The sequence below is a fragment of the Ovis aries genome, chromosome 12, assembly GCF_016772045.2.
Source record: "Ovis aries strain OAR_USU_Benz2616 breed Rambouillet chromosome 12, ARS-UI_Ramb_v3.0, whole genome shotgun sequence".
NCBI lineage: Eukaryota > Metazoa > Chordata > Mammalia > Artiodactyla > Bovidae > Ovis > Ovis aries.
Window position 1 is genome coordinate 26,616,881 of NC_056065.1, and position 144,179 is coordinate 26,761,059.

At 40.4% G+C, this 144,179-nt stretch overlaps 2 protein-coding genes and 1 non-coding gene across 9 annotated transcripts in view; 1 reads left to right on the top strand and 2 right to left on the bottom strand.

Moving 5' to 3' along the window:
* Positions 1 to 28,937: 28,937 nt before the first annotated feature.
* NVL (nuclear VCP like) lies at positions 28,938 to 112,056 on the bottom strand. 5 transcript variants are annotated; one of them, XM_060396352.1, is made up of 24 exons: positions 111,967 to 112,056; positions 107,706 to 107,779; positions 105,741 to 105,788; positions 105,560 to 105,659; positions 102,047 to 102,101; positions 101,213 to 101,485; positions 98,196 to 98,328; positions 97,899 to 97,975; positions 97,250 to 97,384; positions 95,709 to 95,810; positions 93,818 to 93,935; positions 88,443 to 88,587; positions 84,003 to 84,267; positions 82,343 to 82,561; positions 80,116 to 80,220; positions 75,212 to 75,274; positions 72,437 to 72,556; positions 68,430 to 68,529; positions 54,899 to 55,005; positions 47,161 to 47,237; positions 45,332 to 45,526; positions 44,065 to 44,153; positions 37,808 to 37,878; positions 28,938 to 29,254 (listed from the first exon to the last, which is right to left on the bottom strand). In XM_060396352.1, the coding sequence occupies exons 5-24, from the start codon at positions 102,068 to 102,070 to the stop codon at positions 29,210 to 29,212; spliced, it is 2,463 nt and encodes an 820-aa protein (XP_060252335.1). In that variant the 5' UTR covers positions 102,071 to 102,101; positions 105,560 to 105,659; positions 105,741 to 105,788; positions 107,706 to 107,779; positions 111,967 to 112,056; the 3' UTR covers positions 28,938 to 29,209. The 5 variants fall into 5 exon arrangements, with proteins under 5 accessions (XP_060252335.1, XP_060252333.1, XP_027832096.2 ...); XM_060396350.1 differs by having other exon boundaries at positions 105,741 to 105,793; XM_027976295.2 differs by lacking the exon at positions 45,332 to 45,526 and having other exon boundaries at positions 105,741 to 105,793.
* Positions 31,820 to 31,926, bottom strand: LOC114117398 (U6 spliceosomal RNA). The gene has a single exon (XR_003591098.2). It is a non-coding gene; the product is annotated as a U6 spliceosomal RNA (small nuclear RNA).
* Positions 112,057 to 141,675: 29,619 nt separating the features above from the next.
* CNIH4 (cornichon family AMPA receptor auxiliary protein 4) overlaps positions 141,676 to 144,179 on the top strand; it is a 17,992-nt gene continuing 15,488 nt past the window's right edge. For all 3 annotated transcript variants that reach the window (XM_042257124.1, XM_042257126.2, XM_004013622.6), the window contains exon 1: positions 141,676 to 141,816. In XM_042257124.1, the coding sequence (XP_042113058.1) occupies positions 141,748 to 141,816 (69 nt within the window). In that variant the 5' untranslated portion in view covers positions 141,676 to 141,747. The remainder of the gene's footprint in view (positions 141,817 to 144,179) is intronic.

Genomic DNA, 144,179 nt, shown 5'->3' on the forward strand with positions numbered 1-144,179 from the left:
CTGGGCACAGCCAAATCCATAAATAAATAAAAATAAATATTAAAAAAAAAATAGGGCAGTCATGATGTGGCTGGTGCCCACAACAGTATCAGGTATCTAAACTCTGCCAGACCATACCTGCAGGCTATCGTTTTCACCCATATTGGCCTGGGGAGGCAAATACCATCCTGTGTAAATTCCCATGAAGACAGGGAGGTTCCAAGAGATTAGCCAGAGGTGAGCACTGTGAGCTGTCCAAGCCAGGGCTGTTGCTGCTGTTCTACTCACCAGCTGACTTGGAAGATCTGTTTGGATAAGGAAAAAAAAAAGTGTTTTCTTATGAAAACCTGCGAGAAGCCTTAGTTATTTGGAATGAAGCAAGGATAGTCTGATCCTTGGAAATGTCCTGAAAAAATTGTACCCGCAGAAACCCAAAAGCACAAAAACCCTGAGAACCTCTTTGTGTATCAATTCTGAAACAGGATAAGGACAGGGGTAGCACCTGCAAGGGGGGCTTGGAGCGGAGGAGAAGGGGCAGCTGAGGCATGAAGACATCAAAGTCAGAGATCCCCACTGGGCTGCGGGCCAGGTCTGCAGTGGGGATTAGCAGAAAGGGGTGTGGTGACAACCCAGAGAATGGGGAAAGGAGTAGGATTTGACAACAGAGGGACATGCAGGTACTTTTTGGTTGGAAAATGAATGACATGTTAGAGAAAGAAGAATGCAAGGCGTCATCTGAAAATGGAGTTTGGTTTTTGTTTAATCCAGATTGGCATATAGCTCCTGAGGCCAATAACTGGACCCAGCAAGAGGGACGCTTTCATATGTGGACAAAGAATGTATCCCTGCCGCTCAGAAGGTGGCCGCTGTAACAGGCGTGTGTGAATTGGCACACACAGATCAAAAAGAGTGGGTAAGGATGTGTTTGAGGGGGTTCTCTGCAATGGACCCCTTTTGTGATCCAGGGCACACACCTAGAATTTTCTTTGAAAAGCAGAACCCGAAGAAACCCAAGCAGCATTTGTAGAATTAAGAGTGGATTCCATGTTACTAGGCACGCATTCCTGTGTTTGCAATCCTCAGCAAAGGTGCAGAATAGTTGCATTGTGAAAAAGACCTGGAGGAATGGAGCTGCCCTCGATGTTAGGTTCTAAATCCTCGTAGGTCAGCAAGTTCCTAATCCAAGGAGGACCATTAATATCCCTTCCCTGTGAGGTTATGATCCAGGACTGCAGGAACAGACCCTCAGAACCAGAGTAACCCTTTATTAGTGAAAAAAAAAAAAAAACAACAAAAAAACCAAGGCCGGGGCGGGGGGTGGGGTGGGCATGCATTCATTCGCTTGGTTGTGGTTTCAGTTCAGTTCAGTCGCTCAGTCGTGTCCGACTCTTTGCGACCCCATGAATCGCAGCACGCCAGGCCTCCTTGTCCATCACCAACTCCCGGAGTTCACTCAGACTCACGTCCATCGAGTCAGTGATGCCATCCAGCCATCTCATCCTCGGTCGTCCCCTTCTCCTCCTGCCCACAATCCCTCCCAGCATCAGAGTCTTTTCCAATGAGTCAACTCTTCGCATGAGGTGGCCAAAACTGGAGCTTCAGCTTTAGCATCATTCCTTCCAAAGAAATCCCAGGGTTGATCTCCTTCAGAATGGACTGGTTGGATCTCCTTGCAGTCCAAGGGACTCTCAAGAGTCTTCTCCAACACCAAAGTTCAAAAACATCAATGCTTCGGCGCTCAGCCTTCTTCACGGTCCAACTCTCACATCCATACATGACCACAGGAAAAACCATAGCCTTGACTAGATGGACCTTAGTCGGCAAAGTAATGTCTCTGCTTTTGAATATGCTATCTAGGTTGGTCATAACTTTTCTTCCAAGGAGTAAGCGTCTTTTAATTTCGTGGCTGCAGTCACCATCTGCAGTGATTTTGGAGCCCCCCAAAATAAAGTCTGACACTGTTTCCACTGTTTGCCCATCTAGTTCCCATGAAGTGATGGGACCGGATGCCATGATCTTCGTTTTCTGAATGTTGAGCTTTAGGCCAACGTTTTCGCTCTCCTCTTTCACTTTCATCAAGAGGCTTTTTAGCTCCTCTTCACTGTCTGCCATAAGGGTGGTGTCATCTGCATATCTGAGGTTATTGATATTTCTCCCGGCAATATTAATTCCAGCTTGTGCTTCCTCCAGCCCAGCGTTTCTCATGATGTACTCTGCGTATAAGTTAAATAAGCAGGGTGACAATATGCAGCCTTGATGTACTCCTTTTCCTCTTTGGAACCAGTCTGTTGTTCCATGTCCAGTTCTAACTGTTGCTTCCTGACCTGCATACAGATTTCTCAAGAGGCAGGTCAGGTGGTCTGTATTCCCATCTCTTTCAGAATTGTCCACAGTTTATTGTGATCCACACAGTCAAAGGCTTTGGCATAGTCAAGAAAGCAGAAAGAGACGTTTTTCTGGAACTCTCTTGCTTTTTCCATGATCCAGCAGATGTTGGCAATTTGATCTCTGGTTCCTCTGCCTTTTCTAAAACCAGCTTGAACATTAGGAAGTTCACGGTTCACGTATTGCTGAAGCCTGGCTTGGAGAATTTTGAACATTACTTTGCTAGCATGTGAGATGGTGCAATTGTGCAGTAGTTTGAGCATTCTTTTGCATTGCCTTTCTTTGGGAATGGAATGAAAACTGACCTTTTCCAGTCCTGCGTCCACTGCTGAGTTTTCCAAATTTGCTGGCAAGTGCTGTGCAGCACTTTCACAGCATCATCTTTCAGGATTTGAAACAGCCCAACTGGAATTCCATCACCTCCACTAGCTTTGTTCGTAGAGATGCTTTCTAAGGCCCACTTGATTTCACATTCCAAGATGTCTGGCTCTAGATGAGTGATCATATCATCATGATTATCTGGGTCGTGAAGATCTTTTTTGTATAGTTCTTCTGTGTGTTCTTGCCACCTCTTCTTAATATCTTCTGCTTCTGTTAGGTCCATACCATTTCTGTCCTTTATTGAGCCCATCTTTGCATGAAATGTTTCCTTGGTATCTCTAATTTTCTTGAATATATCTCTAGTCATTCCCATTCTGTTGTTTTCCTCTATTTCTTTGCATTGATCGCTGAAGAAGGCTTTCTTATCTCTTCTTGCTATTCTTTGGAACTCTGCATTCAGATGCTTATATCTTTCCTTTTCCGGTTGTGGTTTAAGCTTCAAATATCCCTTCCAATTAGTAGCTGAGATTTTTTTTTTTTTGGCACTTTGTGGGGGTTTGGTTGGGGTTCCAACCCCCCCGAACAGCAGTCTGATCTAAGCCATAAGCCATAATAATCACACAGCTTTTTTTCTCATCACAATTTTGCAAGGAAATTTTATTTTTAAAAATTTTATTGGAGTATAGTTGACTTAATAAACACACATCATGACCGTTGGTTTCCCCTCCAGGCTGGGCCTTAAATGTGTGAGAAAGTAGTTCTTTTCTGTTGTTGCCTTGAGTGAAAGTACTTTCATGTCACCTTTCCACGTTTTTTTGGTTTAGCGTTGACCAAAAAAATGCTAGCCTAGCAAGCCGGGCTTCTAAACCCTGTGTGTCCCATTTGTTAGGCACACACCCCATCCTCTAAGTGCTCCCTGGCTGAAGTGGCTGCTTTCTCTTCACAGATGCATAAATAAGCCTGGTAGCTCACCCACGATGCCCCAACTTTGAGGACTTTTAGAGTTGAAAACAATTGCAGTTTCCAGTTCAAATTCTGCCATCCCTAAATTTCATGAAAGCAATCTTTTCATCTCCTGCTACCTTCTCAAAAACAGATAAGTGAAAGCAAGAGAATTCACCAAAAATCAAGTCTGAATGACAGCGTCATCAAATTTCTGAAGATTTCTTTCTTTCCTTTCTGAGTACCTGACTCTGGGGCCTGAGTCCCTGGGGCCATCAAACAAGTAGTTTGACCGGAGCTCTTCGTTTCCATCAGAAGGAGGGGCTTAACCAGAGGAGAAGACAGATTTTGAAAATCTCCATAGTCCTTTGGGAACTGAGCTGGCATTTAGCTGACTGATCTAGAGTCTCTTCCTCTGTAGAGTCAGGAGATTTCTCCAAGTACGTGTGGGATTCTGCCACCCCCGAGCTCACAGGCCAGGCTCCCTGGGAGGCAGTGGGGACACCACCCCAGGTGTGCTCTGATGGTCTCACTCATCTGTTTGATAGCTTTGTTATTTCCTTTCTTAAAGGATCAGAGACAAGAGTAATCATGTATTAGAATAGTTCAGTTCAGTTGCTCAGTCATGTCCGACTCTTTGTGACCCCATGAACTGCAACACACTAGGCTTCCCTGTCCATCACCAACTCCTGGAGCCTGCTCAAACTCATGTCCATTGAGTCAGTGATGCCATCCAACCATCTCATCCTCTGTGATCCCCTTCACCTCCTGCCTTTAATCTTTCCCTGCATCAGGGTCTTTTCCAGTGAGTCTGTTCTTCACATCAGGTGGCTAAAGTATTGGAGCTCCAGCTTCAGCATCAGTCCTTCCAATGAATATTCAGGACTGATTTCCTTTAGGATGGACTGGTTGGATCTCCTTGTAGTCCAAGAAACTCTCAAGAGTCTTCTTCAACACCACAGGTCAAAAGTATCCATTCTTCAATGCTCAGCTTTCTTTATGGTTCAACTCTCACATCCATATATGACCACTGGAAAAATCATAGCTTTGACTAGACAGACGTTTGTCGGATTAGGATAGTCACTGTCTCATTTCCATTTAGCATCATTATCTCTTTTTAAATCACTTGATTACAGTCTGTAATCCTACTTGCATTTACGGGAGGAGGAAACTGAGAATCAAAGAAGTTAAGTAACTTGCTTCAGGTTGGGTTGGCTAGCTTGATCTCCCACAACTCAGAAGTTAATGAGCTTACTCCCAGTCCAAGCCCTTGCCAGCACAGTAGGACACCTCCCTTCAGTTACTAACTTCTCTCTGAAGAATCTCTGTTTGTTCCCCTGTGAAGCAAAGGTGTTGGGGTATAGTGCCATCCAGTTTGGAATCCTGGAGTTTCTGAATGCTCCACCACAGAGGGCTAAAACCCACCCATGCCCCAATCCCCTCCCCACATTCCAGGGAGAAATAGCTAACAATATCACCAGCTGTCTCTGCTACCAACTCAGGTCCATGGTTGCCCTTCTAGGGGGAAAGTGATATTGCTCCATACGCATTTGGATCTGACCAGCCTCTAAGTTTGCTGAGAAAACTATGTAAACAAGTGTGTACAAAGAACCTTAATCCTCTTCACAGAATTATATGGTAAGAAGCCAAACTGTTTCTCAGGGTATGATGGCCATAAGCATACATGCTCCCAGAGAATCCTACTGGGGGGCTGACAATACTGATGGGGCTCCTGCCATGTGCCAGGCACTGGACCAGTCTCTTCACGCATTATTAATCTTTACGTTGGTTGTTGCTGCTGTTGTTCAGTTGCTCAGTTGTATCCAACTCTTTGTGACCCCATGGACTGCAGCACGCCAGGCTTCCTGTCCTTCACCATCTTCCAGAGCTTGCTCAAATTCATGTCCATTGAGTCAGTGATGCCATCCAACCATCTCATCCTCCTGCCCTCAATTTTTCCCAGCATCAGGGTCTTTTCCAATGAGTCAGTTCTTCACATCAGGTGGTCAAAGTCTGAAGCTTCAGCTTCAGCCTCAGTCCTTCCAATGAATACTCAGGACTGATTTCCTTTAGGATGGACTGGTTTGATTTCTTTGCTGTTTAAAGGACTCCCAAGAGTCTTGTCTGATACCACAGTTCAAAAGCATCAGTTCTTCGGTGCTCAGCCGTCTTTATGGTCCAGCTCTCACATCCATACATGACTAGTAGAAAATCCATCGCTTTGACTAGATGAACTTTTGTTGGCAAAGTAATGTCTCTGCTTTTTAATAGCCTGTCTAGGTTGGTCACAGCTTTACTTCCAAGGAGTAAGCGGCTTTTAATTTCATGGCTCCAGTCACTATCTGCAGTGATTTTGAAGCCCAAGAAAATAAAGTCTCTCACTGTTTCCATTGTTTCCCCATTTATTTGCCATGAACTGATGGGATTGGATGCCATGATCTTAGTTTTTGAATGCTGAGTTTTAAGCTAACTTTTTCACTCTCCCCTTTCACCTTTATCAAGAGGCTCTTTAATTCTACTTCATTTTGTGCCATAAGGGTGGTGCTATCTGCATATCTGAGGTTACTGATATTTCTCCTGGCATTCTTGATTCTAGCTTGTGCTTCATTCAGCCCAGCATTTCACATGATGTACTCTGCATAGAAGTTAAATAAGCAGGGTGACAACATACAGCCTTGACATACTCTTTTACCAATTTGGAACCAGTCTGTTGTTCCATGTCTGGTTCTAACTGTTGCTTCTTGACCTGCATACAGCTTTCTTAGGAGGCAGGTAAGGTGGTCTTGTATTCCCATCTCTTGAAGAATTTTCCACAGTTTGTTGTGATCCACACAGTCAAAGGCTTTGGCATAGTCAATAAAGCAGAAGTAGATGTTTTTCTGGAATTCTCTTGCTTTTTTTATGATCCAACAAACGTTGGAAATTTGATCTCTGGTTCCTCTGCCTTTTCTAAATCTAGTTTGTACATCTGGGAGTTCTTGGTTCACATACTGTTGAAGACCAGCTTGAAGGATTTTGAGCATTGCTTTTCTAGTGTGTGAGATGAGTGCAATTGTGCGGTAGTTTGAGCATTCTTTGGCATTGCCTTTCTTTGGGACTGGAATGAATATTGACCTTTTCCAATCTTGCGGCCACTGCTGAGTTTTCCAAATTTGCTGGCATATTGAGTGCAGTACTTTAACAGCATCATCTTTTAGGATTTGAAACAGCTCAGCTGGAATTGCATCATCTCCACTAGCTTTAGTGATGTTTCCTAAGGCCCACTTGACATCGCAGTCCAGGATGTCTGCCTCTAGGTGAGTGATCACACCATCATGGTTATCTGGGTCATTAAGATCTCTTTTGTATAGTTCTTCTGTGTATTCTTGTCACTGCTTCTTAATATTTTCTGCTTTACGCTGGCATCAGTCTCGTTTCTCAGTCAAGAAATGAATGAATAGGAAAGAATAAGTAACTTGTCTAAAGCCACAATCAGCCTGAATCCAGTGTCTAAACTGAAAGTCCATGACTTCTGGAACTTCTCTGGTGGTTCAGTGATTAAGGCCCAGAAAGTGAGAATTCGATCCCTGATCAGGGAAGTTCCCACATGCCAATCAGCATGGCCAAAAAATGAAAATTAAAAGTCAAAGTTCATGACTTTTGCATTTGGACTTTACAGTGAACATTACTGGTGAATTCAGAGCCCTGTCCTAATTAGTGTAACATGTGAAGGTTTTTTTTTCTTTTCTAAGATAGTATCAATTTCGACACTCCCAGGAATTTGGGCAACAGGCTCAGTGACAGGGTGGCATGAGGAAGGCTGGGAGGCGGGGAAGGCTTAGCCTGTAAAATCCTCAAGCTATTTCCACATGCCCTAGGTCACAGGGTACTTAAGCAAAAGTCAGAACAGGAGCCTGTTGTCTGGAGCTCACACTTAACCACACATGTTTAAGAGCTTTCTCAGCAGTTATGATTTTCTAAATAATCAGTCCTACAAAGCCCAGATTAGATGCTCCAGCAAAAGCAGGCAAAACCTGGGCCTGATTTGCCAACGAGAAAGGAACGTGGGCAGCTGGACGCTGTGAGCTCCTTAAAATGGTGACTCCTTTTCCTGACAGGAGGACAGCTGTCAGCTACTTAATAAGCCTCAGCTGTAAACCCTCGTTGCCAGGGCCCAGGACAGAGCACGGGCCTGTGAGGGGGAAACCTGGAAAGGGATCTTGACTGGGTCAGCAATGTTCTGTGGCTTTTGGAGGAAAGTCACAGCCGTGAGGAAGAAAAGAGGACCTTCAGTGCCTATGTGCCTGGAGCCAGTTCACTAACCTCTCAGAGCTAGTTTCTTTATCTTTCAGTCTCCCTCTTGGGCTGTTGGGCTGGATTGTGGACAGCAAATATGTAAGGCACTGTCACTAGGAATGATGACTGCTGCCCCTGGGAACACCAAGGTGCTGGAATGGGTCACCTGGAACAGTGCCAGAAACCAAAAGTGCTGTCAGAAAAGTTCCAACCCAGAGCAATTAACGACTGCTGCCTAAACTATGGTCTGATATCTGGGCTTTTTCAGGAATTTAAAAAAATTATTTTTATTTATTTGGCTGTGCTGGGTTTTAGTTGCTGCACATAGAATCTTTTAGTTGGGGCATGTAGGACCTAGTTCTCTGACCAGGGATGGAACCTGGACCCCCCTGCATGGGGAGCGTGGAGTCTTAGCCACTCAATCACTAGGGAAGTCCCGAGAATTATTGGAAAAATATTTTTGATTTGTTTATATTTTGGTTGCACCAGGTCCTTGTTGCAAGCCTGTGGGCAGGCTTCCTCTAGTTGCAGCGAGCAGGGGCTCCTCACAGTTGTAGTGTGCAGGTTTTCACTGTGGCGGCTTCTCTGGTTGCGGAGCACGGGCTCTAGGGTGCGCTGGCTTCGGTACTTGTGGCACATTGGCTCGGCAGTTGTGGCTTCCAAGCTCTAGAGCACAGGCTCAGTAGCAGTTGTGGCACACGGGCTAAGTTGCTCCGTGGCATCTCCGTGGGATCTTCCTGGACCAGGGATTGAATTTATGTACCCTGCACTGGCAGGTAGATTCCTATCCACTGTACCGCCAGGGAAGTCCTAGAATTTTTTTTTTTTAATTGTGGTAAAATACACATAACAAAATTTACCCATATTAATCACTCTTTTTTTTTTTTGATAGGCAAGAAGTGGATTTACTTAGAGTGACATGCACTCCACAGAGTGTGAGCCATCTCAGAAGGCAAGAGGCCCCCAAATTAACCATCCTTAAATATTATTAAGTACATTCACATCACTGTGAGCCGCTTAATGAGGGTGAAAGAGGAGAGTGAAAAGGGTGGCTTAAAACTCAGTATTATAAAACCTAAGATCATGACATCCAGCCCCATTACTTCATGGCAAATGGAAGGGGAAAAGGTGGAAGCTGTGACAGATTTCCTCTTCTTGGTCTCTAAAATCACCGCGATGGTGACTGCAGCCATGAAATTAGGAGACGATTGCTTCTTGGAACAAAAGGTATGACAAACCTACCCAGGACTGTGCAGACAAAGGTCCATATAGTCAAGGCTATGGTCTTTTCAGTAGTCATGTGCAGATGTGAAAGTTGGACCATAAAGAAGGCAGAGTGCTGAAAAACTGATGCTTTGGAACTGTGGTGTTGGAGACTCTTGAGAGTCCCTTGGACAGCAAGGAGATCAAATAAGTTAATCCTAAAGGAAATCAACCCTGAATACTCATTGGAAGGACTGATGCTGAAGCTGAAGCGCCAACATTTTGGCCACCTGATGCGAACAGCCAACTCATTGGGAAAGACTCTGATGCTGAGAAAGATTGGAGGCACCAGGAGAAGAGGGTGACAGAGGATGAGATGGTTGGACGGCATCATGGATTCAATGGACATGAACTTGGGCAAACTCTGAGAGATGGTGAGGGACAGGGAGACCTGGCAAGGTACAGTCTATGAGGTCAGAAAGAGTCAGACATGACTTGGAGACTGACGAAAAACAACATTCACATCGCTGTATAACCAGTCTCCAGAACTGTTTCGCCTGACACAACTGAAAGTCTGTACCCACAGAACAAGTCTCCCTCCCCCAGCAGCTAGCATCTGCCATTCTACTTTCTGTCCCTGAGTTTGACTTGAATGGTTTTTTTTTTTTTTTTCAGCAAAGCCTTTCACTGTGCATGTCAATCCACACGACAAGCACTCCATGGCAGGCCTGTTCCACAGCAGCTTAACAAAGACAGGTATTCATTAGCGGGGGAGCCACACCCGCCCTAGCCTCAGGTGGGGACAGCTCTCTGCACACTGACTCACTCCCCTTTGGCTGGAGAAACTTGCCCCCAGGAAGGGGCATCCCAGCTCCAGGGCTGCGGTTGGGCAAGCACAGTTGTGTCTCCATCATTAGCCAGAACAGCACAGTTGAGGCTGCGTCCTGGTGATTCAGGTTATCTCCACACTTTGCGTGGTTCATGGGGAGATGATTTGGTTTCGAATGACCTGATTTGAATAAATACTTGTGAATGGGCATATGAAATTGGGTTTTCAAAGCTCTGCTTGTGGTGAGTGTGTGCACTTGTGGACGTGCGGGTTGGATGGCAGGGGTAGGGAAGAAGGCAGGGACTCTCCCCACAGCGCCCTTGCCCCACCACCCACACAACTCAAATACGTGCATATGCACACAGACCACACACCGGATCTCCAGTCTTCTGCTGCCTCTCCTGTGCCTGTGTCGCAGCCGCAGAGCAGGCTTCTTTCTGTCGCCCGGGCACCTGGGCCCATTCTCCTGGGGCTTCCATGGGCACCACCACCACCCTCCCCCCACTATCTGAAACACCAGGCCACATTCCTGCATGGCCAACGTCCTTTCAACACCCAGGTCCCACCACAGATGCCATTTCTCTAAAGAAGCCTCTCCTTACCAACTGCCTGCTTCGGGTTTCACCAAAAACTAATCCAGAGACAAGAATCTGACGCAAGCCACTTCTTTGGAACGTGGTGCCTGGAGCACAGTGAGGCAATGAAGTGAGTCAGAAAAGTCTCGCCTTGGTGCTGTGGCCCCTGAGACGGGACAGGTTGCACCTGAGAACAGTCCCCCAGTGGTCATGGGGTGTCTGCCTTAGGGTGATCCACGAAGCCCTCGACTTCTGCATCTGCACTCACAATAAGAGACTTTTTAAAAAAGTCCCTCTGAGGGACGAGGAGGCTGAGGGGTATGTTCACCAACTCCTGACCCTCTTTGCTTGATGGTTTCTCCTGGGGCCACTTCTGGGCTGCTGAGGGTGGGGACAGAGGAAGCCCTTGAGAAACCCAGGGAGGGCTTTTGCAAAAGAGGAACTGGGACCTCCAAGGAAGGTGGAGAAGACAGGAGGGGCAGTGATGGGTCTGCCATGTCCCCTCCACCCCAGGGATGGTGCGCCCACCCCTGTCACACCATTCCTCACCTGCATCCCAGGGGGACAGCTGCTGCCACGCTGAAGAAGTTATGCCTCAGAGCCCCTCGCTGGCACAGGGCCCTAAAGCCCTGGGAAGAGCCCTAGACTTGTGTTGGGGTTGAATTTTGTCCCCTACCGAAGACATGCTGAAGGCTGCCTATTTCAGAACGGGATCTTATTGGATGTAGGGTCATTGGATGTGATTAGTTAAGATGAGTTGATGCTGGTGGGGGTGGGGTGGGTATGCACAATTAAAAAGGGAGTTTGGGCTTTCCTATACACCCTACTAGGTATAAAATAGATAGCCAACAAGGACCTACTGTGTAGTTCAGGGAAATGTGCTCAATATTCTGTAATACCCTAAATGGGAAAAGAATTTGCAAAAGAATAGATACATGTGTATGTATAACAGAATCACTTTGCTGTACAGTTGGAACTAACACAACATTGTAATTAATTATACTCCAATATAAAATTAAAACCAAAAAGGCAAAATCATGCTCCTAATCCAACAAGACTTACAGGAAGATGTCAGTGCAGGAACAACGCCATGGGAAGGTGGAGGATGGAGTGATGTGTCATCTACAAGGCAAGGATGAGCCAAGGAGGGCTGGGACAGACCTGCCCTCAGAGTCCTCAGAAGGAACCAACTGTACCTTGGATTTCTAGCCTCCAGAACTGAGAGAATTATTGTTGAAGCCTCCAGTTTGTGATACTTCATCATGACAGCCCTGGAAAATTAATAGCTCATGTATTCTTTTTCTAAAAGCTGGCCCTCAGATAAGCTTCAGCCTCCACAAAACTGGGGTCTGGAGCTTCCCTGGTGGCCCAGTAGTTAAGAATCCGCCTTGCAATGCAAGGGACACCAGTTCGATCCCTGGTTCAGGAAGACCCCACATGCCAGGGAGCAACCAAGCCCGGGAGCCACAACAACTGAACCCATGTGCCTCAGCTCCTCAAGGGCAGACATCCTAGAACCCATGCTCTGCAACGAGAGAAGCCGCTGCATTGAGAAGCCTGTGGACCACAGTGAAGAGTAGTCCCCCTCACCACAACCAGACAAAGCCCTCGTTCAGCAGTGGAAACCCACCACGGCCCATAAATAAATATATCTTTAAAAAAAATGCAAAACAATCCACAGTTGGGATCTGCCCCTGTCCATTCCCAACTTATTTCCTTCCAGGTACGTACTGCTACCACCGTTGTCCCATCCAGATATGTGCTTGCTTCAGTCATGAACCATCGCATGGGCTCTGGGAGAGAAAGGGCTGTATTTGTTTGCCACCACATCCCCAACTCTCTAACAGAGCCTGGCAGGGCTCACTAAACTTTCCTTGAACAGTAAGTATGTAAATTGACTGGTTAGACCTATTTTCTCTTATTTTTAACTGGCTTTCAAGGACATTCGGGATACATGGAGCATGGCACTGTCACCGAACCAAATTCAGGAACGCTCACCCAAAAAAGCCGATTTACAGACACCAGGCTGTGGTGAAGGGCAAGTGCAGCATTTATTGCAGGCGGCAAGCAAGGAGTCCAGGTGGCGAGTGCTCAAAGGGACTGAACTCCTCAAAGGCTTTCAGGGAAAGGTTTTTTTTTTTTTTTTTAGGGAAAGGTTTTTAAAGAGGGTGAGGGAGGGGAGTTGTGGGGTATGTGGTCAGTTTGTGGACATTCTTCTGATTCTGGATGACTTTTGATAACTCTGTAATTTTTTTTACAAATTCCTTTAGCAACAAAAAGATATATGAACAAAGCTATCCACAGGTGTATTAAATGGCTCTCCCATACCTAAGTTGGTCATTCTATCTAGGCTTCTCACAAATGACCCTTGTTTGTGCCAACCCACAGGCAGTATTTAAGAGTACTTAAGTCCTCTCTGCTTTCCTGAGTAATCATTTTTTGCCTTGTGACTACACTTGGGGCGTTATTTAAACCCTAGACCTTTGAACTTTCTATAATTGTGCTTTGTTTCCTTAAAGAAAGGGATTTTCTTTGTGGATAAGACTTGCCCAACTCTGCCTCTAGCCGTGGGTAATTTCCTTCATCTGCAAACTGAGGACAGTAGACACATCATCCTCCCACGGGTACAGGGAGAAGTGAATGAGCTAAAACCTGGGAAGGCAGCCAGCTCACTGCCCCTCGGCTTCAAGGTAATGACCCGTGAGGTCACAGGAGTCCAGGTATGACAGCTCTGCACACCTCCTTCCCTGCAGAGGTTAGGGGTCATTGATGGCACAGATGGAGCTTGAGACAGCAGCAATGCAATCATGCCCTACCCTGGAGAGTGAGGAGGATAGAGACAAGACCAGACAACCAACCTGGCCTGTCAGGAGGCTAGAAGGTATCTGAGGGGCCGCACATCCAGCAGGGAGAGGCTGCCCAGAGGTTACTATGTTGTGTGCAGGTCTAATGAAGACGCAGGGAGAAAGTGAAGGCACAGTGGCCCAGCGGGGAGAAATGCCTTTGACTGATGGAAGTTTAGGGGAAGAATAAGGAGCTACTGACGAACGGCAGTGGTCTAGTACCCTTAACCCCAAAGGCTGCCTGCCTCTCTCTCACTTCTTGTTCCCACTCATCCACGTAAAACAACCATTGACCCACAGACCCACAAACTGGGCTCTGCCCCTTCCCTCCTTTTTCTTAGCAGCACTTACCTCTCGTTCTATTTGATGTGCGTGTGCATAAGCATACATGTACTTGGTACTCTACAATGGACATCACCAGATGGTCAACACCAAAATCAGACTGATTATATTCCTTGCAGCCACAGATGGAGAAGCTCTATACAGTCAGGAAAATCAAGACCAGGAGCTGACTGCGGCTCAGATCATGAACTCCTATTGTAAAATTCAGGCTTAAATTGAAAAAGTAAGGAAAATCACTAGGCCATTCAAGTATGACCTAAATCAAATCCCTTATGATTATATAGTGAAAGTAACAAACAGACTCGAGGGATTAAATCTGATAGCTAGAGTACCTGAAGAAGTATGAACAGAAGTTCATAATACCATACAGGAGGTGGTGACCAAGACCAGCCCCAAGGAAAAGAAAGGCAAAAAGGCAAGGTGGCTGCCTGAGGAGGCCTTACAAATAGCTGAGAAAAGAAGAGAAGCGAAACGCAAAGGAGAAAAGGAAAGATATACCCATTTCAATGTAGAGTTCCAAAGAATAGCAAGGAGAGATAAGAAAGCCTTCCTCTGTTATCAATGCAAAGAAATAGAGGAAAACAACAGAATGGAAAAGACTAGAGATCTCTTCAAGAAAATTAGAAATACCAAGGGAACATTTCATGCAAAGATGAGCACAATAAAGGACAGAAACAGTATGGACCTAACAGAAGCACAAGATATTAAGAAGAGGTGGCAAGAATACACAAAAGAACTGCACAAAAATGATCTTTATGACCCAGATAACCACGATGGTGTGGTCACTCACCTAGAGCCAGATATCCTGGAATGTGAAGTCAAGTGGGCTTAGGAAGCATCACTATGAGCAAAGCTAGTGGAGATGATGGAATTCCAGTGGAGCTATTTCAAATCCTAAAAGATGATACTATGAAAGTGCTGCACTCAATATGCCAGCAAATTTGGAAAACTCAGCAGTGGCCACAGGATTGGAAAAGGTCAATTTTCATTCCAATCCCAAAGAAAGGCAATGCCAAAGAATGTTCAAACTACCGCACAACTGCACTCATTTCACATGCTAGCAAAGTAATGCTCAAAATCCTTCAAGCTAGTCTTCAGCAGTATGTGACCAAGAACTTCCAGATGTTCAAGCTGGATTAAGAAAAGGCAGAGGAACCAGAGATCAAATTGCCAACATCTGTTGGCTGGAACATAGAAAGAGCAAGAGAATTCCAAAAAAAATCTACTTCTCTTTGTTGACTATGCTATAGAGCCTTTGACTGTGTGGGTGGATCACAACAAACTGGAAAATTCTTAAAGAGATGGAAATACCAGATCACTTAGCCTGCCTCCTGAGAAACATATATCCAGGTCACGAAGCAACAGTTAGAATTGGACAGAGAACAATGGACTGGTTCCAAATTGGGAAAGTAGTACGTCAAGGCTGTATATTGTCACCCTGCTTGTTTAACTTGTATGCAGAGTACATCATGCAAAATGCCGGGTTGGATGAACCATAAGCCAGAATCAAGATTGCTGGGAGAAATACCAATAACCTCAGATACGCAGATGGCATCACCCTTATGGCACTAAGTGAAGAGGAGTTAAAGTGCTTCTTGATGAAGGAGAAAGAGGAGAGTGAAAAAGCTGGCTTAAAACTCCACATTCAAAAAACTAAGAGCATGGCATCCCGTCCCGTCACTTCATGGCAAACAGATGGGGAAACAACAGTGACAGATTTCATTTTCTTAGGGTCCAAAATCACTGTGGACAGTGATTGCAGCTATGAAATTAAAAGACGCTTGCTTCTTGGAAGATAAGCTATGACAGATAGCATATTAAAAAGCAGAGACATTACTTTACCAACAAGGGTCCATATAGTCAAAGCTATGGTTTTCCCAGTAGTCATCTATGGATGTGAGAGTTTTTTCCAATAGTCTATGGATGTGAGACTATAAAGAAGGCTGAGAACTGAAGAACTAATGCTTTTGAACTGTGGTGTTGGAGAAGACTCTAGAGAGTCCCTTGGACTGCAAGGAGATCAAACCAGTCAATCCTAAAGGAAATCAGTCCTGAATATTCATTGGAAGGACTAATGTTGAAGCTGAAACTCCAATACTTTGGCCACCAGATGTAAAGAGCTGGCTCATTGCAAAAGACCCTGCTGCTGGGAAAGATTGAAAGCAGGAGGAGAAGGGGTCGACAGAGGATGGGATGGTTGGACGACATCACTGACTCAGTGGACATGAGTCTGAGCAAGTTCCGGGAGATGGTGAAGGACAGGGAAGCCTGGGGTGCTGCAGTCTAAGGGATCGCAGAGTCGGACACGACTGAGTGACTGAACAACACTTGGACTTATCAACTCCACCTTTTTATCTCCCCACACCTCTCAGAGGAATGACTTGGGTTTTGCTCCAGGCTGAGCTGTACTGTCTACAACTAGCACCAAACCTGCTCTTAGTCGTCAGTCAAGAAATATTTGTTGAACAAATTAATGAAATCTCTCCTCCCACTTATGTGACTGCCTTTCAGTTTCTGATTTCAAGTTATGAGTGGACTATGGACTGCAAACTACTATAGCTACTGTGCCCTGATGCCAATGAAAATTGAATCATTAGACTCACCTTAAATGAACTTGAGTTTCATCTAGCAGCAGAAACTGTTATGGGTTCCCAAATGCAAACAAATTTAGGATTCTTCAAGACTTGAGACCTCATGTAAATCTGAAAGTCTTCCCCCTTTTCCAGCTTTGTCACATGCTGAGCAGCAGGAAAGAGGGCTCCTAGTATCTGTCCCTCAGCCCCTTTGCTGCCAATCATGTGTGTTCCCTGCCCAGCACACACTCTTGATCTGAAAAGCCTCTCCCGCTCTCTTGCACTGTATGAAAGGAATACGTGAACTTCCACTGGGACAAATTTTGTCGCGTGTCAGCTCACCCCACAGCTAGCTGCGTGGATTTGGCTAAAGGTGAAGGAAAGTACAGGAGGGGTAAACTGTGGCACCAAAGCCATCCCTGGGTTGGTAACTCTCCGGACTTCACCTTGAGAAGGAGGGTGGCAGGCACGTCTGGATGGCACATATTTGCTCACCAAGGCTGGCTTGTTTGCTTGGTCAAGGTCAGCAGAAAGCCAAGGTTGAACCCACTTTAGCTTTCTCTTTTGTTTTCAATATGACTGAGGCTTTACCTGGTCATGTGTTGTTATTGTTTAGTCGCTCAGTCATGTCTGACTTTTGCAACCTTATGGACTGTGGCCCGCCAGGCTCCTCTGTCCATAGGACTTTCCAAGCAATAATACTGGAGTGGGTTGCCATCTCCTTCTCGAGGGGATCTTCCTGACCCAGGGATTGAACCTGTGTCTCCTGCATTGGTAGGCGAGTTCTTTACCACTGAGCCACCAGGGACGCATACAATATAGAAGCAGCCAATAATATTATAACAATTTTGTATGGTGATAGATGCTGGCGAGACATTGTGGTGACTAATTCACAATGCATATAAATGTTAATGTACTATATTCTATACCTGAAACCAATATATTATTGTATGTCAACTATATTGCAAGTGAAAAGAAAATCACCTAGGGAGATTCAAGTTGCAGCCCCCCAAGCCCCACCCAGGGACTCTGATTCAATAGGACTGCAGTGAGGCCCAGGCTGCCTTTTTTAAAAAACATTTATTGAAGTAAAGTTGATTTACAAAGCTGTGTTCATTTCTGTTGTATTACAAACTGATTCAGTTACATATATTCTTTTTTGTACTCTTCTCCATTATGGTCTGTCACAGGGTACTGAATATGGTTGCCTGTGCAATACAGTAGGACTTTGCTGTATATCCATCCTACATATAATAGTTTGCATCTGCTGGCCCCAAACTTTCAGTCCTTCCCTCCCCTCCACCTTGGCAACCACAACTCTGTTCTCTATGTGTGTGAGCCTATTTCTGTTTCATAGATATGTCCATTTGTGTTGTATGTTAGACACCACATATGTGATAGCATATAGAATTTGTCTTTCTCTTAGTATAATTTCTAGGTCCATCTGTGTGGCTGCAAGTGGCATTTCATCCTTTCTTATCTCTGAGTTGGTGGCTTCCCTGGTGGCTCAGACATTAAACCGTCTGCCTCCAATGCAGGAGACCTGGGTTCAATCCCTGGGTTGGGAAGATCCCCTGGAGAAGGAAATGGCAACCCACTCCAGTATCCTTGCCTGGAGAATGCCATGGACGGAGAAGCCTAGTAGGTTACAGACCACGGGGTCGCACAGAGCCAGACACGACTGAGCGACTCCACCTATTGCTGAGAACTATTCCACTGTGTATACATACCACATCTTCTTCGTCCATTTATCCGTCAGTGGACATTTAGGTTGCTTCATGTCTGGGCCATTGTAAATAGGGTTGCTATGAACATTAGGGTGTATGTATCTTTTCAAATCACAGTTTTGTCTGGACATATGCCTAGGAGTGGGATTGCAACTCCACTGTTAGTTTCTTGAGGAACCTCCGTTCTGTTTGCCATAGTGGTTGCACCCATTTATACTGCCAGCAACATAAGAGGGGTCCCCTTTCTTCACATCCTCTCCAGCATTTACTATTTGTAGATTTTTTTCTCATGTAGACTGTTTTTAAAGAGAATTTTATTTTATTTGTTACCATATTGTTCCTGCTTTTTATTCTGTTTCTTTTTGGCCAAGATGCACGAGTGATCTTAACCCCCTGACCAGGGATCGAATCCTCCAACGGAAGGTGAAGTCTTAACCACTGGACTGCCAGGGAACTCCCTGTAGATTTTTCAGTGATGGCCACTGTGTCTGGTGTGAGGTGTTACCTCATTGTAGTTTTGATTTGCATCTAATAATCACCGATGAGCATCTTTTCATGTGCCTATTGGCCAGCTGTATGTCTTCTTTGGAGAAGTGTCTGTTTAGGTCTTCTGCCCATTTTTTGGTTGGACTGTTTGGGGGTTTTGTTGTTGTTTTGAATTGTATGAGCTGCTTGTATATTTTGGAAATTAAGTTCCTTATCCGTGGCATCATTTGCAAATATTTTCTCCCTATCTGTAGGCTTTTGTTCTATAGGTTTCCTTTGCTGTGCAACAGCTTATAAATTTGATAAGTCCCATTTGTTTATTTTTGCTTTTATTTGTATTGACTTGGGAGACAGGCAGATAACATATTTTTTAAAAGCCTCAGTTGATTTTTCTGTCATCCAGAATTGAGAAACACTGACAGAGGATTCAAAGGGCTCTTGTAGCATGACAATTCAATAGTCTTGAGAAGGAGGCTGTAAGTAAACTGGAGGTAATAATCTGCAAGATAAAACCCAAATGGTAATGCTGCTAGATGACCTGAGATCCCTGGAGATGTGGAGAAATAACCATTGTTCTCCAGAATTCAATGGAATTTGAAAAGCACAATGCAAACAATGGTTTCCGATTATGCCTAAGGAGGGACTTGACTTGAGCATTTTCTAATGTCCCCAGAGTTAAACATTTTCTTAAATCTTTTACTTACAAGGCTGGAGAGTAAGAGAGCTATTTCTCTGCCTACACCCTGTCGTTGTTCAGTCACCCAGTCCTGTCCAACTCTTTGCGACCCCATGGACTGCAGCACGCCAGGCCTCCCTGTCCCTCACCATCTCCCAAAGTTTGCCCACGTTCATGTAGATTGCATCAATGATGCCATCCAGCCATCTCATCCTCTGATGCCCTCTTCTCCTTCTGCCCTCAATCTTTCCCAGCGTCAGGGACTTTTCCAGTGAATTTTCTGCCTCCAACCTACCCATTTAAAAATCACTATTTAAAATATACACAGGCAGTATCTCCCTGGTGGCCCAGTGGTTAAGTCTACAAAGCTTCCACTGCAGGCAGTGTGGGATCAATTCCTGGTCCACAGGTTCCAGCTCTGATTGGGGAATTAAGATCCTACATGGCACATGGCAGAGCCAAAAATAAATGTATGTATGCATATATATATATAAAACTTACACGTGGCATTTCTGTATACATATGGATTAAATGATAGGTTGTCTCAGACTTCCTTCACAGTTATTCAGGGTGGGGAGTAGCAAGGGAAAGAACAGATGAAAAGACTGAGTGTGAGGTGATCGCTGGTGAAGCTGGATAATGGGGCACATGGGAATCATTCTATTTAGTTGAACCATGTGGCATTGGTAAATTTGATCCTTTTATAAAAATGACAATTTCATTTGGTATAACAATGATTTTTTATACATATATTTGAATATTTCCATGGTGAACAGTGAAATCACACACTCAGCTATATCCTCACTCCTCTCATTTTTACCTTTGTGCTTACATTTTGCAGTTTAGAGCTTGACCAACAGTTAACTCCTGAAAAGGACCCTATACAGTCACTATACTGACAGAGTGCCTGAAGAACTATGGACGGAGGTTCGCAACATTGTACAGGAGGTGGTGACTAAAACCATCCCCAAGAAAAAGAATGCAAGAAGGCAAAGTGGTTTCCTCAGGAGGCCCTAAAAATAGCTGAGAAAAGAAGAGAAGGGCAAAGGAGGAAGGGAAAGATATACCCATCTGAATGCAGAGTTCCAGAGAATAGCAAGAAGAGATTCTCTTAACTGAACAATGCAAAGAAACAGAGGAAAACAACAAAATGGGAAAGACTAGAGATCTCTTCAAGAAAATTAGAGATACCAAGGGGATATTTCATGCAGAGATCGGCACAATAAAGGACAGAAACAGCAAGGACCTAACAGAAGCAGAAGAGATTAAGGAAGGTGGCAAGAATACACAGAAGAACTGTACAAAAAAGTCTTTTAATGACTCAGATAACCACGATGGTGTGGTTACTCACCTACAGCCAAATGTTCTGGAGTGTGAAGTCAAGTGAGCCTTAGGAAGCATCACTACAAACAAAGCTAGTGGAGGTGATGGAATTCCAGTTGAGCTAATTCAAATCTAAAAGATGATGCTGTGAATGTGCTGCACTCAATATGCCAGCAAATTTGGAAAACTCAGCAGTGGCCACAGGACTGGAAAAGGTGTTTTCATTCCAGTCCCAAAGAAAGGCAATGCCAAAGAATGCTCAAATTACTGTACAATTGCACTCATTTCACATGCTAGCAAGATTATGCTCAAAATCCTTCAAGCTAGGTTTCAGCAGTATGTGAACTAAGAAGTTCCAGATGTTTAAGCTGGATTTAGAAAAGGCAGAGGAACCAGAGATCAAATTGCCAACATCTGTTGGATCATAGAAAAAGCAAGGGAATTCCAAAAAACATCTACTTCTGTTTCACTGACTATGCTAAAGCCTTTAACTGTGTGGATCACAACAAACTGTGGAAAATTCTTAAAAATATGGGAATACCAGGCTACCTTACCTGTCCCCTGAGAAACCTGTACGTAGGACAAAAAGCAACAATTAAAACAAGACATAGAACCTACTGGTTCAAAATTGGGAAAGCAGCACATCTAGGCTATATATTGTCACCCTGCTTATTTGACTTCTATCCAGAGTCCATCATGCAAAATGCCAATGCTGGGCTGGATGAATCACAAGCTAGAATCAAGATTACCGTGAGAAATATCAACAACCTCAAATATGCAGATGATGCCACTTTAATAGCAGAAAGTGAAGAGGAACTAAAGAGCCTCTTGATGAAGGTGAAAGAGAAAAGTGAAAAAGCTGGCATAAAACTCAACATTCAGAAAACTAAGATCATGGCATCCAGTCCCATCACTTCATGGCAAATAGATGGGGAAAAAGCGGAACAGTGACAGACTTCATTTTCTTGGGTTTCAAAGTCACTGCAATTGGGACTAGAGCCATGAAATTAAAAGACATTTGCTTCTTGGAAGAAAAGCTATGACCAACCTAGACAGCGTATTAAAAAGCAGAGCCATTACTTTACCAACAAAGGGCCATATAGTCATAGCCATAGTTTTTCCAGTAGTCATGTATGGATTTGAGAATTGGGATCATAAGGATGGTTGAGCACCAAAGAACTGATGCCTTTGAACTGTGGTGGTGGAGAAGACTCTTGAGAGTCACTTGAACTGCAAAGAGATCAACCCAGTCAATCCTAAAGGAATTCTACCCTGAGTATTCATTGGAAGGACTGAGGCTGAAGCTGCAGCTCCAAAGCTTTGGCCACCTCATGTGCAGAGCCGACTCACTAGAAAAGACCCTGATGGTGGGAAAGACTGAGGGAAGAGGAGAAGGGGGCGACAGAGGATGAGATGGTTGGATGGCATACTGATGCAGTGGACATGAATATGAGCACACTCAGGGAGACCATGGAGGACAAGGAAGAATGGCGTGCTGCAGTTCACGGAGTCACAAAGAGTCAGACATGACTTAGCAGCTGAAGAACAAATAGTCACTTCAAAGCTTGTCTGCTAAAATCTTATGAGTTTTCTGAGCGGCAAGAGTGTACAGAGGTTTCTTATATTAGCTGCTTGAGTTCACAGGAAAAAAAATGTTATTCACTATTTAATAAAGAATATTATTATTACAACTCACACTAGTTAATGACACAGAAGTCCATTTTCTGCCCCCCAAAGCCAGTAAGATGTAGGAGAAGGGCAAAGTCTTTAAAGGCAATACACTCTTGAGTTTGATTTTTCCAGATAATAAGTTATTAGCTGAGAACCAAGATAAGTTGTTCAACCTCTGTGAGCCTCGTGCTAATCTGCTGCAGTTGTGTTTGATTCTTTGTGACCCTATGGACCGTAGCCCAGCAGGCTCCTCTGTCCATGGGATTCTCCAGGCAATAACACTGGAGTGAGCTGCTGTGCCCTTCTCCAGGGATCTTCCCAACCCAGGGATCAAATCCACATTCTCTTATGTCTCCTGCATTGGCAGGAGGGTTCTCACTAGTGTCACCTGGGAAGCCCCTCTGAGCCTCAGTTTTCTCAAATATAAGATACTATGTGTCTCAGTTTTAATGTGTCGGTAAAGAAACAGTTTGTAAGTCCCCCTTCCTCTTCCTCATCCCATAACAACAAAGCCTGAGATATTTTATCAAAGCACAAATGCTCCAAACCTCTGCCATGCAAGGTACAAAATTAAAGTGGTACAAATAATTTCATTTTAAATAAATGAATCTAAGTTGGACTACAAATTGAGTTTGACAATAAAGTGTCAAGAGAATCTGTTGCTCCAACATCCAAGTTCTAAGTGAGCTGAGAATAATGAAGGAGGCAAATGAATAAAAAAGCAAAAGCAGATATGAAATAGATGCTCCAAAAGTGTTGAATTAATTAATTTGCTTGTTGTTTAGTTGCTAAGTCTGACTCTTTTGTGACCCCATGGACTGTAATCCACCAGGCTCACCCATCCATAGGATTTCCCAGGCAAAATTACTGGAGTAGGTTGCATTTCCTTCTCCTGGGGATCTTCCCAAGCCAGGGATCAAACCCAAATCTCCTGCTTGGCAGGTGGATTCTTACCACTAAGCCACCAAGGAAGCCCAGACTTTCTTATACATATACTGCAAAACAGCGATTCTCCAGTTCCCTGAATAAAGCTACTTCTGCCACCTGGTATTTCCACTTTCAACGGCCTCAGTTCCTGTGAAACTCATTTAGCTTTCTGTAATATTAGTTTTGAGAAAGTTCAAGCTAGAAAAACTTCCTGGAGTCTGTAAAGACGACCCATTGTCCATTTATCAGGCTCACTCAGTCACAGAGTAGGAGAGCAGGTTTTCCTGTCTGTGTAAAGAAGGTTGTAATAAATATATATAATCTCTTCTTTAAAGCTTTCTGCTTTAGAGAGAGAATATTTATGTAGACCAAGCTCTTAGAAATAGTTTCTTTTGAATGCCTTGACCAGTCCTAGAGGGGTTCCTTAGCCATGGAGAAGTATTGCTAAAAGGACTTCAGACAAGCAATAACTAAATTGGAAGGAGGAAGCCACACCTTCCAAAACTTTGCTGATTTCTCTTCAGAGAGCAATGAGCCATGAAGTTCCAGTCTGGTAGATTTCTCAGGTGAAAACAACATAAAATCTCAACCAAATCTCCCCACTGTTGACAGTGCTTTGTGCCATAGAGCAAAGTGATTCAATTGTGCTATTAAAAAGCTACTTTATTCTTATTGTGTCAAGTGCTGTAATGCAAAAATAAATTAAGGACTCTGCCACTGAGAATCTAGTACTTAAAGCATAGAGTCTAGGTCAGAACAGTGAGCAAAAAGCAGAGTGAGGGATTGGGCAAGGCTTCTCAACAGGAGTGTTTCAAGCCTGGAAGAGGGTTCTGTGTTTAGGTGGAAGGATTTGCCAGGTAATGGGAACCTCGTGAGCCAAGGCTGAGATGTGAAACAATACGCTGTTCTACTTGAATGGCAATGAATCCAGTCAGGGGAGAGGAGGTTGGATGGGTGTCAGAGGTGTACTGCCTGCAAAGGTCCATGCATAATTAGACCAATGAGTTTAGGCCACAGGAGGATGCCAAGCTGAAAAGTGACATAATGAGTAAGTATCTTCTGACGGCAATCCTGGTTTTAGTAAGAATTTGGAATAGGAGATTAATTAGGTCAAAGTAAACATATGAAAGCTGATGACAAATTGAATTAGGTCAGTGTCTGTGAGAATAAATAATAAATGACTGATCACTGATCAGTAGTACTCAAGATGACTTTCATCCTTCTGGCCTGGGTGGTGAGGACTGTGGGAGGCAGAGGTGTTTCAATGCAGAGGTGGGGCACAAAGGAAAGGAAGGAGCTGTTGAGTTTCTCCACCTTGAGGCTTACTGCAGTCCTGGACAATAGAACATCCTTGACTATGACGTAATGTGGACTGTTCACCTGCACACCTAAGAAAGCAGTCTTTGGAACAAACTTTGCCAAGTTCCTCCTACTCTCGTACTCTTAGGGGCAAAGCTTACCTGGAAGTGGGATCAGACTGCATGGCCAACATGCCATCTAAAAGAAACATTCTAGGAGGCAGCATTTGTCCAGACAATCTTGATGGCTACAGACATCCTTGAAGCTCACATTCTCCCAGGTGGAGAGAGAATTAGAACTGGGGTAATTTAAACAACCAAATTCCACTCCCACTCACCTCTTTTACCTCACTTTCTTAACTCTAACCAGCTGAAGGGACAGTATGAGCAATGTGCCTGGTGTTTCAGGGGAAAAAGCAACATGCGGCTGGCTTTCCTTCAAGCATACTGGGCTCTATGTGGTTCTTTACCTTTAAATGACCTACATTTTTAATACTGCTACTCCTACCCTTTTAAATTTTCGAAATGTTTATCGTAAATAAAATCAGACAAAACCGTAAATTATAGATACATCTTCATAAGCTTTTTAAAAAAAGCTTTTAAACTGAAGTGAACATACTTACAGAAGAGAGTTATGATAAGCATATGGAGCAATGAATCATCACTAAGAAAACACGCGCAGGAAACTGTCATCAGATCCGGGAGGGTGCGGCCACCAACCTAGAGGCCACACCACTCGGTGCTTCTTCCAGGCACGGCCCTCTAATATCAACCGTCAGCCTGATTTCTAATGGCATTGACCAGCTGCCTTTTTGAATTTTATATGTTAATAGGTAGAACTGCCCAAGATGATTTCAGGACAGGCTTCTTCCGCTCAGTATCTGTGAGAATCACCCGCGCTGTTGCGTATAGTCCATCACTGTGCAGTATTCTAGTGCCTGAAGACACCATGTTTACCGGCTCTGCTACTGACGGATACTCAGGTTTCCGTTTTTGGTCAGTTATGAATTTTGCTGGCTGCGTGTATGCATTTCTATTTTGGATATTTGTGTTAGAGTGAAACTGTTGGTTATAGGTTATTCACTTGTTCCTTTATCTTTTTTCATATGACACAGAGTAGGTTTCTATTACCCAATGAATCAACACTTACAGTTCTCCCACAGAGGGAGAGGCTGGGCACAGTGTCTAATATGGACAGTCCTGTTGCCTAAGAACATTTAATATTTATTAAATGCTTCCTGTGATCCAGGCACCGGGCTGGATGCTAAGGAGACAAGCCTGACAGGACCCCTCCCCTCATGAAACTTAGCAGGAGACCTGAAGTCAGTCAGCCAACTATAATACGCAGTCAGCCTGTGTATTGAATTTGTTGTCCTTATTTTATAAAAAATAAGTTGAAAATTAAAAATGCTGATGCCAGCGATAAGCATAGGTCTCATGGAGCTAAAGCAATGGAGTTAAGGATAGCATCTGAGTGATGTGGGATTCCGTTTTATCCCAAATGAAACTGGCCTCTAGGCTTTGGAACTGAGTGGTGCAAAAATATATCCAAATCCATTTAGTTCTGAGTTTAACAGCGAGAGAGATAAACAATGACTGAAGATTGTGCCTAACACATAACTAAGCGCTTTCTCACTATTTCAGCTTTTGGAAGTAAGATCCTCTTGTAAACACACCTTTGATGGATGAACAGGAGAATGAGTTTCCCAGACATCAGTCCCTCTCACATCTTAAGGTTTCTACCGTCTGTCAGATCATTTATTCTCTTCCTGCATTTCCCTCTCAAGCCTTCAGGACTCAGCTGAGGTGAGGCATCATTTCCTTTGGAGAATTTTCCCTGACCCCATGATGAACCAGCTGCCTTTCCTCTGCGCTCCTCCTAACAGCATCTACTCTCATCCCTTCACAGCCATTTGCGCGCTGTTTTGCAACTTCCTCCTTATTCCTCTCAACACGTTATTAACTAGGATATTAGTCTGGCTGCTCTAACAGAGATAAAAATTTAACTGGCTTAAGCAAGACAAAGGTCACACATAAAAGTTCAGGCTAAATGAGACTTGAATGGTGAGCAAACTGCCCAACAAGTGCTTAGGGCCCTTAAGTTTCTCATGTCTTATGGTTCTGTCACCTCCTAGAATGTCCCCCTTTATATGGTCAAAGCCAGTTCATCTTCACTTCATCATTCCAGCCTAGGGAAGGGAGAACTAGAATTAAATGGGCAGTGTTTTCTTTTTCAAACCAGGTGTGGTTTCTGAGGACATTTTCCAGAGTCTGCTTATGGGCTAAGATGCATTGAGTTCAAGGCAGACTGCCCCCAGTTAATGATAGGTTTGCAGTTCAAGCTTCTCCTTTTTAAGGATATGACCAGAACTAAGGTCATCACTGGTGTTCATATTACACTAGACAGAACACAGTCACTCTCCTGGCAGCAAGAACCCTTCCTACTAAAAGGAAGAAGGGAAGAATGGATATTATGGGACAATGGGCTATTTCTGCTATACATACCAAATTAGGCAGTAAGTTCCGAGTTTACCATTATGTTATGAGTGTGCAGCACAAAGCATTTAACGAGACTGTTGAATCTTTCACAGCGTTAGAACAGAGGATACAACTCCAGATGTTTCCTAACACAGGCCTGGAACTTTTTCTCAAGAGAAAGAAAAGCCAGACAGCTGTGGACCAGAATTCAGACTGTCCCATATACACGCATGGATATACAGCAGGTAACTGTGAAGAAGCTCTTCTTTTTAATAAAATGCAGATGCTATTCGATCCCTATTGTATCGGTAGTAAGAGCTGGGAGAATTAAAACAATACAACACTGTCCAGCATACAGATGGTGCTTAGAACATGTTATCTTTCCTTCCTTATGGAGAGTGTTGGCAATATTCTCTGTGACATTAGTTGGCTAACTTCCTGCCCAATAACTCCCTGCTGTCCAACCTACATCACAGCTGATTTGCAAAGCTGACGGACAAATGCAGCCTAACCTGTGATGCAGTCAACACTTGGCATTTAGGATAAGCTAAACAACCAGAAAGTTCGGCACTTTAGACCTACTTGTCTAGAAATTGTCAAGAAAATTCAATTGTCAAGACGATCTTCATGATCTCTTGTATTATATATACGACATACCAGACTGTGTTTCTCTCTTGATTTGGCTGATATCAAGCCCAATTAAATCTTTTACTCAAATTACGTAACTCTTTAAGACCTTCTGGCCTACACTTTATAGCTTTCGTTCTTAATCATCTATGCTGAAGACATGATCCTGATTTGCTTTTTCTTTTGGTGTTCTTGCTCTGGGGTCCTACAGCAGCCTCCTTTTCATGCCCCTCCCTTGGGTATTGTGATACTCTGGTTAGAAGCCTATATTCGGTTGTGAACTTGAAAAAAAAGGAGTATGCATGCCTTACTTACCTGACTTGCTATGATCTATTACTATTTTCATTTTATCAATCACATTTTTAAAAGTAGCAAAAACACTTTTGTAGAGTCAGGTGGAATGTAAAATTTGGAAGGGGAGAAAGTAGGTAACCAAAGCCATCTACGCAACCTCAGAAACACTGTGAGCAGTGCTGTAAATCAGCAAGGAGATAAAACATGACAAAAACTCTGCTGAAGATATCAGCTAGAGACTCATCGAAAGTGCACAGAGGCAAATGTGAAGGGGCTCCCAACTGACTGAACCTGGGACAATCTGAACATCGTAAAAGATAACACACTAAAACAACAGCAATACCTGAGTTTGATGAGAGTAACTTTATAGTGTAAGAAGCTTGGCAGAACCCTCTTAGAGTGATCAAAGTGAATGGAACAAATCGAAACTGCACCTACCTGACAGGATGCAGTGAGAAGACCATCACGTCACGACATTTATTCCTGCCAAAGATGTACAGGCTGCATTTAATTATGGGGAAACATCAGACAAACTCACATTGAAGGCATTTTACAAAGCAACTGGCCAATAACCTTCAAAAGTGTCAAAAGTTACGACAGGAGCTATTCTAGACTTCAAGGAAAATAGTAGGATTTTTCTGGTGGTTCAGGGGTTAAGAATCTGCCTGCCAATGCAGGGGACACAGGTTTGATCCCTGGTTTGGGGAAGACCCCACATGCTGCGGGCAACTAGAGCCTGTGCTCTACAGCAAGAGAAGCGGCTGCCACGAGAAGCCTGGGCACAGTAAGGAAGAGCAGCCCCTACTTGCCACAACTGGAGAAAGCCTGCATGCAGCAATGAAGACCCAGTGCAGCCCCCCCGCCCCAAAAAGAAAAGCAATGAATTGCAATAGCTATTCCCAAACTAGATTCCTCTGTTATAAAGGACTTTATTGGGACAACTGGAGAAACCTGAGTGCGGCTGAGGATTTGGCAGGGAAGTATCACAGCGGACATGGCTGATCTGATGTGGACAGCTGGTTATGTAGGGGACTATCCTGCTGTGCAGGAAACAAAAGTATTTACAGGTGATCAGGCATCAGGTTGGGAAGCACCCTCAGATGGTTTTGGTGGGGGGGGGGAGTTCTTTTTACTGTAATTGCAACTTTTCTGTACAGTCGAGGTTGTTTCAAAATAAACATTTTATTTTAAAAAGGTTATCTGTTATTTTATTTTGACAATTAATTTTTTTTTCCCTTAAATAGGAGGTAGGGTGTTTCCATATGAGGTTGTCCAGATGGGAAGAATCTTCAGCTTCGACTTGGCCTCATTAATTTGAGGATAAAACGCTTAGGTGAGACCACATGTGTCAAGTTGAAAGTGGGCAGCTCAGAGCACGTGGGCATCTCTGGCATCTCGAGGCACTGGACTCCCGGAAGGCTCACTGCTGGAGAAGTCACCGGCTGAGGGACCACTGCAGAGCCTCATACATTGCTCGATCCTGAGAGGAGAGGAGAGGACAGAACACGGAGCTAGACACTGAAATGAGCTGAACTGTGTTCCCCAGAATTCACATGTTGAAGTCCTCACCTCCAGTACCTCAGAGTGTGACTGGATTTGGAAATGAGGGTCTTAAAGAGACTTAAGTTAAAATGACATCATTAGGGTGGGCTTTAGCACATCCAATGTGATCTGGTGTCCTCGTAAGAAGAGGAGTAAGACACAGACATGCACAGAGGGAAGACTACGTAAAGACTAATGCACAGAAGACCATGTAAAGATTAATTTTAAAAAATTCTATATATTTCAGTGATTTTTCTCAAGTACCTCTCTCTTCTTTTTTTTGGTCGCACTATGCAACTTGCAGGATCTTAGGTTTCCTGTCCAGGGATTGAACCTGGGCCCATGGCAGTGAAAACAGCATTTTGTAACCCTTGGACCAACTCCTGGCAAGTAGCTCTCAAACAGTGTCAACAGTGAACATAAAACAGGTATTAGTGAAATGCTGAATTAACTCTGAAGTAGGGTAAGAGGGCCTTGGTATTTCAACTCACTGCTAAATAATAAAGGTATAGTAAAGATATTCAATCTTAAGGGAGATCAACCCTGAGTATTCATTGGAAGAACTGATGGAATTCCAGACAACTAACTGGAAAAGTCTCCGATGCTGGGTAAGATTCAGGGCAGAAGGAGAAGAGGGCGTCAGAGGATGAGATAGCTAGACAGCATCACCAACGCAATGAACATGAACTTGGGCAAACTCTGGAAGATGGTGAGGATCAGGGAGGCCTGGCGTGCTACAGTATATGGGGTCGCAAAGAGTCAAACAGGACTGAACAACAACAAAGACATTTTAAGCATGCTGTGTTTACAGCCAGATTAGTGATTCCCCTTTATTGTAGAAATATTAGAAAATACAGATCAGCAGAAAAAATTAAAAAGTAATCCTTCATTTCCAGACATAACTATCATTACTACTTTGGTCCCTCAAGATCTTTTAAATGATTATTTTTTTAGTATTTAAGTTTTTAAATTAGGTAATACATTTACATAGTTCAAAATTCAAGTAAGATGAAAGGTTAATTTTCAAACTTCTGTCCTCCAGTCACTCAGTTTTTCTCCCTATAAGCAATCATTATTAGTTTCATAAGGGCCAGTTATGATGCCAAACAAGGAAAGCTGTCTCTCTACCTTAATTGTTGTGCCTTAATTTTTAAAAAGATCTCACAAAGTAATAATCAGCTTGGTCATCTCTTTATTATTTATTCAAAATTCATACTATGCCTATCTCCAAAAGAGAAGTGATAGCTTATGATTCACTAGGGTAGTTTTCAGAAATTAAATATTTGATAGTTTTAAGGTTTATGACCATCAAAAGTATTAAAGAGAATATACTGGAATCAAGTAGTATCACTGGGACACACACGTAGCCTTCCCATGGATGTTCTTCAGAGGATAAAAAAAATTACACAGTGTGTGGAACTATTGGTTCAGACATGTTGGTAATAAAATCAGTCACATTGCCTTTGTCACACTGTGCTGATACCTTCTAAGCAACAGTTACTTGCAAACTATTTTCTAAGGAATCTGAGCAATCACGTTAATACGTATTCTACATACACATCTATGGTAGTGTTCACAACTCTTTAATTGCTCAAAATGGTTCCTAACCCAGGTCTTATGCAACTCTGTATCTTGTGAGTCTAGCACAAAGCCTGGCATGTGTATGGTAGGTACAGGATATATATATGTTTCTGGATGGATGAAAGGATGGGATCTGAGGCAACTCAATACACAGCTAGAGGCAAGAGCAACTCTACTTGGCAAGTTTTTCTCTCTCAGTGTGACAGACGTGATCAAGCAAATGGATGAACCATATAATCCTGAGTGTGAAGAAGAGGATCAAAGTGTGCCTGCCAGTGGGTGTGAAAAACACTAGACCAGTGAGCTAATAAAACAGGAGAGTTTCTATGGTGTGGTTTTAAGAGAGGAGGAAGGAAAAAGAATACCTAATTTACGTTTGAGTGAGGTTTCCTTCCTGACAGTTGAACAATGTCAGAGTAGGCAGAGGGAAAAGACTATGTATTTGAGATAATACATAGCCGGGAAAACAATTTCAAGGTCTCAGCGTTTACTGACGTTAACCCAGGCTCAGGTCTCTGGCGAGCAGTTATTACTGAAGAAAACCAAACCAACAAAGTAAGTTCTGCTTTACAAGTCTGTGAAGTGACACATACTGGGCAATGGTTTCATTCAGGGAAGAAAGTAACAGCTGACTAAGAAGAAACTGGCAAAAAGAGTCCAGTCGTCTAAGTTGGGGTATCTGTCATAATGAAATGCCAATCTATTCAGTCTTCTTAGGACCACAATAGGACGTGGCCTCTGATGAGAAACTAGGACCCCGCAGGGATCTTCAGATGGAGCCTAAAAGTTTGGTAGCAATGAAGTAGGAATGAATGAAGAATACAGGCAGAGACTTGGAAGGAATGTTTGCAAACTGTGTTCACATCTCACCCTCAGCTGGTTATGAGGATTTATTTATTATTTTTTCATTTCACATTCCTTTAAAAATATGGAACGCTTCACGAATTTGCGTGTCATTCTCGCGCAGGGGCCATGCTAATCTTCTCTGTATCGTTCCAATTTTAGTATATGTGCTGTCGAGGCGAGCACATGAAGATTTACTGGGTCAGATGACAAGCTTCGGCATCTGGCCTCTAAACCAGACCCTACTATCATGTTAGCCAATTGCTGGACACCGAATCCACTTCACACACTGTTGTTTTCCAACCTCAAACTAAAAACCATGCGGCACCAGGGAGCCAACTGCTTCAAGGAAAGAGAAGGCACCAGCTAGCAGGGCAGATTTACCTAGCCTGAGAACAGGCTGAACTTTTCTGAACTATACAGACCAGCTCTGTGGACTTTCGGACAGAATGTGCACACTGTTCTCCTTTCATTTTTTTTTTCCGACATCTCCCAATCATTTATTTAATGTTTTAACTCACTTCAAAGCAACTGCTATCTCTGTAAGTATGTCTGAAAGGTTAAAATGTAAAATGTAATTAAATGTTCCTTTTGTGTTTAACAAGCCTAGTAGATTTTCTTTTAGTGTGAAAAGACTTAAGTCCACCTTATTTATAGCTTTTTATCCTAGGGCCTGAAGTCATGACCTTTAGAAAACTATGCTACCCCTTACATTCCACCTGGCCAGAGTATCTAACTTTCGAGCTAATCATACTGATTAGTTTTGCCATGGGCTCTAACCTGAGCTGGACCAATCACAGGTTCCCTGAAACTCTCCTGTTGGAGCTATCAGGAAATTCTCTTGCTATGGGGGTTAATAAACAAGTAGCCTGTATGTCTGGGCCTGAAGGCAGCCTTTTCCTCCAAGAATTGAAGCAATGAAGTTTCTGGATCCAGCATGCCTGAAGCCAGCAGTGCTCTCAACTTCCTTACATGTGGAATGGATTCCTCTTTATTCCCACTTAGAGAGTTGGGTTTCTGTCATTTACAACTAAAGGAACCTTAATATTAAAAGTAGAAAGAGGTGGCTTACAAATGAGCCGCTCAATCCTACATTCAGAAATGTATCAACAAACGCCACACATGTCTTTTGGTTTGATTTTTCAAATGGATTCTGTTTGACTATCCAACTCCTCTAATTTCAACTGAATTCTGCTAAATCAGAAGAACGCTTCCAAAAAATAGAGTGGTCATATGATCCAGCAGTCCCACTCCTGGGCACCCTTCTGGAAGAATGAGATAATGCCCATTTGCAGCAACATGCACAGACTGAGATTATCATACTAAGTGAACTAAGTCGGACAAACAGAAAAATACCACATGAAATTACTTATATGTAGAATCTAAAACATGACACAAATGAATTTATTTACAAAACAGACTCACAGACACAGAAAACAAACTTATGGCTACCAAAAGGGAAAGGGACTGGGGAAGAGATAAATTAGGAGTTCATGATTAGCAGATACAAACTACTATATATAAAAGAGATAGGAAATTCCCCAGAGGTCCAATAGATAGGGCTCCATGCCTTCACTGTCAGGGGCCTGGGGTTCAATCCCTGGTTGGGGAACTAAGATCCTGCGTGCGTCATAGCTCAGCCAAAATAAATAAGCAAACTAGATAAAGAAGACCCTAGTGTATAGCAACAGAGAATTATATTTAATATCTTAAAATAATTAATAATGAAAACAATATGAAAAGTATATACACACACACACATATATAATATACATAAATATATATCTGATTCAACTTTGCTGTACACCAGAAACTAACACAACATTGTAAATCAACTATACTTCAACCAAAAACAATTTAAGGAAGGAAGATGTTCTCTGGCACAGCTGTGGACTGTGAAGGACGAGAACCAGAAAGCAGAGACTGAGCAACCCCCGCCCTGTCCAGCCAAATGTAACATCCACTGGTTTCAAATTTACTAGGAGAGTTTTAGAACAGGTAACAAAATAAAGATTTACTCCTTAATTATCGCAGATACAAGGATGAAAATGTGGCCCAATTTAAGGATAGGTCAAGCAAGCAATTTTCAAACTCTGCATGACATCTTTATAGCCAACTCTAATACAATTACTTAATTGTAACTGCAAAACATTACTGTAACTCTTAAATGTAAAAACATTAAAATATGGAAGCTTTTCAAAATTAGAACAGGCAAATACAAACAAGATGGTTTCATTATTTTAGTCTAGAAAACTGAAGTAATTTTTTTAGAGGTAAAGAAGGTATAAGAGTGACAGCTGAAGAGCTATCCCAGGCCAATCTATAAAGACCAAATGAACCTCTACGTACTAGTAGCCATTAGAGAACAAGATTTTAAAGAACATTATGAAAACTAAAAAACTATAAATTACTTTAATCAATTTGATGAAAAGTGTACATCCTGAAAAATCTGCATCCTGAAAATGCACAACATTACTGGGAGAGATCAAATGGCTCTAATATGTGAATTTTTTAAAAATGAATAAATCTATATAAAAGAAATAAAGTGATCTAAATAAATGAACAGATATACTAAGTTCACTGATTGAAAAACTCAGTATTTTTAATACCTCTGCTCTCCCAACTGACCTACAGATTCAATGCAAATCCATTCAAAATCCCAGAAAGTTTACTTTGCAGAAATTGATAAACTGATTGCAAGTTTTATATGGGAAAGCAAAGAGACTAAAATAGATAAAACAATTTTTGGGGAAAAAAGAACAAATCTGAATGACTTACACTAGCTGACTTCAAGATTAACATATCTAATCTGTAATAATCAAGGGGACTTCCCCAAAAGTCCAGTGATTAACAATCTAAATTTCCACTGCAGGGAGCACAGGTTTGATCCCTGGTTGGGGAGCTAAGATCCCACATGCTGTGGTCAGAAAATAAATAAAAATTAAAAACTGATGTAAAATAATCAAGAGAGTAGCAAAAAATATACAGTGGCATAAAATGGATATAAAGATCAGTGGAACAGAAAAAAGAGTGAAGAAATAAATTCATGCATATATGATCAATTGGTTTTCAAAAAAAGGGCATGATCATTCAATGAAAGGAAAATATTTTCAACCAACAGGACCACAGTAACTAGATAGCTGCATGGGAGAAAATAATCATGACTTTTCTATCTAACTTTAAATTTTAAAAAATTAGTTTGTAATGGATCATAGTTCTAAATGTAAAAGATAAAACTACAAAACTACTAGAGAAAAGCAAAGGAGAAAATTTTCATAAACTTATTAGGATAATCAAGATTTCTTATGACAGAAAAACACAATTATTTTTAAAAAATGGATTTCATACAAATTAAAAACTCCTGTTCTTCAAGACGCCTTTAGAAAATTGAAAAAAAAAAATTAGGACAAAATATCCTCAAAATGCACATGTGTATTACTCAGCCATAAAAAAGAACAAAATAATGTCATCTGCAGCAACATGGATGAACTTAGAGATTATTATAGTAGGTAAAGTAGGTCAGAAAGAGAAAGACAAATATGATCCTGCTTAAATGTGGAATCTAAAAAAAATGGTACAAACGAACTTCTATTTATAAAATAGAAATAGAGTCACAGATATAGAAAACAAACTTATAGTTACCAAGGGGGGAAGAGGGCGGGATGGATAAATTTGGAGATTGGTATTGACATAATACATACTATTATATACAAAATAGATAACTAATAAGGACCTATGGTACAGCACAGAGAACGCTACCCAATACTCTGTAATGACCTATATGAGGGAAAAAAATCTAAAAAAAAAGAGTGGAGATATATATACATAACTGATTCACTTTGTTGTATATATCTTGAAACATATTTTAAATTAACTATACTCCAAAATAAATCCTACAGATATTTCAGAAAAAAATGTGTATCTCATAAAAGCCAAGATAAACTAAGAATTTGCACAACTTAATAAGAAAACAACTCAATGTTTTAAGAGCAAAATGTGAGGACACAAAATAAGATATCCAAATGATCAATAAGCATATGAAAAAATGCTCAACATTTTAGTCATTAGGAAAACAAATTTAGACCACAACAGGATACTATTTCACATCCAGTAGAATGGCTAAAATTAAAAGACTGAAAATAGTCAAGTGTTGGTGAGAGTGTAGGCCAACTGGAACGCTCACAAAATGCAAAACGGTATTACAGTCACTTGGAAAGAAGGTTGGCGGTTTCCTATAAAGTTAAACATACACTTGCCACAAGATCCAGCAATTCCTCTCCTAGTTATTTACTCAAGAGAAATAAAAACACATGTTCTCGTTCTCTCTCTCTCTGACACACTATTATCTGAGGAGGCCAAAAACTGGAAAAAACCCAAGTGCCCACCAGCAGGGGAAAGGGTACACAAACTGCAGTATATTCACATAATGGAAAACTACTCAGCAAGAGAACGGATCAAACTAGCGAAAACCAGCAATGTGGATGAGTCTCTGCAACATTACATTGAGCAAAAGAAGCCAGACAAATGAGTGTATCAATACGATTCTATTTACATAAAGTTCCAAAACAGGTGAAGTTAGAGCATGACGACAGAAGTCAGATTAGGGGTTACCTGGTACCGCATTTGTAAAGGGACTGACGACTAGAAAGGAACACAGGAACTTTCTGAAGTGATGAAAATGCTCTCTATATTGACTGAAGTACCAGTTAAGTTTGCCAAAACTTACAGAACTGTAGGACTTCCCAGATGGCACTAGTGGTAAAGAACCTGTCTGCCAATGCGGGAGACATGAGAGACATGGGTTCGATCCCTGGGTTGGGAAGATTCCCTGGAGGAGGGCATGGCAACCCACCCCACTATTCTTGCCTGGAGAATCCCCATGGACAGAGGAGCCTGGTGGGCGACAGTCCACGGGGCTGGACAGTCAGATACGACTGAAGCAGGGTAACGCGCATGCACAGGACTGTATCTGTGCATCACAAAGGTAAATAAAATTCCCATTTGAAAGAGGAAGGTTACAGGATGAGAGTGACGGATGGGGAGCTATGCCAGTATGTCCTGATTCTTGAAAAGCCTCAAATCAAAACTGATTACGTAAACATAAGGAAGATTCGTTTTTTAATGACTAAATCTTTGGGCGGGGGGACACTTATGTCACTACTTTCTTGTTGATCAGAATGAAAAGTGCCAGTAAGATTAACTGTAAAACTGTTTGATTTTAATTAATAAGACTATCTTATTCAAAGACAATGAAATAAAAACATTTCCTCTAGTGTACAAAATGCCTGAGAGGTCAAAACAGACTTTCATTTCTCCACATATGGTAAAAGACCCAGGCCAGGTTCAGCAGATTAGACTTTAGCTGAAAAAGAAGCAGCTATATACTTAAAAGACACCATCACCAGCCCAAACTCTTTAACTGATTACTTTAGTTAAAAGTGGTAAGATGGTCAAATAAGAGTATTTACACCAGGACTGGAGGCACTGGAACACAGCAACCCATCTCATGTAACTGTTTGACCCAGGAATAGAACTCAGGTCTCCTGCATTGCAGGCAGTTGATTTACCCACTGAGCTATGAGGGAAGCCCTAAGATATCCAGTGTTTAACTCAGACATTACTTTGGGTTGGGTATTTCCCTGCAAACTCTTTTGTGTTATAGTAACCTCACTTCACTTAACAGCAAACATTTTAACTTATTACAGACAGAATATCTCAACACAGTAAGAAATAAATACAGTAAAATTCAGCATTTTTTGTAAGGACAAGTCTGAGTGATTTTTAACTCTTCTCTGACCTTACAGTGAAGGTATTTTTACTTTCGTGAAACTATGGGTAAGTGTAAAGGGTGATACAGGTCAAGTAATACTTGAATGAGAATGACTAAAAATTCTGAGATCATGAAAACATACATGAGGTTATTTTCTGTGTTTAGTCTCCAGAAACATTAAAAATTACAGTCTCTCAACAACACTCTCTCAGAGGCAACCATTTTGCTTTTTGTCATGAATTCATACTTACTACTCTCAATTCTAATTGCTCTTCTACCTTTAAGAGCATTGCTTACCTCTTTTGATATAGATGATTTTACTTTCTTGAAAGCTTCTTCAAAGTGCTTCTGACTTATCTTCAGTTCACCTGTGGAGCAAATGCATGGACATACATAATATTTGGGTATAGTAAGCTAACTGTGATTTATAACTAAATTTCTCTTGAGAGATTTATAAGCATTCAAGGGGAACACTGAGGCAATTAACGACACTGGCTCTATTCTTTTTCAGAGTAATGTTCAAGCCAGATATATTCTGCTCATCAGAGTTATAGACAGTTTTTCATTTTCATTTAATTTACATATGGATGTGAGAGTTGGACTGTGAAGAAGGCTGAGCACCGAAGAATTGATGCTTTTGAACTGTGGTGTTGGAGAAGACTCTTGAGAGTCCCTTGGACTGCAAGGAGATCCAACCAGTCCATTCTAAAGGAGATCAGCCCTGGGATTTCTTTGGAAGGAATGATGCTAAAGCTGAAACTCCAGTACTCTGGCCACCTCATGCGAAGAGATGACTCACTGGAAAAGACTCTGATGCTTGGAGGGATTGGGGGCAGGAGGAGAAGGGGACGACAGGATGAGATGACTGGATGGCATCACTGACTCGATGGATGTGAGTCTGAGTGAACTCCGGGAGTTGGTGATGGACAGGGAGGCCTGGCGTGCTGCGATTCATGGGGTCGCAAAGAGTCGGACACGACTGAGTGACTGAACTGAACCATATTTAATTTTCCATAAATGCTTAAGTTATGTCATATATTTTAAAAGCATAGTCTTTTTCTCCCCCAGCAATCCAAACAGTTTATTATGGGACAAATTATATTAAAAAGTACTTTGTCCATATTTAATTAGAAAAAGAGATGCTTATCCTTAAAAAAGATAAAGGGTTCATATGTTCTGTCACTTTGCGTTCCCCTCAGCTTTACTAAGATACTGTTGGTACATAATAAATATAAGTTCACTTTAAGAAGCACAATGTGACATGATGATCTATTGCAAAATGGTTACCACAGTAAGGTTAGGTAACACCTCCAGCCCCTCATGATCACCTTTTTATTTATTTTTGTGGTGATACTTATTATGATCTACTCTCTGAACAGCTTTCAAGTTCAGCTGACCCTTGAACAATGTGAAGGTTAGGAGTGGTGGCCCTCAGTCAAAAATCTATGTATAACTTTAGAGTTGACTCTCTGAATCTGCAGTTCTTTTTCTGTAGATTCAGCCAAGCATGCATCGTGTAGTGCTGTGTACATATTTACTGAAAAAAATCCACGTGTATAAGTGGATCTGCACAGTTCAAACCCAGGTTAACTGTATATAACACACTACTGATAATTAGCACATGGGATCCTCAGAATTTATTCATCATATAGCAGGAAATTCGTACCCTCTGATCAATATCTCTCCATTTTTCCCACTCTCTAGCTCATCATATTTTAATGTAACACCCAAAAAGAACTATCACTCATTAACAGATAACCCCGTTATCTTTGTATTGTTTAACTTAATGGCAATATTCAGGACTAAGAGTCAGAATTGTTCTCTTTCAAGATAATTCAAATTAATTTAACTAAGAATGGAAAACGGAATTCCATATTATTTAAGAGTACATACATATAATCAGATGTATGGAGTTACATCATAATACATAATATATACAGATCATATGGCAACACTGGACTAGAAGGGTGCTTTAATTCCTTACAAGGTTATGCCAACACACGGTAAGAGAAATCTAGTAACTAAATGTTAATTAAGTAAGGCTTCGCTTACAATTATATGACAACGTATGTGATGACAAAATATACTTAAAATAGTACTAATATAGAAATTAAGAAAGTGTTATTTACCAAAAAGTAAAATACAATGTGTAGCTGAACATGCCAAATGGAAGTTGAATGGCATTACTGATTTCAGGTTCAGTAAGATATCAGTGCAAAGTCCCTCAAGGACAGGCAGCTGGAAACGCAAACTGCAGCAAAGCAGGGATGTCAGAATCTGTTGCACGCAGTTATAAAAAGACATCCCATCAGAGTTATTCGGAGCAGTCAATACATATACAGAGGCCTACTAATTTTTAGTGGCAAACAAACCCAAATGTAGTTATCATATTCAGCTCTCAGGCAGCATACTACCACGTAAGTATTTTTTACATGACATTCTAATTTTGTGAATTATATTCCACCCACTTCCAAAACAAACTTAAAATAGCTTACATAAAAGAAATTCAGATAACTGAATCTTCAAATTAAACAACCAAAAAACTCAGGGACTTCATGATTAAGATACGTGTGTTGATTTTCTGGGTTTGCTGAGGCTGTCTGCAGTGGCGCAGGCATCAATATTGGACAGTATCCAGTCTATGTAACACTATTGGAGGATACCGCAGCAGTGTCGGGAGTGACAAGAGCAGCCACTTGTATGGGCCTTACTTCTACAGCAGGCTATCCACTGGATGGCAACCTAGGTTCTTGTGTGACGGCATCTTATCAGACATGGTCTCAGCATTCCTCGGGCTTCCCTGGTGGCTCAGACAGTGGAGAATCCTCTTGAGATGTGGGAGACCTGGGTTCGATCCCTGAGCTGGGAAGATACCCTGGAGGAGGGCATGGCAACCCGCTCCAGAATTCTTGCCTGGAGAACCCCCATGGAGAGAGGGTCCTGGCGGGCTACAGTCCACAGGGTCGCAAAGAGCCGGACACAACAGCGACTAAGCAGCAGCAGCAGCAGCATTCCTCATCTACACTAACACAGAAGCACTCTTAGGGCAATCCAGCCAGCCAGAACAAGTACAGCAGCTTACTGACCTCCTGGAGAACAACCCATCAGTAAAGGATGGGATTAGGCAAAGTAAGCTTTAAGGAAGGAGTAGATCTCAATGGATGAGCTGTTAACAAGGTATTTGGAAAAACAAGATTTTGAATAAATGCTATGAGAAATTCAAGATGCGAAGACTCCGACAGAACTAGAGACTTTTATGCTTAAGCATGGAGAAAATGTTAGGAGCTGAAGTAGACAGACTTCTGAAGTCTGACATGCAGATCTGGAGATACTACAGACTTGATGGGATGAATCAATCTCCTTGTAGGGAGCCTCTGAAACAAGTCTGCCAAGGCTATTTTCTCACAATGAAGAAGTCCATGCTATTCAGAAGTCTTTTTTTTTTTTTTTTAAGATGGAGGCAATATTTATTTAAAGGGCAATTCAACAGTTCACAGAACTAAAGCAACCTTTTTACTTCTAAGAGACATGTTACAAGTTCAAACAATCTTCACATTGGTAAAAACAATTGGCATCCGTAAGATTATGATTTTTAATTTTGTTGCCAGTGAAGATTTCCTTCCATCAAACCTGTTAATCTTGAACATTCTGACTAAATATTGCTTTGTGGTTTTTAAAAGTCACTCCATTTCAAAGTCTGTCTTTTCTTATACAAGGGTAGAAGTTATTTCAACATACCTTGTATTTTTGCCCTGAGCACTAACAGGAATACTCTGCTAACCTAGTTACCCATAAACGTTCATTCCAGAAAGGGCTTGGTTACCGAATTGAAGGAGGATATTTCAGTACACTCTTTTTTTTAGGTCATGCTAGTTGCCGTTTTGTAAAATTTCTTTTTTCTCCTTTGCTTTTTTCCTTATTTAGCTCAATTTTTCTAATGGTAGGAAATGTAAAATAGCCCCAGATGGCTCCATGGGCCAGAGTGGTGGCTGGTTTTTGTTTTTCACTAGGAGGTAGAAAGAATCCGCCTGCCAATGCAGGGGATCCAAGGGATGCAGGTGCAATCTCTGGGTTGGAAAGAGCCCTTGGAGGAGGAAATGGCAACCCACTCCAGTATGTTTAACTGGAAAATTCCATGGACAGATTCAAGGGGTTACAAAGCATCGGGCACAACTAAGTGACTGAGCATACAGCATACAATGCCTTTATAAGCATTTTAACATTCTGTAAAGTGGATAGAAACATAATTTTACAGACAGGACAACATGTTGGCTTTTATTTTAAAAGAAGCATTACTTATGAAAATCTGAACTGTGGGATATTTTTTGATTTGAGAGAAGTAAACCTCATTTGCAGAAACTTGTGGCCATGATTCTGTAAAGTATCATAGTCAACAGTGTGTCTTTAACAAGTTTCTTGTAGTTACAAATAGGCAGTTAGCATACTGTGTGATTATAACATTATGTAAGTAGCTTTCTAATGATCGTAAGGTATCAAGGTGAAAAAACATGTAATTCAGCAATTGAAAACTTAGTGCAATGCTAAAGATGAAACTCCAATATTCATGAGAAGAGCTGACTCACTGGAGAAGACTCTGATGCTGGGAGGGATTGGGGGCAGGAGGAGAAGGGGATGACAGGGGATGAGATGGCTGGATAGCATCACAGACTCAATGGATGTGAGTCTGAGTGAACTCCGGGAGTTGGTGATGGACAGGGAGGCCTGGTGTGCTGCGATTCATGGGGTCGCAAAGAGTTGGACACAACTGAGGGACTGAACTGAATTGAACAGGTGTGTCTTCATTGATCAAAACAATTTCTATACACTTTAAATTGTCCAGGTACCAGTAAGCATTGTCTGATTGGTCTGGGAGCCTCTATATACGCATTTAAGTTTATTGGCGAACACACTCCAGTACTCTTGCCTGGAAAATCCCATGGACGGAGGAGCCTGGTTGGCTGTAGTCCATGGGGTGGTGAAGAGTCAGACATGACTGAGCAACTTCACTTTCACTTTTCACTTTCATGCATTGGAAAAGGAAATAGCAACCCACTCCAGTGTTCTTGCCTGGAGAATCCCAAGGACGGTGGAACCTGGTGGGCTGCCATCTATGGGGTCGCGCAGAGTCGGACACGACTGAAGCGACCTAGCAGCAGCAGCAGCATCCCTCAACTTGGTTTTATGGAAAAGAGAACATCTTTGTTTCTATTATACTGTATTCCACCTGTCTGATTTCTATGGCAGGTTAGATTTTCCTGGTCCTGTAGGGTACATTTTGCCTCAATAAATGTTTGTGTACATAAGAATGGTTCACTTCTTAGTCTGGAGCATTTTCCCCCCTTATAAATGTTTGTTAAACATAAAAAAAGGGGGTGGGGGAAGGAGAGGATGGGACAAATGGAAAGAGTAACACAGAAACACATATACTACCATATGTAAAATAGGTAGCCAGTGGGAATTTGCTGTATGACTGAGGGAACTCAAACCAAGGCTCTGTGACACCTGGAGGGGTGGGATAGGTTAGGAGGTAGGAAGAAGGTTCAAGAGAGAAGGGATATATGTATACTGATGGCTGATTCATGATGATGTATGCTAGAAATCAACACAATATTATAAAGCAATTATCCTTCAATTAAAAATAAATCAATTAACAAAAAGTAAAGCCTAAATAATTAAAAATTTTTTAAAAAAGGAGATATGTGTGTTGATAAATCTAAGCTAAGCATATGCTGCTATAACTATAAAGAAAAGTTAGCTCCAAGATTCCTGGTAGCCAAAGAAAAAAGGGAAAAGAATAAATGAAATAAACACAAATAAAGAAACATCATCTGGGAAATCTAATGAAAAAAAGGAGATCAACGCAGGTTTAACTTGAGATGAAAGTACAGGTTTTGAGGAAAAGGTAGGTCTTTCTGAAGAAAGTATTCGACAGTACTAAATGTATATGTTCAAAGATGGCCACACACTGCAACTGATCAAACAATTCTCCCAGGAACTAAGCAAAGCAGAGGCTATTTCTCTACTTGAGAGTCAGACTGCAGGTCACAAATAAAGCATTTTCATCTACACACACCCAAATGGTATTCTCAAACACACTGTCAAATGTGAGGAACAGTGCAAAGCTGTTGAGCTGTCCCAAAAGAAAAGTGTAAGTATATGGGAAGTCATTTCAATTTTCATTTATGATGTGTTTTCTAAGCTCTTCAGGTTAGGTTCCATTTTAACAGTAGGTATTGCCCTAACAAACGAATGAGGAGGTTTTCCAGGACTGATAAACAGACCAAACTCACGATGAAAACAGTATATGTATGATGATAAGCAAAGACAGAACACACTGTATAAGGCACCAAGTAACTGGTATTATAATAGTTGTCAGCTACAGAGGTTATATAATATTCCAGAACAGCTGCTTTTAAAGGTCTCATCAGAAAAATGTCAGTTTTAATATCACAGATGATAGATGCTGGAAAATGGTCATTTTCCAGGTTAACAGTGGCATTAGATACCCAGAGTGATAACTAACTAGGACTGAGAGATTCCAGAGAGAACTGTACCTTTTTCACTTCCACTCTTCTGTCTTGCCATTTCCTGCTTCAAGGCACAGATAGAAGCCTCCCGTACCAAAGCAGAGAGATCTGCACCCCTGAAATAAGAGAAGAGCTCTTCACTCATTCATTCTTAAGACACTGTGCAAAAGCTCAGAAAAAGTCTGAAAGCAATTTCCTTTTTTCTTTAACTGTATTTTTTGAAAGCACTGAATTCGTGATAATATTGCTTGTTTTATGTTTTGGTTTTTTTGACCAAGAAGCATGTGGGATCTTGGCTCCTCGATCAGGGATTGAATCTGTGTCCCCTGCACTGGAAGGCAAAGTCTGGACTGGAACACCAGGGAAGTCCTGTAGTTTTCAAGTCACATATTAAACACTTGGGAAAGAAATTGACCAATAAAGGTGGGATAAACCAATCGTGGTCACTAGGAAAGAGCTTTTAGTTCTTACTCAAAATACTTCTAAGTTTTAGAAGGAAGGAAATTATGAAGGAAACATGCAGTGAGTCAAATATTCTCACGCTAATCACTATAGATAGTAATGTTAATATAAAAAGTCTAAAACAGAAGAAAGCAACTTACACATTATTTACTGTAAAATTTTATTCACAAGGCTCATGTTAAAGTACAAACTGGCCCACTACAAGTATATACCATTAGTATATTTCCTAAAGTCTAAACTAAGCTTATATAAAAAGTCATTCATGACCCCTAGTTCAAAAGAGGAAAATACAGAGTAAAGAGTTTGATGCACTTGATTCAAGCTCAAGCTGAATTGACACATCATAAATTACTTAAAATACGATAAGAACTAACAAGCCTTCATTTAATTGGTCTGTGTATTAATATGCTGCATCATATGGTTCTTGCATGGTTCTTGCGTTCAATGAAAGATGTTGGGGTTGAGTGGTGTTTCAATACATTACATCTTTAACAGGATTCTTAGAGATTCTTTGAGAAAGAGTTTCAACTGGGAGATAAAAACCTCATCTTTAAAAAAAATCCTCATCTCTAGACAAACTAATTTAATATATAATCCTGATAATCCACATACCTAAGATTATTAAATTTAGTTTAAGTTATTAACTGAACTCAATGTTTCTGCTGGTTAGGTGTCAGGTTTGCAATGTTATTTAACAATCATACACATGCTGTTGCTGCTGCTGCTGCTGTCGCTTCAGTCGTGTCCAACTCTGCAAATCCATAAACGGCAGCCCACCAGGCTCCCCCGTCCCTGGGATTCTCTAGGCAAGAACACTGGAGAGGGTACATACATGCTAGGGTATTCATTTCTTTGTGAAAAGCGTGAAAGTGTTAGCCACTCAGTCGTGTCCAACTCTATGTGACACCATGGATTGTAGCCCACCAGGCTCCTCTGTCCATAAAATTCTTCAGACAAGAATACCAGAGTGGGTTGCCATTCCCTTCTCCAGGTCATCTTTTCCATCCAGGGCTCGAACCCAGGTCTCCTGCATTCACAGAGATTCTTTACTGTCTGAGACATCAGGGAAACCCTGTATGTTAAATCAACACTGGTGCAGAGACACCATTAACTAATGGAACAAGGAGCTGAAGGCTGCAGTATTATACAGTCCCTGTGATGACAGTGGTATTAAAACCCAAAACATATAACATTCAAGTTTAACCCTGACCCATTTAATAAATGACCTCCTATGTGGTATAATCCAAAAGACTGGCCCAGGGTCAGTTCTGCATCAAAATTGCCTCTGTCATCAACTGAAAATCTTTTGATTTTTGCACTCAAATACATAAACTACTCACTTAAGTCCTATTTTCTTTAGCAGTAAGTTCATTACAGACTGGCACGCATTTGATTCCCAGCGAAGGAAAAAGGTACATTCTCCTTAAAGGTAATGCAGGGCTTTTACACAGGCCCTTCAACACCATGGCCTGGGACTGACCATTTCCCCTCCACTGAGACAGCCACCGCTTTCTTAAGTGAGACAAGAGTCCAGACTGGAGTGCATAAATCTCTCAGGAGCACTGGGGTTGCGGTAGCAGAACAAAGATCAAGACTCAGATCCCTAAGATGTTTATGTATGAAAAAACTGAAATGAGACCTTGGATCCTGGCCACTCTCCCTAAGAGTAGCATGGTTTCAAGTATAATCATCTCATGAGACAGTTTTTTGAAATTCTTCAACCAGAGCTGGAAAGAACTGGGTGCCTGTATCAGTACCAGTAGCTATGTTCTTCGGATATAAATTCACACTGTGAACAACAGGCTCTAGAAGACCTCGAAGATTAAAACACCACCTTCCTTGACTGACTTAGCTTCAGAAAGCACATTTATTTGGCCTTGAGCTACAAGAATATCATGAACACCAAGTATATTATGGACAATCAACAGGGCTTTAAAAATAAGCCAGAGGAGAACTCCCTGGTGGTCTAGTGGTTAAAACTCCATGTTTTGACGGCAGGGAGCATGGGTTCAATCCCTGCTTGGGGAAGTAAGATCCCACATGTTTTGAGATTAACCACCTCATTAAAAAAAACAAAAAAACAAAAAAACAAAAATGGAGGGAGAGATGTGCGCTGTTAAATGTGGATTTCATTTTCTTTCCTGTGAGCCAAAATTGGGAAAGTTAATAAACTTTTATGATACTGAAGAAAACAACAAAAACTCATAACCATCGCAAACTATGAAAGTAGAAATATCTGACCTCCCGTTTTCATATAGATTGTGTGGATATTAATAGATGCGCTATGAAAAATGCATTCTGAGGCTTAAAAAGCTTGTAGATTATTTTCTTTTAAATGCTGAAGCACCTAGAAAATTTGGCAGCTGGTAATGAGATGTCTCCTGTAATATCCTGGAAGGACAGAGAGACAAGTTGTGAAGGGCAGTGATGGTGGTCAGGGTGGCTGAACACCAGCCGTTGACATACGAGAGGACTCCCCTATTCCTGAGAATTCCTCAGAACCTCAAAATGGGTGGTCCTGTCTCTAAGAAGGAGGAAGAGCCAGACCCTGGAAGCTTTCCTGGACTCCTAACTTAATCCTCCTGCTATCACTCTCCCTCATTTTACACACGAGGAAATGGGGCCTCAGAGAGTTAAGTGATCTGAGACTGACATACTTACGTGTAACAATCACAGCGAAGGTCACCAGCAATTGCTTCCAAGTTTACATCTGCATCCAGGGGGGGTTTTGTACCATTCTGAGTGGGAGAGAAACCGCCACTTTAGTCGAAACTTTAAAGATCAGTATTTCCCCCAAATAATAGGTTCTAAACAGATAGTAACGGCTGCTTGACTGAATGAATATAACTGACTCCCAGACTAGCGTTACAGATTTTTACAAATTTCAGTTTTGAGAAACGAGGTGAAGAAGCAGATCCCAAACTTGGGAAAGCCAAAGGCAAACAATTTATGCTGGTGAAGCATGACAAATGTGCAAGCAAGACCGCCAAAAACAAAACACCAAGAACAAAACTCACCACCCCCAACCTTTCCAAAGATGAAGAATCACACTTCCTTTGCCTGATTAAATAGGCAAATATACAAGCAGTAATTAGTTCTGATGTGTACACGTTAGCTTAGTTTTAGTGTGAGGCTGGCTCGGAAGGGAGAAGTAACATTGACTGTGGCCAGGAGAGAACAATCAGCAAACGGCTCTACAACAAAAGCCTAAAGCCCTCTATGCTCAATGTCTTCTTTTCCAACACTTTATCTAAAACTTAACCCTCACTCAGATGCCAACTCCCCTCCAGCTCATACCAAGAGAGGCTAGAAGGGACAAGCATTACAACAGTCTCAAGATTTCAACAACATTTAACATAGTACTTTGCATGCACACAGTACATATTTAATAACATTTTTGGTGACTTACACTGCAGAGGCGAATAAAACAGATTTTAGTGACAAAGTTGATGATGTTAGATGTAGGCTTATATGTGCTTTATTATTCTGATTTATTCTGATTCATAACTTATATCTACACTGCATACTGTCTTTCCTTTGTAGCAAATATTACATGGACACAGTTTAAGAAGAAATATATATATAGGAAAACAGCAAATAAACATATGTCGTTAAGCCTCAAGTGTAAATATTAGCTCAGCAGGTGCTCCCAGCAGAGGGTCAGACGACCCGGCACCTTGAGCCATCACCTTCCTGTAGCACACGCTCAGTGGGTATCTCTGAAGCTGGGCATGTTTAAGAATTTCACAACCTGTACATATGCTAGCTGCTATTATATGATAAAACGCAAATGTTCATCTATCACAGATTCAAGAAACAGTTATGTTTCCCATTCAATCCACTCTGACCTGTGAAATAAACCTGGGGAAATAAACTCTCTGGGGGACCTCAGCAGACAATCTTGGTGCTTTTTTCCTTTCTCTCTCTGGTTGTATGTAAAACTAGACAGACTAAGTGACCCCTATGGTTCCTTTTAATATTAATGTTTTCAATTTTGTCAGGGGGCAGAGGTGGGCAGGGATTCAAGGAGGCAGGAGCTAGGTTCCCAGATGAGGCATTGGGCCCAAGTCCACGGTAGCACCAAGTTCTTACCAATGGGCCACGAGGGAATCCCCCCAAAAAACCCAGGATCTTATTACCAGATAAATAGAGATAATTTGGTGCTATATTTAAGAGAGGGAGGGGAAGTCTTGTTTTTAAATAGTGATGATGAACATGTAATAAGGATTTATTATGATGGAGAAAAATGTTTAGACTTTCCAAGCTATGTCTGCAGTGGGAAAGCCTGAGAACACTGCCTTGTTGAGTCCCAGTCCACTGGAGGAGGAGGCACGGGATGGGACGAGAGGCTTCCTCATTAGGCCTGAGCTCTTATGAGTCTCTTATGATAGTCTCCTGAGAAACTATCAACCTGACCCTGACTGTCACCCAGCATACGGACATCCCCTATGCTGCTAGAGAATTTTACTTCATACTATCTACTGTCCTGTTTTGATCAAAAACTCAATTGTAAGAAATCAATTCATGGAGGACTACCTGAGGATAATTCTTTTATACTTCTCAATATTTAAATTGTTCTTGGGTCAAGCTGGACTTTCACAGAGGCCCACACATCTCAGAATGCATGTCTTTGCCCTTTCACCAAGTTGCTTTTAACGTACCCATTTTTAGTCATGTCCTCAGCTTACCCCAGGACAACCACCAGCTTTAGTACTGAAAAGCTCATATTGTGTTTATTGTGTTATGATTGTGCTATTATTTGACAGGGATACTATCAAAAACATCTATCACATCTGAGTGCTTTCTTTATGACAACCTAGAGAAGAAACTTTTCTCACAACTACATACTGGGAGCAATTGCCAACTTCCTATATTCAGGGCACTCTTTTAAATATTTTGAGAAAGCCCAATATATACAGGAACACAATAAACAAATGCTTATCTAAAAGCAATATTTTAGAAAAATTAACTCCAAATATATTAACAATTGGAAAAAAGTAACAAACTGTTCTTTCTGGGGATGTGTGTGGTATGGTCAACATAAGATACTTCCAAAAGTTTCAACAGCAACATTACTTTCCAATGAGTAGAAATGTGGGCTGAGGAATCTTGGGATCATTAAAATCTAATTATTCCTATCTGAAATGTGGAAATGTTTCTGACCTTCAGTAAGAAGTAAAATGAAAGGTCAATTCTATTTACTGTCAAGTGGGAGCAATTAGAACAATTTTAAGTGGAATATTCAGTTCAGTTCAGTCGCTCAGTCACGTCCGACTCTTTGCGACCCCATGAATTGCAGCACGCCAGGCCTCCCTGTCCATCACCAACTCCCGGAGTTCATGCAAATTAGTAAGCATATAAAACCAAGTATGTAAATACTATAGACTCATTTATTAAAATGATACTTACATGTGTATGAAAATATTCAGAACTTTTTACACTGGTCTTCTTCATTACTGACTATCACCTCTTGGAAGTGTGAAAGTGCTAGATGCTCAGTTGTGTCCGACTCTGCAACCTCAGGGACTCTACAGCCCACCAGGCTCCTCTGTCCCTGGGGTTTCCCAAGTACTCTTGAGTGGGTTGCCATTCCCTTCTCCTCCCAACCCAAGGGTCAAATCCAGGTCTCCTGCATTGCAGGCGAATTCCTTTACCGTCTGAGCTACCAGGGAAGTCCCTCTTAATAAAGCTCTAATGGATGTCTCAATAATTTCATGACTAGAGAAAGCTGAGTCAAAGGAACCGTTAGAGAAAAATAGTCTCTTAAGAATCTGACTTTTTGCGACCCCATGGACTGTACCCCGCCAGGCTCCTCTGTCCATGGGGTTCACCAAGCATACTGGAGTGGGTTGCCATCTCCTTCTCCAGGGGATGTTCCCAACCCAGGGAATGAACTTGGGTCTCCTGCATTGCAGGTGGCCTGAGCCACCAGGGAAGCTGACAGAGTAATCAAATTCATAGAGACAGAAAGTAGGTGGTTGCCAAGGGGTTGGGGGAGGGTGGAATGGGGAGTTTAATGGGGATAGATTTTTAGGCTGCAAAATGAAGAGTTTTAGAGATGGACTCTTCAACTATACTTCAATAAAATAAAAAAGAAAAAGAAACACACATCTCTGTATCTTGTTGAGAGATAGTTCATCAGTAAAATGGAAATAATATTCATTTGAATATTTAAATATTAGAGTTCAAAAAGCAGTTGTAAGGATTAAGCATATTCATATATGCAAAGTACCTAGAACAGAGTGTTTAATAAGTATCACTTATCATTCTATCAGATATTTTTATTTTAGCTCATGAAAATTTAAGTTATACTTCTAGGTGAGATGTTTGATATGTCTTAGTCTTCTGGAGCACATTTTAAAAACACTGAGAATCTTGGGTCTTTCAGTAGGATTTTTATCACCATTTTAAAGACTGCATATTATTATCTCAAAGCATTTGGCAGACATCAAATAACCTTTCTGGCTTTCTGAGAAAAGGGTAAGTTTTAATAACACTTATAGGGAAGAAATAGAAATTATGAAAGAAAAAAATTCCACTTGTACAAGGGGGTTTTCAGTGATAAGCCTCTCATTATCACATGATTACCAGAATCACCAAATACAAAGTATAAAAAAAGCAGTAGGTCACTGCTCACTTTTCTCTTAAGAAACTTAGGCTCCGAGAGATACTGAAAAGTTGCTCTGACCTATAGATCTTTACACTTTTCAGACCAAGACTAAAGAATTTTATTCTAATCTCCCCATTATATTTCAAGTATTAATTGGAAAAAGAGGAAAGAGTATATATAAAACAATCTGGGGACATTAAGTAAAAAGCTAGCAAACTCTGAAATACAATGGCTTACTAAACATTAAAAATGCCAATTTTCCTCACTTTTGGCTGAGTCTTTATAAAGACAACCTGTGGGCAGGAGGTCTGCCTTGTGGACTCTGCCCTGAAGTTAGAGATTCTGCTTCCCCTACCTCTACCCTCCTTCAGCTCCAGCCATCGACAAAGATCTGTAAACATTTCAGGCCTCTGGAGGGGAAAAGTGAGGTAAGGATGTGAAATGCAGTGCAAGGAGCTCTTCTCAGAGGGCAACAAAATGTGCCTGGCTGCCCAGGCCTGAGTGGGTCCCTTCCTGTGGAATGGGTCTGAGAACACAACACACTCATAACTGCTACAAAACCAGTCTAAGAAAAAATGGCCCACAGCCCTCCTTAGCCTTTAGCATAGACAGATGTTGAGAACTGACTCTTTAACAGTCTAAACCACAAGCCCACAAAAGTTCCTTTCAAAGCTGTACAGATTTTTATCAGTCTTCTGCTTTTTCTTTTCTTTCAACAGTCATAACTTTGTGCAGGGAAGCTGCCCAAAAACCCTTTCTAGCAAATTCTAGGCCCTTTCCTTTTAACCTTAACATTTATGTTTTGGTTTAGAAAAAAATTCTCCATACCCCTCCCCCTAATATACAGCTATATGTTCATGATAGAAAACTCTGGAAATATAAAGCCACCAAGACAGAGAAAAGCAGGCCCTGGCATCCAGCAAGTGGCCCATGGCATTGCTATGAGTTGACTGGGCTCACAGCTAGGCAGTGGTGCTCCTCTGTTGAACATAAACACTTTTTTATAGAACATCAACATCAAGGAAGCCCATTCTTGTCCAGGATGGGTCGACAGAAAAACAAGATTCCTGGATAATCACGTCTGTTGTTTTTCAGTCACCAAGTCATGTCCGACTCTTTGTCCAACTCTAAGCCATGCTAGTAGGTTCAGTGTCTGGTTCACAGACTTTCTTTTTGCTATAATATCAAACGATGAAAGCAGGGAGGGAGCTTCCTGGGGCCTCACTGTGTTGTTGTTCAGTCACTAAGTCGTGTCCAACTCTTCGCGATCCCATGGACTGCAGCACAGCAGGCTCTCTTGTCTTTCACTATCCCCTGGAATTTGCTCAAATTCACTTCCACTGAGTCGGTGATGCCATCCAACCATCTCATCCTCTGCTTCCATCTTCTCCTTTTGCCTTCAATCTTTCCCAGCATCATGGTCTACTCCAGTGAGTCAGTCCTCTGTGTCAAGTGGCCAAAGTACTGGAGCTTCAGATTCAGCATCAGTCCTTCCAGTGAATCTTCAGGGTTGATTTCCTTTAGGATGGACTGCTTTTATCTCTTTGGAGTCCAAGGGACTCTCAAGAGCCTTCTTCAGCACCACCGCTTGAAAGCATCAGCTCTTCGGCGCTCAGTCTTCTTTGTGGTCAAACTCTCACATCCATACATGATTCCTGGAAAATCACAGCTTTGACTACACAGACCTTTGTCAGCAAAGTGAGGTCTCTGCTTTTTAAAACACTGTCTAGGTTTGTCATAGCTTTCCTTCAAGAAGCAAGTGTCTTTTAATTTCACGGCTGCAGTCACCATCCGCAGTGATTTTGGAGCCCAAGAAAATGAAATCTGCCACAGGTTCTACTTCTTCCCCTTCTATTTGCCATGAAGTAATGGGACCAGAAGCCATGATCTTAGTTTTTTGAATGCTGAGTTTCAAGTCAGCTTTTTTTACTCTCTTCTTTCACCTTCATCAAGACACTCTTTAGTTCCTCTTTATTTTCTGCCATTAGAGTGATATCATCTTCATTTCTGAGGATGCTGATATTTCATCCGGGAATCTTGATTCCAGCTTGTGCTTCATTCAACCCAGCATTTCGCATGATGTATTTCACATATAAGTTAAATAAGCCGGGTGACAATATACAGCCTTGTCGTACTCCTTTCCCAATTCTGAACCAGTCTGTTGTTCCATGTCCAGTTCTAAGTGCTGCTTCTTGACACACATACAGGTTTCTCAGGAGACAGGTAAGGTGGTCTGGTATTCCCATCTCTTGAAGAATTTTCCAGTTTGTTGTGATCCACACAGTCAAAGGCTTTAGCATAGTCAATGAAGCAGAGTAGATATTTTTCTAGAATTCCCTTGCCTTCTTTATGATCCAATGGATGTTGGCAATTTGATCTCTGGTTCCTTAGCCTTTTCTAAAACCAGCTCGTACATCTGCAATTTCTCAGTTCACATACTGCTGAAGCTTAGCTTGAAGGATTTTGAGCATAACCTTATTAGCTTGTGAAACAAGTGCAATTGTATGCAGTTTTAACAATCTTTGGCATCGCCCTTCTTTGGGACTGGAATGAAAACTGACCTTTTCCAGTCCTGTGGCCACTGCTGAGTTTTCAAAAACTGCAGACATATTGAGTGTAGCATTTTAACAGCATCGTCTTTCAGGATCTGAAATAGCTCAGCTGGAATTCCATTACCTCCACTAGCTTTGTTCACAGTAATGGTTCTTTAGGCCCACCTGACTTTACACTCCTAGATGTCTGGCTCTAGATGAGTTACCACAACACTGTGGTTTTCTGGGTCATTAAGACTTTTAAAATATAGTTCTGTGTATTCTTGCCACTTTTACAAGAGAAATGCAAATCAAAACTATGAGGTATCGCCTCACACCAGTCAGAATGGCCATCATCAAAGTCTACAATCAATGCTGGAGAGGATGTGAAGAAATGTGACCCTTGTACCACTGGTACCACCAGTGGGAATGTACCACTGGTGGGAATGCAAGCTGATACAGCCACTATGCAGAACAGTATGAGGTTTCCTAAAAAGCTAAAAATAAAGCTACCAAATGACCCAGCAACCTTATTACTGGGCATATATCTGGAGAAAACCATAATTCAAAGAGACACAAGCACCCCTATATTCACTGCAGCACTATTTACAAAAGCCAGGACATGGAAATGACCTAAATGCCCATCACCAGAGAAATGGGTAAAGAAGATGTGGACATATGCACAATGAGCTATTCCTCAGCCATAAAAAGGAATGAAATTGGGCCATCTGTAGAGAAATGGATGAACCTAAAAACTGCCATACAGAGTGAAGTGAGTCAGAAGGAGAAAAACAAATATTGTATATTAATGCATATATGTGGAATCTAGAAAAATGGTAAAGATGATCTTATTTGCAAAGCAAAAGTAGTAGAGAACAAATGTATGGGTGCCAAGGAGGAAAGAGGGGTGGTGGGAGGAAACGGGAGACTGGGACTGACGTGTATGCACACACTACCGATACTGTGTATAAAATAGGGAACTAAGGAGAACCTATTACATAGCACAGGGAACGCTAGTGCTGTGCTGACCTAAATGGGAAGGAAGAGGGGATATATGTGTACATATAGCTGAGTCACTCTGCTGTACAGTAGAAACACAACCCTGTAAAGCAACTACAATCCAATAAAAATTAATTTTAAAATTATAAATAATAGTTCGCCTTCTCCCTTGGGAGATACAGGGTGGGCAAATATTTAAACCTATCTATATTTAAAATGTCAGAAACATACACAGAAATGTAACATTTCCTTTACTCACTTTTGTGATAGTTTTTAAGATGGCGAGACGATCTGCTGGGGGTGGTAAACCCACAAAGAGTGTTTTGTCCAGGCGGCCTGGGCGCAGGATTGCAGGGTCAATGATATCTAAAGACATAGGGAGGAAAAGCCTTAACTAAATAAAATCTTTTACAAAACATAATTAACATGAGAGATAGGAAAAGTACATTTTTAAGAGAAAAAACTGATAAATTAGACTAGTTTTAGAACTAAAAGATTCTCCTTGTCTTTAAGAAAGTGAAGTCTATCTATCCACCTCCTTCCTGCCCCAAACCTGTTTTCCTTCAGGATTCTCAAGCTAATATGATGACCCCAAATACCAGGCAGGTTCCTCCCTTCCCTCTAACTGGTGACACATTTTATCAATTTTATCAAGTCTGCTTCCTACTACCTTGAACCTCAGTCAAGGCCAAATGTAATGTCCCCTTAACTGGTTCTTTTCTAAATTTCCCCTCCCTGGGACCCCTTACAATGCTGCCAGAGTTATCTTCCTAAAATACATATTCAGTTCTCTCAAATCCTGCTCCACCCTGCAGAAGGAAGCCTGACACTTTCAACACCACGTGTCTGATAAGCCTAAGGGTCACCTGACTCTACGGGGCAAAGGTTCGCAAACATTCTGGTCTTAGGAAACCACTGCACTTTAAAAATGGAGTGCATATTACTGATGATTCCTTTTAAACCCCTCTCTCTTGTCCTTCCCTAAATCCCCTTACCCTAGGCAGCCACTGGTCTGTTTTGTCACGATGGATTAGTTTGCATTTTCTTGAATTTTATGTAAGTGGAATCATACAGCATATACTGTCTGCTTTTACTCAACATAATTATTTCGAGATTCACCTAAGTTGTCATGTGTATCAGTATTTACCTATTTTTTCTTGCTGAGCAGCATTCCATTGTGTGGCTATATCACATTTGTTTTTTAATTCTTCTGCTGACAAACATTTGGTTCATTTCCAGTTTTGGACTACTATAAACAGAGATGCTATAACCACTCAAGCACAAGTCTCTGTATATGCTTTTGTTTCTCTTCAGTAAATACCTATGTATGGGATGCAAAGCAGTATGGCAATAACACACTGTAGGTGTACATTTAACTTTTAAAAATCAACAAGCTGCTTTCCAAACAAGCTGTACCATCTTACATTGCCAACAGTAATACATTCATATACTCTGTATTCTTGTCAATTCTTAGTACAGTTAATCTTTTGTTGTGGTTGCATTATGATTTAATCTAATTGTACAAAACCTTGAGATTACAACTCCTCTACATTTCCAAGTGGAAGGTCATGTGTGCCTCCATATTCAATTCCACAGTTACCTCTGAGTGCATTTTACCTCATGACGGATCAATGCAGAATTCCCATGTAATATCTCAAACTACATAAAATGAAAGCAATTTTTAAAGCTTTGTGGGAAGTCTTCGTACTAATGATAAAAGTTTTTCTTTTTTTCGGGAAACTTCGAATTATAATGTATTATGTAACTGTATTTTAAAATGTTGGTCACTGAGTATCATGAACTTTGAACTGGTTTCTACTTCTAAAAGTGTACCATCACTAAGGTAAGACAACCAAAGTTTTCTTTCAATTCAAAACCCTCAATTGTGTTTTTTTATAAAATAAGACTTGTGTAACCAACCAACTGCCTGCTATGGGACAAGAACCATGGTAATAGTGGGTTCAACTATTACACAATTATGTTAACATTTTATTTTTAAACGCACTTTACAAGAAAATACATTAAGTATGGCTTCCAACAGGAGTGTTATAACAGACATGTTACCAAGCTCAGATTATTTTAGTTCTTTAAGGAAAAAACAGGCTTTCAGGTTAAAACAACAATTTGTAACCAAAACTTTAATCCCAAGAATTCTCACAAAACATATTATAAATGACAGTATGGAAAAAATTCTTGCACAGTATCTCAAAGTTCAGTTCTACAATGTACCCTTAAACTGGAGGCCACAGTTATCTTGAATAGTCTCAAGTTTCCAAATAAAGAATGTTACAAAGAGCTATGTATTCATATACATAACTCAGTGAAACTACAAACCATAGTTTCAGTGAAACTATGAACCATGCTGTGTAAGGCCACCCAAGACAGATGGGTCATGGTGAAAAATTCTGACAAAACATGGTCCACTGGAGGAGGCAATGGCAAACCACTCCAGTATTCTTGCCTTTAGAACCCCATGAACAGTATGAAAAGGCAAGAAGACATGACACTGAAAGATGAACTCCCCAGATCAGTAGGTGCCCAATATGCTACTTGAGAAGAGTGGAGAAATAACACCAGGAAGAATGAAGAGACGGAGCCATAGTGAAAAGAACACCCAACTGTGGATGTGACTGGTGATGGAAGTAAAGTCCAATGCTGTAAAAAACAACATCAACATTGCACAGGAACCTGGAATGTTAGGTTAGGTCCATGAGTCAAGATAAACTGATTCAAACAGGAGATGCAAAGAGTGAATATCAACATTTTAGGAATCAGGGAACTAAAATGGATGGGAATGGGCAAATTTAACTTGGATGACCATTATATCTACTACTGTAGGCAAGAATCCCTTAGAAGAAATGGAGTAGCCATCAAAGTCAACAAGAGTCCAAAATGCAGTACTTGGGTGAAATTTCAAAGACGACAGAATCATCTCAGCTCATTTCCAAGGCAAACCATTCAGTATCACGGTAATCTAAGTCTATGCCCCAACCAGTAATGCTGAAGAAGCTGAAAATGAATGGTTCCATGAAGACCTAACAAGATCTTCTAGAACTAATACCCCAAAAGATGTCCTTTTCATTATAGGGGACTGGAATGCAAAAGTAGGAAGTCATGAGATACTGGTGAAGTCGCTCAGTCATGTCTGACTCCTTGCAACCCCATAGACTGCAGCCCACCTGGCTCTCCTGTCCATGGGATTTTCCAGGCAAGAGTACTGGAATGGGTTGCCATTGCCTTCTCCAGATACACAGATGACACCACCCTTATGGTAGAAAGCAAAGAAGAACTAAAGAGTCTCTTGATGAAAAGAGGAGAGTGAAGAAGCTGGCTTAAAACTCCACATTCAAAAAACAAAGATCACGGCATTTGGCCCTACCTCATAGCAAATAGATAGGGAAACAATGGAACCAGTGACAAACTTTATTTTGCGGGGCTCCAAAATCACTGCAGATGGTGACTGCAGCCATGAAATCAAAAGACACTTGCTCCTTCGAAGTAAAGCTATGACCAATCTAGACAGTATATTAAAAAGCAGAGACATTACTTTGCTGACAAAGGTCCTTCTAGTCAAAGCTATGGTTTTTCTAGTAGTCATGTATGGATGTGAGAGTCAGACTATAAAGAAAGCTGAGCACTGAATAATTGATGTTTTTGAACTGTGGTGTTGGACCAGAAGACTCTTCAGAGTCCCTTGGACTGCTAGGAGATCAAACCAGCCAATCCTGAAGGAAATCAGTACTGAATATTCATTGGAGGGACTGATGCTGAAGCTGAAACTCTAATATTTTGGCCACCTGATGCAAAGAATTGACTCACTGGAAAGACCCCAATGCTGGGAAAGACTGAAGGTGGGAGGAGAAGGGGACGATGGAGGATTAGATGGTTGGATGGCATCATCTACTCAATGGACATGAGTTTAAGCAAGCTCTGGAAGTTGGTGATGGACAGGGAGGCCTGGCATGCTGCAGTCCATGGGCTCGCAAAGAATCACACATGACTGAGCAACTGAACTGAGTCATATACAGCAATCACATAAGGCATTAGCTGCTCAGTCATGTCCAACTCTTTGCAACCCCATGGACTGTAACTTACCAAGCTCCTCTGTCCACAGCATTTTCCAGCCAAGAGTACTGGAGTGGGTTGCCATTTCCTTCTCCAGGGTGTCTTCCTGACCCAGGGATTAAACCCAGGTCTCCCGCGTTACAGGCGAATGCTTTACCCTCTGAGCCACCAGGGAAGCCCACCACCAGGGAATCACATACAGAACTTCTGACCCAAAGCAAAGGCAAACTAACTTTCTTGAAATTTCTAGGATTCCACACCAACTGGAAAACCTCTTATCCAGTGCAAACACCAACGGTGGAACTCTCAAACCTCTAATCTAGATGTCCACAGTGTTCTCCCACTAGCCCTGCATCTCAGGGATCTTCAAATTCAACACAAGCAAAGCTGGGAGGGTTTCTAGCAACCCACATTCTTTGGAGTGGTCCAAAATAGCCTAAAGGTCATTCCAATTCATAGTTTCCAAGATTACCTACATAACTTTACAGTCTAATAGACAGGAATCACAATGCATTTCTAAATCTTGGGTTAGAAATACCAAGGCTTAAATATGTACACCTTCAGCTGGGTCTTCCTGGTCCCCTCCTGCCTGGCACCCACATATGCTCTCGCAGACTCAGTGTCCATGAATTGCCTTATAATGTCTCTTTCATTTCAGTCATTCTAAGGTTCACAGTGATATCTCACTGCAACTTTAATCCGCATTTCCTTGATGACTAATGACATTGGGCACCTTTTCATCTGTCACCTGTATACTTTCTATGATGAGGTGTCTGTACAAATCTTTTGCCTATTTTTAATATCTTTTGTTGCTGTTGAGTTTTTAGTTATGTTGTTGAGTTCATGAAATATCCTTTATCAAATAATATACTCTGCAAGTATTTTCTCTCAGTCTGTGGTCTGTCTATTCTCTTAGTGGCATCCTTTGAAGAGCAGGATTAAACCACTTGCTTGGAAGACTGCACTTCTGGTATCACATCTATGAAACCTTTGCTTGATCCAACGTAGGAAAAATTTTACCCTATGTTTTCTTCTAGCAGTGTTGTAGCTTTGGATTTTCATTGGTCTTTGATCATTTGAGTTCATTTTTACACGTCATAAAAGGTATGGATTAAAGTTCACTCTTCTTGCATATGGATATCCAATTGTTCCATTACTACTGAAAAGGTCATCCTTTTCCCACCAGTGCCTTTGTGTTTTATTAAAAAAAAAATTGTCCAAATATTTGTAGAAACATTGTTTTGATTCTATAATCCAATGATCTATATGTCTATGTCTATGCCAATACCATGCTGTGAAAACATCTTTTATTTTAAACATAAAAATGCAGATAAAAAAAAAATTATTATTTATTTAGTTTTATTTATCTGGCTGCACCAGGTCTTAGCTATGGCATGTAAACTCTTAGGTGAGGCATGCAGGTTCTAGTTCCCTGACCAGGGCCTGAACCTGCGCCTCATACACTGGGAGCACAGTCTTAACTTATGGCCCATCAGGGAAGTCCACAAATGGAGACCTTAAAGCCAGATCGGCATATCTCAAAACAAAGCCTGATATAAACAATCCCTATTGTATCTAGAAAGGATTCTTAGTTTAGGACTTCAATAATAATTTAAACTCTCTTACTGACAAACATCACATTTAGTATTTTATAGTTTATTATTTTATGAAATTATTTATTTTACTTACAGTAAAAAGCATCCTGAGTACTTTATATGCCATAAAGTGTGCATGGGGGGGGGGGGTTAGATGATTTAAACAATGCTCCATCAAATTAAAATTTCATGTACTGCATCATTTCTCAAAGAAAAGCTGGTTCATACTCAACAATTCTGTTTTGTAACTATAGGCATCTTACTGATGACTGAGATTCGGCTCTTTCCCCATCAGTTCCCACCTTGGTTAAGGCCAACAGATCCTTCCAGTTTTTCAGGCCTAAAGTCTGGGAGTCATACTGGATTCCATTCTTCCACATCTATACTCAAGCCATTGGCAAATCATGTCAACTCTATGATACAACATATTCAGATTCTTTCTACCCCCAGATACTACCTGATTCAAACTATCATCTTTTACTTGGATTATTTTTACAGCTCCCTAAATGGTTCCTTACCTAATTGTGTCAGAATTTTAAGCAGAAGACTCAAGATAACAATTCTTACCTTCTTCAGTTTCTAACAGAACAATTCTTATCTTTACAATGAAGAAGTCATCAACAATTCTAAAGATTTAAGGACAAAATTCATTCGCTTACAAATATGCAGAACAGGAGAAACTCTTCCTCAGCCATTGATCAAAAAGCAACTGCTATCCTATTAAGTACTCAAAAAAAGCTAAAATTTAAGAGCTAACAGTAGCAACTTTCAACTTACAGAAAATACTTTGTTACCAATGGACCTTCAATTTTCAACAATGCTGCCAAGACAATTCTATGGGGAAAAGATTAGTCTTTGCAGCAAAGGATCCTGAGACACATGAATAGCCTGCAAAACGATGAACACCTTTCTCACAACAGACAAAAATTAACTCAAAATGGATCAAAGACCTAAATGTGAGCACTAAAAGTATAAAACTCCTACAAGAAAGCATAGGAGTTAATCTCTGTGACCTTAGGATAGGCAAAGATTGCTTAGGTATGACAGCAAAAGAAACTGATATAAAATAAAAGAGAAACCTATTTACTTCTCTCCAAGTGCTCTCCATTTCAACAAGTAGCAAACTTTTTACCCTAGCTTTTAGGTAAAAAAAAGTCTAATAGTAACCTTTCTTTATTCTCTTTCTCACATCCACATCTAATTATAGTACTTTCTATTGGTTTACCTTCAAAATATATCCCAAAGTGGGATCAGCTCCCAATGATCACTTCTTAATTTTCCCCCCAAACTCACAGCAATTCTCCCCTGGATCTTCTAACTCAGATGATCCTCTACGTTAAGAACTCCTTTGGGACTACAGTGAAATTTATGGACTCCTTGTCAAAAACGTGCTTTAATGCATAAGGCAAAATACATAGGATTACAAAGAAATCAATGGTATTAAAAGCTATCAAATTGTTAGGAAAACAAAATTTTGAATAATAATACATATGAAGTGAAGTCGCTCAGTCGTCTCTGACTCTTTGCAACCCTGTGGACAGTAGCCTAACGCCCCTCTGTCCTTACGATTTTCTAGGCAAGAGTATTGGAGTGGGTTGCCATTTCCTTCTCCAAGGGATCTTCCCAATCCAGGGATCGAACCTGGGTCTCCCACATTGTAGGCAGACACAACCATCTGAGCCCCCAGGGAAGTCTCTAATAATACATGTATTTCCTTATTAACATCTTAAACAGCAAGTCTGATTGCACTAACTGTGGAGTAGTATGGGTATAAACAGGATTGTGTGATGTCTGTAAAGGCTGTAAGGTGACAGAGAAATAGCTACAAGTTCACAGCTCCAGGTATACTCAGTCTTGTCGCCAACGTTCATAATTCCGGGAAATGCTAAAATTCAGTTAGACGGTGGTGAAGTTAAGTTTGTCACATTTAGGCTCATGTCTGTATGCGCGTGCATGCATGCTGAGTCACGCAGTCGTGTCTGACTCTTTGTGACCCTATGGACTACGGCCAGCCAGGCTCCTCTGTCCATGGGATTCTCCAAGTAAGAATACTGGAGTCGGCTGCCATGCCCTCCCTCCAGGGGATCTTTCCACCCAGGGACTGAACCTGCGTCTCCTGGCAGATGGGTCCTTTACCACTAGCCCCACCTGGGAAGCCCCATGTAGGTTCCTAGATCCCTTCAATTCTAGCTACAGATCCCCAAGGTTAAGAATACCATTTTTAGCTAATTTCTGTGAGAGGTGTAAGATCTACGTCTATTTTTTTTTTTTTTTGCATGTGAGTGTACAGTTGTTACAGCACCGTTTGTTGAAAAGACTATCCTTTCTGTTAGGATACTGTCTTCGTTCCTTTGTCAAAGATCAGTCCCCTATATTTGTGTGGGTCTATTTCTGGCTTCTGTTCTGTTCCATTGATTTATCTTATCCTTTCATTAGAACTACACTGTCTTGATTATCACAGCTTTATAATAAATCTTGAAGCTGGGTAGTGCCAGTCCTCCAATTTTATTCTCTTCTTTATTTAAATTTTTATTTACTTTTTACATTTTGGCTGTGCTGGGTCTTTGTTGCTGAACACAGGCTTTTAGTTGTGTTAAGCAGGGGCTACTCTCTAATTGTGGTGCACAGGCTTCTCAACTGCCCTGACCTCTCCCGTTTCAGAGCATAGGCTCTACAGCATGCAGGTTTCAGCAGTTGCGGTTCACCGGCTTCAATGCCAGAGGCATGTGGAATCTTCCTGGACCAGGGATTGAACCTGAATCCCCTGCACTGGCAAGTGAATTCTTAACCAGTGGATCACCAGGGAAGTCCCTATTCTCTCCTTTAATACTGTGCTTGCTCTTCCAAGTCTTTTGCATTTCCAAATAAACTTTAGCCTTTCCATATAAACTTTAGAATAAACTTGCACTTTCATATAAACTTTAGAATATAAACTTTTGCCCTTCAATATCAACTTCAGAAACAAATGTTCTTTAAAGAAACTTGCTAGGATTGCTTTGAATCTACAGACCAAACTGGGAAGACTGACATCCTGACAACACTGAGTCTTCCCATCAGACACAAGAGATATCTATTTATTCAGCTCTTTGATTTTTTTCCATCAGTTTCATAGTTTGCTTCATACAGATCTTATACGTATTTTATTAATTTATACCTAAGTTCCTGTTTTTCTTTCTTTTTGGTGCTGATGTAAATGGTATTGTATTTTCTTTTTTTTTTTTAAATGGTATTATATTTTCAATTTCAAACTCCAATTGTTTATTGCTAGCACTGACCAACTTATTTTTGAAAAAGGTGTAAAATTGACTCAGTGGAGGAAGGAGTCTTCAACAAATGATGGTGGAACAACTGGATACCACAGGGGGAAAAAAACCCTTAGACCTAAACTTTGTGCCTCACATAAGTTACCTAACAACAGATCACAGGTTTAAGTGTGAAACATAACCATAACACTTTGAAAGAAAACACTGGAGACAATCTTTACGACATAGTTTTGAAAAACAGATTTTAGACATGGTCCTCAGAAAGTAATGTATAAAAGGAAATAAGATGACGAAAAGACAAGCTACAGACTGGGACAAAGATGGAAAAAAACTGAATCTCTCTTAGCGTTACTGACAGAAATCACAGTCACTCAAGAAGAGTCTGACAATCTCTTTAAAAATGAACATATATTTATCATATGACCCAGCAACCATGCTCCTGGGCATCTATGTCAAAGAAACAAATTATGTTCACACAAGAACCCAGATGTAGGTGTTCAGGGCAGCTTTATATGAAGCACTCAAAAACTGGAAACGAACATAATGCCCCCAAAGAGAACAGGTAAGCAAACTAGGACCTATCTCCACACCACAGAATACTACTCAGTACTGAAAAGGAACAGCCTACTGATACATACAAGAATTCAATCAGTCTCATACTATGCCACCTGATGTGAAGAGTTGACTCATTGGAAAAGAATCCTAATTCTGGGAAAGATTGAAGGCAGGAAGAAAAGAGGAATACAGAAGATGAGATGGTTGGATGGCATCACTGACTCAATGGACATGAGTTTGAGCAAACTCTCGGAGATGGTGAAGGATAGGGAAGCCTGGTGTGCTGCAGTCCACTGGGTTGCAAAGAGTCAGACATGACTTAGCAACTGAACAACAAGGGCATTAGAATAGGTGAATAAAGCCAACCTATAGGTCACATTTTGTATGATTACTTTCATACAAAATTCTTAAAAGTGATACAGTTATAGAGATGAAGAACAGACTACCAGTTGCCCTGAGTTAGAGATGGTGGGAGAGAGGTGGTTGTTTCCATAAAGGGACAGCAGGAAGGAGGTCTGTGTGGTGATGGAACAGTTCTTGTGTTGACTGCAATGGGATTACATGAATCCACACATGTGCTAAAACAGCACAGAAACAGACAGAATTACACAAATGTCTATTTCCTGGTTTTGATTTTGTACCATAGTTATGTAAAATGTAACAACTGGGTAAATGGAACTTCTGTGCATTATTTTTTATGATTTCCTGGGAGTTTATAAATGTTTCAAAATGCAGTTATTAATAAAAAAAGTCACATATTTTATAAAAAGAAAACTAGATCACATCATTCCCATTCAAAAAACCTTCACGGCAGAATAAAACCCACACCCCATACTGTGGCCTAAAAGGCCCCTTGCTCCTCTCCATTACTCACTCCCCGCTGCCCCCACCAAGTCTTTTCACTTGAGACACACTGGCCGTGCTGGTTCTCCAAACTTGTTCTCACCTCAGGGCCTTTACACTTATTGTTTTCTACCAGGAATGCCTTCTCTCAGATTATTGTATGGCTCAATTCTTCACATTATTTGGGTTCCTGCTCATATGTCATTTCTGAAGAAGCCTTCCTGGACCATGATAATCTAAGTTAGCATTCACTTCCTCAAAACAGACATTCTCCATCCTCTTACCCTGTTTTATTGGACTGCCTATTACTTATTCCCTGTTCAGCTCCAAATCAGAACATATGCAGGCAAATAAGTTTTCTGAATTGTTAACTTTTGAATTCCCAAAGCTCAGTAGGACCAGGCATATAATAAAAATTCTGTAAAAATGAGTGAATGAGTAAATCTTCTGAGATTAATGGTATGACTGATCCATATACAACACCAAACCATAAAGCTGAATGTGTAACTTGTACCATAATATCAAGAATATGATCAAAGAAAAATTTACATAACAAGGATTAAAGATAACTACATGTTTTTACATTCTGACTTCTCTCTCTCTGAATCTGGCTCTTCCTGTCACTGTCCTGACCAAGAGAATTTGTCTAATCTGGGCCCTACCTTCAAGAGGAATGGCAACTTCTGCCTTTATCTCTTGGAATCCAGCTGTTATCTAAGAGGGGGGAGTACTCAGAGAGCCATGTTAACAGAAGTCAAGCCACACGGCGAGGCCTTGGAATTTGACAACCGCAGAAGGAGAGGGGAGGCATAAGGCCAAGGAGCACCAAAGCACCAGACACGGAGCAGAGAAGTCACCTTGGAAGGGGTGCTCTGGCCCAGCCATGCCTGCTGGCGGCATGCGGATCACAGATGAACCACCTGGACAAGCCCTCCCTGAATTCCTGACCTACAAAATGACGAACAAGGCAGAAATGGTGATTTTAAGACGCTAAGTGTTGTAGCAGTTTGTCACGCAGCAATAGCTGACCAGAACATCAGGAGAGAGAGGATTTCTTAAAGCTAACCAGGAAATAAGTTATAAACAACCAAACAGAATGTCACAGGATAGAATACAATGGGACAGAACTGCCAAATAAGCATCAATACAAGCAAAGAGACCCAGAACATCTGTTTTTAAATTTATGTGGCTCCTTAATGTAATAGGGAGGAAGTGATGGGTGAGGTACAGTAGAGAGGAAGACAATACTCAAGGACGCTGGAAAGAACAAAACACAGGGGCCACACGATGATTCAACCTCCATTCACTGGCTAAGCTCAACAGACTACTACACTCAGTTGTCCGTTTTACAATTAAGGAGAATCTGGAGAAGGAGTTCAAAGATGAATGAAGAGATCAGAGGAGGTGAAGAAAACATGAGGAAAGACAATGTACCTGAATCCTTTTGAAGGAAAGGATTTAAGTAAAATTTAAATAACGCTGAAGGATCCACTATTTTCTAATCTACAGAGATTAAACTAAAAGATAAGATGTCTACAATGAACATGAATGAAAAATGTTGAGTGCAGTTAAAGACAGAATAGGTTATTATGGCAGACCAAACACTGTCTTCTTGAAATCTGCCAGAAAAGATCTGCAGCTGCTTGGGAAAGGCAGGATGTGATGCTATCCAAATTTGAGACCTTCAAGGTTTCTTCTAGGATGACTCTGATTTTATGACCCAACAACTATTCCTACTGCCAATACCTGAAGTGTGTATGATGATGATAATAATTACTTAACAGCTACTTGCCACATACTACAATATGTACATTACCAACATAACTTAAGCTTTGTTGACAACACTGCCTATTAGGTACTATCATCCTCATTTTACAGATGAATAAGTGCTGGTTAGCAAGATGAAGTAATATATGCTCAGGATTAATGTGGTACAGTAACGAATGAGTATACTGGTCGTTACCTCAGGCTCTTGGCTAGAGTTTTCTGTGCAACAGGAGTGTTTTCGTTATGCTAAAGAGATGACTCAAGGTTGGCCCCAATATAACTTCAGGATGGGGCCGGTTATCAGAATGACTAAGCATTTGATTAGAGGGTTGGAACTTGTAGCCAGACACCTGAGGAGGCAGGGAGACTGAGTTCAATCACATGGCTGATGAGTCAATTAATAAAAACTCTGGACATCAAACTTGAGGGAGATTGAACACACTGATGGGACAGGAGGGTGACGTGTCCTGACTCCATGGAGAAAGGGCCTGGAAACCATACCACCTCTGAGATCTAGCCCCAAGTGTACCCTTTATAATAAACTGGAACTGTAGGTATAGTGCTTTTCTTTTGTTAGTCCTTCTGGCAAATTATTGAACGTGAGGGCAGTTATGGGTATCCCCAAGTCTGTGTAGCAAGTTGGTCAGAAGTGTAGGTGTCCTGAAGACACCACGTGCAGCTGGCATCTGAAGCAGGGGAGTGGTCAAGATGACTTCCTCTTAACTTGCAGGTTCTGGTACTAACTCTAAGCTGTTAGTGTCAGAACTGAATTATAACCTACTCAGTTGGTATAGACCAATTAGGGTTGAAAGAGAAGAGTTGGTAAGATGTGAAGTGCTACAGCCAGGACTCACACCCAGTTCTGCCAAACTCAAAGGAAATATTTCTAATTCAAAGAAAGAGTCTAATTCAAAGGTGTTAAACCATAACACCTTTCAATTTTTCTTTTTAAAATGAAATGGTATACAATTCACAAAGATTTTAGTATCTGTACTAACGTATGAGAAAGGAAAAATCATATCTGCTTAGAAAACTGAAAAATCCATTTAAGCAATTAAAGTCCCATGTCCCTGCTGGCAGACATAGTTAGAAACCTCAATGCAGGGCAGCTATGACAGAGTCACTCACACGGATGGCGAAGTATCAAACAATATGAAAACAATTTAGGACCCAAAGTATAAGCCACCTTCAGTATTTCTGAAGTTTTGAGCCTTTTTCTAAGCCCTTCCCAGAGGACTTAAGCTTTTTAACAATTTAAAAAATAAGTTAAGTGCAGGTATATGGATAAGCTTCTAGGATAAAACCATAAACACCCACCTTCAGCCTTCAGATACAGTGAAAAAGAGCCTGGTTCCTGTGTCCTATAAGCGTGAGAGGAACCACGGGATATAAATCCTGATAATACTTCATGGTCAAAGTGTATGTTACAAGTGTTCTTGGCCAACAAGACAACTTTATGTGTACCAACACAGGAAAAAAATCTTATAGAATCCAGGCAATACCAACACACACACACACCCCCCACACACACCCATTTTTAAAAAATTATAGCTGACTTAAATGCTTTCTAAAGTTTTATTCCAACTTATGAACCAAAAAGGGATTCCCCAAACTTAATCTTTCTTTAGTAGGATGTATGTAAATTATACTCTTTGTAAATGCTGAAGTTTTTAGACTTAGCTGTTTTAGTCTTCTTTCTTACCTGGTCTGTTAGTGGCTGCCATAATAAAAACTTGCTGACGTGTTTCCAGACCATCCATCTCTGTAAGCAGCTGATTCACCACTCGGACACTTGCCCCTGTCTAAAAACAAATAAATATAGCTCCATCAGCTCCTAATAAAAAGAAGAACACACTGCTGTTTTTTTTCCATACAAAATATTATAATTGCTAACTTGAATGAAAGCTTCTGTCAAAAGATATAATATCATTTCTGAAGAAGTCACTGTATCTAATCACTGTGCAAAACATGTTCTTGTCAGTGTGCTTCCCCCGCAATCTTGCTACCATCCACAATTCAGATGAGGAAACCAAGGCTGAGAGAGGCTATTTGTCCAAGGTCTCAAAGCTAGATAAAGATAGAAATGAAATTCAATCTCAGGCTCAGCTGGTGCCAAAGTCTTACACCTCTGAGTCAATTGAAGAAGCAACAGCTGAGAATTCAAAATCCTGTGATAAACCATAATGGAAAAGAATAGGAAAAGAAATGTACATGTGTATAACTGAATCAATTTGCTTCAATACAATTACTATTATATATAATTGCATTAATATTAAATATTAATATAACCAATAACATATAATATTAATGTACTGCTGCTGCTACTGCTAAGTCACTTCAGTCGTGTCTGACTCTGTGTGACCCCACAGACGGCAGCCCACCAGGCTCCCTCGTCCCTGGGATTCTCCAGGCAAGAACACTGGAGTGGGTTGCCATTTCCTTCTCCAACACATGAAAGTGAAACATGAAAGAGAAGTCGCTCAGTCACGTCTGACTCTTCGCAACCCCACGGACTGCAGCCCACCAGGCTCCTCCATCCATGGGATTAATATACTAAATATCAATATAATTAATACCATCAATTAGTTTAATACAAATTAATACAACACTGTAAATCAATTATACATCAATGAAATAAATTTTAAAAAAAGATCTAATAGCTACAGTGAATTTCCCTTTGGGCAAATCTAGACTCAGCTCTTTTTTTTTAAGGTATTTAAAGATCTTTTTGATGTGGACCATCTTTAAAGTTTTTATTGAATTTACTACAATATTTTTTCTGTTTTAGGTTTTGGTTTCTTGGCTGCAAGGCATGTGGGAGCTTAGATCCCTGACCAAGGATCAAGCATGCACCCCTTGTATCGGTAGGTGAACTTTTATCCACTGAACTGCCAGGGAAGTCCCAAGACTCAGTGTTTGGATGCCAGATCAGGCTCCCCAGGACACTGGATATCCAGAGCTATTAGCTGGGAAACTGAGGCCTTTTCTCTTTTCCATGAAGCATATAATACAAAGCTCAGGGCAATATCCAAGAGAAAGATGCAAGAAGTTGGTGAAGAAAGGGTTATTTACCCATTAAACAGAGAGCTTTAAAATTCACAATGAAGGAAATGAGAAAAGTAGTGCTGTGCTTCTGTCATTAATTGCCTTTTTTCAACATAAATTTTGTGTACAGAGGCAGTAATGAGTTTAACACACTGATTTCTCCAGAAAAAAATTTTGGTGTACCTTATTATCACTCGTTGGAGACATAGCATTAACAGTCAGGACATTAACAGAATTATAATCCAGATTCAAGAAAAAAAAATAAAGAAAAAAAAAAACACAACACTATTCTACCTAAGCAAAGTAAAAACCTCAGAATTGATTTTATTATATTAAAATGTAAAATTTTATATAATAAAAAAAGATAAGTGATAAAACTGGGGAAAACAGTACCAATACACGTAACTAGTCAATAGACTAATCGCCATCATATATAAAGAGCTCTTATAAATTAACAACAACAAAAAAGGGAAGACATGTTATATGTGTTGCCAAAGCAAGCACAGAAAAACAAATAGAGTCGATAGCAAAAGGGTCAGAGACATGAATACTAAAATGTAACACCATGTTTTGACAATAAAACTGAGAAAAATAAAAAGATAGGTATTACTCATTATTGACAAAGATATAGGAAATAGTTATTTTATACACTGTTGTTAACAGATGCATATAACTGGCAGTTTTTGTGAAAAAAGATTCAGTATTAACTTCCCCGGTGGCTCAGACAGTGAAGTGTCTTGCTTACAGTATGGGAGACCTGGGTTCGATCCCTGGGTCGGGAAGATCCCCTGGAGAAGGAAATGGCAGCCCACTCCAGTACTCTTGCCTGGAGAACCCCATGGACAGAGGAGCACGGTAGGCTGCAGTCCATGGGGTCACAAAGAGTCGGTCATGACTGAGTGACTTCCCTTCCCTTCACTTCAAAATATATGTATACATCTTCTACCCAGAAATTCTACTTCCAGAACTCTCACACATTCCCACATGGGCACAAAAGTATGTGAAAGAATCAATACAGACGTATTTTAAGAGAAACAACTAGAAACAATGTAAACGTCCTAAACATAGGAATTACTGAGTTAAATCTTCTCTATCCAGACTGTGGAATATTTATGTAACAGCTAAAAAATAAGTTATTAAGAACATGGGGAAAGTGTCAAGATAGGATGACCACATCTATGTTAAAAAAGAAGTCGAAATCATACATGTTTTTAACATTACAGAAAAAGTTCCAGACCACAAATGCAAAACACTCAGCTGTCAGCAGAAGTAACCTCCAAGAACAACAGGGAGGAGAACAGGAAGAAAAGATTTGACTCTCTTTATACTTCATTTGAATTTTTCCCAATATGTATTCATGAGTAACTTACATGATTAAAAAAAAGAGGATACATTTAATTTTAAAATTTTTCAGAATCCCCTTTAGGTGAAAATGTTAAAGAAAAACATATTCTGAATACAAAAATGTGAGGGAGCAGTGAGGCATGAGAGAGAGAGAACCTAGAAGTTAGAAATGTAGTTCATACGGACGCAGACTTCTTTGAAGGCAGGGAGTTGACTGGACATATACCTCAGTGAACTCCTAATTTAAATTACCAGTTGGTAACAGAGAGACGCAAACCAACGAACAGGCTGTCAATGAAAGAGAAGGGAGTAAAAAGTAAAATGCAGAGCATGGCACGCCTCCACCGGCTGGACATAATGTGTAGGGTTTTGCCTGGGATACACATTAGGTTTTGGAGTGTGACAGCTGGCAACAGAACCTTGGAAGGATCTCTGCCCTGGCCACTCACATCACTATCAGAGATAAGACTGCAATAAAAGATTTTTTGCAATACTGCTGACTACTAGGTGAGGAAACAAAAGTGCTATGATATCAAGCACATTTATCCCAGTCAAGTTTTGTTTCTGCAACTTTTGAACACTTCTGTGAATTTTAAGCAAAATGAGGCACCTTATGAATGTTTCACAATCTAAGAACACACATAAAATAACTATCTGAAGATAAATCACAAGAGAAATACAATCACTTCCTTAATCATCTTGTAATAAATGTACTTACAACACAGTTTTCGCTATTCTCTTCAAAAGGTTATGTTTTTTTTTTAATATTATGCTTCACTACTCTTCCAACTCTTTTATAACAGTATTCCTGAGAACTATTTCTGGGCACTCACTGTACTGAAATTTCTTAAGAACAGTGATTCACAGTAGTAATGCAAGTGGTAATTAATGCAGATCAGTTTATGTCTTCCCCAGATAGAAATGGCGCTGAGTCTTAGAGCATATTATCTGACCCTACTCGGAGCACATGATGTCTTGAATTATATTTTCTACTGTTTCAGGAACCCTGAAAACAATCATCAGATTACAAGGTAAGCTATCCAGAACTAACATTCCATTCCCAACAACACACTTGTGTCAAACAGGTATGAGAAACCAAAATAATACACAGAAAAACAAAATGAATACAGAGACTAATAAAAATAAAACTGTTATCCTTAGGCCGTTTTCAAATTACTAGGTTTCTTCACTTAAACAGTCTCAGCGTTCTCAAGGAATGACTTTATAAAACAACTATTTGAACTCTACATAACTTTACAAGAAATTAAAAAAGGTTTGGTGCTTCAAAAAAATCTGTAATCACTAAACTATGATACCTACCTCTCGGGCTGATCTTCGAGGGCATAAGGCATCCACTTCATCAAAGAATATCACACAGGGTGCTGAGTTCTTGGCTCGTTGAAATACCTGTCGCACAGCACGCTCACTCTCACCAACATACTAACCATACACAGAATGGAAAGAAAATGTAGAAACAATTCAACTTTGGAGTTTGGGCCAGATTATAGTAATACTAGTTTTAAATGACATGTATATATCAGAGTTCAAAAAGCATTAGGTCAAAACACAGGCAACAGATGACATTTAACCATTCTGACCTGCAAAAATAGTTTTATTTGGTTCAACTTCATAAAATTATCTCTTAGTTAAACTTATTATAAATTTTTTCATTTATAAAATGAAGACTAAATAGAATATAAGGTCTCTTCTAGGTCAAGAAAAACTCCACAATTCTATGGCATTTTAGAACTGATCAAAGCTTTATGCATATAAAACACCCAGCATATATTTTCATTAATTCAACAGTATTTTAAATGAGAAGAGGACAACTTACTGTCCTACTGTTGCTTTTATATAGGTCATCTTGCTAAAGGAAGAACTCATGATGATAATATAGCATCAGAGGAGGCAAATTAAGCCAGCTAGATATCTACCAGGTTTCATAAATGCATACTGTACGGTAAAATCAAAATACAAACCAACTCACAGACAGCTACAACATTAGAACTAACTAAAATTAAAAGTCACATGTAAAACAGTTTCACTTTTAGCTAGGCACAAAAAATTATTTGTGTAAAATTTCAACCTAGCTAACTAAGAAAAGCTTTTTTTCTAATAATGCTAAATAAGACAATCTGAAAACATCTTTACAATGGCGATTATACCTAAAGTATCTTTTATATTACTGTATGATTATATGGCCATATGAAAGTAATTAAGGCACAGAAGACATCAGAGATGACAGCGATTAAAGTACTTTTGTTTTCTATTTGAGTAGATCTTCTTTTCTTCAGATCTGTCCTATACCTTTCATTGTACTTTTCCTTATTCTGCTTCTCTCACATGACCTGCTTTCCCAACCTACTTCAACACAGTTCTTGCAGTCTAAAAGACCATTGATCTTTCTTCCCACTGCTCTCTCATCTCTCACAGCACCTCCTACTGTTATAATTTCTGAGCTATCCTACAATACCTTCACCATATTACAACATAAGTCCTTGGAAAGCAGAAGCCATGACCATTTCAAATTTTTCTGTGATCATAACATCCTGCACAGTGTACAAATACAGTAGACCAACTTAGTTCCCTGAAAAAAATCTAAATTAACAAAAATTAAATTTGGAATGCTGAACCAAAACATTCAGTAGATATATTTAAATTATTATCATTTTACACTGATTGATTTTGGCTGCACTGGTCTTTGTTGCTGCACTTTGACATGTATATAATGCTCAACTTAAACATCTATCCAGAAAAAAAAACTGAGTATTTTTTAAAAATTTCTAATTGGAAGATAATAATTGCTTTATAATACTATGTTGGTTTCTGCCATACATCAACATGAATCAGCCATAGGTATACATATTTCCCCTCCCTCTTGAACCTTCCTCCTATCTCCCAATCCATGCATCCCTCTAGCTTGTAACAGAGTTAAGTTTTGAAAACTGTGGTTATAAGTCATTCAATAAACTACTACACATAAAACTAATAACTAGAGGCAAATATATCAACAAGGGAAATATTATAATGTTTAACAAAAATAACAAAATCAAGTTATAAAAGAACACATACCATTTATAAAAAGTGGCTGTTTTTATCATTTATGAAAGCAGTTCCAAACATATAGTGAAAGTAGACATAACAATGTAATGAACCCCAAATACCTCCATCACCCAGCTTCATAATCATCAACACAATTCATGATCAGTTTTGTTTCATCTAAACCCTGTCCACTTTCTTTCTACTTGTTATTTTGATGGAAAGCCCAGACATCATAACTTTATTTATAAATATTTTACTACCTCTAAAAGATAGTAGTTTTAACATTAACTACATGACTACCACACTTAAAAGTTATTTTCTTAATTTAGGGATAAATATATAATATATATAGTAAATGTAAAAAGTGTACTGAATGAACTGAAAAAGCCTTTTTAAACAAATGATACCATTTTCATTTCTTCTTTCTTTGAATATTACGGAATGGCATTTTTACTTTTCATAGGCATAAATAGGAAATAAGAAATTCAAAGTCCCGAACTTGAGATACAAACTGCTTAAATGCAGTAAGAAGTTGTTATATAGTAAATACTTCAGTGATTTCTTTCCCTCTAAGTATTTTTATTTATTAATCCTTAACTCATCTGAAGGAAAGCAGATTAGGAGTCTGATGACACAGATTCAAATGTCAGCTCCATTAACCCCAAGCTATTGGGCACTGGCTGAGTTATACAACTCCTTGAAACTTGTTTCCTCATCTGTGAATCAGGGCAACAATATGTACCTCACAGGGTTGTTGAAGAATAATACATGTAAAGTGCTTGACAAATTTGGAGTTAACACTTTAAAATGCTGACTATTTTGATTATTTCCATTTTGCTGGTGAAAAAATCTAGGCTCAGATGTTAACAGACTTAATTAAGAAAGCATTTATACACAGCGAACAGTACAGCAAAGCAAAGCTCCATATCTTCACTCCTAATGCAGTGATTTTACCAAAATATCACGACTATTTCAAAATTCTGAGGACCCTGTAATCTGAATGACCATTACTTTTCCTAATAAAAAATAATAGCTAATGCCACAGCAACTTACCATGTTTAGTAATTCAGGGCCCTTGACAGATATAAAATTTAACCCAGACTCATTTGCAACAGCCTAGTAAGAGAAAAAAGACACAAATAAGATAAGTACACAATAAAATACTAATAATGTGTGATAATACAAGGAATTTTTGCAGTTTATCTCTATTTCCCCCTTTTCATAGCTGTCTCTTTCTCATTAGAAAGAAAACAGACAAATGGGAATAAAAAGAAACTCAATACTCTTCACAAATTATTCAGACAAAAAATCAGATGGAAATGACCAGAAACATTTATGTAAATCTTTTGTTTGCATAAATGTGGTATATGTAAGCATATTTGAAGCCTGAGTTTAGAATCCTAGTAGAAATCTCAGTGGGCACAAATACCCTGCCCAATGAAAGCAATCAGTCATTCATTCATTTATAATCCAAAATTCAAAAGCATCAATATCAGTCTTTACGGTACTTCAGTCAGTTCAGCTGCTCAGTTGTGTCCTACTCTTTGCGACCCCAAGGGCTGCGGCACGCCAGGCCTCCCTGTCCATCACCAACTCCCCGAGTTTACTCACACTCATGTCCATTGAGTTGGCAACGCCATCCAACCATCTCATCCTTTGTCGCCCCCTTCTCCTCCCGCCTCCAATCTTTCCCAGCATCAGGGGCTTTTCCAATGACTCAGTTCTTTGCAACAGGTGGCCAAAGTACTGGAGTTCAAATCAGTCCCCCCAATGAATATTCAGGACTGATTTCGTTTAGGATGGACTGGTTGGATTTCCTTGCAGTCCATGGGATGCTCAAGAGTCTTATCCAACCCAATTCAAAAGCATCAATTCTTCGGCGCTCAGCTTTTGTTACAGCCCAACTCTCACATCAATACATGACTACTGGAAAAACCATAGCTTTGACTAGAGGGACCTTTGTTGCCCAAGTAACAACTACTTTGAGAGCAACAACTCTGCTTTTTAATATGCTTTCTAGGTTGGTCATAACTTTTTTTCCAAGTAGCAAGAGTCTTTTAACTTCATGGCTGCACTCACCATTGCAGTGATTTTGGAGCCCAAGAAAACAAAGTCTCTCACTGTTTCCATTGTTTCCCCATCTATTTCCCACGAAGTGATGGGACCAGATGCCATAATCTTCGTTTTCTGAATGCGGACTCTTAAGCCAACTTTTTCACTCTCCTCTTTCACTTTCATCAAGAGGCTCTTTAGTTCTTCGCTTTCTGCCATAAGGGTGGTGTCATCAGCATATCAAGGTTATTGCTATTTCTCCCAGCAATCTTGATTCCAGCCTGTGCTTCATCCAGCCCAGCGTTTCTCATGATGTACTCTGCATATAAGTTAAATGGTGGGGGGGGGGGGGGGGGGTGACAATATACAGCCTTGATGTACTCCTTTTCCTATTTGGAACCAGTCTGTTGTTCCATGTCCAGTTCTATCTGTTGCTTCTTGACCTGCATACAGATTTCTTAGGAGGCAGGTCAGGTGGTCTGTATTCCCATCTCTCGAAGAATTTTCCATAGTTTGTTGTGATCCACACAGTCAAAGGCTTTGCTACTGCTGCTGCTAAGTTACTTCACTTGTGTCCGACCCTCAGCGACCCCACGGATGGCAGCCTTCCAGCCTCCTCCGTCCATGGGATTTTCCAGGCAAAAGTACTGGAGTGGGGTGCCATTGCCTTTTCCGCAAAGGCTTTGACATAGTCAATAAAGGAGATGTTTTTCTGCAACTCTCTTGCTTTTTCAATGATCCAACGGATGTTGGCAATATGATCTCTGGTTCCTGCCTTTTGTGAATCCAGTTTGAACATCTGGAAGTTCATGGTTCAAGTACTGCTGAAGCCTGGTTTGGAGAATTTTGAGCATTACTTTGCTAGTGTGTGAGATGAATGCAATTGTGTGGTACTCTGAGAATTCTTTGGCATTGCCTTTCTTAGGGATTGGAATGAAAACTGACCTTTTCCAGTCCTGTGGCCACTGCTGAGTTTTCCAAATTTGCTGGCATATTGAGTGCAGCACTTTCACAGCATCATCTTTTAGGATTTCAAATAGCTCAACTGGAATTCCATCACCTCCCCAACTTTGTTCATGATGATGCTTCCTAAGGTCCACTTGACTTTGCATTCCAGGATGTCTTTCTCTAGGTGAGTGATCACACCATCATGATTATCTGGATCATGAAGATCTTTTTTGTATAGCTCTTCTGTGTATTCTTGCCACCTCTTCTTAATCTCTTCTGCTTCTGTTAGGTCCATACCTTTTCTGTCCTTTATGGTACTTACAGATTATTTTTTAATAAAGATTAAGCTGTATGGTTTAAAGCCAAAGATAGCAACAAAGGAGAAATATATGGTGACACATTTAGAAGAATCCAAAAACTATACTGTACAGGCAGAGCTGAAGTCTAAATAAAATTACTCAAAACTTCAAAATGATCAAGGAATAAAGCTCCTTTCTATGTTTAAAACTTGATATCTGAGCTCAAATTTGTGTTCAACACACTCCTCAGTATCTCCACTTGGATCTTTCAAAAAATTTTTCCATTTGGATCTTTTAGGAATTCAAGTCTGTCATTTCCAAAGCAGCACTCTTGAATCTCCCAAAGCCCAAACTCTCCAAACCCCACACCCTAAATTCTTTTCCTCCTCATCCCAGTAAATACATTTTCTAAGCCAAAGCCACGGTGTCTCCCCTTGATCTCTTGTTAGATCAGTGAACCCATATGGAAGTTCTACTGGCTCTAATGCTAAAATGTAGGTGAGTCTGTCACTTCCTATTTGTCCACTATACCATCACCTTCATCCACACCATGTCCTATTGTCTGAACCTGCAAAAAACCCAGATCAAACCAAACCCCCAAAACCCTGACTAGCTTCCTTTCCCTCTTGCCTCCCTCCAGTCCATTTTCCACTTAGCTGTCAAGGAATTCTTAAAAATGTAAATAAGAGGGGAGGGATAAATTGGGAGATTGCGACTGACATGCACACAGTATCATATATAACACGGGTAACTAATAAGAACCTGAGGTGCAAATATAACCAATTCAAAAACAAACACGACAAGGCACCCAAGCCAGGGAACTGCATCAACCCAGTGAATCCACATATTAGCTTGCAGGACCTTCCTTCTGGCTACAGTTTTCTAAAACTGTTGTGAAAAAAATGTAGACCAACAACCCCCTCCTTTGTTCTCATCTGCCTCCTTTGCTCCCAAACTCCTTTACAGCAATGCTGTATAAGAGTACTAGAAGCATTAAGCAAGAAAATTTAATGATATAAGTAAAAAGAAGCTTAAAAAATCTTACATGTACACACACACACAGGAGCAAATGGCACTGTGGATATCTGGTATTTACTGAGGAGCCACAAATTATTTGGCTGCTGTGAAACTTACTAAAAATGCCATTCATTTTATTTTTTGATTCTATAATTTTAATCAATTAATTTATTTTTGCCATCAATTTTAATTTATTTACAAGTAATCCAAATGTTTTTAAAAGGTGATAAGGGTTAAGTAAATTATAGATGGAATATTATACAGACACTAAAAATCATGACTAATGTAAGTTACAAATCACAAAAATGGCTCTAGTAAGCTTGATTCCAAAGGGAAGGTAGGAATCACAGAAGACTGAGAAAACTGCCCAGATGATTACTGGGGGCAGGGGGGGGAGCCACAAAACTTAAAAAGTGTCAAAAATATGATTAACAAATTAAGAAGGCCCAAAACACTGATAAACTACAAATATAACAGATCTTACTGTATGAAGAGTGATTATAAGAAAATCACATGCATGTCAGTAGGAAAACAAAGGATATGAACAAACAAAGCCAATAAAACACATTATTTTTAAAAACCCACGAGTAACTTGTAAAACATAACTTAAAACCTGGAAGATAACCATGTTTACCTATAAGACTGTCAAATATTAAAAACTGTCAACGGCTATTGCTAATTCAGGGTGCTGGGGAAATAGACACTCATACTCTACTGAATGAGGAGAAACTGGCACAAACTTCTTAGAAGACACTTTGGTAATGGATCAAATGTACCTGGTTAACAAAGTATTTTGATGGAGTGGTAATGGATCAAAACCTTTAAACACATTCTTTTCATTAAAAAAATATTCATGAATGCACTCTATTAAAATTACCCATCAAAGTACAAAAATGTCAGCACAGGACTGTTCCATGCAGTGTTGTTTAAACAGAGGATCATTTCATGAATTATAGAGCATGTTTATGGCAGGATACTCTGCAGGTATTAAAAACACTAATGTTTATTATGTATATTGACATGGGAAGATGTTCAAGAAGTATTGCTGAGTAAGAAATCCATGTTTTAAAATCGTATAGTTGTACATATATGTGTAAAAGTTATGTATGTTATCTTGAAATGTAAGTGGACAACAACATCTGAAAGGACTAACAAAATGAAATTATTAGCAGGCAAGAGAGAGGGGATTATAAGTAATGCTTTCCCCTTTTGCTTATCTACTTTTTCTATTAATACTGTAAAAACCTAAGTTTTCAAAATAACAACTGCAGTAAGGAACGTAGAAAAAATACTTCACTTATAAATAATAACTATACCAAGGCAGGAAACAAACTTAGCTACAAGCTACAACTATGTGACAATGTGCCTTAAAATGAATATAATACACGGAATATATAATTTTTGTTAAAATTGATGGAGTTTTGACACATTAAAATTTTTCTTTTCCAAATTTTCAATGATATATCTTTTGTAGTTCAAATAAAAGTGGGAAACTTCCATGAAGAAAATTTGCTAGTCGTTCCAAAATGAACTTCTAATAGAAACTATGCAAAAATATCCCACTATAACATTTAAAGTTGAATTCATATTACCCTAACTGATAGTAAGAAACAAAATACATGCCACTGATTTATTCCATACCTTTGCGAGCAGAGTTTTCCCACAGCCAGGAGGACCAGCCAGGAGGACTCCAGCTGGAGTCACCAAGCCAAGAGCTTTGAACTGATCTGGGTTACGTACTGGTGCCTGGAAAACACAATCCCAACATCAACCTGTTACAAATGTCCACTTTATACTGCATATTCAAATTATCTCTAGATGCCTATTTTCAACACTGATTGTGAGGTCTGAAGATAAGAACAGAGCTTAGCACAGAGTGCTTCCTCTGTTTCCAGCATGAGGTAAAGGGCGATAAATTTAAACTCCTTGCTCTTAAAAAATTTATACTTAAATGTAAGTTCTGGGAACATTTTAGATATAGTATTTCAACATTTTAAACTCAGAAATTTTTAGAAAATGTCTCTAGATTTCTAGGCTATAAAAATTTTAGGCACTGCCCCCCTTTAAGAAATCAGAAGCAGCAGTACTCCACGTAGTCAACAGCAGAAATACCTTTTCACTACCATCTCCATGTATTTTCTTTTAATATTTACACACCTCTAAGGGAACACTTTATGCAAAGATGGGCACAATAAAGGACAGAAATGGTATAGACCTAACAGAAGCAGAAGATATTAAGAAGAGGTGGCAAGAATACACAGAAGAACTGTACAAAAAAGATCTTTACAACCCAGATAAACACGATGGTGTGATCACTCACCTAGAGCAAGACATCCTGGAATGTGAAGTCAAGTCGGCCTTAGGCAGACTCACTAAGAACAAAGCTAGTGGAGGTGATGGAATTCCAGTGGAGCTATTTCAAATCCTAAAAGATGAGGCTTTCAAAGTGCCGCACTCAATACGCTACCAATCTGGAAAACTCAGCAGTGGCCAAAGGACTGGAAAAGGTCAGTTTTCATTCCAATCCCAAAGAAAGGAAATGCCAAAGAATGCTCGAACTACTGCACAATCGCACTCATCTCACACACTAGCAAAGTAATACTCAAAATTCTCCAAGCCAGGCTTCAACAGTATGTGAACCATGAACTTCCAGATGTTCACACTGGATCAGAAAAAGCAGAGGAACCAGAGATCAAATTGCCAACATCCGCTGGATCATGGAAAAAGCAAGCGAGTTCCAGAAAAACATCTATTTCTGCTTTATTGACTATGCCAAGGCCTTTGACTGTGTAGATCACAATAAACTGTGAAAAATTCTGAGAGAGATGAGAATACCAGACCACCTAACCTGCCTCCTGAGAAATCTGTAAGCAAGGTCAAGAAGCAACAGTTAGAACTGGACATGGAACAGACTGGTTCCAAATTGGGAAAGGAGTATGTCAAGGCTGTATACTGTTACCCTGCTTATTTAACTTATATGCAGAGTACATCATGAGAAACGTTGGGCTGGAAGAAACATAAGCTGGAATCAAGACTGCCAGGAAAAATATCAATAACTTCAGATATACAGATGACACCACCATTACGGCAGAAAGCAAAGAACTAAAGAGTCCATCCTAAAGGAAATTAGTCCTGAATACTCATTGGAAGGACTGATGCTGAAGCTGAAACTCCAATACTCTGGCCACCTGATGTGAAGAACTGATTCATTTTAAAAGACCCTGATGCTGGGAAAGATTGAAGGCAAAAGGAGAAGGGGACGACAGAGGATGAGATGGTTGGATAGCTTCACCGACTCAATGGACATGAGTTTGAGCAAACTGAGAGTTAGTGATAGACAGAGAGGCCTGGCATGCTGCAGCTGCCAAGTGTCAGACACGACTGAGCGACTGAACTGAACTGAAATGGACTGGAAATCATTAATGAGCCATGAAGGAACATGAAAGTGGAAAAGACTAAATGAAAATTAACCAAAAGTTTCACGGGCACTAAAACTGTTTTGATCCCAGTAAGTGTGACTGAGCTCAGAAAGTATTTCTCAAATAATTTATTCTTTTTCTCTTTAAACCTCAGTGCCATAGAATTCAAACACAAAAAAATCAATATAAAACAAATCTCAGAAGAATGAAAAGCCATCACTGGGGTGTTACAGTAATATTATTGTATTATTATACAATAATAATTATATTATCATATTATCATACAATAATAATTATATTATTGTAATAGTATTAATGTATTATTATATAATAATAATATTACAACAGAAAGTATATCATTATGCCAATTTAGACATATAACCCAGCACACATGCATGGCTGTTTAGGCATCACACACACCAACAACAGTGAGTGGCAGAAACACCTACCAATATTGCCATGGTGAGCTCTTCTCTAATGTCTTCCAGGGCACCAATATCTGCCCATGTCACGTTAGGGACAGTGGCAAAGCCCTCCCTTTTGGCAGAGGGTTGGACAGAGGACAGAGCAACAAGGAAATCATTCAACTCAATGCACAGTCCTTTAAGCTGCTCTTCTGAGAGGGGATCTTGGTTCCTTAGCAACCCCAGCAGCCTTTGCAATTCTTCCTTAAAGGAAACAAATGAGGGAAAAACTGAAAAACCACAAAGCTTGTTGAAAAAGTTACTTTTTACACTTTTAAATATTCTTAGTGCAACATTTCTGTAAGGTATATAAACCCCTATACATTTTAATAATTTTCTTCATGGATATAGATCATTTCTTTGCTCTGACATAGCCAAGAAAAGATATATCAACTATTAACAAAGATAAGAATAATTTTTATATAGTATACTAGGGCATGAGCAATTGGTAAATATTCAACAACTACGTGTTTCCAATTTTCACTTTTTACATATTCAAAAAACAGGTGAATTTTGATAAAATTAAAGTTACTCTGGTGGCAGTATGATTTCATAATACGGTTCTTTGATGATTTATCAACCAAATAGAAAGCAATTTTCCTAGTACTAATGAATCTTGAACTTCAAAGGCATATTTCTTGCTCTTTGAGGAATATGATAAGAACAGATATAAAAAGTAACCTAATAATTCAATTAATAAAATCCTAATTTACATGGACTATTATAAAAGGAATACGTCTATTATTATTCTTAACAGATACGCTTTTGGTTCCAAATGAGTAAGGAAGAAACAAATGATTTGAAAACCAAAGACCTGGATCTAAGCCCCAGCTCTGGAAAGTAGAGGCCACATGGCCTCAGGCAAGTCACCATCTCTTAAGCTTCATTTCTTTGACTATAAAATGGGGACAGGAATGGTATTTATTTGACTAAGTTATATGGATCAAATTACATAAAATCCCCCTGTTCAAGCTATGAAATGCTATATAAATGTTATACTGAGTTTTCATGACTCACAAGACTCAAAATTTTAACAGATCTTAGATGATAAACATCCCTCTCACATTCCCCGGGACTGTCACCCAGCTGAAGTTAGGGCCAAGGATATAGTTATGTCAGCAGACTATTTCAGCCTGTCTAACAAAAGATAACCTGGAATTATAACCAAATGTCAATGTTATCACAGGAGTTGACAAATTTTCTGGAAAGAATTAGAGAGTAAACACCAGAGACTTTGTGAGCCGTGCAGTCTCTGCTGTACAGACACCTATGAGAATCCTGCTGTCACATATGAAAACAGAAAAAGACTCTACATCAATAAACGAGCATGCCTGTGCTCCAACAGAATTTCAATTTACAAAAACAGGAGGTAAACAAGTGGGCCACAGCGTGCCACAGTGTGTCAACCCCTGCTCTAGATTTCATAATCATTATTACAAAGCGAATTTATTTGGAATCAACTGAAAAAAGTAAAACAACCTGTGCTTCTGAAATTTTACATATATTGGGTATAACAATTATTTTAAAGACACAGTGCCAGTGAAACAGAAAATCACGAACTTCAACTACACTGACACCTGCCTGCTTTTAAGGTTAACACAAATTAGAAACATTCAAATGGAAAGTTTAAGGTCACTTAAGGTACCTGGATAGAAAGCACCTGTGTTTTAGAAGTGGGTTCAGCCCCAGTCCTTTTTTCCTGGTCTCCTTCAGAGGGCAAAGCTTCGATCTCAGGATTTTTCTTGTACTGCCCCTGCAGCTCCATTAAGACCCTATTGACTGCACACATAGCTGCCTCTCGGCAGAGTGCCATCAAGTCAGCACCAACGAAGCCTGGCGTGAGATGTGCTAAGTGACGAAAATGAAAGGTTTCGGGAAGTCTTAGTTTTCTGCACAAAGTTTGAAGTATTCTGTGGAAAAGACAAGGAAAAGAAATTGAGATTCCTAACCTACTAGTACAATTAAGTCACCAAATATATTTATGGGGGCTCCCCTGGTGGTTCAGAGGTTAGAATCTGCCTTGCAATGCAGGCGATGTGGATTTGATCCCTGGTCGGGGAACTAACATCCCACATGCCACGGAGCAACTAAGTCCCCGCGCCGTGACTCCTGAGCCCCCCGCCACAACTAGAAAGTCCATGCACCGAAACAGTAAAGATCTCATGTGACACTACGAAGATATTGAGTGCTGCAACTAAGACTCGACACAGCCAAATATTAAAAACTATATATATTCATGGAAGTCCTTCTCTGTCAATGGTATTATAATGGACACAATTTAAGATCAAACAGTTCACTTAACAGACATAAGATCAAACAGTTCACTTATTCAACAAATGCTAACTCTCTAATACATATCCCACTTTATTCTATTAGGGATTAAGTTATAAATATCTGCTGCATTAGACAACAGAATAAAAAAATAGGTTTTTAAAAAATATTCTGCCTTTAAGAGTTTGACAGTATTACAGAAGAAATAAGATAAATGATTTATAAGAATATAAGGTAAATTCTTTTGGAGTAAATTAAACGGACATCTGCCAGAAATAAAAAAGCCTCTAAACTCAAACCATTAGCTTTATTCATCGTGAAAAGTTATGTTGATACAAACTGTAATACCCAATCCTATATTAGGACAGTTATTTCTCCAACTTTATCTTTATTTACTGCTGATCCCCCGTATTGCATGTGTGAGAAACTTTGCTCAACTCAACTAGCAACAGTGTATGTGTCAATGAAATGTGGACTTTTGGGTAATTATTATCACTAAAGGAATACTGAAAATAATTTCTGTTAACACTGAATAAAATTTAAAAATAGTAAAGATATTCTGGACAAAAGGTCTGATACCAGACCACTTCAGTCTGAAGTCAGCTCTGCCTCTCTGTGTTATTTCATTTCTGTGCTTTAGTTTTCTCATCTGTTAAATATATATTATAATAGCACTTAATCATAGGGATGTTAGGCGAATATATGCAAAGGTGCCAGAACACTAGCTGATGCATAGTTAAGTTCCCAATAAATGTTCATTATTATTATTTAGATATTGTGATATTATACATTAACCTGGACAAAATAACATGTGAAATTTCCAAATTTGTAAGAGAAACTAATAGTTTAAAATGTCAAGCTACTGGACAATAAGTTATAGAAACATTCTTTGGGATCATGTAAGTGAATAGAACAGAAGCAGATGAACATCACTTACAAATGAAAATTGTCACTTAGATACTATAAATAGTAGGTGTGAAGAAAAAGTTCCATTACAGAACTACTTCCTGGGGTTCCCTGGTGGCTTGGTGGTAAAGAATCTGCTTGCCAATGCAGGAGACACAGGTTGGATCCCTGATCTGGGAAGATGCCACATGCTGTGGAGCAACTAAGCCCGTGTGCCAAAAACACTGAGCCTGTGCTCTAGGGCCCAGGAGCTGCAATTACTCAGCACATGTGCTGTCACTACTGAAGCCCACAACCTAGAGCCCCTGCTCCCCAACAAAAAAATCCACAGCAATGAGAAGCCTGCACACCATAGGCAGAGAAAAGCCTGAGCAGCAACGAAGACCAGCACAGCCAAAAAAAAAAAAACAAAAAAGAAATGCTTCCTCAAAATACAGATCTGATTTGCTACTACACAAAAGAATGCTAAGAAATTCAGAATGTTAAAGAAAAAATAGCTAACATAAAATAAATATCATCCTTTTTTCAGTAACATCTACTAAAAAAATGTAACTTTGGACATCATACTATGCAAACTCCTCTGATGGTAAAGAATCCACCTGCAGGAGACCACGGTTCAATCCCTGGGTTGGGAAGATCCCCTGGAGATGGGAATGGCAATCCACTGCAGTATTCTTGCCTGGAGAATCCCCACTGACAGAGGAGCCTCGTGGGCTATAGTCCATGGGGTTGCAAAGAGTCGGACACGACTGAGAGACTAACACTGACAAGGAAACTCCAAAGGAGGAGAAACTACCATTAAGAGATTTCCAGTTTTAAGACAATTGAGTAAAGAGGCTGGAGCAGGTGGCCTGGACTCAGAAACTGAGGCCTACACTGTCTACAGCAGATCAGGCAGCCCTGGAAGAAAAGACCTGTAGCATCAGTTCCCCTGTTCTGTATCGATTGATGGGTCACTCAGGTCAGCCCAGATTCGAGAAGAGGAGACATGGGCCCACCTCCCACTAACAGGAGGGCCGAGGATTTACAAACACACGCTTTAAAACTATCACAATAATGAACCCCCATGTTTTTATCACTCAGTTTCAATAATCATCAACATTTTCACAGTCTTATTTAGCCCCCATTTTTTTTTCCCTCTGGAGTGTTTTAATGCAAATCCAGGCAGTATGTTATGCCAACTATAAATATGTCCATATCTAATGACTAAAGACTTTCTAAAGGAGATTAAAGGGATATGCCAACTACATAGCAGGTTTGCTCCTTTATTCTAGGTTTTAAAAAAATGAAAGATTAAAAGAACAATGGACATTTGGGAGCAACTGGGAAAATCAGAAGAGACTGTACTGAGTAATATTATTATCAGTGTTAAGTTTCTTTACTGTGGAAAATGGTATAGTTACACAGAAGTAGTTACAGCTAAAGTATCATGATTTCGTCAACTATCCTTCATATGGGCTGGCAAAAAATAAAGATATATACACATATGTGCACACACACACACACACATGATGTTTTTACATAAAGAGTGAAATCAAACATAGCAAAATGTTAACAAGTGGTAAATTTAGCTAAAGGACATACAGATATTTATTGGGTTTATTGTATTATTCTTTCAACTTTTCTGTAGGCTTGAACCTTTTCAAAATATGACTACCTAAGAAAGCCCGTTAAGGATTTTGTTGATGATGGAATAGTGAGTGGATGAAGGAACAATGGATTTTATCTAGTAGGGATGGTGGGCTTTACCGTGTCTATGTCTCTATCATTAAGTTTGGCACTTAACCAAAACAAGATTTGATAAAGGATATAGGCCTTATTTCTCTTTCTGTAAACTTCCTAAAAGCCAAGGATTTAGAATTTTCATTCCTTACATTACCTATCCCAGTAGTATACATATACTATATGCTTAATACACATTTCTTAAATAAATACAACTTAACTTGAATAGCTGAGTAACCACTTAAAGATTATATTAATATATGTGAGAACACAATGCATGCCTATAGATGACGCTGAATACAACAGCTGAAGAAGCAACTGCCAATCAATCAAAAGCTGAAGCCACATTAAGTAATAGCAAGAAGGGAAGGATGACCTCTTCTTCCTAACGCTTTCTCCTGCCCACACTGTCTTCTAATCAGTTTTATGTTCAGCATTCACGAAGTCTCCTGTTCATCTCTACCCTTCTTCCCTGTCCCCATGCCTATCCTTTCACTATATACTACTTTCCCTAAAAGCCGCTGGTGATTGTGTACAGCAATTTAGTGTCATTAACTTAAGCTAAAAGTCATTATAAAGACGGTATTTCAGAACACTTCTTTACTAGATTTCCTTTACTCCACTGCCTGAACAGTGCCTCCCCAGATATTTTTGTTATCGAGATGCTGGTGGATACCTCTTTGCTCTATGGACATTCAAACCCAATTACTAGGAAAGGGTGGTCTCACAGCAAACAGACAGCTTTCAACTCTCTGGCTGCCACTTAATTATCTGTCAGCGAACTTATGATTTTAGGCAGATTAGTGCAACAGGTCACAATATGGTACTCAGATTTAACCTACATGTGAACCAGTGAGCACTATTCCATCACTCTAAACACTCTCCCTAGGCTGACTGCCACCTAAAAAACACAAGACACTGTTAATAAGATCAGACAGATGAGTGTGGATACATAAATCCATTATCACTACCGAAAAAGCAGCCTGAAACAACTGCCGGGTTAGTGAGTAAATTGTTTTAAGCATTCATTTAATGTGGGCTTTTTCCTTTCCAAATCAATTTCACTGGCACATGAAGAAAGAGATAAGAGAGAAAGAAGGCTGCATGGTATTTCTCACCCCTCGTTTTCAAAGCATGCAGTTCAGATGACATAGTGGCATACAAACTTCATTCTCTAACAGTATACCTTTCTCTGGACGCTTCATCTGGGATACCTAGGCATATTTCTCGGTCGAACCTTCCTGCACGTCTCAAAGCAGGGTCTAAGGAGTCTGGTCGGTTGGTAGCTCCAATGACTAGGACCCGAGCTGTAGCAGCCACATTATTCAGATCTAGTAAGAACCAGACAGAGGATGAGTGGTGAACAAGACACTTGACATTAAGGGTAATAATGTTATCCAAGTTATTAAGCGGTTAGAGAGAAAGTATTATACAATCACAATTATATATTATATATATGAATATGAAACTAACATTAAATGCCTAATATGTGAAAGATGTGAGGAAAATACAAACTTCGTCCTCAAGCAGCTCAATCTATTTGAAGCACAGTTCAAGTATAAACAAAGCACCGCAGTGGTACAATGGAAGATATTATGGATTCAGACTGAGGAATCAGGAAGAACTTAGGGAGCAGGGAACATTCCAGAAAGGCTTAAAGGGTGAATAGGCTATTAACAAGCAGACATAGGCTAATGAAATTCTACATGGAAGAAAGAGAATGAGTGAAAGCACAGAGGTGCACACAGGTGTGCCATGTTTAGACAGGATGAGCGGCCCACCATCAGGAAGTCTGGGCAAGACACAGCAGTATGTATCTCAAACACACTCATGGCACTGAGACGGGGGAATACAATACAGTCTCCAGTTGCTCTGGCAACTAATCTAGATGCAGTTTTTTTTATTAATGGACGGAATACAGGGCCTGTGCCTTCCCCAAGTATTACTTCTCACAACTGAACCAGAGTGGACTAGCGGAGAGACTGGGGTTTGCACACCAACCGCGCCGCCCCCGCCCCCCACACAGGTAATGGCTAACGAAGTCCTCTAACAGTCAAGTCACGGGAAGTTTATAGAACATTCTTTTGCCAACAGAAGCCAGGAAAGGTTTTTCTGTTCAGATCTGTGTTTTGGAAAGATAACTCTAACAGTAACTTTGAATGGAGTAAAAAGGAATGAATGCAAGAGTTTGCTGTGATTTGAATACAATGATCAGGTAAAAGATGAGTGAAGGCAGGCACATGGGAAATAAAAAAAAGAAAACCCCAATGTAAGGTCCAAGTTGTAGATGAAATCAAAAGCACTACACAAATGATTCAATGTGAAGGAGGAGGAGAAGGAAGAGACAAAGACAACTCAGTCTGGAAGCTGTTAGCTTAAATATGGAATACAGAAGGGGGGTCAGACAGCAGAAAGGGCCACAGGGGAAGCCCGTGGGCCCACCGAGTATGAGGGGACGTGGGACAGTAACCTGCAAGGATCTAGCAGGCAGCAGTGAATATGGGTTGGAAGTTTATCAGAAATGAAAGTTAGAGATGTAATTTGAAAGTTTTCCAAAGATGAGCTGAACAGGAGATAGCTGGAAGTAGGTAGAGGGCAAGAAGAAGATCAAGTGTAAAACCTTATGGAATATCTTTCTTTAAAGGATGGGGAAAAGGGGGCAAGTAAGAAAAAGTGCTAGAAGAGCTATCAGAGAACAGGAGAAGGACAGAGAGTGTTACTCAAGTCAACTGTGCTGACAACTATAAGGACAAGGTAATCACAGTATCAAATGCTCCCAAACCCACTGCTAACACTTATTGGATGCTTGTCCCTGGGCCAGGCACTACTCTCTGTAGAGTCCCCTCCACCAGTTAACTTTAAGAGGTGGGTTCAGAGGGGTGAGGGCTAAAAGCACGCCCAAAGATGTGGCCAAAGGTAATCATCAAGGACCTTTCTGGAATTAGTTTAGGTGAATGGCAGAGACAGAGAGACAACTACATGGGTGGGGTCACAGAACAGAACCAAATTAGAAACATTTAGTTGGCAGTAATTACTCTTTGAATAAAGAAAATAGCATAAGGTATATCTTTAAGTGAGATAGGAAAGCTCTTCAATACTTTTTGAAAACTGAAGAAAAGGAATCAACTAAAAAAAAAGAGACTGATGCTACAAAAGGAGATCCATGAACAAACAGAACTATGATACTTTATAGGTAACAAGGTGACACCCCATAATTGAGGTAGCACCATGAGTTACCAACCTGCAGTCACAGAAAGATGTTCTTATAACTGAACCCTCTCTGCACTAATGCTGGTACAAATCCAAAGCTGTTCCCCTGCTAACTCAGGGGTGCTTTCATTCTCACAGCTGGAAACAATGACCAAGGGTAGCAGCCAGCTTCCTTTTCCTTGTTCATGTTGCTCAGACAATACAGTCTTGGTGATGAGTTCTGAACATAGCAAGGGTTAGTAACAGAATTCAAAAAGAACAATCATGAAAATCTGTTAAATCTTCAGTAATGAAAAAAATCCTTTCCCAGGAAATCAATACTTAGCAACATAAAGGTTCCTTCAAAAGCTTCTAGAAAGATAAAAATCAGACCTCAGCTAGGATTGGCCATCCACTATAAGACAAATTTCATTCCTTTTCTTCCATTTCTAGAGGATTTGATCTTTTAAACTGAAGTTACATTAGCCAAAAGAATGAACTTCTGATTATTTAAAAAAATGAAGCTTCAGTTCTTTTCACACAGAGTTAATAAAAAAAAACTAGTTAACATGTTTCGTGGGTAACAGCTCTCATAAATAAAGCATTCGTGGGCAGGTCATTAATTGTATGTGTAAATAAATATCTGGATTCTAGCCGATACTTTGCCAATGACTCAGTTTGCATCTGGCCCTCAGCTGTGTATCAATTTTCTCATAAACAAATGGTATTTTTAACATCCTTCACAGGTCTTAGTAATTAGAATTACATCTGAGTTTCATTATTAAAATTAGGTGAAATTAGAATTTTTTTAAAGTGGTCTTAATTATCTTGTTACATATTAACTTACTTAAGAGTTTTTTTTTTTAAGAGTTTTAACTTACTACAATTTCAGATTTATAAACTCTGAATTAATAATGTTTTTACAAAATTATCAAACTGTAGGAAGAAAAATGACTACAAGTCACAGGTTATTTGGGGAGAAAGAAACAAGCCCCCCAAAATAGAGTTCCTCTGCAGAATTTATGACTGACATGTCTATCCAACACTTTACTTCCTGTCTTGTCCCACTCTTGTTCCCCCTCAGCACTGAGAAGTATGAAAGAAAAGTGAGGGCTGAGACCAAGCAAGCTCCTGCAGGGCTCTCCTGGGTACAAGCCCCTCCATATCCTCTGCTTCTTGCCTGGTCCTCCCAGAGCTCTAAAAAGTGAACTCAAGCAGCTAATAATTAGATAAGGGAGTCACAGGAAGGGATATATAGACAACAATCTGTAGGGATCTTTGAGTTGTTCGATAGAAACTAAGACCCTCTACCCAACGGAGCACAGTGACTACATGCCGACCACAAGCAGAGAGACCCTAGACTGGCTGATGATTAAGATTCCCAAAACATCACCATGCCACCAACCAATCAGAAAAATGTCCCAAGAGCTGATCTCATGCACCCTGAAACCCTCACCTCTAATGCTGCCTTTAAAAACCCTTGCCTGATAGCATCAGGGATTTGGGTATTTCAAGCATTCGGTACCTATTCTTCTTGCCTGGTACCATGCAATAAACACTGTACTTTCTTTCACCACAACCCAGCATCAGTAAATTGGCTTTGCTGGGCGTCATGCAACTGGATCCAAGTTCAGTTCAGTAACAGGCTGACTATGTAAACTGAATTGTTTACTGTTTTCCCTATTCTGTTTTAAAAAGGGAACCTTAAAACACACACAGAGACACACCGAAAAGCTCAACTAACAGACTTTCAGTAATGTTCTAGTAATAAGTAGTTTGTTTAATCCCTATACTTAGTCATTTTTCCACATTTTAATATCTCTGAAATCAGAATGCTTATACTATCAATGTGATAAGCATTATGTCATATTCTGATTGGTATTACGTCTTTTTCCTTCTCAGATGTACATAAAATGATGGTGCATCTTATGATAACATATTAGCTTCAGTAAAAGATGGTAATTCATTGAGGTCTGACAGAGAACAACAAAATTCTGTAAGGCAATTATCCTTCAATCAAAAAATAAATTTAAAAAGATGGTAATTCAGAACATAGGCCTTACGACATTGCAAGAAAACTTTACATAAGAATAAAACAGAACAACCTACAATCTACCATCACAAGAAATGCAAATTACATACTATTTCAAATTTTCTTATGTACACAAAACATATGCTATTTTCCAGCAGGTAAGATCTAGTTCCAGAAGTTCTACTTGTACTGATTTCTTTCCTCCAAATTTGTATCCAAAACCATTAAACAAGCTGAAAAACAAGTTACAGGTAGGAAGGAATCGCACTATATTTAACAGAGGATTTGTTTCTATAATATGTTAAAATATAGTATTTACTCGAATTTTTAAAAATTCAATCAATAGGAAAAAGATAAAGGGATTTTAGAAAGAATATGAAAAGCCAAAAATATGGAAAGATGATCTACATCAATAGTAATCAGGGAAATGCAAATAACAACAAACATACTATTTTTCATCCCTCACAGTGTCATAAACTAAAACAATTCAGTGTTGTGAAAAATCTGGAGGAAGGGTGACTCTCGAATAGTACTGATAAAGATGTAGATGGAAAAGTCTTTCTGGAAAGCAATTTGCCATTTCTTATAACAATTTTAAATGTATAACCTTTAACCATTACTTCGTCTTAGAAAAATTTATGTGTACCAGAAAGACCCATTTAAGGATATCCCTTATAGTTCACTGTAAAGCAAAAATCAAAACAACTTGAATATCCATCAAAATGGAAATACTTAAGTACAATATAATGAATTTATCCTAAAGGATACCAAGCAGCAATTAAAAAGAGGTAGATATAACTGGATTAAAATGGCAACATTTGGGCAGAAGGTAGGAGGGAGGGGACATATGTACACCTACGGTTAATTCATGATGATGTACAACAGAAATCAAACCAATATTGTAAACCAATCATCAATCAAAAATGAAATATTTTTTTAAAATGGCAACATTTCCAAGATATTATTAAGATACAAAGAGTATAGAATAGTGTGTATGGTGCAGAGTATTGGAAAAAGCAACATAAGATTTTAGTGTATCTATATATGTGTGTAAATCTGTTAAAAATAAATAGTAAACGTGGTGGATTCATGTCAATGTATGGCAAAACCAATACAGTATTGTACAGTAAAATAAAGTAAAAATAAAAATTTAAAAAATAAATAAAAAATAAATAAATAGTAAGATACACTCCAAAAATTAATGATAGTTTTTTATGAAAAGAAAAAGATTTCTGTTTTGTACTCTAAGTTTTATGCTACTTAAATATTTCATATCTTCACATCTTACAGTATTTTAAAAAACACATTATCTAAAAGTGAATTCACTGTTTCAAACTCACCGTCCATGCAGGTTAGGAGCTGGGCTACAATTCTTCGCTCCATATCTTTTGAAGCAATTTCTCTTTTGGGGGTAATAGCATCAATTTCATCAATAAAGAGGATACATGGTGCACTTGACTAGAAATAAGAATATCACCAAAAAAAATCATAAATGTAAATGTATTCCCTGTACTGGTGTGGTTAAGCATATATATTTTTTTCAATCTTAAAGTTCAGAGACCATTCACCAAAAGAACTACCCTAAAGGAAGCAGTTTACACGTATCTTACTGTACTGACTTTTACCAGGAAAAGGGGAGACGGGGAAAGAGGGGTATTGACCATATGTTTATCAAGTATCGGCTGTTACACCATCATACCACTGGTTCAGAGAGAGCTAGATAAACACAGAACTAATAACTAATTTTTCCCTTTGTCTCTTTTATCCTCATTCATCATTGTCTTCACCATTAACACAAATGTGGTTACCTGTCTTTCTGCTGTATGCCAATTAACAAACAAATCAAGCTCATTTTGGAAAACAGGTTAACACCTTAAAGAATGTAGCTCTGCTCTGCATAGCACCCTTCCCACCCTCCACTGCACCTTCCATATGTGACCACTGCTTTTCTAACGCCAGTCTACGCTTAGCTCACAGGAAACATCCTGACCAGGCCCACCTGTGAATGACTACAGGAAGGAAAAAGTGAACACATTCCCTCTGGAGTCTGACTGGAACCAGGACTTTATCCCCTCTCCTTTTTGGAATAAAAGAAACCTATATTCTAACCCAGGGAGGATGGTTTGGGAGACACTAGTCTATCTTCTTCTTGGTCTGCTGGCTTTCCAAATAAAGTCACTATTCCTTGCCCCAGCTACTTGTTAACAATTTACTGACCTGACACAGCAAGCAATATAGAGCTTGGACTAGGTAACAAATTTTGCTGTTTCTTACTATTTAAAAAAGTACTGGTAAAATACACTTTATCTTCTCAGCTTTGCATTTCAGATGCACTGGCCATATTCACCAGTCCCATTTGGGATGCACATGATGACAATGTAAAATTAAACTTACCAGTATTTTTTAATTCTTACCCACAGTGATGACTAGTGACTACTCAAATGAGCATAATGTCATAGCCCATATTTACATGGCTTTTGCTGTGTCAGACACATTAAAAATTTACATGAACCCTTTAATACAATCAACAACCCCATGAGATTTGATCAGTATTATTTGCTAGTAAGGAAACTCAGGGTTAAGAGTGGTTAAATTTCTTGCCCAAGATTACGCAATTAGTATGCGGTGGCCTAAGGATTTCTGTTTCAAACTTGAAAGTACACTTAACCATAACACTATACTGAAGATAAAACTTCAATGGAATACAAATGTCATCTTCCTCAGAAGTTCTTAAGCAGCCAAATTTTAATGAGTTATAATCAGAATAAAATCCAATCTGTCATTTCTCTGGTAATACAATCATCTTTTCATAGCTTCAATTTTGCAAATAGATAAGAGTTTATGCTGGCAAGTCTATGGTTGCTTTTATAATAATCCTTAAATGTTAAAAATGTTCACACTGCTTACAGGTTGTCTGGGCAAACCTAAGTTGAGGAAAGTAAAAGCAAAAAAAGTATCACAAGGATAATCTATTTTCAGCATATCACCATTGGGTATGACAGTCAGAACTTCTCACCAATTATGTTATTTTCAGATTAAACAAATTATCTTACTCAACAATCTATCAATTAATCTACTTTAAACAGTTAGCCATCATGAGGAACAAACTGCCACGTTTAGAAAAGAATGGCCAGTGAATATGTTAACAGATACCAACCTTAAACAAAACAAGAACTTCAATATAGCCTTATGCGATCTGACAACGTGACATTACGTCATTGGCTGACTCACCACAGCTTGTTCAAATAGTTCTCTTAGCTTCTGTTCGGATTCTCCAGACACTCCAGATACAACCTCTGTAGCAGCTACTTTCAGAATTGGAAGATCAAGTTCCTATGTACAAATATATTAAAAAATGACTAAATTTTCAAAGTTTCACTTACCTATTTTTTCTTTACTCAGTCCCTCTCTCAAAACTGCATTTTTTAAATGACCAATTTTCTGAGGAACGTCGTATCTTTTTGTACTGTTCCAATGGAAAACATTACTTAAAAATCTGAAATTTTATCCAAACACATTGACTGGATACCTTCTACTTATTTTTACTTTACAGATATCATAAAACTGTTATTATCTCTTTTGAACAAAGGGTCTTGAATCTTAAGAAATATATTTACCCTTACTTAGAGCTGAGCCAAAACAAATCTATGTTATTTATCTGCTGGATATGAAATAGCAGGGAGTTGTGACACAGTCATTTCCCACACACCCTACTGGTGTTTCTCCCAACAAAGAAACCCAGAAAAATAGCCAGTAACAAGTCAGAGGAGGCAGATTCTTAAAGGAAGATAAACTACCACTGTCCCACCAATATCACTGGCAACAACCCATCCTAAATCCTACTATTCTTCTGACTATCTTGAAATTTCACTTCCTCAATGATATTCTCTTTAACCCTAATTCTTAACGTGGGTAAAAGCAACATACCAACAACATACCACATAGCATTCTGCACTTCTTCTGTCTCCCACTCAGTGTAATCAGAACCATGAAGCAACATTTATTTGTGTGAAAGACAGTTTAATGTGTCTCGAGTATTAGATCGAAAAACCCCTTATAGATAAAAACTTGAGTTTCTTGTACTTATCACTATATCTCAATGTCTGGCGTGCAATAGTCACACAAAAGATTTATTTAACAAATGAATAAATGAGGAAAATCAATCAATTTCTCCTATAAAAACAATTTTCTTTCAAAGCACACTATCTATTAATGACGGACATAGTGTGCTCCTCTTCAAACTAAACTTACTTGGACATTTTGCAGTCTCTGAGAAACCTGATGGGGCTATAACTAAAATTGCTAACCTTTTATTTTGCCAACTGAGTATCTATTATCACCATTTAAGAAAGGACATCTTTACATTAAAAAGGATAAAAACATGACTCTGGATGGAAATTCTGAATAAATTTGGTTCTATGTAAAATATGATCCTCCAGTTTAATTTTATTGCTCTTCAAAACCACTAGCTTAAAGGGAAAGAACAGTGACTAAAAACAAGAACTAAAAAAATGGGTAAGACCTAGAACTAAAACAAGAACTATGGGTTAAAAAAATGGGTTGTTTATATTATTTGGCTTCCCAGCCAATACTTGCCATATAATTGGATACTTAAAAAAAAATATCATCTCACAAACAGCAGCATGGAAAGAATGAAGAAGGGATCAGTCCTCCTGAGAATATACCAAGTCTGGTTTGAGTTGACCAACGAGAAAAAATAAAAACAAATAACAACAAAAGAACAAAAGCAAACACACGTCAATAAGCCTCACCCCAGCAATCGCATGTGCAAGTAATGTCTTCCCACAGCCTGGCGGTCCATGGAGAAGGACTCCACGTGGGGGTATGACGCCCAGGTGGCGGTACACCTCTGGGTGACGCATGTGTATGAGCATCTTGCAGACCTCCTGTAGGAATGAACAGGAATGGTGTCCTTCACAGGCCCAAAGAGAACGAATCAATGCGGAATGAAAGGACCTGTTCTTTGGAGCAGCAGCATGCAGTAGACAGGCTTTAGACTTACACCAGAGTTTGAATCCTGTCTGGTAACTGTCATGAGGCATTAGCAATAACCCCTCTCTGAGCTTCCATTTCTAAAGTAATAATACCTACCTTGCAGCAACTAGCACAGTAACTGAAACAGAGTAAACACAAAAAAACACTAACCATTATAACTGTTAAAGTGCTACTCCTGATAAAGCAAGTATCTTATGCACACTGTAACTAAAACGGTGAAAAAACTGAAGATATGTTTCTTGTATCCCTCATGACCCTGAAGGGAACAAGTCAGGCTTGCCCTTCTCACCTTCCTGGCCTCCTTTTCTAGACTCAGTTCCTATCAGATACAAAGAGGAAGGCCTTATTTGAATACCTGATTTGCAATATACCCATTTGAGGTAGAAATTCTGATTCTGAACTAACTTTTAATGTTGTATCATTGCCACCAACGTCTTCAAACTTCACACTGGAGATCTGTAATTCTAGCCCCTTGGCTTTAGCTGGTAAACAAAAAAGGAGGAGGTGAAAAGATTAGTGATTCAGTAGTGACTCAGAACTATACTGAATAATCTTTATATAAACAAAGGTCCATTAGATACTGAAATATTTTCTAGTAAATGTCTCCACACATAGGAGGTTCCCCAGACCAAACAGCTTGGAATCACAACGTCTTGCTCAAAGCAAACACAGCCGCCGCCACCCACAAGACTTCCATTTCACCTTTCTTCTGCAAGACAGCTTCTATTTCCCCATCTACTTCCTGAAGATCTTCTTTCTTCTTTTTGCCTCCTTTGGTGTTTAGCTTGCCTTTTCTTTTCTTGTTACTTTCCAGAAAAGAAGAATCTTTTGAATTCTGGAAAAAAAAATTAAATGTGTCATGCTTGAAATTAGGCCATTCAAAAAGGGGGGGGGGGGCATTACTAAAAAAATAAATAAATAAAAATACATTTCAGCTCTAGTACTTTCACCCATTAGCTATTCCCAACATTTTAGCTTAAGGGTGACCTCTGCTGGGGATGTCCTTTTCCAGAAACTTAATGCTTAGTTTACTTCCTAAAACCTGAAAAACCTCCCTTCCAGAATCTTTTAGTTAGAATTAATCTCTTCTTCACACTCTCAGAACACTGAATTTGCAACTGTGGTAGAGCCTATACAATCTGCTTGTAAATGAGTGGTTCACCTGTCTATGTTATTTCTTCCTCACTGAGCTGTGTACTTCTGGAGTTAAGATAATAGCATTCGTCTTTTATTTCTCACTGAGCCTTTTAAGAAGTTCGTATTCATCTGATGTCTAATCAATCACTAAATTAAACATGACTAGAAAGCTGCTCTGACAGCCACATAATTCAACATAAAAGTAAAGCTTTGTCCTTGACCTTGCCAACAATAATAATGTTCTTTAAGGACAAAGTAAATAGATTTGGAAAAGGCCTATTAATAATTCAAAAGCAGAGGGGAGAGGCTTCGCCAATCAAAGAGCTTGGTGCTTGAAAACCACTTAGAATGGCATCACCCGAGAGAAACATAATATCACCCACATATGCGATTTTAAATATTCTAGCTATCATTGTTTAGTTGCTAAGTCATGTCTGACTCTTTTATGACCCCATGGGCTATAGCCCACCAGGCTCCTCTGTCCATGGGATTTCCTAGGCAAGAATATTGGAGTGCGATATCATTTCCTACTCCAGGGGATCTTCCCGACCAAGGGATTGAACCCACATCTCCTACATTGGCAGACATATTCTTAACCACTGCACCACCAGGGAAGCCTAAATATTCTAGTAGCCACATTTAAAAAAGGAAAAAATAAGTGAAACTATTTTTAAAGAAAATGATAATCTATTTTATTTAACCAAATATATTTGAAACAGTATCAACATATAGTCAGTTTAATTATTAATAAAATGGTTTACATTGTTTTTACAATAAGTTGTCAAAGTCCAATGGATACTGCACATCTTAATTCAGACACTAAATTTTCACGGGAAATACTTGATGTTTATATTTTATAAAATCTATAGCTGAAAAAGTATATTCACATACTCAAGTTATTTAAAATATACATGGAAGTTTCCTAATAACTAAACTGACTGATAGTTTTTACATTTAAATTAAAAATTCAGTTCCTCATTAGCACTAGCCCCATTTCAGCAGATCAACAGACACAGGTAGCTAACATTTCCCATATCAGACAGCGAGACCCGGAGCACAAGCAGCCACTCTACTGGGAGACAGATTACCTGAAACCCCCTCTCTGCCAGGCATTAAAAGAATCAGGTAAGAATGATGTCCGATGTGCTCACTTTGCAATAGTCCATCAAGTTTTACTTTTCTTTATATATGGTTTATTCCAATTTAAAAAGATAAGAAAAGGGACTTCCCTGGTCGTTCAGTGGCTGAGACTCCGTGCTCCCAACACAGGAGGCTTGGGTTTGATCCCTGATCAGGAAACGAGATCCCACATGCTGGGACTAAGAGACTGCATGCCGCAACTAAGACCCAGGGCAGCTAAACAAAATTTTTTTTAAGTTAATAGAAAAATTCTTTAAGTGTCTATTTATTTTATCCATTTTCATAGTGTACCTATTTATGTTGGATCCCTCAAAGCATCATCCTAAACTAAAAATAAACCTCACAGATATTTTAGCAGCTACCTTCCTTTCTGTCTACAATCATCAGTTGTCTGTGATGCACACCAGAGGTAGTTACTCCTTAACTTTCACTAATAAAAACAACTCAGGAAGTTTATCAGGCACTATTTCACAAACTAACAACTTCACGCTAGACATATCTTAGCCAGGGACACATTATTAAACCAAGTCCTTCCTCTCTTGGAGTTGCCCTTCTTATACAACAACCCAAAAACAATTATACAAAGAGTCATTTTAAACACTTAAAATATAGTGATTTTTTTTTTTTTAACTACTTGAAAAAAAGTAGGGTTAGGAAACAGAATATCCAACAGTGTGCTATTTCACATGTCCCGGAAGGCCTCTCTGGGAAGATCACAATGAAACAAGTTGTGAAGAAATGATGGTGGGACCTCCCTGGTGGTCCAGTAGTGAAGACTCCGAACTCCCAACCGAGGAGCACAGCTTGACTGACCCCTGGTGGGGGAACTAAGATCCCACATGCTGCACGGTGCAGCCAAGAATAGGAATCAATTTAAAAATTAAAAGAAGAAATGACAGAGTAAGCCACAGGAATCTCGGGAAAGATGTTCCAAACAGAAAGTACAAGTGTGACTGTCCCAAATGAGAGAAGGGTCAGCATATTCTAGAAACAGCAAGGAGCCCAGTTGTGGCTGAGGCCAAACTGGGAGGTGGGAGAGGAGGGGAGCAGGAGATAAGATTAAAGAGACAGCAGGGAGCCAAGTCAGGCAGGGCTGCCAACTGCAAGATCTCCGACTGAAGACTGAATGAAGCCACTGGAGGGTTTTTAATAAAAGAATGACAATCATCAGACTTAATTCTTAAAAAAATTATCTCTGTGTGTAGAATAAACTAGGGGGGATCAAACACAGGGGCAATTGAAGGTTATTTCAAAAGTTAAGGGAAGAAAGAGTAGAAGCTTGGACCAGGACGAAAATGATGACCACAGTGGGAAGTGAGCAAATTCTATCTCAAGTTCCTAAGCCTTTTACAAAACACAGGAATCTACTTGGTATTACGTTCAATGAAAAGGGTGTAATGTATTCCAACTACACGAGGCTAAAATGCCACCATAAAAAATACCTCTATCTCAGAGATTGGCTTCTTATCATTACACTTCTCATCTGATAGATCCGAGAAAAAACTGTCCTTCTTTCCACTCGGGGTTTTGTCAATAAACCATCCTCCTTCAGAACCTCCAGCAGGGGTCTTCGAAGGAACGGAGCCTGTTCTGGAAGTTATCCGTGGTGATGAAGTTATGGCTTCTTTTTGTTCCATCTCAGGAGTACTTGAAACAGAATCAGGATTTCCTTTCCGATATAAGGAGAGCAGGGAACTGTTCATATGATTTGCTGACTGGCGGAAACATGATTTTAGCATAAATTACTCAATAGGCACTCGTGAAAATTTGAATACCTGTATTAAGAAGTTTTCTATATTTTCTTCTCAATACCTTTTCCCAAAACAATTACAGTCAGAAAATACATGTGATCACAATACAATACTTCACAAACATTTACTGTTCAAAAAGATGTACCCCCTCCATTCCAAGTTAATGTACAAATTTATAACTCGCAAATAAAACCAAACAAGAAAGGCTGTTTCTAAAACACAGAAGTATGAAAATGAGCTGGTAGGCAAACACTATCCTATCAGTTCAACTAGATCAAATAAAACCATATCACTATAACTTTTTTGGCCATTCTCCTCCCTTCTTTTCCCCTGTGCAATAGGCTATACACACAAATACTGGAAGGACGGCCAACCCATGAGTTCAATGCTCCGCACAGAAATACTCAATTATTTACTAATGAAGATGTTCAAAGCCTCTCACTCTATTCCTTACTGATCTTTTCTGAGGAGGATTCAAAATGATTTTCTAAAAATCAAAGTTGGTTCATTAAATATCTGGTTTACCTGTGCATCTGGGTAATCTTCCATACTTGAATCATCAGAATAGCTTTCAGTATACCTCAGTAAAAAGAAGAAAAGAAATGTAAATGATTTCCTCCTACATCCTAAAAAAAACTACTACTCAAAATAAGAAAATAAACGGAGGCAAAATACTATGGTGGTAAAGAATACAGACTTTAGAATCAGAGAAATGTGGATTCAAAATACAGCTTAAAAAAAAAAAAATCCATCTTCACCAGATACTTGCTTTGTAACCTGAGCCTCAGCTTCCTTATCTATAAAATGAAGATATAAATGATTTCTAACTCACTGGCTTATCAGATTTCCAGATGGCACAGTGGTAAAGAATCTGCCTGCCAATGCAGGAGACAACAGACACAGGTTTGATCCCTGGGTCAGGACGATCCCCTGGAGGAGGGCATGGCAACCCACTCCAGTCTTCTTGCCTGGAAATCCCATGGCCAGAGGAGCCTGGCGGGCTACAGTCCATAGGGTGGCAAAGAGTCAGACATGACTGAGCACGCACATAGCGCCTTATCAGATGATTACATAAAAGCTTTAAAAAAATTGTTTTGCCCCACAATTCATGCTCTACAAAATTAATTATAAAGAGTTAAATGAAATATCACAGATACAAGAAAAAAGTATAGGTAATTATTCTACATATTCTTGTGATAGAGGTCTAAGTATATTAGCATAAATCTTAAGAGAACAGTCTGAAATATATGACTAGGTAAAGATGTATAATTTTTCAATTAAAAGACACTATAAACAAAAATAAAATGCAAATGGAAAACTGTGACAAGCATTTGTAATACATATAAAAAAAGATACTATTTTATACAAAGAGCTCTGACAATAAGGAAAATTCAAATAGATCTCAAATGAAAAACAAAAATCCATAAATAAGCAATTCACAAAGGAAACACAAAATCAGTTATCAAAATATTACAAGTGAAAATAACACAATCAACTTTTTGCCTATAAAACTGGCCAAGATTAAATAACAGTATATATAACTTGGAGAAGGCAACGGCACCCCACTCCAGTACTCTTGCCTGAAAAATGTCATGGACAGAGGACCCTGGTGGGCTGTAGTCCCTGGGGTCGCACAGAGTCAGACACGACTGAAGTGACTTAGCAGCGGCAGCAGCATAACTAGAACTGCAAGCAAGCTGAGAAATGCACGCTTTATATAAAGCTGTTCGGAATACAAACCAAAGGCAACTTTTTTGGATGGCAACTGCATATATACCAGAAATTTCAAAAATATAAATCTTTTTGATCCTAGAAATACTGCTTCAGGACTTCAACATTAAAAAAGAAATCTGTACAAAGATATATACACTAAAGGATTATTTATTACATATACAATAGTGCAAAAATAGAAACAATTATATGCCCACAAATGTGAAACTAATTATAAGAACTACGGTAAAGCCAAATAAAAAAGGAGCAGCTATAAAGAATGAAAAGGAGTTATCATTCATAGATCCTACAATTATTAGAAGAAAAACAAAAGAGTATCTGGAAAACTTTTATGTCAATAAATGCCACAAACTTTCAATGCCAAAATGCCAAAATAGGTGAAATGAACAATTTTTTTAAAAGTACAATTTACCAATGCTGATGAATTCTGGATGAATTCTAAGAACGTTCCAGAACAAAATAACAGTAACATTATACAAACTTGTTCATAAACTAGAGACCAAAAAACACACATACTTCCCAACTAATATTATAAGACCAGTATAATAAAAGTCTGAAGAGGTTAGATAAATATTCTGCTGGAACTCATACCAAAACCTGACAAAGAGCAAAAAAAGAAAGAAAAAATTTGGATCAATGTCAATACAGATGTAAACATCTACAGAAAAAGATTAGCAAATAGAATTTTAAAATATATTAAAAAGATAATGTATTAGGACCAAGTAGGGTTTGTGGCAGGAATGCAAGATTGGTTTACCACTCAAAAATCAATAAAATTCACGAGATTCACAGAATAAAGGGAGAAAGCCAATAATAAAAGCCTTAAATATCCACATAAAAAGCATTTGATGAATGTTATACCTATTCACGATGAAAACTTTCCACAAACTAGGAATATTAGGAAGTTTTCTCAATCTGATAAAGAACATCTTTCAAAAAAACCTACAGCTAACATACATTTGTTGCTTAGTCACAAAGTTGTGTTCAGCTCTTTGCAATTCCATGGACAGTAGCCCACCAGGCTCCTCTGTCCTTGGGATTCCCCAGGCAAGAATACTGGAGTGGGTTGCCATTTCCTTTACAGGCTATCTAAAGTTAAAGCCTGATCATACCAAATGTTGGTAATATGTAGAACTCTCACATGGTAACAGAGGAACTCTCACATACTGCTGATGCAAAGGTAAAATGATACAAACATTCTGGAAAAGAGTCTGACAGTCTCTTATAAAGTTAAATATGCAGTTACCATATGACTCAGCTATTCTGGTTCCAGTATTAAGAAATGAAAACACTCTCCACAAAAATGCCAGTACATAAGTGATCATAGTAGCTTTATTTGTAAAAACCCAAAAATGAAAACAACCCAACTGTCTGTTAATATGTAAGCAGATTTTAAAAAATAGTGGTATATACATACATACATACATACAGGGCAATAAAAAGCAATGGAATTTTGATACACACAACACTGATAAATCGCAAACTTATTATCCTGAATGAAAGAATCTAAATTTTTAAAGTATTAATGCATACTCTGCAATTCCATACATACAAAATTCTAGAAGATATAAACATATAGCAACAGAAAGCAAATCAAAGGCTACCTCAGAATAGGAATGGAAGGAAAAATAAACTGCAAATGGGTGCTAGAAAATTTGTGAAGTTGATGGATATGCTTAGTATCTTGCTTAGGGTAATGGTTTAATGAGTATATACATGTCAAAACTCAATACACTGTACACTTTAAAAATGTACCACTAATTGTACATCAACTATACTATAATATAGTTATAAAAGTGTCACCAATATTACTTCTTAAACAAAAAATTAATTGACACCTTTTTATATACCTGACATTGTATTAGGACAGAGAAAAACAAAGCTAACGAGAAAGTTCTATAAGTAACACAAATAATCTCATATGCCATATGATAGAAACACTATACTACGTTATCTATAACTATGAGTTAAGGAAAAGCTGAGAAAGGAGTCCAAAAAGGCTTGAAAGGCAAGAAAATAACCTTTTGAAGGCTGACTTTTGAAGGTTGAGTGAAAGTTCATGAAGGGGAAATGAACACTCCAGCTACAGAAGACCACCCACACAAAGGCACAAAGAAAGAATCTAACCTCTCTGAGAAAGAGCGAGTATTCAGCATGTCTGAAATAAGTCTGGAGAGGATGGTAAGTATTCTGCAGGAACTTACTGGCAATGAAGAGCCAAGTTATCCTACTTGGAAGTTTTACAAGTAGGAATGTAACATGATCAGGTTAATGTTTTAGAAAAACCCCCCACTCCATAATCCTTACTCATTATCCTCTTCACCGTGTCTTGCTCTTTTGGCCAGATGTTCATCTTCTAATTCTGCTAGATCCTTATGTTCTTTCTCACTACTAATTATGCTAAAAACTGAAACAAAAAGAAAAATGCCATGAGCTGAAACAATTCTATGACTTCATTAATAATCAGCTCTAACACTAAAAGACTCACCTTTTTCCACCTGAATCCTAAAGGCATTTCTTTTCCTTCGACCATAGTCTATACTGAAAAACATAACAAGAAGTTTAGTACCATGGTCTCCACCAATATTTTCCCATTAAGCTCAATCTAAATTGAGAACTTACCCTTACATGTATATATGATTATGTCACTATACTTACATTAACCATAAACCTATTTTCATGGAATTCTCCAGGCAAGAATACTGGAGTGAGTTGCCATCTCCTTCTCCAAGTCACACTTGTACTTAAGTTAAATGATATTCAGATGAGATTTTGGATTCAGAGTTGATGCTGAAATTGGTTAAGAACTGCTGGGGCTGCTGGGATGGACAGAGTATATTTGCAAACAATGAAGGCATGAATTTGGGGGGCAAAAGGGCAGTGTTAGGAGCTGAACAGTGTTCCTCTAAAATTCATAATATTTAAATCCTAATCCTCAGTATCTCACGATGTACCTGTTTTGGGAGATATGGCTTTTAAAGATGCAACTAAAGGGAGGGAGGTAGGAGGGGGGTTTAGGATGGGAGGGATACATGCATAAGTGGTGGATTCATGCTGATGTATGGCAAAAAACCATCACAAAATTGTAAACTAATTATCCTCCAATTAAAATAAATTAATTTAAATAAATAGACACATTAAAAAAAAAGATGTAACTAAAGGGACTTCCCTGGAGGTCCAGTGGTTAAGACTCTGCACTGCCAATGCATAGGTTCGATCCCTGGTCAGGGACTAAGATCCCACATGGCACGCAGTATGGCCAAAAGATAAAAAAGAGGTAACTAGGGTAAAATGAAGTCATATGGGTGGGCCCTAATCCAATATGACCAGTGTCTTCTTAAGAGATTAGGATACAGACACACACAGAAGGAAAAGCAAGTAGAGACACAGGGAGAAGACAGCCATCTGCACGTCAGGAAGAGACCTCAAACTCCTAGATCATGAATGTGTAGCCTCCACAACATTAAGGAATACAATTTCTGTTGTTTAAGCCACCTCGTCTATGATGCTTTTTGATGACAGCCATGGCAACCCACTCCAGTACTCTTGCCTTGAAAATCCCATGGATGGAGGAGCTTGGTGTAGGATACGGTCCATGGGGTCGCAAAGAGTCAGGCACGACTGAGCAACTTCACTTTCACTTCACTTAGCAAACTAATATACAGACAAAGGGAAAGAAGAAAACAGAGACACCAATATACAAAGCAGGGCTAATTAATGAGGCAAGATATCAGAAGACCTGGAACTGAGGCACAAAAGAAGGATTTAACCTGCAGTGCAAGGACTACACAAGCGACACGTTTTTAGACAGTCAGGAAGCTGAAGGAGATCATGCCTGATGGTTTTCATTTTTTAGTGAAGACAAGAAGTAATACTACTGACCAGCGAGTAAGATGCTAAATCTAAGAAGTAGCCATTTTCATTAATAACAAGGGCAGCTCCTTGCATATAACTGGTGCTTGATAAATGCCTGCATAAATGAACTGAGTTCTAAACCTGTGGATTGGTGAACTAAAGCTAGCAGCTACAAATATCACCTGGAAATGTAGGCAGGATGGAAATTTTAAAAATGGTTGGAAAGGGGCTTCCATGGTGGCTCAGTGGTAAAGAAGCCCCTGCCAAGGCCCGTGACGTGGGTTTGGGCCCTGGCCCAGGAAGATCCCACACGCTGCAGGATAACTAAGCCCATGCGCCTCACTGCTGAGCCTGTGCTCTAGAGCCCAGGAGCAACAACTGCTGAGCCCAAACGCTCGAGCACATGCTCTGCAACAAGAGGAGGCCCCGCAGTGAGAAGCACAAGTACATAACTAGAGGGTAGATCCCAACGGCTGCTAGAGGAAAGCCCTCGCAGCACGAAGACCCAGTGCAGCCACACAAATAAATAAGCAAATAAATCTTTTTTTAAAGAGAGGTAGGGAAGAAAAGCAAAACTTTGGAGACTACATTTCTTTACCTGTACATTCTTTGTAAATCAGATGCTAAGACTCCAGTGTCCACATACTTGCCGCATCTGTTACTGGTGAGGTACTGAAAGAGAAAACACGACAAACACAACACTCAGTTCAGACTCAGTGACTGTAATCAACAACTAAGCAAGCGAGCTATTCGGACATGTTATACTTTAGTGCAAACTCTTCATTCATAAAGTACGCTAGAAGCATAAACAAAAATCACCAGATAATTGCCAAGTCAGAATCAAAGAATTTAATTAACATTATTAATCACTATGGCAATGCAATAACAATAACCAGAATGGCTATAAGGCAGTAGGTGAGAGCTTATTATATCCTAGATTCCCAAACATACCACAGCAAAGCACTGAACTCATAAGAGCACTAAGGGATATTTTAAATTTGAAGGAACAGAGTAATAGTTGATCTGTCCATCTGCAGGAACTATATGTGACCCTCAAACAACATGAGTTTGAACTGCACTCATCCACTTATAGCAGATTTTTTCGATAAATGCATTTTACAGTACTACATGATCCAGGGCTGGTTGACTATGCCAATATAGAACCACAAATATAAAAAGCCAACTGTAGCTATACACAGATTTTCAAATGAATGGGGTTGGGGGGAGAAAGAATATTGGCATCCCAACCCTCATATTGTTCAAAGGTCAACTGTACTAGCCTGAGACAATTCATGTTTCAATATTAAAGCATCTTCTGATGATGTCATATCTTTGCAAAACTGGGTTTCCAGCATTTCCTATAATAAAAATCAAGGTGGAACAGGAAATGAATAGCAGTGTCAATCTGATCGCTAAGTATAAGAAGTTGTGCAGTGCCCAAAAGGCATACAAATTTCACCAGTAAATAACTGTGGTTATTTAAGAATGAAATATTGGGTCAGCCAAAGTAAAAAACCTGAATGGACTTTTTGGCCAACCCAATACAAACGTACTGGGGCCTGGGCTTCCCCAGTGGCTCAGCTAGTAAAGAATCCACCTGCAACGCGGGAGACCCAGGTTCAATCCCTGGGTTGAGAAGATCCCCTGGAGAAGGAAAAGGCTACCCACTCCAGTATTCTGGCCTGGAGAATTCCATGGACTGTATAGTTCACAGGGTCATAAAGAGTCGGACATGACTGAGGGACTTTCACTGACTGACTTTGGGACCTAGAAACAATATGAGAAAAACTACTAAGAAACTAAGGGCCTGGTAAACCTGTTCTAGGGGCCTTTTACACATTCTCTCTTTTAGTGCTCACAATGCTGTGAAGTAGATGTTACTCTCCCCCTATTTATTTTTTAAAAAGTATTTATTTATTGGCTGTGCTGGGTCTTCGTTGCTGCACGGGCTTCTCATTGCAGTGGCTTCTCTTGCTGCAGAACAGGGGCTCTAGGACGCGCAAGCTTCAGTATTCGCAGCTCCAGGCTCCAGAGCATAGCCTCAGTAGCTGCGGTACATGGGCTTAGTTACTTTGGGGCATGCAGGCTCTTCCTGGATCAGGGATGGAACCATGTCTCCTGTATTGGCAGGCAGATTCTTTATCACTGAGTAACAAGGGAAGCCCTCTCCCCTGATTTGAAACTTTAAAAGCTTACTTACTTGCTTACCAGCCTGTAAGTTACAGGGCCAGATTTCAAACCTAGAATGTTTAGTGATCAACTCCCAAGTTTCAATATTTGCTAATTATCTAGTCTAGGTTCCCCACGTCATACAACAAGTTCTTCTCAAGGATCCCTAACACATGAGAACTGCCTCTGGATAAATGCTGCCAATGGCAAGAGACTAGGTGTCCAAAGCTGCAGCTTCAGTTAATTGTCCCCTTCTGTGGACTCCTATAGCATGCTGTCATTTACCACAGTCAATCCTGAATTGCACATATATATCTCAAACCCACTTCAAATTAGAAAGTAACAGGACTAAAACCACTTTAACCTGCTAAGTTTTAGAGTAATCTGTTATACAGCAATAGATTAACGAGGTAGTTAAAAGGAGGCAAGTGTACTACTTGAAAGATGTCTAAAACATATTGCTCAACGAAACAAACAAGCAGCAGAAGAGAGACAGATGAGCCTGTGTGATTAAAAGAAAAAAAATCTCTAAGTGCATATATGCACACAAAATTTTAAGACAGGTACAACAGAAACTCTCCATGATTACTCATGCAGGAGTGGGGATGAAAAGAATTCTTTCTTCTCATTTTATACCCTCCAGTTCCCTTTATGTTAAACCACAAGAACCTATTACTCTTATTTTTAAATTACTATTTATTTGACTGTGCCAGGTCTTAGTTGTGGCACACAGTATTCCTGGTCTTCGTTGCGGCATGTGGGATCCAGTTCCCCGACCAGGGTTCAACCCAGGTTCCTTGCATCGGGAGCATGCAGTCTCAACCACCAGACCACCAGGGAAGTCCCCCTATTACTTTTATAATGAACCAAAGTATAAAAAGAGAGGAAAACTGCTAACGTCAAACGCTGCAGAGCAAGTCAAGTGTGGCAAAAACTGAAAAGAGGCCACTGGATTTAGCCATTAGGAGTCACTACTCGGAGATCCGAATAAACTGAAGCAGCAAATTGTGCAAACATTCAGAGAAAGAGCACTTAAGTGAGTAAACTGCAAAAAGAAAAGTCCTGTGCCCAGGAAGTTTGAGAAGGTCCATATGGATAGGACGTGCAATCAAGGGAGATTACAAAAGCGGAAAAAAGCAACGGACAAAAAGGTACACGGGGCCAAAATACAAAGTGCTATTTAGGATGGATTTTACTCTAGATGTCTGAAAGTCCACAGAAGGGTTTTGAGTAGGACCCTGGCACACTCCAATTTTCCCTTTAAAATGATCTCCCTGGATGCTCTGTGTAGAACACACTAAGTAAAACCAGACACAGTGAGAACAGTTAGGAGGTATTTCAACAGTCTAAAGGGAGTGTGGTTTGAACTAGGGTGTTAGAAAGAAAGTGACAGTCTCTCAGTCCTGTCCGACTCTTTGCGATCCCATGGACTGTAGTCCACGGAATTCTCCAGGCCAGAATACTGAAGTGGGTAGTCTTTCCCTTCTCCAGGGGATCTTCCTGACCCAGGAATCAAACCGGCGCCTCTTGCATTGCAGTTGGATTCTTTACCAACTGAGTTATCAGGGAAGCCCAAGCGATTAGGTTTGAAGTATATTTTGAAGGTAAAGCCAAGTAGGTCACTGATTAATTGGTTACAGGAAGCAAGAGTCAGAATGAGTCTTAAGATTTGGGGCCTTAACAAATGGATGGATGGTGCGATGTCATTTACTGGAATAAACAACACAAAGAACAGAACAGTTTGGAGAAGAAGATCAATACTCTAAGTTGAAATCCTATAAGATACTCATGAGCAGATGTTGAGTAGGCAGCTGGATATATCAATCTGGAATTCAAGATAAAATCAGCACTGGGTTATAAGATAAATTTTGAAGTCATGAATGAATGTGTAATATTTAAAGGTACTAGACTGGATGAGATCACCTAGAAGTGTGCATAGGTAGAATATAAAGAGAAGGTAAAAGCACAGGTGCTTAAGGCACTTCCAACATTTAAAGGTGACAGGAAGAAACAGATTCAAAAAACTGACGATATAGGAGCTGGAAGGGTAAAAGAAAAACAAGGTGAGAATATAGCTCTTAAAGTCTCTCTCCGTCCTTCTGAGTGCTTAGTAACCTAAATGTCCAAGGCATTTACGACACAATGCATTCCACTGACGATTATGAATTAAAAAAAAAAAGGGGGGGGCAGGTAAAGTGCCCGTTATAAAGTAAGATTCAGAGTACTTGTCTTTACTGGTGTCCGAACTTGACTCCAAGTTTCCTAAGAAAGGAAGTTAACGTATTCTTTATGACCCCGAAAGCAATTCGTCTCTACAAGGTTTCGAGGAATACTTCCTTCCCAACTTCACAAGATAGGAAATTTTAAACTCAAATGCCATCTCCACTCTCTTTACGGATCTGCACAAAAGTCAGGCAGATCCGGGCAGGCCCTCATCAAGCTGCTGCCTCTCATGGTTTCGGGCTGCGCCTTGAACCTCGGCCGCACAGTGAGGAGAAAGGGGCTTGAACCACCCGCGAAGAAGTGGAGTCGTCAACAGCCCCACGCTCGAATCCAGACTGGCACTGGCGGCAAGTCAGTCCGATCTGGAAGCCTTCCCCCCTTCTCCTAGCTACGGCGAGAAAGGGCCTCTGGGGCTCCTAAGCAGCGAACGCGGACCACTCTGAGAGCTGGCCGTGCAGCATACACACCTGGATGACGCGCTGCTTCAGTTTATTATCCACGAACCTCGCGGGCCTGGGCTTCATCGCAGATGCCTCTGCTGTTGCTGCACGAGCTTCACGTGAACCGGGGGCCTCCCCGAAGCTGCCCACGGCGATTGCCGGGCCAGCTGCCCACGGAAAGGCGCCCCAGCCGCCCTAGCCCACGCCGTTCCCTTCAAGACTTTCGTACCGCGAGTAAAGGGGAAAAAATCGCCGAGAACACGAAGGATATTTGAGAGAAGAAAGGAGTTTTTCAGAGTCTTATTTTACAGGCTTGTCCAAGAGGCCCTGGAAGACAAGGACCCATTTGAACACGCTCAACTTTATTGTTCCCGACTCTGCGGACACGCTCAGGGGCGGGAGCTGGGAGGTTCCTGAGGGGGCGTGGCCATCCACGTCTGTAAGATTTCTAGCCTGTCTAGTCGCACCGTTTGCGAATTTAGTTGATCTTGACCTGGAATCTTAAAACCGAAACTAGATAATTGTGATGATTAGATCAGGGTAAAAACACACCGCCACCCTCCTGCTTATTCCACCCAGTGACCCACGTTAGTGAGTCCCAACAAAGGGGCTTGGTGTCCGAAAAAAAAAAAAAAAAATTAGCTTAACCAGAAAACTAAACCATCTGTTACATTTGGGAATCGCTTGGTCTTATGATATTTTCGGCAGATAATTCCTTGAGCACATCCACTGGCAGACTCCATCTTGGGCTAGAAACTGCCGGGATTTTTTAAACTGTATGTATTTGCCCCCAAAGAAGTTTATCTTGCATCACAGAAGATACAAATAAAGAATCAATTTTCAAAAAATTTACTGTCTTTAGTTTCTACCTGTTTGCTTGTTTCAATCGTGTTCTCAGTATTCTTATTTGAGGTCTTGCTTGGCTTATGAGACTATTAAGTGCAGCCTATGTGTCAGAAAATTTGGGAAACTCAGCAGTGGCACAGGCCTGGAAAAGATCAGTTTTCATTCCAATCTCAAAGAAAGGCAATACCAAAAATGCTCAAACTACCGCACAATTGCACTCATCTCACATGCTAGTAAAGTAATGCTCAAAATTCTCCAAGCCAGGCTTCAGCAATACATGAACCATGAACTTCCTGATGTTCAAGCTGGTTTTAGAAAAGGCAGAGGAACCAGAGATCAAATTGCCAACATCCACTGGGTCATGGAAAAAGCAAGAGAGTTCCAGAAAAATATCTGCTTTCTTGACTATGCCAAAGCCTTTGACTGTGTGGATCACAATAAGCTGTGGACAATTCTGAAAGAGATGGGAATACCAGACCACCTGACCTGCCTCTTGAGAAACCTATATGCAAGTCAAGAAGCAACAGTTAGAACTGGACATGGAACAACAGACTGGTTCCAAATAGGAAAAGGAGTACGTCAAGGCTGTATATTGTCACCCTGCTTATTTAACTTATATGAGAAACATCATGAGTACATCATGAGATGTACTTATATGAGTATATCATGAGAAATGCTGGGCTGGATGAAGCACAAGCTGGAATCAAGTTTGCTAGGAGAAATATCAATAACCTCAGATATGCAGATGATACCACCCTTATGGCAGAAAGTGAAGACGAACTAAAGAACCTCTTGATGAAAGTGAAAGTGGAGAGTGAAAAAATTGGCTTAAAGCTCAACATTCAGAAAACGAAGATCATGGCATCCAGTCCCATCACTTCATGGGAAATAGACGGGGAAACAGTGGCAACAGTGGCTGACTTTATTTTGGGGAGCTCCAAAATCACTGCAGATGGTGATTGCAGCCATGAAACTAAAAGATGCTTACTCCTTGGAAGGAAAGTTATGACCAACCTAGACAGTACATTCAAAAGCAGAGACATTACTTTGCCAACAAAAGTCCGTCTAGTCAAGGCTATGGTTTTTCCAGTGGTCATGTATGGATATAAGAGTTGGACTATAAAGAAAGCTGAGTGCTGAAGAACTGATGCTTTTGAACTGTGGTGTTGGAGAAGACTCTTGAGAGTCCCTTGGACTCTAAGGATATCCAACTAGCCCATCCTAAAGGAGATCAGTCCTGAGTGTTCATCGGAAGGACTGATGTTGAAGCTGAAACTCCATATTTTGGCCACCTGATGCAAAGAGCTGACTCATTTGGAAAGATCCTGATACTGGGAAAGATTGAGGGCAGGAGGAGAAGGGGACGACAGAGGATGAGATGGTTGGATGGCATCACCGACTCAATGGACATGAGTTTGGGTAGGCTCAGGGAGTTGGTGATGGACAGGGAGGCCTAGCATGCTGCAGTTCATGGGGTCGCAAAGAGTCAAACAAGACTGAGCAACTGAACTGAACTGAACTGAAGTAGTGCATTGAGATGTGGAGAGGAGATGGAATTAAGAGAAGGTGGTGAAATGTTGACAGTGTGGATAAAGAATGTTGCCTGCCATTTTAGTAAACAAAGAATGTTGTGGCCATAATGCCATCAGCCATATCCTGCCCCTAATGGTGCTCCCTGAGAGGACCACTGGAGCAGGCTGCAATTTCCTACTCGAGGAGATCCTCCTCTTGATCCAGGAATTGAACCCGCGTCTTTTATGTCTCCTGCATTGGCAGGCAGATTCTTACCACTTATCGCCACCTGGGAAGCCCACGAAGTGTTACCCACTCAGTCGAGTCAGACTCTTTGAGACCCCATGAACTGGGGAAATGGCAACCCACTCCAGTATTCTTGCCTGGGAAATCCCATGGACAGAGGAGCCTGTCGGGCTACAGTCTATGGGGTCGCATAGAGTCGGACTCAACTAAGGGACTGAGTACCAAACGTACTACATAGAATAAAACAGGCCCAGGAGCATTACAACATATACCAAGCAGCATAGTTTATTAGTCTATAGTTTGTTTGAGAGTACTATCTTATATTTGGGGTCAGCTTCATGGGTGTGTGACCTGTGCAGTTGCAAAGAGCTTTGTGCTCAGAAAGGGCTCAACACCAGGTTAATGCTCCACAATTGCTATCCTAAAATTCTTAATACTGTTTGAACATGTGGCCCCTTATTTTAATTTTGTACAGGGCCCTGAAAATTATATAACTTATTTGGACCTTAAGTACTCTAGAATGCAAACCTATTAAGGGCAAGGAGTATTTTTCACCCATTTATTGCATCAGATGCAGTAGGCACTAATTCAAAGTCAGTTAATGCTCAGCATCAATAATGGTATGCTATCACATTCTCCATTGGAATTATTTCCAGTAATTATTGCCCTGAAGATAATTTTACATCAATTTCGTTGTTCAGATTTTACAGTACCATACAGCTAAACCAAAAAGATTGCTGAACAGTAACCTGAGTACATGTACATCTCAAGAACTTCCTACAATAAGTTAATTGTCCTCCATTCTTTGATGGCACAATCCCACCTAGTGGTAGTGGCACGTTTTACTATCTATTTTTCACAGCTTTGCCCTTCCAAACCTTGTACCTCACTAGTAAATAGCCTCTTGTCTAACTGTGCTTCTTAATTAAGGTGATATATGTCCTGATTTACTCAAAATAGTCCCAATTTTTGCCTGTTGACCCTCCACAATTATTATTTTGTCCATGCCTTGCAGCATGTGGGATCGTCTCTGACCAGGGATTGAACCCCTGCCCCCTGCAATGGGAGCATGGAGTCTTAAACACTGGACCACCAGGAAAGTCTCAGCACAAGTTATCTTATTTTAGTGGCATGTGGGATTTCAGTTCCCCAGCCATGGATTAAACTCGCACCCCACGCATTGGAAGATGGCATCTTAACCACTGGACTGCCAGGGAAGTCCTTGGCACAATTATTAAGAGTATTCTTCTCATGGAAATGAGTGAAAGTCACCCAAATGAGAATAGGCAAAGACTATTCAGAGATTGCAAAAATAGCAAGGGAGTTGACCACCATCACTTACATTTTGGCAGAGACTCAAAGGTGGGTAAAGGACTGGGAAAGATTCATAGCTGAGAGAAGGGAAGGTTTCAGATGTGTGCTAACTGAAGGCTGTTGGCACGGAGAAGCTGTAGAAGGGCTAACTAAAAAGCAGGGCATCTCTGTGACCAGTTGTGTGTGCTCAGTCCCTCGGTTCTGTTTGACTCTTTGTGACCCCATAGACTGTAGCCCCCCATAATACTAGAAGGGTTGCCATTTCCTGCTCCTGGGGATCTTCCTGACCCAGAAATCTAATCTGCATCTCTGTGTCTCCTGAATTGGCAGGCGGATTCTTTACCACCGTGCCACCTGGGAAGCCCAGGTGACTACTTAGGGGAGCATATTTGGTTTTTTCTGGTGAGTCCCGTCAGTGGAGTCCTAGACATTCAGGACCAATGCTACAGGGTTTATTGTTTGGCTTCTGGGACTGTTTGCTAGAGATATTGTTCTGACTTCCTATAAGTCTAACTTGTAGATAGCAGGTTGGTTTCCTGGCCTGGTTGCTGCAGATTGTAAATCAGAGCATAGTTTTTCTGTTTTGTTTTACAGGGTCTGGCTCATTTGAATACCCAGTTTCTCACCTTTATGTCTCATAAGGGTTCCAGTTTAGACAATGAATTATATAGTCACCAATGTATAATAGGAATATGGAGGAAAACTGTGAAAGTGTGCAAGGCAGAGATTCCTTACCAAGGTTCAAAAGGGAGGTTGCCTGCTAGCTGTGAGCTTGAGGCTGAGTCTGTATCCATGTTTTCTGAGATGAGGAAAAAAATCTTTGATTTGGTTTATTTTGTGAAGGCCAATAATTCTGATTTCTAATCAAGTTTGTCCTCCTTTGAGATGAATGCCTTATTCACATCCCTAATCCTAAGAGAATAAAAGTAATATTTTGAGCTGGCATTTTTTTCACTATGTCTACAAACGTTTCTTGTCTACTCTATGGCAGTTGCTATGCTAAAGTCAGAGGATACAGTGATAATCACAGACATGGTCTTGGAACTTATATTCTAGTGAGAAGGTCAAGCAGTGGGCTGGCAAAATAATAAACACATGGAACTTCCCTGGTGGTCCAGCGGTTAAGAATCCACCTTGCAGTGCAGGAGGCGTGGGTTTGACCCCTGATTGGAGAGCTAAGATCCCGTATGCCATGCATGCTGCAAGTAAGACCTGATGCAGCCCAAATAAATAAATAAACAAACATATAATTACAATAATGACAAAGTTCAGAAGTTGAGTAAGATTAATGTGAATGAACAAGTGGCCAAGAAGAGCGAAAGACTGTTGAATGAGAATTTAATACCATTACTCTTAAAAAAAGACTTTACTGATGTATCTTGCATCTATAATAAAATGTATTCATCTTAAGTGTATAATTCAATACTTTTTAAATTGAGGTAAAATTAACGTAAAATTCACCATTTTAAGTATAATGCAGATGATATTTTGTGACTTTTAGTATATACTTACAGTGTTGGGCCAGTGTCATGAATAGGTAGTTCGAGAATATTTTCATCAGTTCCAAAAGAAAGCCCGTGCCCTTTAAGCAATCACTCCCAATTCCTCCCTTTCCTCAGCCCCTGGAAAGCATTCTAAGCCACTTTTTGGATCTATGAAAGTGAAACTGAAAGTGTTAGTCAGTTAGTCGTTTCACACTCTTTGCAATCTCATGGACTATAGCCCGCCAGGCTCCTCTGTCCGTGGGATTCTCCAGGCGAGAATACTGGAGTGGCTAGCTATTCCCTTCTGCAGGGGATCTTCCCAACCCAAGGATCGAACTCATGTCTCCTGCATTGCAGATGGATTCTCTAGTGTCTATCTCTTTGGATTTGCCTATTATGGACATTTCATATGCATGAAATCATACAATATGTGACTTTTTGTGTCTGGCTTCTTTCACTGAGCATAGTTTGTTTCCAAGATTTATCCAGGTTGTAGCATGTATTGGCATTTCATTCATTTTGTGGTCGTGTAATAGTCCATTGTATACATATGTCACATTTTACTTGTCGATTCATAATTGTTTGACATTAGGATTATTTCATCTTTTTAGCTTATAAGAATAATGCTGCTTTAAGCATTTGTATACAAATTGTTCTATGAATACCTGGTTTCAGTTTTCTTGGGTATACAGCTAAGATTGGGATTGCTAGGTCATGTGGAAATTCAATATTTATCTTTTTGAAGAACAGCCAAACCATTGTCCACAGCAGATGCAGTATTTTACCTTCCCACCAGCAGTGTATGAAGGTTCCAATTTCTCCATATCCTCTCCAAGACTTATTTTCTGTCATTTTGTTTTTTAATTACAGTTATCCTAATAGGTGTGAAATGATATCCCATTGTTTTTGATTTGCATTTCCCTAAAGTTTATTTCTTAATGGTTGCCCTGGGATGTACAATTAAATACCTTAATTTATAACAATCTATTTTGAATTAATATATTTCAATAGCATATGAAAACTTTGCTACTACTATATATATATATACACACACACATATATAGAGCAAAGTAATGCTCAAAATTCTCCAAGCCAGGCTTCAACAGTATGTGAGCCAAGAAATTCCAGATGTTCAAGCTGGATTTAGAAAAGGCAGAGGAACCAGAGATCAAATTGCCAACATCTGTTGGATCGTAGGAAAAGCAACAGAGTTCCAGAAAAACATCTACTTCTGCTTTATTGACTACGCCAAAGCCTTTGACTGTGTGAATCACAATAAACTGGAAAATTCTTCCAGAGATGGGAATACCAGACCACTTTACCTGCTTCCAGGCTTTCCTGTGGCTCAGCTGGTAAAGAATCCGCCTGCAATGCAGGAGACCTGGGTTTGATCCCTGGGTCGGCAAGATCCCCTGGAGAAGGGAAAGGCTACTCACTCCAGTATTCTGGCCTGGAGAATTCCATGGACTGTGTAATACATGGGGTTGAAAAGAGTCGGACACGACTGAGCCACTTTCACTCACTCATTTGCCTGCCTCCTGAGAAACTGGTATGCAGGTCAAGAAGCAACAGTTAGAACCAGACATGGAACAATGGACTGGTTCCAAATTGGGAAAGGAGTAGGTCAAGGCTGTATACTATCACCTGCTTTTTTAACTTCTATGCAGAGTACATCATGTGAAATGCCGGGCTGGATAAAGCACAAGCTGAAATCAAGATTGCTGGGATAAATACAGCAACCTCAGATATGCAGATGACACCACCCTTATGGCAGAAAGTGAAAAGGAATTAAAGAACCTCTAGATAGAAGTGAAAGAGGAGAGTGAAAAAGCTGGCATATTGGCATACACATACCCACACAGACACATTCACACACATATATACATACATATATATGTAGCTTTGTCACTCTCTTTACATATTTATACATGTGTGTCCATCAGTAGATTTGTAATTATAGTTTTATGCAATTGTATTTTAAATCATATAGGGAAGAAAGAATTACAAACCAAAATTAAGTTAACATTGACTCTTATGTTTACTTATGTTGTTACTTTTACCAGAATTCTTTATTTCCTCACATGGTTTCAAATTAGTGTCCTTCATTTCAACCTAAAGGACTGTTACTCTTTATCTTTTTAGTAGTGGGTCTGCTGCTGCTGCTAAGTCCTTCAATCCTGTACGACTCTTAGCGACCCCATAGACGGCAGCCCACCAGGCTCCCCCATCCCTGGGATTCTCCAGGCAAGAACACTGGACTGGGTTGCCATTTCCTTCTCCAATGCATGAAAGTGAAAGTGAAGTTGCTCAGTCATGTCCGACTTTTATCGACCCCATGGACTGAAGCCTACCAGGCTTCTCCGTCCATGGGATTTGCCAAGCAAGAATACTGGAGTGGATTGCACAGAAATCTCTGTTTTTGTTTACCTAAGAATGTTTTCATTTCTCCTTCATTTAAAAACATTTTAGAGAGGAAAGTATGGATAATTAGGGAGTTTGGGATGGACATGGACACACTGCTATATTTAACGTGGATAACCAACAAGGACCTACTGTATAGCACATGGAACTCTGATCAATGTTTTGTGGCAGGTTGGATGGGGAGGGGAGTTTGGGGGACAATGGATACTTGTATATGTATGACTGAGTCCCTTCACTGTTCACCTGAAACTATCACAACTTTGTTAATCGGCAGCCCTATTGTGTTGTTATACCCCAACGCAAAATAAAAAGTTAAAAAAAAAACATTTAAAAATAGTGGAGGTGATGGAATTCCAGTTGAGCTGTTTCAAATCCTGAAAGATGATGCTGTGAAAATGCTGCACTCAATATGCCAGCAAATTTGGAAAACTCAGCAGTGGCCACAGGACTGGAAAGGTCCGTTTTCATTCCAATTCCAAAGAAAGACGTTGCAAAAGAATGCTCAAACTACCACACAATTGCGCTCATCTCACATGCTAGTAAAGTAACGCTCAAAATTCTCCAAGCCAGGCTTCAGCAATACATGAACCGTGAACTCCCTGATGTTCAAGCTGGTTTTAGAAAAGGCAGAGGAACCAGAGATCAAATTGCCAACATCCGCTGGATCATGGAAAAAGTAAGAGAGTTCCAGAAAAACATCTATTTCTGCTTTATTGACTATGCCAAAGCCTTTGTGTGGATCACAATAAACTGTGGACAATTCTGAAAGAGATGGGAATACCAGACCAGCTGACCTGCCTCTTGAGAAATCTGTATGCAGGTCAGGAAGCAACAGTTAGAACTGGACATGGAACAACAGACTGGTTCCAAATAGGAAAAGGAGTACATCAAGGCTGTATATTGTCACCCTGCTTATTTAACTTCTATGCAGAGTACATCATGAGAAACGCTGGACTGGAAGAAACACAAGCTGGAATCAAGATTGCCGGGAGAAATATCAATCACCTCAGATATGCAGATGACACCACCCTTATGGCAGAAAGTGAAGAGGAGCTAAAAGCCTCTTGATGAAAGTGAAAGAGGAGAGCGAAAAAGTTGGCTTAAAGCTCAACATTCAGAAAACGAAGATCATGATATCTGGTCCCATCACTTCATGGGAAATAGATGGGGAAACAGTGGAAATAGTGTCAGACTTTATTTTTTTGGGCTCCAAAATCACTGCAGATGGTGACTGCAGCCATGAAATTAAAAGACGCTTACTCCTTGGAAGGAAAATTATGACCAACCTAGATAGTATATTCAAAAGCAGAGACATTACTTTGCCGACTAAGGTCCGTCTAGTCAAGGCTATGGTTTTTCCTGTGGTCATGTATAGATGTGAGAGTTGGACTGTGAAGAAAGCTGAGCACTGGAGAACTGATGCTTTTGATCTGTGGTGTTGGAGACGACTCTTGGGAGTCCCTTGGACTGCAAGGAGATCCAACCAGTCCATTCTGAAGGAGATCAGCCCTGGGATTTCTTTGGAAGGACTGATGCTAAAGCTGAAGCTCCAGTACTTTGGCCACCTCATGCGAAGAGTTGACTCATTGGAAAACACTCTGATGCTGGGAGGGATTGGGGGCAGGAGGAGAAGAGGACGACAGAGGATGAGATGGCTGGATGGCATCACGGACTCGATGGATGTGAGTCTGAGTGAACTCCGGGATTTGGTGATGGACAGGGAGGCCTGGCGTGCTGCGATTCATGGGGTCGCAAAGAGTCGGACACGACTGAGCGACTGAACTGAACTGAAGCAAATTTTCAAAAATATGTAACAGTTCACCATCTTAACGATTTCTAAGTGTATATTTCAGTAGTGTCAACCACATTAATGTTGTTGGGCAACAGATCTCCACTACGTTTTCATCTTGCAGAACTGAAACTCTGTATGCATTGACTAGAAAGTCCACATTCCCACCTCAACTCAGCCCCTGGAATACACCATTCTACGCTTTGTTTCTGTGAGATTGACTACTAGGGTATCTCATATAAATGGAATCATTCAGGATTTGTCTTTTTGTGGCTGGCTTATTTCAGTGTAGCATAATATCCTAAAGGTTTATCCACATCATAGCATGTGACATGAATGTTATTCATGAAATGTTGAATAATATTCTGCTGCATTTATATACCACATTTTCTTTATCCATTGATTTGTCAAGGAACATTTGGGTTTTGACCTCTTTGCTATTGTCAATAACACTGCAATAAACATGGGTGTGCAAATCTCTCTTTAAGATTTTGCTTTCAATTCTTTTGTATATACAAAAGAATATATATATATATATATATATATATATGTATATATATATATATACCCAGAAATGAGATTGCTGGATCATGTGGTAATTCTATTCTGAAATTTTTGAGACATTTCCATCTTATTTTTTTATAGTGGTTGCACAATTTACATTCTCATTATCAGTACAAAATGGTTCCAGTTTCTCCATATCCTCATATATTGACCATATAAATATGTGTCTTTTTATGAATGTTCTATTTTGCTCCACTTAACCTCTGTGTGCGTGTGTGTGTGCTCACTAGCTCAGTTGTGACTGACTCTTTGCAACCCCATGGAGTATATAGCCTGCCAGGCCCCTCTGTCCATGGAATTTTTCAGGCAAGAATACTGACGTGGGTTGCCATTTCCTCTTCCAGGGAATCATCCCAACCTAAGGATTGAACTCAAGTCTCCTGCATTGACAGGTGGATTCTTTACCACTGTGCCACCTGAGAAGCTGACTGTGTCTCAACTCTCATAAATATCACAATGTCTTGATGGCTGTAGATTTAGTATATCTTGAAATCAGCTGATGTGAATCCTTCAACTTTTTTTCAGTTTTTCAAAAGCATCTTGAAATGATATTTATATTATAATATAAAGTATTATATTTCCTTTGCCTTTTTACATAAATTTTAGAATAAGCTTGATATTTCTGTAAAAGAAATCCTACTATGGTTTTGATTAGAATTGCATTGAAACTATAGATCCGTTTTGGAGGAATTGACATTTTAAGCATTTGGAATATTCTGATCCATCCACATTGTTTCTCTCTCTATTCATTTAAGTGTTTGATTTATTTCATGAGTGTTTTGTAGTTATTGAAACAAGATCCTGAAGATAACTTATTAGCTTTATCCCTAATATCTCACACATTTTGGGTGATAGTGTAAGTGGTACTGTTTTAAAATTTTCATTTCTAACTGTTAATTGGTAGTATGTGCTTAATTGTGTGGAACTCTTTCCAGTCCCATGGACTATAGCCCACTAGACTCCTCTGTCCATGGAGTTTTCCAGGCAAGAATAATGGAGTGGTTGCCACTTCTGATTCCAGGGGATCTTCTTTTTTTTTTAGGATTTATTTTCTTTACTTTACAATATTGTATTGGTTTTGCCATACATCAACATGAATCCGCCATGGGGGTACACGTGTTCCCCATCCTGAACCCCCCTCCCACCTCCCTCCCTGTACCATCCCTCTGGGTCATCCCAGTGCACCAGCCCCAAGCATCCAGTATCATGCATCGAACCTGGACTGGCAATATTGTATATGTTTCAATGCCATTCTCCCAAATCATCCCACCCTCTCCCTCTCCCACAGAGTCCAAAAGACTGTTCTATATATCTGTGTCACTTTTGCTGTCTCACATACAGGGTTATCATTACCATCTTTCTAAATTCCATATATATGCGTTAGTATACTGTACTGGTGTTTTTCTTTCTGGCTTACTTCACTCTGTATAATAGGCTCCAGTTTCATCCACCTCATTAGAACTGATTCAAATGTATTCTTTTTAATGGCTGAGTAATACTCCATTGTGTATATGTACCACAGCTTTCTTATCCACTCGTCTGCTGATGGACATCTAGGTTGCTTCCATGTTGCAGGGGATCTTCTTGACCCAGGGATCTTAACGTCTTTTTTGTCATCTGCATTGGCAGCCGGATTCTTTAACACTAGCGCCACCTGGGAAGCCCCAGTAGTATATAAAAATGCAATTGGTTCTGTGTATTGACTTTGTGTCTTCCAATCTTGTTAATAAGACAATCGATATAGACAAAATCAATACCCTCCTTTTTAGCCCATAAGTATTTTTTCTTCCCTTCTTGTACTGACTTCTATGGTGGCTCAGAGGTTAAAGTGTCTGCCTGGAATGCGGGAGACCTGGGTTCAGTCCCTGGGTTGGAAAGATCCCCTGGAGAAGGAAATGGCAACCCACTCCAGTATTCTTGCCTGGAGAATCCCCTGGACGGAGGAGCCTGGTAGGCTACAGTCCACGGGGTTGCAAAGAGTCGGACATGACTGAGCGACTTCACCTTCACCTCCTACTTGTACTGACTAGTCATAGCAGAGAACAGAAAGGCCAACACTGAAAACAAGATTAAGCGAAAGTCTTTGAATATGAAACCACAGTTCCATTTCCCCATTTGTCTTTCAGAACACTGGCAGCCTGGCTTGTACTCCTGTAGGTAAGAACCTGGGCTTTTTTCTGGAGTAACTGAAGGGCCCTATGGAAAAGATCCATATTTGAGGAGGTGAGGGTCAACTACTGATCAACTGGGTCACCACTGAGCAACACACAATGAAACCATTAATCAACCAGTCCTGCTCATCCACACTGAGCTTCCCACTACCTTCTTTTTTCTTTTCTTTTGTTTTTTTTTTTTGGCCATACTGTGTGGCTTGTGGGATCTTAGTTCCCTGCCCAGGGATCGAATCTGGGCCATCGGCAGTGAAAGTGCAGAGTTCCAACCATTGAAGAGCCAGGGAATTTCTCCAACCACCTTTTATTAGTTTTTTTTTTTTTGCCATACATCAACATGAATCCGCCACAGGGGTTAACGTATGAAAAGACTGTCAAGAATCAAAGTTTGCTTGCACTGTGAGTTACAGATCAAAACAAAGTAATGGTGGAAAAAATAGAGGAAACAAAGGCAAAGCACAGAGCAAAGTATTTCAAGTACATCAAAACTTATACTCTTGTAAAAACGGGAAGGGGCTTCCCTAGTGGCTCATTGCAGGTTAAGAATCCGCCTGAGATGCAGGAGCTGCAGGTGACATGGGTTCAATCCCTGGGTCGGGAAGATCCCCTGGAGGAGGGCATGGCAACCCACTCCAGTATTCTTGCCTGGAGAATTCCATGGACAGAGGAGCCTGGTGGGCTACAGTCCATGGGGTCGCAAAGAGTCGGACATGACTGAAGCGACTTGGCATGCACGCAGAAAGGGGAAGATACTGTATCACTGAAATAAAAAGAGGGTGCTAGGGGTCGATAAGAGTCAGTCATGACTGAGTGACTTCACTTTCACTTTTCACTTTCCTGCATTGGAGAAGGAAATGGCAACCTACTCCAGTGTTCTTGCCTGGAGAATCCCAGGGACAGAGGAACCTGGTGGGCTGCCGTCCACAGGGTCGCACAGAGTTGGACACGACTGAAGTGACTTAGCAGCAGCAGCAGCAGCTATAAAACAGAACAATCGGAGGACAAAAAGAATCTCATAAGTAAAAATATAATATTATAGACTTCATTCGAATGTTTATAAGGTAAAGTGGATAAATTCTTATAGAAAGTAAAAAAATACACAGGGATGAAAAGAAGGAGAGGAAATATTCCTCAATCTAGGAGGTCCCAGTGTATAACTAAAAGGAGTTTTATGAACCTAGAAAACAGAAATAAAAAGTAATAATCAAAGGAGCAACCTTTAAAATGATCTGAACGGGAAAGCATGTGTATTTAATTTCAATGAGCCTACAGAATGCCTTGCACAATGAAGAAGGCATGTTATCATGACATTTCAGAATGTCGAGGCTAAGAGAAGATTCTACATCTTTCAGGGAGAACAGACAAGATGCATCCAGAGTGTCAAAAATTTCAGAATGGCACAAAATTTTCAATGTGTGCAGTAATACAATGCTGTCAAAATTATTCTGGAAAATAATTTCAACCTATAATTCTGTACTAATTCAAAGTATCAGTCAAGGTAGGAGTAAAAAGCGAGTCTTAGTAGCTATAGTTAGTAAAAAGCTAGATATACTAAGATTCCATGTAGCCTTACATTCATATATCCTTTCTCTGGGGGCTTCCCAGGTGGCACTAGTAGTAAAGAACCTGCCTGCCAATGCAGGAGACATAAGAGACGTGGATTTGATTCCTGGGTTGGGAAGATCCCCTGGAATAGGAAATGGCAACCCACTCCAGTAATTTTTCCTGGAGAATCCCACGGACAGAGTTGCCTGGTGGGCCGCAGTCCATAGCGTTTCAAAGAGCCGGACACGACTGAAGCAACTTGAAGTGCACGCACATCCTTACGCTGGAATCTACTGACGGGAGCCATCCAGCAAGTGAGAAAGTGAAGTGAAAGTTGTTCAGTTGCGTCTGACTCTTTGTGACCCCATGGACTGTCCATGGAATTCTCTAGGCCAGAATACTGGAGGGGTATGAAGAGGAAAAGTTAAAATTTTTACATAACCTCCTGCTCCTTATGTCTCTGTAACTCAGCTTGCTCCTTGCAAAGTCTGGATCACATAGGTCTCTGAAAGTGGGGACTCACAATACTAGGAACTGGAACTAATCTCACTCACCCTTGTCCTGCTCTTTGCAATTGCCCTAGCCCCTACAAACCCACAAACCCACGTAATCATGCCTGTCCATGTATAAAAACTCTGTAACCCCTTTGTCTGGGGCTCAGAGCTTGGAGTGTTAACTCCTCTGGGCCCGCCGGCATAATCAGCCTGAGTTCTCCAACTCTCCAAGTGTGGTTCTTGGTTTCTCGAGTACTGGTTTCTACAACATTTCTGGAGGCCACACCGAGATTCCAACAACACCGGCCCCTTGAGTCACTGGACTGGTGGCTCAGCCGGGGTGCAGTGAAGGAACCCTGAGAAGAAGGAGGAGGCATACCATCTGATGGTATTCCGGGTTCTCTTTTGGACCAGTGTTCTGACTCTCCGGATGGTCAAGCCCCGACTGGACTCATTGGAGGGACGGACCAACTCACCAGGAATGGCCACAGGATAAGGTAAAGCCCCAGGGCCAGTTCCCGGTGAGGACCTACCCCAACGGGTAGAAGAGGAGACTGATCACCTCCTTGGGCTCCCAGGAGGGGAGCATCAGATAGTGAGAACTGGGGACTTGGGAGAAGGGAAGCATTGTGAATGATAACCTCCCTGGAGCTCCCAGGAAGGGAGCAACAGTTAAGGAAACCTGAAGACTCGGGAGAAAGGAGGCATTGTGATAGGCTCTGAATGATTGTGAGTGTGTGATTGCTGATTGAACAAAGTGAGAGAAGTTTTTCTTCTTGGAAACTGCAAAACCAATTCTTTTTGCATATGCAATTAAAAACAATAGTGGGCTGCCGTCTATGGGGTTGCACAGAGTCGGACACAACTGAAATGACTTAGCAGCAGCAACTTGTTAAAAGGCCTGCCTAGGAAAAAGCTTGAAGTTAACCCTTTTCATGTCCTTGAAATACACAGCCAACTTTGCCTGAAACCTCAGCCTTGGGCAAATTAGAATTTCAAGCAAAGAAAAAAAGGGGTCAAAGAGATATTTTAAATCTCAAACAGAAAACTATAAGATCTCTGTCAGTCTGGATTTATGTATGTCTCACTGCATGTCTTTTGTTTTTTCCTGATGATATTGTCTAAGTTGTAAATGGGTTCTAATAAGGTCCGTCTAGTCAAGGCTATGGTTTTTCCTGTGGTCATGTATGGATGTGAGAGTTGGACTGTGAAGAAGCCTGAGCGCCGAAGAATTGATGCTTTTGAAATGTGGTGTTGGAGAAGACTCTTGAGAGTCCCTTGGACTGCAAGGAGATCCAACCAGTCCATTCTGAAGGCGATCAGCCCTTGGTGTTCTTTGGAAGGAATGATGCTAAAGCTGAAACTCCAGTACTTTGGCCACCTCATGCGAAGAGTTGACTCATTGGAAAAGATTCTGATGCTGGGAGGGATTGGGGGCAGGAGGAGAAGGGGATGACAGAGGATGAGATGGCTGGATGGCATCACGGACTCGATGGACGTGAGTCTGAGTGAACTCCGGGAGTTGGTGATGGACAGGGAGGCCTGATATGCTGCACTTCATGGGGTCGCAAAGAATCAGACACGACTGAGCGACTGAACTGAACTGAACTGAACTGGAAGAAAAGTAAGCACTTACAAATCGAACAATTCTAAATACAAGAAAAATTAACATAAATAAATTTCAGATTCACGTAAACTTGGAAATATTCAATATTAAATATCTAGTATTAATGTTTGTTTGCTAATCTAATAAGGAAGTAAGATGTATGCTTTTCGGAGAAGGCAATGGCACCCCACTCCAGTACTCTTGCCTGGAAAATCCCATGGATGGAGGAGCCTGGTAGGCTGCAGTCCACAGAGTCGGACACAACTGAAGTGACTTAGCAGCATGTATGCTTTTAATAAAGAAGGTCTAAGAATAAAATTACATTTTATAAAGGGAAAAGAAAGTAGGTCTGACTTACATGTGGCTGTTACAGAAAGTATTTAAAAGGTTTGTGGAAAGTGGACCCTGAAAAAAAGTTTTGTGCATGGTTAGGACTAAGTTTAAAATAAATTTAATTAAGTTTACCTAAATGAGTTTAAAGTAAGCTGGTGCAAAAACTTGAATTTGGCCTTTCTCTCTGTTAAGAGGACATGCTTTCTTCAGATGCTAAACTGCTTTTAATAATAGATTTAAGTTTCTTTACCTGTTAATTGATCTGTTCTGTGGCTTCCCTGGTGGCTCAGAGGTTAAAGTGTCTGCCTGGAATGTGGGAGACCCAGGTTCAATCCCTGGGTCGGGAAGATCCCCTGGAGAAGGAAATGGCAACCCACTCCAGTACTCTTGCCGGGAGAATCCCATGGAGGGAGGAGCCTGATAGGCTACAGTCCATGGGGTCGCAAGAGTCGGACACGACTGAGCGACTTCACTCACTCCCTCATATTTGCCTTTGAAATTTTTTGTTAACTTTCGCCAAGTGAATATTATTTCACAGTAACTTATATGATCCTACCTGACTGTTATAAACCCTTTTAATATTTATCAACAAAACTTCCTAAATAACTTGACTTCCAGCTAACTTTGGGATGCTTCAGAGGGTCTCTGAGACATCCCAAAAAGCTATTAAGCTACCTGGGTTCATTGGACATGTTAAATTACTTGAGAAGTACTGTTGAAGGGGTGATAAATCTTTTCAGGTTATACTGTATGGTTGATGTTACTAATATAGATACCCTAAAATTATGTGAAATTCATATAGATCTGATATGCCCTGATAAAATACAGTCAACTATAATTCTAGTTATCATATTAAAGTGTTATGACCAGCTTTTTTTGTCAATTGCAATAGAATCAGATTTTAAACATGCCTCCTATGGTTTTACTCTCATGCCTTTAGAAGAATACTACTAGTTCTTCAAAATATATGGAAAAGACTTTCTAAGATTAAGCAGAAAAACAAATTTTGTTATTAACAGTAAGCTGGTACCAGACTGGAATTTGGTCTTCTTTCTATTTAGAGAATGAAGTTTTCTTAGAATGCAGCTTTTGATAACAGATTATGAATTTCTTTGCCTTTAAGTGACTTATATTTGTTTTAAAAATCTTTTTGTTACTTTGGTAAAGTAAATAAACATTATTTAAGATTATGGTACATGTAGACAAAGCTCATTCTGCTTCTATAAAAAAAAATTACCCCTCACGGTTAGACTGTTGCTATCTTGATGTTCTTAAAACATGGTAATAGTCTACTTCTAAATCAGGAAATTAAAAATGGATAAACAACAGCTAAAAATCAAAGAGCCAGGGCTATGGGAAATCCAAGACAGTAGCTTGACTTTCCTTGGCTCCCTGACAGACCTCATTTTTATTTGATGGGTGAAAGCCTTCCCTGGTTACAGTGTTAATGCCTTTACAATGAGTTCTTCAAAAAAAAAAAAGAAAAGGAAAAATTATGTTTCACTGAATATTAAGTTCTAGTTTTGCGAATTAAGGTCTGTGATTACTAAGACTCACTTCTGAAATAGTTCCTTGTTATGTTATATTGCTAAAAGGTTTAATTAAATTATTAAAAAGGACACTCTACGATTATTTCTAAAGCTTATGTCAGTAACCAGTCTTTGGATAAAGGTCAAATGCTCCATGATATACAACCAGGAGATTAACACTTGGCTATAATCGTTTAACTGAGTCAATTGACCTGGGGAACACCAGGCTATACCCAGTGAAAGTTCTTGACTTCAATCCTTGCTTGTGACTTTACTAATAACTGCTAGCTATATTATTTTCTATGTAGATCGTTTCAAAAGATTATTTCTTGTGTTACCGAATGTGTGACTGAGCCTCTGGTAAAATGCTGATATGCAGTTCTATATGAGAACAATAATTGTAATAATGTAACTCTAGATATGGGAAGAAGCAACAAGAGGAAATATTTTCCTGGACCAAGAGGCTAGTAAGACAGGTGTGGTCCAGAGATTTTTGCTACTTACAAGGTCTGGTCTAGTGACAACACATTGAGTGGCCTGTCAATGGAATCTTTGTTAGACCTGGGAATGAGCCTTCCCAGCACCGCGGGGCACAATGACCATGAAATACCCCCAAGACACAGTCAAATATGTGGCTATGAAGGGGCCCTGCTGACTGAAAGTTGGCCCTTGCCAGCTGCCTCTATAAAGATTAAATCATGACCACTATAAGATGCTGACCTTCAACACCCCCTTGAAAGGAGTTTAGGATGGAGACAAAATATAAGGCACTCCTGCTGTGAGGGAAAAAAAAATCAAACAAACAGGCCTTCAGATAGTCAGATGTTTTGAGGTAAAGATTATTGTGAGTCTAAATTCTTGCATCATCTTAAACCTAGAGAAACACTAATGTCACAAATCAATGTCTGGACCTGGTCCTCCTGGCTAGCCCCTCGGCAGCTTGCCTACTTCTATTAATCTTTGGGCCATATATCTTTAACTTTCTTGTTAAATTTGTTTCTCCAAGTAGTTGTACGATGAGAATACCCCCTGGCCAATACCCAGACAGCGCTAGGACAAGCTGCTGTATCATTCTGTGGACTCTCACCGCCCTCCGTAAAGGCACCCCGAGGTCCTCAGGCTAGTCTCCCTTTGAGATCTTACACAGGAGACCACCCCCAGTGATAGAAAAGCTCAAGGGAGACTACCAACAACAGCTAGCTGACCTGGAGATGTCTTAACACCTCCAGGCCCTGGGAAAAGTCTTCCACCATTTTGCCCAAGAAACCTTAAAAAGGACACCCATTCCTTCGGGAAATTGGGCTCATCCCTATAAGCCAGGAGATGAGGTATAAGTTAAAAGACTGGAAAAAAGAACCACTTCAGCCAGTTTGGACAGGCCCTCTCACAGTCGTCCTGACCACCCCTACTGCTGTTAAAGTTACAGGCGTCATCCCTTGGATCCACCACACCAGAGTCAAGAAGGCAGTGGCTTCCTGTAATGAGGACAACTGGAAAACAGTTCAGGACCCCGAAAATCCCCTCAAGGTCTGGTTCCAAAAACAATGGTCTTCACCCACAAGAGACACTGAGCCCTGCTCTAGTCACTCCAGAAGCTGACCAGCCCACACACGGCAGAAGCTTGAGGATTCTTCAGCCTTGCTCCAGCCACATTCCAGCAGCTGGCTGGTCAATGCACGGCGAAGCTTGAGGATCTGGCTATCAAAATGCCAATGGATTTTTATTGTCAACCCTGGCCTCTATCCTTGATTGGTATTACTGCTATGCTCTTCACTACAGGACTAGCTTCAGTAGCACCCCAGGACTGGGATTTGGGTCAGAAGCTGCAGTTGGCTGTCTGTTATCTCACCATAGTGGGAAGCCTCATTCTTATCTAGATGTTTCTTATGATTGATTCTCCCTGCTAACTAAATCACTCACAGTATAGCTGACCACCCCCCTTCATGATAGGCTCAGTTGCTATAGCCGTGACAACCCAAAGATGGGGAGAAAACCTTTTGCTAGTGTTCAGTTATCTGTTATGAGAAGGCTGCTTTGCAGACTTTTGGTGTCCCTTGTAACAGATGGTGCCGTTCCTTATCCCTCAGGCACCTGTCAACATTACAGTCAACTCTTGGAAAATCGCTTACTTAGCCATCAGCTAGAACAATGTATAAATAGCCAGTCCTATAGGCTGATCACCTACTGCCTTCATAATCATGTAGTGTATATCCAGGGGCCTGGGTGCCAAAATGTTCTCCCGTTATGCCTGCTGATGCTGCTACCTTCCCCTGACCAGAGGATCCAAACGCCGGGTGGCATCCTGACACAATGGCATTGCCATCATGCCCCTGTGCCTCTGTCTACCCCCAAATGCCATGCAGACATTACAATCCAGAACAAGTATCTGTCTGCCAAATAAATGGAAAAACCTACTGGACAGGGATAATAATGCAGACAAACGAAATCATGGACCAACTTTGCCCTAAAAAATCAGGCTCTGCCTGTTGACAGTATGACCCAGGTTACAGAGTTAACTCCCCCTTAGACTCTTGTCTATATACCATGTTCTCAACACAACTCGTCACCTTTTTAATGACACCAACCCCCAGCTGGCCAGGGACTGCTGACTTTGCTTATCCTTAGGAGCTCCCTGGTATTTAGCCACACCAGTACCATTAAATAATGCAACGGCCATGGGAACTCCTATAGATCCACCCTTACAAGGGTAAGGCCAATTGAGTTAACTCAAAAGGCTCCAGAATGCTTTACAAATGATGGAGGAACTGAATCTGGAGGCAATTTAACCAGAGACCAAAGTAATCAAACTTTAAAAGGTGAGTGGCTCACTCATCCTCCTACAAACACAATATGGTGCCACCCTCATCAAGGCCTTTTATTTGTTTGTGAGACAAATGCTTACTTACATCTACCAATCAATTGGATGGGTATCTGCACATTAGCTTTCCTCATTCCCCAGATGAACATTGTCCTTAACAACTGGACTCTTGCCATACCTCTGACAGCACACATTCAGTCAAAAAGAGCCATCCAGTTTATACCCTCTACTAATTGGTCTGGTGATTGCAGCCATGAAATTAAAAGACGCTTACTCCTTGGAAGGAAAAAAGCAGAGAAAATTACTTTGCCAACAAAGGTCCATCTAGTCAAGGCTATGGTTTTTCCAGTGGTCACGTATGGATGTGAGAGTTGGACTGTGAAGAAGGCTGAGCGCCAAAGAATTGATGCTTTTAAACTGTGGAGTTGGAGAAGACTTTTGAGAGTCCCTTGGATTGCAAGGAGATCCAACCAGTCCATTCTAAAGGAGATCAGCCCTGGGTGTTCTTTGGAAGGAATGATGCTGAAGCTGAAACTCCAGTACTTTGGCCACCTCATGTGAAGAGTTGACTCATTGGAAAAGACTCTGATGCTGGGAGGGATTGGGGGCAGGAGAAGGGGACGACAGAGGATGAGATGGCTGGATGGCATCTCCGACTCCATGGACATGAGTTTGAGTGAACTCCAGTAGTTGGTGATGGACAGGGAGGCCTGGCGTCCTGCGATTCATGGGGTTACAAAAAGTCGGACACGACTGAGAGACTGAACTGAACTGAATTGGTCTGGGAATTATGGCTGGTATAGGAATGGGAATAGGAGGAATTGCTTCATCAATTACCTTCTACCATACACTATCCAAGGATTTCACAGACGACATTAAGAGTTGCCAAATCTTTAGTGGCCTTACAGGACCAACTAGATTCCCTGGCTGAGGTGGTTTTACAGAATAGGAGAGGGCTAGACCTACTAACCAGAGAAGGCAATGGCACCCCACTCCAGTACTCTTGGCCTGGCAAATCCCATGGACGGAGGAGCCTGGTGGGCTGCAGCCCATGGGGTCGCTAGGAGTCAGACATGGCTGAGCAACTTCACTTTCACTTTTATGCATTGGAGAAGGAAATGGCAACCCACTCCAGTGTTCTTGCCTGGAGAATCCCAGGGACGGGGGAGCCTTGTGGGCTGCCGTCTATGGGGTCGCACAGAGTCGGAGACGACTGAAGCGACTTAGCAGCAGCAGCAGACCTACTAACAGCTGAAAAGGGAGGACTCTGCCTCTTCTTAAATGAAGAATGCTGCTTTTATGTAAACCAATCAGGAATAGTCAGGGACATGGGCCAACAGCTAAGGGAACGAATCATGAAAAGGAGAGAGGAACTAGCAAATTCTGGGGTAATTGGAACAATATCTGGAGCTGGGCATTGTGGCTTCTCCCTTTAACTGATTCTCTCTTCATGTTCTTTGCAGCTCTCTTGTTTGGCCCTTGTATTCTCAAAGCTATTACCCAGTTCATAACCTCTCGAATTGAATCCATAAAGTTACAAATCGTAATAGCTCAATATAGCCCCCTATATTGAGGGGGATCTCTGAATGTCTTACCAAAATATGAGATGATGCTTTCTACAATGAGTGATAGAAGCATCAAGAAGGGAGAGTGAAGAGGAAAAGTTAAAAATTTTTTACATAACCTCCTGCTCCTTCTGCCTCTGTAACTCAGCTTATTCCTTGCAAAGTCTGGATCATGTAGGTCTCAGAAAGTGGCGACTCATAACACTAGGAACTGGAGCTTATCTCACTCACCCTTGTCCAGCTCTCTGCAATCACCCTAGCCCCTACAAACCTGCTTAATCATGCCTGTCCATGTATAAAAACTCTGTAACCCCCTTGTCTGGGGCTCAGAGATTGGAGTGTTAACTCCTCTGGGCCCGCTGGCATAATCAACCTGAGTTCTTCAACTCTCCAAGTGCAGTGCTTGGTTTCTCGAGTACTGGTTTCTACAACAGGTAGCCTTTCCCTTCTCCAGGAGATCTTCCCAACCCAAGGATCAAACCCAGTTCTCCCACATCGCAGACGGATTCTTTACCAGCTGAGCCACAAGAGAAGCCCAAGAATACTGGAATGGGTAGCCTATCCCTTCTCCAGCGGCTCTGCCTGACCCAGGTATCCAACTGGTGTCCCCTACATTGCAGGCAGATTCTTTACCAACTGAGCCATCAGGGAAGCCCTCTGAAAGTGAGGGAACAGTTCAGTTTGAGAAGAAAATGTATATTCTGCTCTCAGATGAAATCACCTTAGATATCAGTTCCATATACTTGGTTGATGGTATTGTTGAACTCAGCTATGTCCTTGCTGATTTTATGCCTGCTGAAGCGATTTCTGTTGGAGAGTTGTTGAGGTCTTTGGCAGCTCAGTGTAAAGAATCTGCCCGCAGTGCAGGAGATGCAGGAAACATGGGTTCGATCCCTGGGTCAGGAAGATCACCCGGAGGAGGGCATGTCAACCCACTCCAGTATTCTTGCCAGGAAGATTCCACAGGCAGAGGAGTCTGGTGGGCTATTGTTCACAGAGTCGCAAAGAGGAGAACGCGACTGAGCACATCAACTATAATAGTAAATTCATTTATTTATCCTTGCATTTCTGTCAACTTTGACTCACATATTTTGATGCTCTCTTGTTAGGTGCATGTACATTAAAGATGGTTGTGTCTTCTTGCAGAATTGAACTCTTATTACCATGTAGTGCTCTCCCTTGGAGAAGGCAATGGGAACCCACTCCGGTACTCTTGCCTGGAAAATCCCATGGATGGAGGAGCCTGGTAGGCTGCAGTCCATTGGGTCGTGACTGAGCGACTTCACTTTCACCTTTCACTTTCATGCATTGGAGAAGGAAATGGAACCCACTCCAGTGTTCTTGCCTGGAGAATCCCAGGGACGGGAGAGCCTGGTGGGCTGCCGTCTATGGGGTCGCACAGAGTCGGACACGACTGAAGCGACTTAGCAGCAGCAGTGCTCTCCCTTATCTCTGATAATTTTTCTTGTTCTGAAGACTGCTTTGTCTGAAATTAATATAGCTTCTCCTGCTTTCTTTTGATTAGTTTTAGTATAGTACATCTTTCTCCATACCTAGCCCCTTGCTACTTTTTCCTCCAATTTTATGAGACATAAGTCATATATCAGTCAGTTCAGTGGCTCTGTCTTGTCCGACTCTTTGTGACCTCGTGGACTGCAGCACGCCAGGCTTCTCTGTCCATCACCAACTCCCAGAGCTTGCTCAAACTCATGTCCATCAAGTCGGTGGACAAGATGCCATCCAACCATCTCATCCTCTGTTGTTCCCTTCTCCTCCTGCCTTCAATCTTTGCCAACATCAGGGTCTTTTCCAGTGAGTCAGCTCTTTGCATCAGGTGGCCAAAGTACTGGAGCTTCAGCTTTTGCATCAGTTCTTCCAATGAATATTCAGGATTGATCTCCTTTAGGATTGACTGGTTTGATTTCCTTGCAGTCCAAGGGACTCTCAAGAGTCTTCTCCAGCACCACAGTTCAAAAGGATCAATTCTTCGGTGCTCAGCTTTCTTTATAACATTCTGTAAATTTTAGGTTTACAGATTGATGCACATAAACTACTACAAAATATTTACCACAATAAAGTTAGTGAACATATCCTTTGCTTCACATAATTACCATTTTGTTATTACAGTGAGAACATTAAAGCTCTAATGTCATAGCAACCATCCTTTTACTTTTAATCTTTATGTGTTTTTATATTTAAAGTGGATTTCTTGTAGACAACATAGAGTTAGGTTGTATTTCTTAGAAATCCCCTGGCAGAGTGGTTTGGACCCTGCATTTCCTTTGCTTCAGGCATGGGTTCAATCCCTGGTCAGGGAACTAGAATCCTGAAAACTGTGCAGCACAGCCAAAAATATGAATAAATAAAAAGTGACGTATTGATATATACAGTTGGACCAATACTATATTGGATTCATGTTTGTTACTGTTTTCATTTGTTGCCTTCTCCTTTGTTGCTATTTTTGTCTTCCACTCTTTTCCTGCCATTTGGGGTTTTAATTGAGTATTTTAAATACTCCCTTTTTTTCTTCTTTCTTAGCATGTCAGTTATATTTTGTTTTTAACTTTTTTTTTTTAGTGGTTGCCTTAGAGTTTGCAATATACATTTACAATTAATCCAACTCCACTTTTAAATAACATTATACCATTTTGTGGATAATGCAAGTACCTTATAATAAAATATTCCTTGGGGTTTACCAGGTGGCTCAGTGGTAAAAGAATCTGCTTTCAGTGCAGGAGACGTGAATTAGATCCCTGGATCAGGAAGATCCTCTGGAGAAGGAAATGGCAACCCAATTTAGTACTTTCGCTTGGAAATTCCATGGACAGAGGAGCCTGGAGGGCTACAGTTCATAGGGTCACAGAAGAGTCAGACATGGCTTAGTAATTAAACAATTCCTCTCTTCGGTTGTATCATTCCTGTTATTCATTTCACTTATAGTAAACACTCATGTATATGTGTATGTATATATTTGAATATATTGCTGCTATTATTATTTTGAACAAATTTTTATGTTAGATCAATCAAGAATAAGAAAAATAAAAGTTTTTATTTATTTTCACTTATTCCTTCTGTAAAGATCTTTATTTAGATCTGAATTTCTGACTTAAACCAGTTTCCTTCTCTTTGAAGAACTTATTTTAAAATTTCTTGCAAGGCAGGTCAATTGACAACAAATTTTGTTTCTTTTTGTCTAAGAAAATGTTTCTTTCTCCTTCACTTTTGAAGGATAATTTTGCAGGATACAGAATTCCAAGTTGGTGGTATTTTTCTCTCCATACTATTTCATTTCACTCTCTTCTTCTGAGAAGAAGTTGGATATAATTTTTATTTTTGCTTCTCTGTAGGTAAGTTGTTTTCTTCTGGCTTCTTTCAACAATTTCTAAAACTTACCTCTGATTTTCTGAAATTTGAATATGACATACCTAGTTTTTTGGCATTTATCCTGCCTTATATTCTCCAAGTTTCCTGGATTTGTGTTTTGTCTAACATTTATCTGGGAGAAATTCTCAGCTGATTGCTTCAAATATTTCTTCTGTGTGCTCCTCTCTTTCTTTTCCTTCTGGTATTCCCATATCACATGTTATATCTTTTCTAATTGTCCCATGATTTTGAATATTTTGTCCATTTTTCAGCCTTTTTTTCCTTTGCTTTTCAATGTTGGACATTTCTACTGACATATTCTCAAGCTCAGACAGTCTTTCCTTAGTCTACTAATGAACCTATGAGAGACATTCTTCATTTCTGTTGCAATGTTTCCGATCTCTAGCATTTCTATGTGAGTCTTTCTTAGAATGTCTCATTTTGGCTACATTATCCATCTGTTCTTGCACATTACCTACTTTTTCCGTGGTGCCCTTAGCATACTAATCACAGTCATTTTAAATGCATGGTCCGATAATTCTAAGATCCCTGGCACATGAGTCTGAATCGCATGCTTGCTGTCTCTTCAGATGACTGTGTCTTTTCTTTTTTTTTTTTGGCCTTTTATTATGGCTTGTAATTTTTTTTTGTTGTTGAAAGCTGGACAAAATATATTGGGTGAAAGAAACTCCAATAAATAGGTCACCTGCAGTGACAGAGTAGTAAGGTACGGACAGGATAGTGTTTTATAGCCACATGACTGGGGGACTTCTCTGATGGTCCAGCGGTGAAGACTATTTGCTTCCAGACTTAGGAGTGCATATTTGATCCCTGATCAAGGAATAAGACCCACATTCCACACAGCACAGCTGGAAGATAAAAAGAAAATGTTTAGAAACAAAAAATATAGTCCTATAACTAAGGCTTAGTTTTTTAGTGACTCTTTACCCCTGAGCTGTAAACTTCACAAGTGTCTCTCATTGCTCCCCCTACTATCCCCTTAAGTGGCAACTGATGACTTAAAGGGACTGGAGTTGAGTATTTCCCTTCTCTCAGGTCATTTGGACTCTGATAAAACCCCAGTAGATTAGGCTCATGTAATATAGTTTCTCCTGAAGGCAGGACTTGTTAAGAGCAGAATGCTCTGGTATTTTTCGAGTGGCCTCTTTTTGCCTTCTCCCATAGGAATCACCGGGCCTCCCTGGTGGCGCTAGTGGTAAAGAACTGCCTGCCAGTGCAGGAGACACAAGAGACAGGGCTTCAGTCCCTAGGTGGGGAAGATCCCCTGGAGAAGGGCATGGCAACTCACTCCAGTATTATTGCCTGGAAAATCCAATGGACAGAGCAGCCTGGCAGGTTATAATCCATGAGGTTGCAGAGTCAGACAGGACAGAGGATTTTTTCGATCTTCACTAAGAAAATCTGGCAGAACTATAGGGCATAAGACTCACAAAAGTAAGCCCCTACCTTCCCTCTTCCCTCCCTGCACCGAGTTTTTATATTCAGGCCTGTCCATGCTAAGCCTCCATATTTTCCTCAGTTACAGTTCATGTTTTCCTATTCCAGTACTGGTTCCATGGAGGTCTCTACTAGAGGTTTTGTTTTGTATTTTTCCTGCTCTGGTAAATTGTGATTCTATTGGCCTGTCTCTCCCATTTTTGGAGCAGTGACCTCATTTCTCTGACAGACCTAAGAAGACTTGATTTTTCAGTTTCTTTGGCTTTTTATTTGATGTTAGGAACTACTGATAACTTCTAAGCTCCTCGGGTGTCAGACTGGAAACTAAAACAATTTAATTTGTACTTTAAACATATAATATGCATTTTAATACACACACACACACACACACACACACACGCACACACACACCCTGGGCCCTTGGCAGTGAAAGCTGAGAGTCCTAACCTCTGGACTGCCCGGGAATTCCCATGATAGCATGTATTTTAAACCACAAGTCCTGATAACTCACAACACATACATACCCACACACACACCCTACTTATTGCTTTTTAATCCTGATTATTTCCCCTTTTAAATTTTGCATTCCCCATAGTTTTGATATTGCAACCATGTTTTAACTTTTCACATAGATTAGACAAAGTATCTTAATTAGGACTGATATTTCTAATCCTGGATTATGGTGCCACCTTTTTTAAAATTAACTCAAGATAAAACAGCTGATAGAGAACATAAGATAGACTGCATTTTCTGTTTGAACTGGAGGAAAATATATGTGAGATGAAGTTTATGTTTTAAATAAAATCTGGACTAATTTCAATAATATCTCTCCTATAGTCAGTATGGGTCATTCATTTGGCAAACACTTATCAAACACCAGTTATTTGCAGGAGAGAAGATACTGGGGGTACAAAAACTAATACAATATGTTACTTTTATTGTAAATTTAAGGCATGGTGGTTAAGGCATGTAAGGAAGACAGTTAATGTAATAAATGCTCTGATACAGGTACGTTCAAGGTGCAGTGGGAGTGTAATGATAGCTGGTTTATAAATAATCTTTCAGCAGTCCATCTAACTTTAGCCTATGAACCCTTTATGATCCTATGAACCCAGGCTGTGTCAGGCAAATCCAACTGGTTTTGGTTTCATACTAATTTTCCTATTCATCCTCTTCTCTCCTAAGTGGTTACCTTACAGACAAATATCACTTTTTCATACATTCAGTTCACCAACAAGAAGGATATTTTAAAAATGTAAATCAGAGTAAAAAATGTAAACCAGATCAAGTTACTTTTATACTTAAAACTCTCCAACAGTTTATCATCTTAAGAGAATAAAAGTTAAAAACTCCTTGCTAGGGGTCTACAAGGCCCAGATGACCTTGCCCTACCCACCTCTGACATCCTTTCTCAAAACTTTCTCACCCTTATTCATTGTACTTCAGCTACACTGGATTTTCCCCCCTGATCTTTAAACACAGGGAGTTCGTATGAGCAATTAGGCCTCTGGGATCTCTCTTCACAGTGTCTGAAACTTTGCCCACAAATCTTTACATAGCTCTTGTTCAGATTTCAACTTATATGTCAGTTCCTCAGCTTGGCCTTTTCTGACCAGTTAGTCTCCAATCTGAAAACTGCTTGTCATGGATATTTACTTATATATGTATGTGTGCATGTATGGATGTGTCTGTCTCCCAACTGTAAAGTAAGCTACATAAAAAATATATAACTTAAAGTATAAAGGATGTTTTTATATTTTAAAAATATAAAGATAATATTATACATTATTTTAAAATAATAATTGAAAAAATTTTTTACATCTGTAAAAAAATACAGGGGATATTTTTCTCTTTTATTCATTCTGTATCTTTAAGGTCCAGTATTGGCATATGCTAGCTACTCGTAAAATACTGGTTGAATGAATGTATGACTTTCATAAAGTATGTTCCTAGATCCTATAACCCTTTGAAGTTATCTCTTTCTTGTATTTAGCTGCTTATTTATTGTGTGTTCCTCCCACACACCTACCTGGTAAGGGCAGCATCTTGTCTGCCTTACTCATTTCTTTATCTCTGTAGACTACAGAAGTTCTTGGCATATACAGAAATGGAGTTGGTTAAGTCTGTGGTAAATGAATGGATAAGACAGTATATTCAATTTTTAAAGATCTTGAAATCTAGAGTGGAGAGAAACATGGCTGTAACGAAGAATAAGCAAGAGACTGAAATCTCCGGAGAAACTGAGATCAGGATGGGCAAGTCTCAACCATTAAGCCAGGAGTACTGAGGTTAGACATGTACTTTGAGATGAAAGTCTCTTACCATTCCCAAGTGAGGGGGTCCGGTGGGTCCAGTGCAGAATCTAAAGAATTTAGCACATGGCAAAGAAGTTCTACTGGATATTCAGATTACAAGCGATCAGTAAACACTTGTTGACTAATTGCTTGTCACATCTCTGGAAATAATCAGATTTAGGACAGAGACCAGGTCCACCGCTTTGATAGGTATTCGTACTACTGAACCACATTTCCCAGCATGCATCAGATTTAGGGAGGTAAAGTTTTTTTTAAATGGACTACAACTCCCGGCATGCCGAGTCCTATAGGCGCGGACTACACGCCCCGACAAACCAGGGCAAAGACTATCAGGAGGCGGGGCGGGGCGGGGCTGGTCGGGTCACTTGAACCGGTTTGACGGAAGAAGCGGCGCTGCAGCGGTGGCTGCGGCGGCGGCGGCGGCGGCGAAGGAGGATGGAGGCGGTGGTGTTCATCTTCTCTCTCCTCGACTGTTGCGCGCTCATCTTCCTTTCTGTGTACTTCGTATCCTTGCCTGAGACGGGCGGAGGCCGGCCTGGGGCCCTCCGTCCGAGGGACCGGGCCGGGGCTGGGCCCGTGTGGGGGCCAGGGCAGGGTCGAGGGAACGAGGGAGGTGGCCAGCGTCGGGCGCGGGTACCCTGGGTGCTGGCACGGCTGGAGGCGAGCCCGGGCTGGAGGAGGGCCCCGGTGGCCCAACTCCGCCCCTCACCTGGGGGTCCGAGCCAGCCTTACTCTCGAAGCGCCCGGGCCCGGCCTGCCCACTGCTTCTGCCTCCCGCGACGCCCGGACCCGCTCTGCCATGCGCCAGCACTGGCACTTGGCTTTTCCTTGTGGCCCTCGGGGGAGAGGGTCGAGGTTTACTTCTTTTTTAGCCCCCGAGAGAGAAGGATCACGGTTTGTCTTGCAGCTGCCCTGGGCCCGGGCCTTTCGCCTGATGCTCGGGGTCCGGAGAGCGAGGGCCCACGTCCCGGGGGCGGTCTCTCGTGGACGGTCCCGCGCTGAGCCAGGCGGAGACGATTTGGCGCCTCTTGTCATTCTTTGGGCAACTCCCCCGCTGCCTGCCCCTTTGTTCTCGCGGGTGTTGGAACTTGTAGGGAGTCTTTCACATCCCCAAGTTGACTCATTTCAAAAGCGAGTGAAGTGTTTTCTTTCACGATGCGCTTTTGTAGGGAGTGCTGGGAACGGTTTGTTTTAAAAAACCAGCTACAGCTGATTATTTCGTTGCCCCTGTTGGTTACATATCTGTAAATTTTAGTATCTGTACACGTAATTTAATTCTCCGTCATTTCTCAACTTTTAGTTTTCTCTGTCGATGCATGTTTAAAACTTCCGTATTTTGTATAGCCGTTCGCGCTACAGTATTCAAACTATATTTTCCAGGCATTAATGGTCGTTGAACTCCAGAAGGCGTGTGGGGCTACCACTTTGCTCTTGAGGAAGCTTCTAGTCTTAGTTGTCACCCAGTGATGTAATGCACAATCAAATTTTAAGTAATTAAATGTAAACTAAGGAAAAGCATGAGCAACTCTCCATTTTATTTTTTCCCCTTGGAGATTATATGCGTCTCTTTCTGGCAGAATTAAACTGTTTTGTTTGCCAGAGCATTCTGGCATTAGGATGGTTGTACAGAGTATTTTTCAGTGTGGCTTTATAATTTATTATGGACTGGCAACCTGTCGAAGTGGGATAAGGCAAATCCTGGAATCAAGACTCCTTGCTTAGCTAGTTATTTGCTATGCACATTGTTTCACCTCTCTAAGCCTCAGTTGTTGTTTTTTAAATGGGAAATGTTTACTTTCTAGATAGATAGTTGTGTGCACTGTAGAGGTGTGCTCAGCATCTAGCAGCACAATGCGTGCCCCATAGCCAATGCTTAGTAAATGTTGCTCTGCCTTCACACCTCACCCCTCACTGAACAGCAGTGTTTGCTTTCACTGATGATTTCTGATGAGGAGAACCCTGACTTTTATTAGGCTTGGGGAACTTGAAAGTGCAGCATCCCTTAGGAAGTTTTTGGTGATCTATCTCTCCCGTGGCATAAGAAACTGGAGCTTAAGTTCAGAGGAATGAAACTTGGATTTCTTTTATTGCAGTTTGGAAAACTAGTCTTGATACTTTATAAAATAACCTTGTCTAGGGAATTCCCTGGACGTTCAGTGGTTAGAACTTAGTGCTCTCACTTTGGGTTCCATCCCTGATTCTGCAAGCCAGGCAGCATAACCAAAAAAAAAAAAAAAAAGCCTTGGCTTACACAAATTTATGTATATAGAAACATATTAGGTGGAGTTTTAGACTTAAACATTAAGGTACATTCAGGATGTGTTTTGATGAAATTCAGCATATTGTATTTTTGAATAGTTGTACAAGCTTAATACTAGAGCCGAGAGGTAGAAAATCACCAGAGTATACATTTTGCAGGAATAAGAGTTTTCCTGGACTTTGAACCTAGAAGAAAACATGCAGAGAAGGCAAGGGGTGGATATTCAGAATTAGACTGTCGAGAGTAAAGGTGTAGAGACAGATGTGTTCATGACATTTCTGGGTGATGGAGGAATAGGCCATCTGCAGCAAAAAGTTGATTTTTGGTGGCAGCCGAAGGTCAGGTTTGGAAAGGCTAGATTAGATTCAGTTTTGGAGGGTTTAAGGAGAAGGGCCTTCACTTTTATCCTCTAGGCAATAGTGAGCCATTGACAATTTTTGACATAAACAAAGTGGTGTGTCATGAAGATAAGTCTGCAGAGTAGGTTGGAAACAGGAAAGACTGGAAGGTAAGAAACCACTGGAGAATGGGTTCATTTGGATCTGGAGTGGGGTGCTAATTGTGGGCAGGTGAAAGGGATTAATGTGAGTGGCATAAGAAAGAAATG

Coding starts and splice junctions, on each gene's coding strand:
- NVL (XM_060396350.1), bottom strand. CDS start 112,023: ATGAAGCCCAGGCCCGCGAGGTTCGTGGATAATAAACTGAAGCAGCGC. Junction 105,794..107,705: donor GATTTACAAAGAATGTACAG/GTAAAGAAATGT, acceptor TATGTTTTTCAG/TATAGACTATGGTCGAAGGA. Junction 80,221..82,342: donor AGCTCACCATGGCAATATTG/GTAGGTGTTTCT, acceptor TGTGTTTTCCAG/GCACCAGTACGTAACCCAGA.